Raw genomic sequence first — 144,179 nt, 5'->3', positions numbered from 1 at the left:
ATGATTATTGTTGCATACCCATCATCACATGATCAAAATTCAGACAGTTGGCAACTGGCTCATATTTATGACGGTCACAGTGCCCTGAGGTCATGTGATCACCTTTTGCATCATCTGACGAACAAAGTCAATGGGGAAGCCAGATTCACTTAACAACCATGTTACTAACTTAACCCCTGCAATGCTTCACTTAACAACTGTTGTAAAAAAGATTGTAAAATGGGCAAAACTTTCTTAATAACTGTCTTGCTTAGCAGAGAAAATGTTGGGTCAATTGTGGTCGTAAGTCAAGGACCACCTACATATATTTTCTTTTGTTCTCTACAATATTCCTTCTTTATCTTCCCTCCACCCCCTCGTGATACAACTACCTTCAACTGCTCACAAGACTCTTTCTTCTCTCAATGTTTCTACAAAATCCTCTTTATGATTGTTGCCTTCTTTGTACAGCTAGTCTTCGACTTACAACAGTTTATTTAGTGACCATTCAAAGTTACAATGGCAGTGAAAAAAGTGACTTATGACTGTTTTTCACACTTATGACCATTGCAGCATTCCCGTGGTGACGTGATCAAAATTCAAATGCTTAGCTACTGACTCATATTTATGACGGTTGCAGTGTCCAGGTGATCAGCTTCTGCGATCTTCTGACAAGCAAAGTCAATGGGAAACCAACTTAACAACCATATTACCAAGGGTGAAATCCAGCAGGTTCTGAAAGGTTCTGGAGAACTGGTAGCGGAAATTTTGAGCAGTTCAGAGAACCAGCAGCGGAAATTTTGAGTAGTTCAGAGAACTGGCAAATACCTCCTCTGGCTGGCCCCAGAGTGGAGTGGGAATGGAGATTTTGCAATATCCTTCCCCTGGAGTGGGGTGGGAATGGAGATTTTGTAGTATCCTTCCCCTGGAGTGGGGTGGGAATGGAGATTTTGTAGTATCCTTCCCCTGGAGTGAGGTGGGAATGGAGATTTTGCAGTATCCTTCCCCTGCCACACCCACCAAGCCACACCCACAGAACCGATAGTAAAAAAAATTTGATTTCACCACTGCTAACTTAACCACTTACTAACTTAACAACTGCAGTGATTCACTTAACAACTGTGCCAGGAAAGGTCTTAAAACGCGGCAAAACTCGCTTAACAAATGTTTCACTTAGCAACAGAAATTTTGGGCTCCATTGTAATCGTAAGACGAGGTCTACCTGCATTAATCCACTATGAGGTAAATCTACGGTACCCAATCATAGTGATAGCTGTGCTTGTTTCCTGTTTTGTTGCCATCAAGAAATGATGGGAGATGAGCTATAATGCCCATACAAGGCAAGATGACTTCCTTCCAGGAACTTTTAACTTCTACACTCCACCACAGATAATGCTTCCAAACCAGCCACCAGCAGAAACTGATACATTTGACCCAGCATTAAGGCCTGTCAATACAGGATAGGAAATTGAGGAAAATCTTCTTCACTTAATGGCATCACGATCATCTGTGATGGATGGATGAGAATGTTAATCCATCGACTCCTTAGTGCTCCAAATGCTGCTGTTTCTAACAAAGCACGTATGTTGTCAGCCGGCCATGCCTTCTTTTTTCTGGTATGGAAAAATAGCTTCATAAAAGAACATTTTTCAAGCCCAGCCATATCCCTCTACCTTGAAAAATTTGCACAAGCAAAAGGGAAACATGTTACCAATGTAATGACCTAATTTAACCAAGGCAGAAAATGTAGAATTTCCCCCCTGAAAATTCTAATCAATTTTCAATCAGTTTTCTGATCTAGCCTATAAATAAACTTCTCTGGACAGATGTGAAAATAATGCACAAAAGTAAAAGAGAAAAAAACACATATTTGTCTAATGTAATTTAACAGTATGCTAGCCATGTTAAGATATTTTCCTTGTTCTTTCCATTTTTAGCTCTTAGGGCTTTATCTCATCGCTAGAATAACTTGAGAATCCTGATTTTTTACTTCTTGACTTTGTGATACTGTTCTTGCCCCGTTATTTCCCAATTCTGTTACAGGTAATTCTCAACTTACGACAGTTCACTTAGTGACCGTTCAAAGTTACAACAGCACTGAAACAAGTGACTTATGACCATTTTTGTTCTGCCCCAGCTACGGACCCCAAAGAACGCAGCACACACAAAGTCCATACAAACCTTAGTTTACTAATTTAAATCAGTCTTTTCTGAACAAAGGCTGTTAATTTAACTTCATTAACAGCTGACAAGAATCCAAAGAATAATAACTCAATTCTGAGGCACAATATTTCAGATAACTGTAATCTTACTGTGGTTGGCAGAATGCCCAGAAGCAATTTGCAGGAAAACTGATAAGAGAGAAACAAGAGCCGAATCAAACGTTTTCTGGAATCAAGACGTGAAGGAATGTGAACGAAGTTGTTTCCTGCAAATGTTGGGCGCAATTGTGGTCATAAGTTGAGGACTACCTTGCAGTGGTGGGCTGCTGCTGGTTTGGACCAGTTCGGGCGAACCGGTAGTTCCGACGATCAGCTGGCCCTGCCCACCCGCCCTATCCTGTCCTATATTTCCTTCTTTCTGGCTCAGCTGATTCGCGTGGCACAGCTGATTTCCATGCCTCCGCTATTCTACTTATCGGGGCTGCCTTAGAAGGTAAGCAACTGAGCTTCAAATTGCTGTATTTTGAACGCTGCACACAAGTGCGTTAGGTGCGCGCCAGGGGTGGGTTCTACTTACCTTTACTACAGGTTTGCAATGGGAGCGTGCGTGCACAATTGCTTTGCTCGCGCGCGCGCCTTGCTTCTGCACATGCGCAGGTTGCCGATGACGACATCTGGGATGGTGGGCGGGGCTTCCTGCTGGTTTTACGACCAGTTCTTACAAACTGGTCCGAACCGGGGGCAACCCACCACTGGCGCATGCGCACCCGCACATGAGTGCAAAATGCATGCTCACAGAACTGGTTGTTAAACCAGTTGCAGCCCACCACTGACTACCTGTACTTACACAACCATATTTCTTGTGGTACTGGCTACACCACCAGCCATTATCAGAGATATTAAAAGAATTAGGGCAATTCACCACAATTGCGTTGTGACTACAAAGATTTTGTTGTACGAAAGAAAAACTCTAGGTTTGTGCAAAGCAATTTCAAATGCTTCCCTGACACATACAGGTAATCCTCAACTTATAGCTATTCATTTAGTGATTGTTCGAAGTTACAATGGCACTGAAAAAAGAGACTTATGACCGTTTTTCATACTTACAACCATGGCAGTATCCCCATGGTCATGGAACTGAAATTCCGATGCTTGGCAACTGACTTATATTTATGACAGTTGCAGTGTCCCAGAGTCTCATGATCACCTTTTGAGACCTTCTGATAAGCAAAGTCAATGGGGAAGCCAGATTCACTTAACAACCATGTTACTAACTTAACAACTGTGTCAAGAAAGGTTGTAAAATGGAGCAAAACTCAATAAATGATTTGCTTAGCAACAGAAATGTTGGCCTCAATTGTGGTTGTAAATCAAGGATTAATTGTATATCGCCATTGTTTACCTGAGTTTTAGAATTCCTTGACTGTATAATTTACAGTAGAATTCAGATATGGAATCCAACCTAACTGGCCTGTTCTCTGAGGAGATGGAATAGCTAGTTACAGGGCTAGCTATGTTGAGGATCTGATTCAAGTTTATTTCTGACATTGTTGCTCAGTTGATGATTTATTCCAGATTCCAGATTAACAGAGTTGGAAGGGACCTTGTAGGCCATCCAACTCCCCACCCAAGCAGGAGACCCTACACCATTTCTGACAAATGGCAGTCCAATCTCTTTTTGAAAGTCTCAAGTGTTGAAATTCCCACAACTTCCGAAGGCAACTTCTGTTCCATTGGTTGATTGTTCTCACTGTCAGAAAGTTCCTCCTATATTTCTAGATTGAATTTCTCCTTGATCAGTTTATATTCATTGTTCCTTGTCTGGCCTTCAGGTGTCTTGGAAAATAGCTTGACCCCTTCCTCTCTGTGGCAGCCCCTCAAATACTGGAACACTGCTATCATTTCTCCCCTGGTCCTTCTCTTCACTAGACTAGACATGCCCAGTTCCTGTAACCGTTCTTCATATGTTTTAGTCTCCAGTCCCCTAATCATCCTGGTTGCTCTTCTCTACACTTTTTCTAGAGTCTCAACATCTTTGTTATAGTGTGGTGTCATAGGTGTGGTCTTACTAAGGCTTTATAGAGTGGTATTAATACCTCACTTGATCTTGATTGTATCCCACTGTTAATGCAATTTAGGATTTAGGCCCAGTCAGCCCAATCTACCTCATATGTATGTTGTGGAAAAAGATGAGAGGAAGGTATGAGATTTTTTGTGCTTCTGGAGACAGGAGTGTCTGCAGGATGTGGTTAAGAAAAGTCAAGATGGCCACCACAGTGGTGTGATTTTTTTTTTATCTACGTCACACAACACAAAGGCTACTCTGTCTCTTGTTGTTTCTGGGAAGAAATCTATCGTGAGCTGATGTGAGAGAGAGAGAGAAAAAAAAGGAAAGGGCTTCTTAAATGTTCCTGTGGGATAAACATGCATCCCTACACATATGATGTGGGAAGAAGACAATGATCCACACTTAGGTCATAAAATGGAGATTTCTCCACAGGCAATGTAGCATTATGCCCCTTTCAGAACTCCCTAGGTCATTTATTCCTCCTCCCCCTGCTACTTCCCCACACGCTGTCATTTTTAAGGATGATCCACAATGTGTGAACCCTCACCCACAATTGAGGCCTAATTACGCTTCTTAAGTGAGCTGTGTTGCATTTCGGAGGAAGTCTTAAAGCGAGCACTTATGCAGTAATGCTCCTGAGTGCTCAGTGCTGTGGATTTTAAAGCTTGTGGTGCATCCTGGAACCCACGCTGAGCTGAGAGCAGCCTACTCCCACAAGTACTTTTAGCACAGAGTTATTAGACCATTAGGTCCTACGATGGTCTTTTACTGCCTTTGATTTTGGTTTTTGTCCGATGTTAGGAAAGCAAGATGTAATCGGATCCAAAAGGCTGTTTGTTTGTTTTAATCTACTGTTTTAATACGGTATGGCTTCCTGCCACTACCTTTCTCCAAGAGATGGACCCTGGAGTAATTTGGAAGGGTTTTATTTAGGATGAAAGCCCCTCCCCTCTCCTCTCCCGCAGAAAGCCATGTGCCACAAGAAGAAATGTTGCTCTTGCTTCTGTTCAGGTCTGGAGAGGGAGCTACATAATGGAATAAAAAGACCCACTGTGTGGTTTGCACACTACAGCTGTTGCTTTACAGTTAGGATCTTGACATTGTAAGTCAGAGGTGGTATTCAGCCGGTTCGCACCGGTTCGCGCGAACTGTTTGCAGAAATTTGGCTAAAGTTGCTGAACCGGTAGCCATGGTTGGCTGGCCACGACCCCAAACCAGTCCCCCAGTCACCGCTCGCTCGCCCCACCCACCATGTTCATCACCGCCATGTTCTTCATGCACGCGCAACCCATTGCCTTGCAACTCCAATGGGATGCGCATGCATGAAGAACATGGTAGTGATGGCAGCAGCCTTTTCCGTGACCTCCAGTACTTTTTGGTGGCCTGTGGCCTAAGGCTTTTTTGCCAGCCGCTTTCCAGCAGTGGCGGCTGGCTGGGGGACGCCGAAAACTCCGGTCAGCTTGCCTTCCGGACTCTGAACCAGGTGCTGTGGAAGGTAAGAAGCCCAAAAAAAGAGGCGGTGGTGGGGGAGGAAGCGAGACTAGGGCCGGGGCTGCTAAAGGAGGGGAAACAGAAGTGAATGGTGAAGGGAGGGCAGGGGTAGATAGGTGGAAATTCCAAAAATATTCCTACCTTTTCCTGTGGGCATGGCTAGGTGGAGGGGGTGTCATGTGACTGAGTGGGCATGGGCATGAGTGATGTCATGTTGGTCATGCCCACTCAGTCACATGGCCATCCTCACCTAGCCACGCCCACCGAACTGGTAGCGAAAATTTTTGAAACCCACCACTGTTGTAAGCCAGCTATTCTCTGAGGAGGTTCTGCTTTGTGGAGCTAATTCTCCTAAGATGGATCTGTATATAGTATAGGTAGTCCTCGACTTACAATCCCAACTGAGTCCAAAATGTCTGTTTGTTAAGCGAGACATTTGTTAAGTGAGTTTTGCCCCATTTTACGACCCTTCTTGGCACAGTTGTTAAGTGAATCACTGCAGTTGTTAAGTTAGTTACACGGTTGTTAAGCGAATCTGGTTTCCCCATTGACTTTGCTTGTCAGAAGGTTGCAGAAGCTCATCACATCATCCCTAGGACACTGCAACCGTCATAAGTATGAACCAATTGTCAAGCATATGAATTTTGATCACGTGACCATGGAGGATGTTGCAATGGTCATAAGCTTGAAAAACGGTCATAAGTTACTTTTTTTCAGTGGCATTGTAACTTTGAACAGTCACTAAAGGAGCTGTTGTAAATCGAGGACTATCTGTACAGATAATCCTCAACTTACAATCATTTGTTTAGTGATTGTTCGAAGTTATAATGGCACTGAAAAAAGTGATTTGCAACCAGTCCTCAAACTTATAACCGTCACAGAATCCCCATGGTCACCTAGTCAGGATTTGGGTGCTTGGCAATCAGCACATATGTACAATGCAGGGGTGAAATGCTCCCGGTTTGGACCAGATCACCAGATCCGGTAGTGATGGAGGTGGGTGGTTCAGAGAACCAGTAGCAAAAATCCCTGCCACCTGCCCCCACATGCCCAGCTGAGCCACACAATCATCAGAGGCTTTTTTTTTACTTTTAAAAGCATTTTTTCTACAACCTCTTCGGCCAAAAAAATATTTTTAAAAGTAAAAAAAAAAAGCCTCTGATGATCGCACAGCTCAGCTGGGATCATCAAAGGCTTTTAAAAGAAAAAAACCCTTTTTTTCTTTTAAATGCCTCTGACGATCCAAGCTGAGTTGCCTGATCGGCAGAGACTTTTTTCCTTTTAAATGCCTCTAATGATCAGGCAACTCAGCTTGGATCGTCAGAGGCATTTAAAAGAAAAAAAGTCTCTGCCGATCAGGCAACTCAGCTTGGATCATCAGAGCCTTTTGAAAGCATTTTTTACAACCTCTTCGCCAAAGAGGTTGTAGAAAAAAATTGTTTTAAAAGTTAAAAAAAAAAATGGCCACGCCCACCCAGTCACATTACCCCCTCCCACCAAGCCACGCCCACAGAACCAGTAGTAACAAATTTTAGATTTCACCACTGGTACAATGGTTGTAGCATCCCAGGGTCCTGTGATTACTACTTGTGGGGGAAGATGGACTGGCTGAATGACTGCATGATTCACTTAACAAACATGGCCAAAAGGTCATTAAATCAGGTGTGACCCATTGAATAACCATTTTGCTTAGCCACAGAAATTCTGGCCTCAATTGGGATCGGAAGTTGTGGACTACCTGTACGTTTGAATTGTGCTGCTTCCCTGTGTTTGGTTGTATATGACAGTGGTCATATACAAGAGAGATCCCCAAGGTCAAGACGGTGGTCACAACAATGTAATCAAAGCCTCCACCTCTTTTGAACGTATGTTGATGTCCTACACACATCCAAAGGATGGGGCTTTGATCGCATGATCTCAAATACCATTTTGACTTTTTCCTGTGGATGCCATGGATTAGCACATGGCAGGCAAACAGCTCCCCCCCTCCCCCCGCCTTTCGTTTACAATTTTCAAAATCAACCATGGGAAGGATGGAAGGAAAGCAAATGCTAAACAAAATATCTTGTGGAGTCCTTGGTGCTCTCTGAGACCGGTCGTTCTCTTACAGACATTTCGTTGCCCTAACTGGGTCTCCCAGCACTGAAGATATTGAGTAGTTTTGGCAATGAAACATCTGTGAGAAAACAGCCAAACTCATTTCAACCCTGAGTTACAACTAATACAAAACCTTTGCTAGACCAATTCTCGAATACAGCTCATCTGTCTGGAACCCGCACTGCATATCGGACATTAATACAATTGAGTGCGTCCAGAAATATTTCACAAGAAGAGTCCTCCACTCCTCTGCTCGTAACAAAATACCTTATGCCACCAGACTTGAAATTCTGGGTTTAGAAAATTTAGAACTACGCCGCCTTCAGTATGACCTAAGCATAGCTCATAAAATCATCTGCTACAATGTCCTACCTGTCAATGACTACTTCAGCTTCAACCACAACAATACACGAGCACACAATATATACAAACTTAAAGTGAACCACTCCAAACTCGATTGCAGAAAATATGACTTCAGTAACAGAGTTATTAATGTCTGGAATGCACTACCCGACTCTGTGGTCTCATCCCCAAACCCCCCAAACTTTAACCTAAAACTTTCTACTGTTGACCTCACCCCATTCCTAAGAGGTCTGTAAGGGATGTGCATAAGAGCACCAGCGTGCCTACCGTCCCTGTCCTAATGTTCCCTTTAATTGTATTCATTTTATGTATTCAATTCATGCTTATACAGTACTTATATATAATCTAATATGTACTCGACAAAATAAATAAAATAAAATAAAATAAAATAATAAAACTATTCTCCTTTATTGGGTCAAAATAACTTCTTTAAGCCAGATTCAAGAAGGCCCTTGCTGTAGTAGCTTGCCCTCAGAATTCCAACAGGAGAATTTCTACTTCCATATTTAAGAAATCTGAAATTAAGATGGCATATTTAGCTGCCATAACTAACACCTCTTCCCTCCACCATTCAACTACTTTTCCAAATTTTATAATTGCTTCTACGTTCCTATATTTAAAGGGGAAGAGAGGGAGAAGCATCTGATTGCCAGGCCTGTTGTTGTTTTCAAAAGACATACTCTGAGGATATGTAGATAAGTGCTGGAGGAGAATTTAAAAGGAACAAAATGCTCTCCTGAGGCCCATATTATGATTGCTTTCCCTCTACTGCCCTGTCTTGATTGATCCCCCTATTGAAACATACTTTTAAAAGGTACTTCTTAATCTTGGCCATACATACAAATTAGAAGGTTGCCTCAACCGCCTAATAGCTCAGTTGGCTTAATATTGGCTATGCTTGTACACCTTGCTAAACTGGGTCAGTGAACCGTTTTCTGCATCGCTTCATAGATTAACCAAATAGGCTGGGTTCCCACAAAATGTTAAACTACAATAAACAACAACAAATTTAACCTTCCTCTCCCCGTTCTCCCACCCCAAGGTATTATAGAAATTTAGGATGATGGGCCCATGTCCCTAACTAGGACATCGACTGACTTAAGTCTGTTGTGAACATTCACACAATTAGTAGAAATGTACCAGAATTTCTATAGGCAGCAAATCTGAATATCCCTCTTAGTAACACTAACACTAGCAGCAACTGAAGCTTGCTAGCACGAATCTTTCTTTGTCCATCCAGAAACATGCATATAGAAAGAAGGTACATCATACAACTAGTTATTGTTGTTACTTTAAAAGCGTTTACATCAGCTAAACTTAAATATCAATCTATTTTTAAAAAATGACAATAAAGTTATTTTATTTTATCTTCCATCTTATCTTATTGGAGAAAAAGGTCCTTGGGTAATTTATATCAAGATATATATCAAACCCCCATATGTTAGCAAATGTTACAAGTATAAGAAGTATACTCCTCAAGAAGCCTTCCCTGGACCAGGCAGTATTAGCCAACTACCGTCCCGTCTCCAACCTTCACTTTGTGGTGAAGGTTGTTGAGAGTGTGGTCGCATGATAGTTTCCACAATACCTGGAGGAAACGTCTTATCTGGATCCCTTCCAGTCGGGTTTCAGGCCCGGGTACAGCACGGAAACGGCATTGGTCGCTTTGGTAGATGATCTCTGGAGGGCTCGGGACAGTGGTTGCTCCTCTGTTCTGGTCCTGTTAGACCTCTCAGCGGCTTTTGATACCATCGACCATGGTATCATACTGCGCCGGTTGGAAGAGTTGGGGATGGGGGGCACCGTGTTACGGGGGTTCTCCTCCTTTCTCTCGGACTGGTCACAGTTTGTGTTGGCAGGGGTAGATTGGGAATGAAACTGATCAGGGTTGAGTCTTCTTTTTAAGAGGGTACCAGACAATGTGCAAATGACAAGCAGCTCTGGTTTGCTGGTCCTCAGAATCATTGGGGAAATAACCTAGGATACGATGTAATTTAACATAACTGCAAGCCACAAAGTCCATCTGATCAGTAAGGAGATTCATTTCACCAGAAAAATGGAACCGTATCTTCATCTGGGAAAAAAAATCCAAAGATTTCACATACGGTGGCCAAATGTTGAAATTCTCGATGTTTTTGTTGGCAAAACAAATGCATTGCACTACCGTAAAAAACTGGCAGTTCCCTCATGGAATCTGGCAACATGTGAAGATTATTCGCTTCCTTTTTCCATTATGTGGTAGAATAAGGACCATCTGATGGGAAACCATCATTGGCTCAGGTCTGCTCGGCGCTTTTAGAAATGTCTGCTGAATTGCAAAGAGTGGAAGTCCCCTTTTAAAAATGAAAACAAGAACTGGTGTTATCCATTTCTGACCCTCGAAATATTGTCCCACTTCCTCTGTTTTGACTGCATTTGCAGCCAAACACCCAATTCTATCTTTGAAGAACGATCGGGCGAAATAAATCAATAAAAACAATACCTTAGCATTTTGAAAGAACTCATCGGGCCTTTCTATCGTATTTCAGTGTATGGTGTTTATTATTTGGTACGGTCCTTTTCTTTCCCCTTCAAAGTCACTTTTTTTGGGGGGGGGGTTGGCTTATTTCCTTTCTACATCTATTAAAAGTAAGAAAGCAGCTAAACTTGAAATAATCATGCAAGATCTTGTCGGGTCAAGAAACAAAGGGACCAGAGCAAGGTCACAGGAATAGAGTGATTGCACAAAATGAAGTTAATCTGGCTGGCACCGAGTGTAAAATGTTAATGGGGAATGGAGTATAAATGTCATGACCTTACACTGATAGAAACAACAGTAGGACAGAAATGTAATTTTTGTCCTAGAAGGCTCTTTTTAAAAAATATTATTGATGTTTGCTAGCCAAGAAGGCGTTTCCTGGGTGATGAATGGATGCTCCTTTCTATATTATTATTTTAGATGGCATTGCTGAAAATTATTCTTACAGACCTTGTATCCAGGTTTTGAAAAGTATGGGGAGAAGGATTTGAAAAGGAGGATAATCTGAACGTGAGATTTCTTTCCTAAATGGGAAATGGCAAAAAGAATGAGTTTATTAAAATCTGAATGCTATGCAATAGAGTTTGTGGAAAAAAAATTATATTCCCCCATAGACTAGTAAACACCCAGTTGATTGGGAGAAGGAAGGAAGGAGGGAAGGAAGGAGAAGGGGAAGGAGTGGGAGGGAAGGAAGGAAGGAGGAGGGAGAGGGAGGGAGGGGGAGGGAGGGAAGAAAGGAAGGAAGGAGGAGGGAGGGGAGGGAAGGAAGGAAGGAAGAAAAGGAAGAGGAAGGAAGGAAGGAAGGAAGGAAGGGGAAGGGTAGGGAAGGAAGGAGAGGGAGGGAGGGGGAGGGAAGGAAGGAAGGAAGGAAGGGGGGAGGGAGGGAAGGAAGGAGGAGGGAGGGAAGGAAGGAAGGAGGAGGGAAGGGAGGGAGGAAAGAAAGGAAGGAAGAAAAGGAAGGAAGGAAGGGGAAGGGGCGGGGGGAAGGAAGGACAAGGGAGGGGAGGGTGGGAAGGAAGGAAGGAAGGAAAGGAAGGGGAAGGGGAGGGAGGGGGAAGGAGGGAATTATTAAATCAAGGCATTATTAAATCAAGGATATACAGTATATAATGAAAATGAGTGATATAAACTCAAACTACATGGAGAGTTATGGATTTGGGAACATTTATCTGAGTGTTAATGTTATTCCTACACTTCGTCCAATTCAAATATTCATTACCTTTTTCCAACAATGACTTGGCATCTAAATGACCGTAACACATCTAGAAATGATTACTGTTCTGAAATTTTAGCTATGCCCATCACTGTTCCCAGGAATACAGAAACTCCATTTCTGATTGAGGTTGATTGGAGAGGGTACAAATCGAGGAATCTGTGGGTACCTGGATTTTGCTTCAGGTTCAAAAGCAACTCAAGATACCTTAGCTCACATGAAGTCACCTGTGTTGGAAAGCTGAGAGCCAATTTATTTTCAGTTAAATTAAGCCCTGTGGAGCTGGCCTTTCTTCCTGTTTGTTGAGGTGATGCTGTGACTCTGTTTTCCTATCAGAAAGGGCACTTCCATCATCTCTCCTTCTAACTTCTGGATTTCTGATTTTGTTAGTTTGATGGGGGTGGGTGGGGGGGTTTCAGATTCCACAAATAAAATAGTCAAGCATTTTATCAACTTTCCTTATCTATGCAAGAGGAACTGATTTGTCCTCAAAGCTGAGGATTGGTTTCTTCCTCTTGTGTATTTAGTGTTGAAGAAGCAGGAATGTCCACAAGTATGTCTGTGTATATGTGTCAGTAGGCATCAAACAAGTCAAGATGGCAGTCCCAATTGTGCAAATGCAGCCATCTTTGTGACCCATTTCACCTTTACCTGTGGACGTCCTGTCAGATGAGCTGATTTTTAATCCTGCAGGTTTTTGATTGCAGCACCTGAAGTTGGCATAAACAACAAAAATTACAGATTGCCCACAAAATGTTTTGATGGTGTTGGGGAGTGACAATAGCAGTGATGTAGAAGAGTCCTAGAATGGTTCACATGAAACCGAATCCTTTTTAACTTTTTTGACAGATGGATTTTATTTTTATTCATTCATTGATCAAACTTGTATGCTGCCTGATTCATTGAAGTGACTGTTTTGTGTTTTAAAGAATGGGAGATGCCCACATTATATCTGACGGGGTGCAATTTGCATGCATGAAGTCTGTATACGATACATTTGTAGATAAGTGGAAAGTGGTTAGTAGACTAGGAAAAAGATTGCACCTCCACTCTGTAGCACTCTGATTTTTTAAATTTATTTTATCTCTGAGTATTTGAATATTTAATGTTTTAATGTTTTGTATCTTTGTTTTTATGAAGTTTCTAAGCCACCCAGTGTCAACAGTCTGACTAGTGAACCCAAAATAAGGAAACACTCTCAGGAGCTTTGAATTCCCAAAAGCAAAACTTTATTGGATACACCATTTTGGTACTGAAGAATCAAAACCAGCTCTGGTTTTCCTGAACAATAGCTTGCTTAGATAAACAATAGCTTCCCCTTCTCTCCACTCCTGGATGATCACATTGTCCAATTATGAGACGTCCTTTTGTTATGGGAACAGTCTATCTCAGGGGTGTCAAACTCAATTTCTTTGAGGGCAGCATCAACTTTGTGTTTGACCTCTGGGGGCTGGGGTGGGCATAGCCGGGGTGGGCATGGCCAGCTAGATGTCACTCGTGTCGGGGGTGCCTGTGGTGGCCCGAGTGCTCTGCCAGCGAAAACCGGCTCTTGATCTCTGCGGGCTGGTCCTTCACTGTTTCCAGGGTGGCCAGATCCGGCCCCCAGGCCTTGAGTTTGACACCCCTGGTCTATCTCTTTCTCAAGCACCTTCAGTGGTGACCTTGATGGTTGCCAGGCTCTCACAGTTCCACACACACATTCTCAGCATTCTGTTTCCCCCTTCCTTCCCCCCAGTTCATTGGCATGTTGAAAAGCATTAAGGTTTGAAAGAAGCAAAGCAGTTCAGTCTTGACTGAACAGAGTCACTTGACAATGAGATGAGAGATATATAAACCTAAAAAATATAAAACAAATACATAACATAAAAACTATAACTAGAGCTTGAAGATCAGCATCTCTTTACCCCCTTTTTCTGATTTTTTAACTCTCTGGTTTGATGGAAAGTACTATGAACCTTTGCATCTATTATAAAACAAAGAAAAATCAGAAGACCTAATAAAGGCATAGACTCTGTGGATGTTGGATTTTTTTTTTTTTTTGGCTTAACACAGCTACCGTAGCTTTTTCTGACAAGGGATGAGAGCATCAGCTTCTCTGGTCATATTAGTTGGGTCGTGTAGAATCAGAGTTCCAAACTTTTGCAAGCAAAGTATTATCTATCTCTGCTTTAGGATTTCTGATTTCACTAGAAAGATACTTGGTTCTGCCAATGCTGTTTTTTTCCAACTTCCCACTTAAATTACCAGCCTGAAACAATCTATAAGCACTTCCACATTAACTATTTATAGTCTATCACTGCTATCCTGCAATGATATAGCACCAATGTGGAAAGGTGGATGATGCTATAAATTGCTCATGTGGAAATCTTAGATGTCTTCTGCAGAGCAGTAGCTAGGCACACTCCTCATAGAGCAATTCTGTGCAAAGAGAGAGATTAGTTTTTTAAAAAGTTTGTTGTAGCAGTTAAAGGTACTGGATTAGAAAGCAGGAGATATGGAATGTTGGTCCTGCCATAGGGGTGACTTTGGGATAGACAGTCTCTCTCAGGCCTAAAAATATTAGAATCAAGGAACCATCAAGACACTCCTACCAACACTGAAAGGCAAACCATTTATATATAAACAGAGAGCAAGCCTCACTATCCCATAACTCTGATGATGTTACCTAGATGGGTCATGAGATGTTTACAAGAAAGCAAGCAAGCCCAGAGAGCACCAAGGATCCCCAAAAATGCTGGATCTCCAATATGGCTTTATTTTTTTTAGATTTGAAGAAGTTGTACAGGTCAAAATATATTTATGAAAATATCTCCATTCACCTATCCAATTTTTCTGATTGAAGCTGCTACTTCTCCTTGGGAATGCTGGAACATTCCAGGAAACCTTTGGGCAGATGGAAGTTTCAAGGGACAGGCAAATTTGAAAATCTCTGCCTAGACTGGTGTTTCTTATCCTTGGCAACCTTAAGATGTGAGGACTTCAAACTTAGAATAGAATAGAATAATAGAGTTGGAAGGGATCTTGGAGGTCTTCTAGTCCTACTCCTGCCCAGGCAGGAAACCCTACACCACTTCAGACAAATGGTTATCCAACATCTTCTTAAAAACTTCCAGTGTTGGAACATTCACAACTTCTGGAGGCAAGTGGTTCCACTGATTCATTGTTCTAACTGTCTGGAAATTTCTCCTTAGTTCTAAGTTGCTTCTCTCTTTGATTAGTTTCCACCCATTGCTTCTTGTTCTACCCTCAGGTGCTTTGGAGAATAGCTTGATTCCCTCTTCTTTGTGGCAGCCCCTGAGATATTGGAACACTGCTATCATGTCACCCCTAGTCCTTCTTTTCATTAAACTGGACATACCCAGTTCCTGCAACAGTTCCGGAACTCTGGCTGGGGAACTCTGGAAGTTGAAGTCCACACAACTTAAAGTTGTTGAGTTTGAGAAGCACTGACCTAGTCTGTTACAGTTAGTGTTCAATCCTTCCCACTTGGAATTGTGTTTCCTCTTTAAAAGAAAATGCTTCAAGTTTCCATGAGAATTATGGGTATCTCATGGGGATCTTTTTGTACCTAGACATGGTCTTCTAAATTTAAGATATTCAGGGAACTAATGCAGTTTTTCTCAGCTGTAAAGTGACTTGGTTCTTTGTATTGTCTCTTTATTTGCAATAGAAAAAATAGATCCCCCCCCCCAGTCTTTGGGTTATTCAGATAGGGTGCAGAACGTGAAAGTAATTGGATGGAAAACATTTCATATCAGCTGGCTTTTAAATACATACATTGAGAGGAGACTAATTAGGCTCTGAAGTCTAATGCTAAGTGGTTTATAATGACAGCTTATATAAAGAAGACCTATAAACATTCCAGAAAGATTTTCTGTCCAATCTCTTGTCTCTCTGCTGGGAAAGAAGATATATTTCGCCGAAGGTGGCTACATTTTTTCCCTCTTTCCTGACAAAAGATCTGGAAAATTAAGGCAAAGCTTTGTAAAACATGAGGTCTCTGTCCATTAGACAGTTGTTAAAGGCAGAGACTTTTGATAAGGAAGACTAGTTGGTACCATTAGTTCCAGAGGTGGGTTTCAGCAGGTTCTGATCAGTTCTGGAGAACCAGTAGTGGAAATTTTGAGTAGTTTGGAGAACCAGTAGTAAAAATTCTGACTGGCCCCACCCCCATCTATTCTCTGCCTCCCAAGTCCCAGCTAATCGGGAGGAAATGGGGATTTTGCAGTAACCTTCCCTTGGATTGGGGAGGGAATCGAGATTTTACAGTAACCTTCTCCTGGAGTGGGGTGGGAATGAAGATTTTACAGTATCCTTCCCCTGCCACGCCCACCAAGCCATGCCACGCCCACCAAGCCTCACCCACAGGACCGGTAGTAAAAAATTTTGAAACCCACCACTGATTACTACATGAACAAATAAATACTTTGCACCCCTAAAATCACAGAATTGGTGACAATCTGGAGAGGCCAGAAGGTATATGTGAACTCCTTGGTGTTTTCTGAGCTTGGTTGTTTTACTTGCACATATTTCATTATTCTGCATTACCTAGTACTGATGATATTACCTAGTTAGGGAATGAAATGTCTGCAAGAAAACAACCCAGATCAGAAAGCACCAAGGACTCTACAGTTCAACCCTGAGCTATTGTACATATATTCTCTTCTATTGGAACAGAAGGGATCTACTCGGGGTCAAGCTAAGAAAGAAGAATGTATCCCAGTTATCTCTGGGAACCAACAACCTGCTTTGCATAGTGGTGAAATCCAAATTTTTTTACTATCGGTTCTGTGGGCATGGCTTGGTGGCCGTGGTGTGGCTTGGTGGGCATGGCAGGGGAAGGATACTGCAAAATCTCCATTCCCACACCACTCTGGGGCCAGCCAGAGGTGATATTTGCTGGTTCTCCGAACTACTCAAAATTTCCGCTGCTGGTTCTCTGAACTGCTCAAAGTTTCCGCTTCAAAACTTCAGCCGAAGAGGTTGTAGAATAAAATGGTTTTAAAAGTTAAAAAAAAAAAGTTGGCTATGCCCACCCAGTCACATTACACCCCCTCCCCCCACCAAGCCATGCCCACAGAACCGGTAGTAATAAATTTTACATTTCACCACTAGTTTAAAGAAATCAGCAGAGCAAAGATTTTTTTTTTTTAAAGGCCTGCAACTATTATTTAATGTTAGGCTTTGATGACATTTTCAAGGAAAGAAAGCACAGGGACGATACCTGAAGCATGGAGTGAGATGCTTTATGTTACACCTGGCAGGGTTTTTTTTCCCCAAGCCAAATTGTCTCTACATTCATGTCTTATGTAGACTTGACCTAATCCTGCTCCCAACAGGATGAGGAAGTGTTGAGAAAAAGGACCTGCCAATCTTGGTTCACAAAGCCAGGCAGGGTAATTAATGTAGTGAATTGATCTTGTCAGTAATTGCCACTTCAGATCCTCTCCAAGGCCATTTGTTTACTTCCAGACATCCACTCCAGAAAATCATGGAGTGGTTTTCTTCGTGTAGTAAAGTAGTTCTCAAGTTACAATGGGGTGATCGTTCTCCACGACTGTTGTTTCCGCTTAGGAGGCAATCAAGCTGATTTCTGATGATCATGAAAATGCCCTTTAGCAGCGAGGCACATGTACATGACAAATAATTTAATGGCTGCCTTTATGAAGGTTAATTTTTCTTGCTTCAGACAGGGTGGTTTTTGAATGTTACCTACATTCCCAGTAGTAACCATTCTGTAATGATGATTACTAGCTGTGGTGACGCAGAGGTTAGAATGCAGTATTGCAGGCTAATTCTGCCGACTGCCAGGAGTTCAATTCTCACCGGCTCAAGGTTGATTCAGCCTTCCATGTTTCCGAGGTCAGTAAAATGAGGACCCAGATAGTTGGGGGCACTCTGCTCAACTACCACTTAGAGAGGGGTATAAACCAGGGGTGAAATCCAGCAGGTTCTGACAGGTTCTGGAGAACCAGTAGCAGAAATTTTGAGTAGTTCAGAGAACCAGCAAATACCACCTCTGGCTGGCTCCAGAGTGGGGTGGGAATGGAGATTTTGCAATATCCTTCCCCCAGGAGTGGGGAGGGGATGGGGATTTTGCATTATCCTTCCCCTGGAGTGGGGTGGGAATGGAGATTTTGCAGTATCCTTCCCCTGCCACGCCCACCAAGCCACGTCCACCAAGCCACACCATGCCCACCAAGCCACACCCACAGAACTGGTAGTAAAAAAAATTTGGATTTCACCACTGGTATAAACCCTCTCTAACCCAGGATTCCCTGGGCTCAATCCCTAGTCCCTAGTCACCTCACGACTGGACTACTGTAGTGTGTTCTAGATAGGGCTACTTTTGAAGAGTATTCGGAAGCTACACTGGTGCAGAGTGCAGCAGCACAGGTAATTTTGGGGACCGCAAGAATGGTCCCTGTAACACCACTACTCCACGAGCCATGGTGGTGCAGTGGTTAGAATGCAGTACTGCAGGCTAACTTGCTGTTTACTCCAAGAGTTTGATTCTGAGTGGCTCAAGGTTGATTCAGCCTTCCATTCTTCCGAGGTTGGTAAAATGAGGACCCAGATTGTTGGGGGCAATAGGCTGACTCTGTAAACCTCTTAGAGAGGGCTGTAAAGCTCTATGAAGTCGTATATAAGTGTTCTGACTTAGGCTTCCCCAGCAGTACGAAGCCGAGTCCTCATCCCGATAAACCCCTTTGATTTAATTTACAGTGAATTCCTCTCCAGCAAAGTCTTTCCTCTTCCACAGTCTTTCAGGATAGTTCACAATTACTGACCTTTATCAGGCTTGGAAAGTAGCCAGGCTGATATCTTTCAGATGCCGCAATACTTGGCAAGAATGCAGGAATGAACTAATTGTCTCCTGCAAACTCCACTCCCCTTTCGCTCCTCTTTTATTCCCTCTGGGAGGGGTCATTCATCATCCACCTGTGGCCTTACTCCCAAGTTGACCCTTGTTCTTTAGCTGTTCCCTTCGTCTGGCAACTCTGCACATGCACACACTGGGAACAGGCTCCAGCTGTTCATCTACCTCACTGATGTCTGATGCCAAAGGCAGCTGATAACTAGCATGCGGCTCTGGCCCCCTCTCTGCCTCCAACGCAGAGCCCCCATCAGAGGCTTCCCCAGACTCCAGGACTGGCCCATGTTCCTCCCCAACCTCCTCACTGTCCAAATCTGCTGCCAGATCAGCTGGCCACTGGCAGGCCACAACAGGAAGTCCAAGTGCTATTGCTATTGGTTACCAATCTGCAATTCAAGGTGTGGGTGATCACCTTTAAAACCCTACATGGCATGGATCCAAGTTACTTGAGAAACCATCTCATCCCACTGGGTTTGGCCCGTACCACTCATGCTGGCAGAGGAGGCATATTGCAGGTCCCATCAGCCTGATTATTCCAGCTGGTGGGGTCCAGGAGAAGGGCCTTCTCTGCTGTGGCTCCTGCCCTCTGGAACATCTTGTCCCCCCAGTGTGAAGTTGGCACCAACCCTCTTATCTTTTCATAAGGGCCTAAAGATGTGGCTTTGCCAGTCAGTTTGGGGCCGCAGTGAGGGATCAGCGCAATGGAGGTGATTGATTGAGTAATAACAGATCCCACCTCTCCCCCATTCCACCTCCACCCTCCCCATGTGTCTTTGGTTTTCATGTTCGTTTTTAAACTTTTTATGTTTTAGCTTATATGTAACAGTAAGCCACTCAGAGTTACCCTATGATACAATGGGAGGCCAATAAATTTAATAAATAAATAAATAAATATATATTTTTTATTGAATTTATATACCGCCCTTCTCCCTGAAGGGACTCAGGACAGTGAACAGCCGAAAATTAAAATAACATACAATATAAAAGTTAAGATAACTAAATGAATGAATGAATGAATGAATGAATGAATGAATAAATAAATAAATAAATAAATAAATAAATAAATAAATAAATAAATAAATAAATAAATAAATAAATAAATAAATAAATAAATAAATAAATAAGCAAGCTGGATGGATGGATGGATGGATGCAGGGGTGGGCTTCAGATCCTTTAGCAATAGGTTCGCTGCCCTGTTGCTGGGTGGATGTGGCCATAGTGGAAATGGCCTAGTCGGCCGCCTGCACCATGGTGTGGGGGGGGCATTTTTCACCCTCCCCATGCTCCAGAGGGTTTCTTTGAGCTTCCGGGAGGGCAAAACCTGCTGCCACCGGGGTCCGGAGGCTCTCCGGAGGTTGGAAACAGCCCTGTTTCCGGACTTCCGGAACCTCTGGTAGGCCTATTTTTTGCCATCCCAGACCCTCTGTGTGGCCCCTGCACTTACTTGGAATGATGAACGGGCTGTGTGGAGACTCCTGGGAGGGGTAGGGTGGGGTGGGCATGGCCAGCCAGGGGTGGCATTTGGTGGTTTGCCGAACCTCCGGCGATCCTTGGCTAGAGGATTGCCCAAACCCTGCTGAACCCCCAGGAGCCCACCCTTGATGGATGGATGGATGGAAGAAAAGAAAGAAAGAAGGAAGGAAGGAAGGAAGGAAAGAAAGAAAGAAAGAAAGAAAGAAAGAAAGAAAGAAAGAAAGATTAATAAAAGAAAGCACTATGAAGGGGTATATAAGTTTAAGTGCTATTGCTATTACTAACTTGCTAGACTGAGAAATTTGATTTTCCTTAACCACCTCACTGTTTTGATGGTAGACCTGAATAAGAATGTCCGCTCTGTTGACAATGAAGGAGAGCTAGAATGATTCTGTAATCACAGTAATTGTTCTCCACTCCCCATGCTGTATCAGTTATGATTCCAGATATGCTGTCCACTGGAGAAAAGGGGCCTTTGACAGATGGATCTTTCTAGGGACAAAGATAGTCCAGTGGTCACTACAGCTGGACCAAAAATTGGTTGATGTCCTTATATGCTCTGTTCTTCAAAAGATAAAAATCAAAGGCTATTACAGAAGATGGAGACATAATGGCTTACACTAAATCATAATCTCTATCCTGTCAAGAAAGGACTATGCAATTATAACACCTAGACTGATAAAATAAAAGTAGAGGATGCCAACAGGAACTTCCTAGGAAAACATGTCATTAAAAAAAAGAGAGAGATTAATGGATTTTCTTCAAGAGCTGCTGCAACTATGCAAACAATGTAAGACACCTTTGAAGCAAAATAAATTTGATTATGACAGATATAAGTGGAATGAGTCAGATGCAGCAGTCAATGAGAAACACGGCCATAAATCTGGGGACTTAATTGGATTCAATTCTGAAATAAACAGTTTTAGAATGCAGAGCCTGGGTGAATTAGAGAGGTATCATTTTTTTCCTGACATTTTTGACAATCCTCTGATAAAATCAACATGGTTACCCATTTTCCTCTATAATTGCCAGTGACTGCTTCAAAATTGGCAAAGATTTATTTTGGTTTGTTAAACCATGGAGGGCTCTATACTGTATGTAATATAGAATGTAATATTTTCTATATATGTATATGTATACGTACTGAATAGGGACACGGTGACTCAGTGGCTAAGACACTGAGTTTGTCGATTGAAAGGTCAGCAGTTCAGCGGTTCGAATCCCTAGTGCCATGTAACGGCGTGAGCTTCCCTTACTTGTCCCAGCTTCTGCCAACCTAGCAGTTCGAAAGCATGTAAAAAATGTAAGTAGAAAAATAGGGACCACCTTTGGTGGGAAGGTAACAGCATTCCATGCACCTTTAGTGTTTAGTCATGCCCGCCACATGACCACAAAGACGTCTTCGGACAGCACTGGCTCTTTGGCTTTGAAACAGAGATGAACACCGCCCCCTAGAGTTGGGAACGACTAGCACATATGTTCGAGGGGAACCTTTACCTTTACCTTTACCTATACATACTATATGTATATGAATATGAATATGTATATCTATGCCTATGCCTATGCCTACGTGTATATGTATATGTATATGTATATATATATGTATATGTATATGTATATGTATATGTATATGTATATGTATATGTATATGTATATGTATATGTATATGTATATGTACTGTATATATGGAGTATACACACACACAGCATAATCCACAGTGGTACTTATTTTAGTTGCCAATTTCTTTATACACATAAATAATATCATAGCATTTTTATAGGGTGGTTAAATTATTTTATTCAATTTAAATTAATTTGTTCAAATTTTTATAAAGAAAGATTAGAGCCAAATCAGCTGATTAGATGTAGTCTCCAACATGTACAATAAGTATCTTCTCTATGTTGGAACAGCGGAAAGAAGAAAATACTGATTTTTTTATGAGAATCTGTCAGCTTTTATAAAGGGACATCCACATCCGATCACTCTTTTATTTTAAGCATTTAATCTAATACACAAAAGGCCCTTCAAAGAATCTCTTTGGTGGTTTTTGTGTATCTGTTTCTGCCTTTGATTCAGTGGATAATCATGGTTGAGACATCTCAGTTTAACCCTATATTTTTAACAATATACTAGGAATACAAATACAACCCCACAGAGCACTAACAAACACTAATAGAATAGAATAACAGAGTTGGAAGGGACCTTGGAGGTCTTCTAGTCCAACCCCCTGCTTAGGGGGGGTTGGACTATACCATTTCAGATAAATGGTTGTCCAATCTCTTCTTAAAAACCTCCAGTGTTGGAGCACTCACAACTTCTGGAGACAAGTCATTCCACTTATTAATTGTTCTAACTGTCAGGAAATTTCTCCTTAGTTCCAAGTTGCTTCTCTCCTTGATTAGTTTCAACCCATTGCTTCTTCTTCTGCCCTCAGGTGCTTTGGAGAATAGCTTGGCTCCCTCTTCTTTGTAACGATCTCCCCTAGTCCTTCTTTTCATTAAACTAAACATACCCAATTCCAGCAGCTGTTCTTCATATGGATGGGGAGGAACAGGCTCAAGCTCAACCCTTCCAAGACTGAGTGGCTGTGGCTCCCGGCATCCCGATATAGTCAGTTGACTCCATCACTGACTATTGGGGGCGAGTCATTGGCCCCCACAGAGAGGGCTCGCAATCTGGGAGTCCTCCTGGATATGCAGCTGTCCTTGGAGGAACATCTGATGGCTGTAACCAGGGGGACCTTTTGTCAGGTTCGCCTGATTCGCCAGTTGCGGCCCTTTCTTGATCGGGATTCCCTGTGCACAGTCACTCACGCCCTCGTCACCTCTCGCCTTGACTATTGCAACGCTCTCTACATGGGGCTCCCCTTGAGGAGCACCCGGAGGCTCCAGCTGGTCCAGAACGCAGCAGCGCGGGTAGTGATGGGAGCAGCATGGCGCTCCCATGTAACACCGCTCCTGCGCGAGCTGCACTGGCTCCCAGTTGTCTTCCGGGTGCGCTTCAAGGTGTTGGTTATCATCTTTAAAGCGCTCCATGGCATAGGGCCTAGCTATCTTCGAGACCGCCTGCTGCTACCAACGACCTCCCATCGACCCGTGCGCTCCCACAGAGAGGGCCTCCTCGGGGTGCCATCAGCCAGACAATGTAGGCTGGTGACCCCCAGGGGGAGAGCCTTCTCTGTGGGGGCTCCCACCCTCTGGAATCAGCTCCCCCCAGAGATAAGGAGAATCCAAGACCTCAGTGCCTTCCGTCGCGCCCTTAAAACCCATTTATTTAAACAAGCCGGGCTGGCTTAAGATGAAATTTTTAACTGTTTTTAAATGTTTTAAACGTTTTTAATTGGTAAATGAGTTTTAATTGGGCCAAATTTATATATCTTTTAATTGTTTTTAATATTTGTTCTGCATGTTTTTTAATCTGGCTGTACACCGCCCTGAGTCCTCAGGGAGAAGGGCGGTATAGAAATCCAATATAAAATAAAATAAAATAAAAAAAATATGTTTTAGCTTCCAGTCCCCTAATCATCTTTGTTGCTCTTCTCTGTACTCTTTCTAAAGTCTCAACGTCTTTTTTACCTTGTGGTGACCGAAACTGGATGCAGTATTCCAAGTGTGGCCTTACCAAGGCATTATAAAGTGGTATTAACACTTCACGCGATCTTGATTCTAACCCTCCAACAAAAGCATAAAGCAAGGCTTTTTATTGATCCCTATTTTTAATATATCGGTACAATGGAATGAAAATTTTTGTCTTCTTGCCAGCGCACTAGACTTTTGATTTTGTGAGTTCCAGTTCAGTAGCTTTCAGTGTAAAAGACAAAATTTATATTTTGGTTAATAACAAATTTTACCTCAGGAACAGAGAAAGCGTGTGCTTAAATGTTACGTGCATTACATTATTATTGGTTAGATTTGTTATCACCACCCACTGCAAAAGACAAATTTAGATGCATTCTCCATACATTACATGTTAATGTGTGTGTTTATATATTTTGTGTCACTTTACATATATTATGACCAGCGTATGCCTATTTACTATTTCGTGGCCATTTCATTTATTACCCTTTCTCTCCATTAGACCTTTAAATCAAGGTTTTATGGTAATCTGATGGATGCTGAAAACAAATGGATTCTTCACATTGAATGTGCCCATACAACCTGAGAGGCTTCCTTGGAGAAGAAAGAAACTTTCAAGAATAGTTTTTGGTATAGAGGAAAGGGTGGGAAAGCAGAAGTCTATCAAATATCATGTTGGATTTTCAATAGCATACAAAAAAAGCAGTAATGGAATTCAATTCTTTTTTACTACCAGTTCTGTGAGCGTGGCTTGGTGGATGTGGCAGGGGAAGGATATTGCAAAATCACCATTCCCTCCCCACTCTGGGGCCAGCCAGAGGTGGTATTTGCCAGTTCTCCAAACTACTCAAAATTTCCACTACTGGTTCTCCAGAACCTGTCAGAACCTGCTGGATTTCACCCCTGAAAAAAAGGTAGTTTTTTCTCTAAGATATCTCCTCCTAAATTTGGGGACAAACTACTATTCTGACAGAAATGCATGAGAATTGTAAATTATTTTGACAGCTACTATGCAAAATAGTATTTTAGAAATTATTACCTGGTCTTCAACCATTTAGAAAGAGGGTTGCTTTGAAATTGATTTCTATATTTCACCATTAACCAGCTAGTATAGCCCAACTGGGAGTAACAGATAGGCCCATCCAGGGAGATAAAAATAGCTGAAAAGCTTTTTTTCTTAGATTTAAAATCCTACGTTAAATTAGAAACTTTAACTTATCCGAGATGTTTCTGCTGAAGTTCCTGGTGTATTACCTCAGGAATTTTGTAGTTACTTAGTTGTAATTAGTCTTGCTTTAATTATTGGTTTATATCTTATGTAAAATATTTAACTTTACATTTTGCTTTACATTGTTCCTTAAATATAAACATGAATGCTGATTTAGTAAGGTGACCAGATTTTAACATTGGTAAAGAGGGACACCATTGTGGGCGTGGCTTATTTTGTGGGCGTGGCTTGGAGGTCATGTGACTGGGTGGGTGTGGCTAGCTGGTCATGTGACCGGGTGGCCATGGCTATATGTATAGGGACTATTCAGAGGGCTGAAAAAAGTCATTTCTGACAGATCCTCGCACTTTTGACTGGTCCTCACACTTATGTCCATCTTCACATTTATGCCTGTGCAGCATTCTTAACAACCATGTCACTCATTTCACAACTGCTTCTCTTCACCATGGTGACAAGATAGGGCAAAAAAGTAAAATGTGAGGACAGTCGTAAGTTCGAGGACTGGTCAAAAGTGCAAGGGCCAGTCAAAAATAACTTTTTCAGCCCTCCGAGTAGTCCATATGCACAAAAGGACTAACCAGAGGGCTGAAAAGAGTCATTTCTGACAGGTCCTCGCATTTTTGACTGGTCCTCACACTTATGACCATCCTCACATTTATGCCCGTGCAGCATTCTTAACAACCATGTCACTCACTTCACAACTGCTTCTCTTCACCATGGTGATAAGATAGGTCAAAAATGTAAAATGTGAGGACAGTCGTAAGTTCGAGGACTGGTCAAAAGTGTGAGGACCAGTCAAAAATAACATTTTCAGCCCTCTGAGTAGTCCATATGCATAAAAGGATACAGCAATAGAGAGGGATGAAGGAAGGGAAGGGAAATTAGAGTAGGAGTGAGGGGAAGAGAGGGAGGAAGAGAGGAGGAGAAGGAGAAAGGAAGAGGAAATAGGGAGGAGAAGAAGAGGGTGGGGGGAAGAGAAAGTAAGAAGGAAAGAAAAGAGAGAGGTGGTAGGTTTGAGGAGAAAGATTGCTGTACAATAAAAAAGATGAAAAGAAAGAAAGCCAATCCCAAACAAATATAAAGATATTAAGATAAAGAATGAATTGTTAAACTTTAAAGAACAAAAGAGAACAAATATGAATAAATAGCAATAATTAGAAACACACATACAAACATGCAATGTATTTTCTTTGAACAGAATATTTGGCTGGTTCACAAATTTAAACAGTGTTTAGTTATTTCAATTAAATTTACAATTTCTATATTTCCTTTTTGCCATATTTATTCCTCATCTATTTTTAAAAAAAACCAATATTACCCTTCATCCTCATCTCTAATCTTAATCAAATTCAATTTTTCCCTTCTATTCTATATTATACCCCTTCCCATTGTCATCTATTTTTATATCCATCCTCACATTGGTTAATTATGTAATTATGTAATACAGTTGTTTAATACAAATTCAGCATTTTAATATAAATCAATTAGTTATATAACTATCTTTTTTGTATATTAATCAATATGAACATGAATATTCCAATTATTTCCATGCAATCCAATTTCTTACAAATCAATTAATTATATTTACCAATAATAATAAACCAAATAATTTCCCCCATATATTCCTCCAAACCACAACTTAACCATTTCTGCTTTCAACACAGTATACAATAGTATCTCAATTATTACAATTCCCTAGTTAAAAAGAGCTTTTTTTTCTTTTGTGTTTTAAAATCTTGAACTCTCCTCTTTTGCCCTAAATTTCCCATTGTCTGTACCTACCTTTTTTGGTGAGGAAAAAGAAAAGAATTCTGCTGCCTAATTTTCCAACGTTGCACCAAACAAGCCAACAGCCTGTTTCACTTTCAGTTTCCTTTTGAGCTTGGTTTGCACAAGGAGAAAAAAAAAATCTGCTGGAGCAATTTAGCAAGCAGCAAGAGCCCTCCGCAAAACAGCTGAGAGGGGGAAGCCCAGCTAATCAAGGTAGGGCGGCCCTTTGAAGCCCCCCGGCAAGAGTTTAAACAGTTTTTTTCCCTCTAGCCATCAGCTGGGACTCAGGAGGCAGAATGAAAAATCGGGACTTTTTTAAAACGCCGCGGGACGCGGGACAAATTGCTCAAAAGTGGGACTGTCCCGCCAAAAGCGGGACGTCTGGTCACCTTAGATTTAGGTCAGTGGTTTCTGCAAGAAAGGGAAATTTGTAAACTATCCCTGTGATCAGAATTGTTGTCCTCAGGGAAAAAGAGGCAGGCAGCAGGCATAACCAGCCTCCTCTTGTCCATGGAAAAATCTCTCTCCATGGAACCGATCCCTGGTAGCCAAAAGGCTGGGGGCCACTGCTTTAAAATGTTTTCCAGATTGGAGAGATACAATGGGGTAGTGGTTACAGTGCTGGAACAGTTGCAGGAAAGGCCAAACTTAAATCAGGTTTATAACCATGGGAGCATATTGATGGCTCTGAGCCAGCTCAGCTCAGCTTAGCTCAGCCTATTTCACAAAGATATTGCAAAAAAAGAAAAAAAAATTGAGGAGGAAGTCCTAGACCAGTGATCCGAGTGCCCAAAGTGTGCACGAATGCATGCGTGTGTGTCGAACCCCCAAAATGCAATGCGAGCACCCCTCATGCATGCGCACACATCCCTCATGCATGTGTCCCAGCCCTCCCCGTGCATGCACCCCGCCCCACCCATGCCCCGTTTTGGCTTCCAGGCTAGTGCAGAAGGCTTTCCAGGCCCAAAACGGGGCACGGGGGGGGCTTACACTGCACCCCGGTGCCCCGTTTTGGCTTTCAGGTTGGTGCAGGAGGCTTTCCAGGCCCAAAACAGGGCGCAGGGGGGCACACACACATGAACTCCGAAATGCAATGAGAGTGTCCCACGTGCATGCGCGCGTCACCCGCATGTGCCCCACCCCCTGCGCATGCACGGCAGAGACCAGCTGGCTGGTGGGAATCATGCGCACATGCATGGTAGAGCTGGACTGGGGAGACGGCTGGCGTGCCCGCAGAGAGGGTTCAGCATGCCACCTGTGGCACGTGTGCCATAGGTTCGCCATCACGGTCCTAGACTATACCCTCTTGAGGTCTTGGAAGAAAGATAGAAGAGTTACTATTAATACATTAATAAAGGCTCCATCATTAATGATCAATTAACAATTAACTGACATCGTGATTAATTCATTCTAGGAGCAACAAGCTATGAATAAGTAATGAATGTCTGAGTGTATTTTTTAATAAATCACTTGCATGGAATTCTCACAAGGAGGCAGTGAAGAATGAAGTCTGTGCTACAATAGAAGAGATACTCCATTTCCCCCCATCCCTCCGAGAATGGATGATTGGTGGAACTAGCCCTTTAAATCCTTGCCTGGAAAGCTGAGAGATTTAGGAAGCAAGCCACAAGAAGACTCTTGAGATTCTGAAAAAAAAAGAAGAAGTTCATCAGGCAAAGGTCCCAGCAGTGCTGCTACAAAGAGAAACTGCCTCACGACCTACAACAATGAGATTTAATAAATCAATATTATAATATCGAGAGAGGTGGCTTTAAATGCCAGGGTACTGTTTACCAATTTATGTTATCAAGAACAGTTGAGATCAGAAAACTGGGCTCAAATTTGTCAATCAATACCAGATCTGTATTCTATTAGCCCTGCCCGAATGAAGAACACGGAGCTCACCAGATTTATGATTATGACTCTATGACTGACTTGGAAATCATCAGCAGGCCTCATTCTTTGGGTGGTATAATAAATTCAAATCCAATCAGGTTAATCCACCTTGTCTGTAAAACCTAAACTTCCTTTAGCTGACGACGGCTTTTGCTGACCTGAGGTTTCAGCCCATCTGTATGGCAGTCCTAGATGGGAAGTTCTCTTTTCTTGTATTTAAAATAAACGTATCTTAATTGTAAATGTAGCTTTTCCAGTGAAGTAAATAAAAACAGTTTGCTTTATTTACTCTCCTATCAATCGTTGAGATCCAAAAAGGATTCGGTTGCATGCTGCTCCCTGTCACTCATGGCTACAAAATGAGTGATTGAATACAAGGCTGGCGTGAGCTTATGAAATATGGATTTTCATGAAATGCGTGTGGCTGTAGCTATAACCAATATATTGCTGTTTTCTACAGCATTAGTATTGCTTTCAGTCCTTCGCAGCCTGGAAAAGCTTGGGTGTCACAAAAAGGATCCTAGAGAAGCAGATATGACTGCATGTTTTCCAGTCCTGAGCTTTATGCAAGAGGTCTTCAAAATTCAACAACAGAGACCTCTAATACTGGAGGAAATAACAGGAGAAAGAGAAGACAATTACATATTTTTAAAAATGTGGAGTACTCAGATTTTCAAAAGCATCCCCCAAATCTAGTAAATGAATGAAACTTGTTTCCCTCCCCCCTGCGTTAACAATGGAGTCTAACAATAAAAGCCAACCCAGAATTTTAATCCAATATTATGTATGTATGTATATATGTATGTATTTATGTATGTATGTATGTATGTATGTAGGATAGGATAGGATAGGATAGGATAGGATAGGATAGGATAGGATAGAATAGAATAGAATAGAATAGAATAGAATAGAATAGAATAGAATAGAATAGAATAGAATAGAATTCTTTATTGGCCAAGTGTGATTGGACACACAAGGAATTTCTGTGTGGTGCATAAGCTCTCAATGTGCACACACACACACACACACACCACCAACAACAAAGTGATAGGCCATAGAACATAAATCATAGTTACAGTCTAAATAAATAGATGATAGATAGATAGATAGATAGATAGATAGATAGATAGATAGATAGACAGATAGATAGATAGCCACCCATTTTATCCCAGTTCCTTAATTTAATTAAATTAATCATATTTCTATGTCGCTCAACTCCCAAGGGACCCTTAGCTTAATTCCAAGCTAATTTGGTTCTTGATGGTTTACTCTTTCTCAGGTGGAGTTGGGATGTGATCTTTTTGCCCAGTTGAGACTCGTGAACAAGATATGACCACATTTGAGTAAGGAGTTATGTCCTCACCACCTTGCCGTTGGATTAATATACTGCACATTTTGTGGGGCTGATTTTGACGATGACTCAAAAACTTTGGCTGATCTAAAATGCAGCCAAATTGGTTTTAATAGAATAGCACTTATATTATAGAGGAGTAAACAAGAGCGGTGTGGTGGCCTAACTGTGAAGATACTCGCCTCCCACTTGGAAGGTTGAGAGTTCAATCCTAGGTAGTGGCAGATGTGACTAGCACAAAGAAAAAAAATATCTGCTGCAAACTCCACATAGGCATCAGGAAGGGCATCCAGCCAGTAAATGCTCAGCTCCATCCAGTCTCCCTGACTCTACCGTGAATTAAGGGATTACAGGGTCCTAAAAAGGGAGTTTTATTACAGAGGAGTAAAGAGATGGTCTTAACAATGCTTATATATGTATATGTATATGTATATGTACACCAGCTTAGCCATGAAAGGGAGGAGAAACGGAGGAAAAATCTCAAGCTTTCCTATTGTGATTCTCTTGTAGAAGAGGGAATTGAGAGAATCTCTGTCAAGTTTTCAAGATTCTGTTATGACACTCTACAACAATAGGAATCCTTGTGAAGCCTCTTTCCTGACCTGGATTACTCGAAAGAACAGATATATATTGCGGGAACTACATGAGTTACCTGTAGATACAACTCAAAGGACTGCTTATGATCTTTACAGGTCATCCTCATTTAATGACTGCCTCCTTTAGCAACATCACCATTATGGTTATGATGGTAATGAAAAGTTAACTTTATGACCAGTCCTACTCACATTTATGACCTTCAAAGATATGTAAAGCAAAGGAAAGTGAAATAAGAACATAAGCACAGTTACGATTTCACTTAGTGACCACTTTGCTCAACAACCAAATTGCTGGCCCCAATGATGGTTGCTTGTATAGACCTGCCTTTATGGCTTGAGCCCTCAATATTGGTAGGTTTGTCTTCTCCAACCACTCTGCCTGTCCTGTGTCCTTGTAATTGTACAGTATGTGAGAATAACCTTGGGAGACCAGGTGAAGAGATGCTGCCTCGGTGGAGCAGTGGTTAGAGTGCAGTACTGCAGGCTACTTCTGCTGATCACCGGCTGCCTGCAATTTGGCAGTTCGAATCTCACCAGGCTCAAGGTTGATTCAGCTTTCCATCCTTCCAAGGTGGGTAAAATGAGGACCCAGATTGTTGGGGGCAATAGGCTAACTCAGTAAACCGCTTAGAGAGGGTTGTAAAGCACTATGAAGCGGTATATAAGTCTAAGTGCTATTGCTATTGCCTAGGGAGCAGTCAGATAAGATGGAGCACAGCCCAGCAACAAAATGGGTGGAGCAAGAGGCTTGGAAAGACCATTGCTAAGTTCTTGAGCTGGGAAAATGTTTTATTAATCAGAAGAAGAGTATTTGGGTTTATTACAGGGATCGATAGGAAATTTCAAGATCAAATCCAAGACAAATATAGCAACTATCACCGTGTTCTTTTTTCTTTCTTTGGAATGCAGGCTTCTATTGCCTATGGCCAGGGCGGATGTTAGACTTTAGATCTTGAAGTACTGACCTGTGATCTCGATAGCCCCCGCTACCATGGATATTCCCATCTCTATGTTTGAGGATGACTTTAAAAACTTATACAATCGTGGACCTGGTCGCCTTGAGAAATTCCCCTCATCCTTGGGTGTGGCCAGTGGGCCTTGCAAAGACTTATCTTAATGACGGGTCTTGGGACCCTGAGAGGTGGCACAAGGATTTTAAGGATTTTAAGGGTTTTAAGAGACATAGATTGAGAGGTTTTTTAACAAAATTTTTAACGAAAATTTTAAGGGGACCCGGGAGTGGGGAGGGGGTTGTAGAGGTGGAGGGCCCATATAGCCACTGAAGGGGGTGGTGGGTTGGATGGGCGCAGCGGAGGGGATGGGGATGGGGTGCCGGGGGGTGAGATGAAGGGCAGCTCAATTGAAATGGTGAGTGGGAGGGGCAGATATGGCGGACGCAGGGGGCCATATCATGTTCGGGGGGTACGCACGCACTGTTTGCGAGCGATTGCATACTCCGGCCCCCAATGCGTATCTCGTTTCCCGGGTTGCACAGAATCTCAGGCCCTGGGTCCTCGGCTGATGTTGTAATGCCAGGTCAGTGGTTAATAAAACCCCCCTTATTTGTGACCTTTTATTGGAGGGGGGTGCGGACCTGGCAGGGATTAAGGAGACCTGGTTGGGCCACGAGGGGGGGATCCCCCTCGTAGAAATTTGTCCACCGTGTTTCCGTGCATTTCATCAGCCGAGGGCCCAGGGGAGGGGTGGGGGGGGTGGCGGCAATTATTAGGGAAAGTTTTTGCCCGAGGGAGGCCACTGTTCCTCAGATAGGCAGATGTGAGTCCCTCTTGGTGAAGTGGGGTCTTGGGGTGCAGATGGGCTTGCTGACTACGTACCTGGCTCCCTGCCACGTGACGGCAGCCCTATCTGAGCTGCTCTACATTATTGCCGGGGTGGCGGTGGATACCCCCAGACTTGTTGTCATGGGGGATTTCAACCTGCCATCTGTCGGTGAGACATCGGAGGCAGCTAGGGAGTTCATGGCTTCCATGACAGCCATGGACCTGACCCAGTTAGTTCAAGGCCCCACTCACACAGGAGGACACACTCTGGACTTGATTTTTGTCTCTGGTCAGTGGTTGAATAATCTAGGAATAGGGGATTTAGATATTAAGCCCTTGTCATGGACAGATCATTCCCTCCTTTATTTAGACTTTCGAGCCACTTCCCCTTGCCGCAGGGAGACGGAACCGACCAGGTGGTTCTGTCCAGGTGCCTGATGGACCCTGATAGGTTCCTGATGGAGCTTGGGCTATATCCTGAGACTCTGGCACATGACTCGACTGAAGACCTGGTGGCCACCTGGGATAGGGCGGCCGCCGGGGCTTTAGACCGCATCATGCCTTTGCGGCCTCTGACCCGATGTCGATCTCAATTGGCTCCTTGGTTCTCCGAGGAGCTGAGAGAGATGAAACGTCGGAAAAGACGCCTAGAGAGTGTCTGGAAGACTAGTCAATCTGAATCCGACCGAACACTGGTGAGGTTTATATCAAGACCTACCTAGTGGCAATAAAAGCGGCAAAATTTAATTATTTTTCCACTCTTATCGCATCTGCAGAGAACCGCCCAGCTGCTCTGTTTAGGGTGACCCATTCCCTTCTTCGGGGGGGGGGGGCGGAAAGCATGGGAAGACCCCTTGCAGGGTAAAGCTGAGGAGTTTGTGCAGTTCCTGCATGATAAAGTCACTCGGATTCGGGAACGCTTGAACTCCGACTGGGTGAGTCCAGGGGGGGAGATGGGGGTAGGTCTTGAGAACATTATCTGGGAAGAGTTTGACCCTGTGGCTCCCGAGGACGTGGACAGGATTCTGGGTAGGCTTATTGCTGCCACATGTTTATTGGACCCGTGTCCCTCCTGGTTGGTACTGGCCTCCCAAGAGGTTACATGAGGCTGGCTCCAGGGGATTATAAATGCTTCTCTGAGTGAGGGGACCTTTCCTGCTGCCTTGAAGGAGGCGGCGGTGAGGCCCCTCCTCAAGAAGCCTTCCCTGGACCCGGCTGTATTAGTAAATTATCGTCCAGTCTCCAACCTTCGCTTTGTGGCGAAGGTTGTTGAGAGTGTGATGGCACGACAGCTTCCCCAGTACCTGGATGAAGCTGTCTATCTGGACCCTTACCAGTCGGGCTTCAGACAGGGGTACAGCACGGAAACGGCATTGGTCGCATTGGTGGATGATCTCTGGAGGGCTCTGGACAGAGGTTGTTCCTCTGTTTTGTTCCTATTAGATCTCTCAGCGGCTTTTGATACCATCAACCATGGTATCATGCTGCAGCAGTTGAGGGGGTTAGGAATAGGAGGCACCGTGTTGCGGTGGTTCTCCTCCTTCCTCTCCGATTGCTCGCAGTTTGTGTTGGCAGGGGGGCAGAGGTCGACCTCGAGGCACCTCGCTTGAGGAGTGCCGCAAGGGTCGGTCCTCTCACCCCTTCTGTTCAACATTTATGTGAAGCCGCTGGGCGAGATCATCCATGGTTTTGGGGTGAGGGTACATCAGTACACTGATGACACTCAGCTGTACATCTCCACCTCAGGCCACCCCAATGATGCCCTTGACGTGATGTCCCGCTGCCTGGAGGCCATACGGGTCTGGATGGGGAGAAATAGGCTCATACTCAACCCTTCCAAGACCGAGTGGCTGTGGCTACCCACGTCCCGGTATAGTCAGCAGACGCCATCGGTGTCTATAGGGGGTGAATCTCTACCCCGCACAGAAAGGGCTCGCAATCTGGGCGTCCTCCTGGATGTATGGCTGTCTTTAGAAGACATATGACGGCCGTGGCCAGGGGGGCTTTCTATCAGGTTTGCTTGATTCGCCAGCTGCGTCCCTTTCTGGTCTGGGACATCTTGCGCACAGTCACTCACGCCCTTGTTACCTCCCGGCTGGACTACTGTAATGCTCTCTACATGGGGCTCCCCTTGAAGAGCACTCGGAGGCTCCAACTGGTCCAGAATGCGGCCGCACGGGTAATTATGGGTGCAACTCATTGTGCCCATGTAACACCTCTCCTGCGCGAGCTGCACTGGCTCCCAGTGGTCTTCCGGGTGCAATTCAAGGTGTTGGTTACCACCTTTAAAGCGCTCCATGGCTCAGGACCTGGGTACCTACGAGACCACCTTCTGCCACCGATAGCCTCCCACCGACCAGTCCGCTCCCACAGAGAGGGACTCCTCAGGGTGCCGTCGGCCAAATTATGTTGGCTGGCGACACCCAGGGGGAGAGCCTTCTCTGTGGGAGCTCCTACCCTTTGGAACGAACTGCCCCTGGACATACGCAAGATCTCTGACCTCCGAGTTTTCCGCTGTGCTCTTAAGAACCTGCTCTTCCAACAGGCAGGGCTAGCTTCATAATTGAGTTTTAAATTTGGAGTTCTTAAATTTTTTGGGTTTTTTAGTTAATTGGCCTTAAATGTAATACTTTTAATAATTTTTAAATTTAAATTGTGATTTGTATTGTGTTTTTACCTGGCTGTACACCACCCCGAGTCCTTCGGGAGAGGCAACCTCTCAAATACTAGAATACTGCTATCAAGCCATTCCTAGTCCTTCTTTTCTCTAGATTAGCCAAACCCAAATCCTCCAATTGTTCTTCATATGTTTTTGTCTCAGGACTTTAATCATCCTAGTTGTTCTTTTCTGTACTTTTTCCAAAATCTCAACATCCTTTTTGTAATGTGGTGACCAAAACTGGATGCAGCATTCCAGGTGTGGCCTTATTAAGGCTTTATAAAAAGCAGTACTAATAGAATTTTCATTCTATGCCTCTGTTTATACAACCAAGGATTGTATTAGCTTTTTTAGCTGTTTCTGCACACTGCTGGCTCATATTTAAGTGATCGTCCATTAGGACTCCAAGGTAAATAAATAAAAATAAAAATAAACAACTGCACCAATTTGCTTAACCACCATAGCGAATAAAGGTTGTAAAATCGGGTGCCACGCTCAACCAAGTTGCTTAGCAACAGAAATTCTGGTCCCAAATTGTGATTGTAAGTTGAGGATGACCTGTATATTCTCTTTATGTATAATACAATATATACATCTATATTTTGTGAGTGATGTTTTGCAGAAAACTTACCTTGGTTTTTTTGAAAAAGATATAGTTATTAAACTAAGCTGAAACTGAAGGGCCTGGTGGCTCAGCAGACTGATAGCATTGTGATTAACACCAGCTGTCTGCAATTACTGTAAGTTCGAATCTCACCAGGCTCAAGGTTGACTCAGCCTTCCATCCTTTCTAAGGTAGGTTAAATGAGGACCCAGTTTGTGGGGGCAATAAGATGACTTTGTATAAATATACAAAAGTATGAAGGCTATTGCTTAACGCATTGTAAGCCGCCCTGAGTCTCCAGAGAAGGGCGGCATATAAATCAAATTAAAAAAAAAATATAAGAATGTATTTCTTAAAAAAAAAAGATATTGTCAAACTTTGAAATGTGCTTTTGCTGTTGCAACCATTTTCACTTCTCAGCTTGCCAACGAACTGGGGGGAGGGAGGAGGAGAATGGAATATAGGTTCCAGACAATATGACAACAGCCGTGAGAACCAAGGACACTTCAACAGGTGTTTGCCAGAGCCAAAAGACTTTCTCACAACAATATCATAAGATTCAATTGGACAATGTGACTTGGTCTAATGGGTGGGGGGTGGGGGGAGTCTTTAATTATATGGGTTTGGGTGGGAAATAGCTAGATCTGGTTTTGCCTTCATCTGTGCCGAAATGATGTACTCAATAAAGCTTTGCATAAAGAGATTGGATCGTCTCCATTGTTTGTCAGTCGGATCCTTGACAGATATATTTACTGCAAAATATCACTCGCAAAACAGTCCAAATTTGAGTGGTTTCATCTCACTTTCCCAGTACTGAAAAGTTCCATTGTTTGCAGTACTGGCTATAGATAGCTTCCTTGAAAAAGTGATGTATTTGTATAATACAAAGATTGGATTGCTCTCTATAAAAGAGACTTTTGCAGTGGTTTAGAGCAGGGTGTCTCCAATCTTGGCAACTTTAAGCCTGGAGGACTTCAACTCCCAGAATTCCCCAGCCAGCTTTGCTTTGCTAGCTGGGGAATTCTGGGAGTTGAAGTCTTCCAGGCTTAAAGTTGCCAAAGTTGGAGACCCCTGGTTTAGAGCTCCTTGGATAGTCCTTTGGAGTCTCCCTTACTATTGTAATGTGGCCAATGAACAAACCTGCCTTTTTTTTCCTCCTTATTGTATTTTATGAAGCTTTCCTGAATTTTTTTTGTTTCTTGATTGGAGTAGAAGGATGTCTGCAGGATGTGATTAAAAAGACAATATGGAGGTCATATTACAGGTAGTCCTCAACTTACAACAGTGACCGTTCGAAGTTACAACGGCACTGAAAAAAAAATGACTTCTGACCATTTTTCACACTTATGACCATTGCAGCAGCCCAGGTTGTAAATTTTTTTACTACTGGTTCTGTGGGCATGGCTTATTTTGTGGGCATGGCTTGATGGTCATGTGACAATTCTTTAGGATTTAGCAGAGGTACTGGTCTACCAGGCTTTTAACTGCTTGCAGAGCTGTACCAGTCTACCCATTTATTTTTGCAGGCACCGGTCTACTCATGTATTTTTGCAGGCACCAGCCTACCACCAAACTGCCTTTTACCACTGATCAGCTGTAGGGCAGCCCTTTGAAGCCCTGCGGCAAGATTTTAATCAGTTTTTTTCCTTATAGCTCATCAGCTGGGACACAGCAGGCAGCAATAGATTGGGGGTGGGGCCAAATAAAAGGTAAGAATAACATGGGGGGTGGGGGGCGGGGGGGCAGAACCGGTTCGGTGACATCATATGGTCATCGCTATCGGCTCGGCAGAACCAGCCCGAACCGGGAGGAACCCACCACTGCAGCAGCCCCCATGGCCACGTGATCAAAATTCAGACACTTGGCAACTGACTCATATTTATGATGTTTGCAGTGGCTTTTGCAATCTTCTGTCAAGCAAAGTCAATGGGGAAACCAGATTCACTGAGCAACCGTGTTATTAACTCAACAATTGCTGAGATTCGCTCAATCAAGAAAGGTGGTAAAATGGGGCAAAAATTCACTGAACAAATTTTCACGTAGCAACAGAAATATTGGTTCCATTGTGGTCGTAAGTAGAGGACTACCTGTAGGGTAGCTGAAGCTCTGCCATGCAATTAAAAGATAAACAGACCTTCAATCGCACCATTGTGGCTGCCATCTACCCTTGTGGAAGTTAGTTAAAGAGAGATCCAACCAAGAAGCAAGGTGATATTTTCCAACAGTGACAATAATTAATCAATGGAATAGCTTGCCTTCTGGGATTGTGGGTGCTCCATCGCTGGAGGTTTTCAAAAGTAGACTGGATGACCATTTGACTGGGATGGCACAAGGCTTGTGCCTTGAGTAGAGGATACACCTAGAACAGGGCCGTCAAACTCCCGGTCTGCAGGTTGGAAATGTTGTGGCCCGCCAGCAGCCAGCAGAGCTGGCAGCAGAATTGAACAGTAAGGAGGTTGGGGAGGAACGTGGGCCAGTCCTGGAATCTGGGGAAGGCTCAGACGAGGGCTCTGAGTTGGAGGCAGAGAGGGAGCCAAGGCCAGTGGTGGGTTCCTCCTGGTTCGGTCCGGTTTGGCCGAGCCGGTAGCAGTGACGATATGACATCACCAAACTGGGTCTCGCCTCCCGCCCTCCCACCTCCCCACCCCCCACATTATTCTTACCTTTTATTTGGTCCCACCCCCAATCTATTGCTGCCTCCTGAGTCCCAGCTGATGACTAGAGGGAAAAAAACTGTTTAAACCCTTGCCGTGGGGTTTCAAAGGGCCGTCCTACAGCTGATCAGTGTTAAAAGCAAACAAATGAGTCGGGTCATAAGTGCGAGGACTGGTAGTAAGTGCGAGGACCTTCCAGAAATGACTCTGACCAGCTATCCACGCCCACCTAGTCACATGACCTCCAAGCCACACCCACAAAATAAGCCACGCCCACAGAACCGGTAGTAAAGAAATTTAGAACCCACCCCTGGCTAAGGCCATCTGGTAGTTCTTTGCTGCCCCCGGAGTCTCTGGAGTCTGACATCAGTGAGGCAGAAGAACAGCATCAGCCTGTTCCCAGTGTGCACATGCGCAGAGCTGCCAGAAGGGAGGAACAATTAAGAAAACAGGGTCGACTTGGGAGTAAGGCTTGGAGATGATTGGCCCCTCCCATAAGACATAAAAGAGAAGCAAACCGGACGTGAGTTTTTGCAGGAACCAATTAGTTCATTTGGTCGGTAAAAGCTCTGGGAAAGTTCTGTTTGACTCTGTGCTAAGTTTGGCTTTGCCTTGCCTGTGGCAATTAGTTCCCTGGCAGCATTCCAAGGGAGATAAGGTGGGTGTTTGTAAATACTCCCCTGAAAGACTGTTTGAGAAGCGTTTCGGAATGGGAATGACAATAATTCACAGCCGTATGAATTAAAGAGGTTTGCCGGGACTAAGATGGTGCTGTATACTTTCTAAGGAAGCCTAGGTCAGAACAGGATGTGTGACGTGCTGGCCACGCCCATACCCAGTTAAGCGAAGGGGGAAAAAAGTCCCAATATGTCAAGTGATGCCGCCATTATGCTGTGCGTTTGACACTCCTGGACTAGAAGATCTCTGAGGTTCCTTCCAACGCTATGATTCTATGCTTTGTGTTCTGAGCACATTCCTGTTTGAGTAAGTTCCGCATGAAAAAATGGTGTCATGTCCGGAGCTTGAGTAGATGAAGACAGAATATTTAAATTTCCCCTTTAACGAATGTGAATGCAAGGAACCTATTTGCCTTCCTCAGGAGATACTCACTGAAACATTTTTATTTGAAAAAAGTTATCAAACCAAGAGAGAGGCTGGTAAAAAAGAGACCACATTTTAAATGATTGGTATACTATTTGTCTAAAATGGAGCAAACCAACAGAGCTCCAGGGGCTTCCATTGGTGTATTTGAGCCCTAATGGAAATTGAATTTGCTCAAAGGAGATGGTTAATTCTTAATCCCCATATAGAGGGATGTGTGGTGGCTCAGTGGCTAAGACATTGAGCTTGTCGATCGAAAGGTCGGCAGTTCAGCAGTTCAAATCCCTAGTGCTGCGTAACAGGGTGAGCTCCCGCTACTTGTCCCAGCTTCTGCCAACCTAGCTGTTCGAAAGCACATAAAAAATGCAAGTAGAAAAATAGGGACCACCTTTGGTGGGAAGGTAACAGCGTTCTGTGCGCCTTTGGCGTTTAGTCATGCCGGCCACATGACCACAGAGACATCTTCGGACAGCGCTGGCTCTTCGGCTTTGAAACGGAGATGAGCACTGCCCCCTAGAGTCAGGAACGACTAGCACATATGTGGGAGGGGAACCTTTACCTTTACCTTTTAATCCCATATTAGGCTCTCAGTGGCATATATATCCTTTCTTCTAACTTCAAAACCCACATCTGAGAGAATCCTTTTTTCAGTGTGCAAGGATGCAAAAAAAAAATAAATATGCAGACTTTTCTTCATTTATTCAACTTTGACAAACCATACGTGTTTTTCTCTTTATTTTTCACATCAAGAACTATAAATTAAGACTTTGACACATATACAGTAATTTGTTATTAAGGTAAAGGATGTCTGTTGGCACAAATAATTGAGTAAAAACCATTTAATAATAAAATAACATTCATTCTGTAGCTACTTTATTTGTTTGGAACACGCGATTTAACATATCACCTTCACAAAATTAAAAAATAAAAAACAGAAATAACAAAACAAAAACAGAAACCCCAAGACATATAATGGCATTATAAAATATACCTTAAATTACAAGTATTCTTGGCAAAAACATAGTAAGCTGGGCCACCTACTCTTTGCTTCCAAGCTGCAGGTTAGGCTGTTTTCTCATACCCCTTATTTCCTCTGGATTGAAAGAATAAAAATGCATTTGAAGAGTACGCAAACATTGCAACAACTGCATTTTTGGTTAAGAATTATGGTTCTTGAATCTGTTTTTAGCATAACTGGAACTTACTTGAAAGAAATATTTGGTTTACTTATTGCGGAAGAACATATAAAGCTTTTGGGAAGTTTTTAACACTATTACAATCATTAACTGTCTTACAAAAAACCTATTTAAAATCCTTGTATCCATTACCATCTTTGGCAGATAAATAGGAAAACAAAAATAAACAGACCATAGTACAAAGTTTTGTTTATCACAATCTACTATTATAAGGCCAAATAAAAAATATGCTCCTTTGCACTAATGTAAGCACACGTCCAGTATATTCTTAATGACAAAAAGACATATAAACACGCTACGGATGTTCAGGCTGGACACTGTTTTGTATAGCAGATTGCTGTTTTCCACACAGCCCTAATTCCTAAGTTGCACCCTCCTAGACAAAGTAAAGTGTACTTAGCAGTTTTTTTGGCTTTATGGTGAGGTTTCAATAGGTAGGTTTTAGGAAGAAAGTTTGCAATTTGGATCAGTGAGAGCCTAAATTTACAATCTGAATTGGTGAGAGCCCAGCTATAAAGGAGTATCCATATGCTTTTCAAATTTCTCTTAAAAATAAGCTTCCAATCATTCGGGCTGCTTCAAATGTGCATTAGTATGGTAGGCAGTGTGATGCAGTATACACTCTTTAAGTCACAAACATTTTAACATGCACTCTTAGTTTTCAGAAGAGTATCCAAAATAATCTTCCTAACAAGGGTTGTCCCTGGGAGCAGCCTCTACATGTCTTAGGCCCGTGATGGGGAACCTATGGCTGTGACACGTGGAGCCATATCAGTGGGCATGTGAGCTCAGCTCCGGCGCACATGTGCGTGCTGGCCAACAAATTTTCTAGGCCCACCGGAAGTCGGGAAACAGGCTGTTTCCGGCCTCTGGAGGGCCTCTGGGGAGGTTGGGGAAGGCTGTTTTCATCCTCCCCAGGCTCCAAAAAGGCTCTGGAGCCTGGGGAGGGTGAAAAACAGGCCTACTGGGCCCACCGTGCCATTGCGTGCCAAAAGCGGGGGAGAGCGCGGGGGGTTGGGCGTAAATGCGCGGGGTGGGGTGCATAGAATTATGGGTGTGGGCACTCGTGCGTGTGATCCCCCACACTCCTTCTGCTTTTGGCACACGATGGTAAAAAGGTTAGCCATCACTGTCTTAGGCCAACCTGGGGCTTCACTCACCGACAGTGAACTGGTTCACCAAAAGCTCTGCTTTTGCATCAAGCAAACTCAAATCAGCAAAGTCTCACCAGATAAATATAATATTCTTTATTTTTCTCCACTGCTGCTCCCCAATATATAGCTAAATCTTAATTTATAGACCTGGATACTGTACATTGTTGGCAAAGGTCTTAAAACGACTCCTTTTAGAGGAGGTGGAAAGTAAAATAGAACATTTAACAAACACTCTTCAAACATGCTAGAGAACCAAGATCCAATTGCATAGGCAAGGTAGATGAACAACCATTAAAACTGTGCTGGGTTTTGTGTGCGCGCGATGTGTTTAGGCTGAATTATCCAAACAGTCTGTTGTCAGTCACAGCAGACAACACAACTGTAGCAGACCCTGCTAATTCCGGTGGGGTTTGGTTTGTGCCAAATGTTGACTTTCTTATTACAGTCCCTGCCCAAAAGGAGCATCGTTCTAACATTTGAACATAGTCGGTCATTCCCTGCAAATGCTGGAAAACACTGCTTATACCATCACTGTGTAAATTTGCAACCATAGGAACTTATATTGCTAGTTATTGTTACGATCTACCATAAAGCCAAAGGAACTCCTTTTGTGTTAGAAAAAATGCACAGCTCACTCATTTCCAGTAAAAGGTGACTTTTCAAAGCCGCCACACAATAAACAGTGTTTGTCTTAGAAACAGGGGAGCTATTGGCTAGTTTTATTCGTTCGTCTTAATTTCCACTATTATGTCATAACCTATGTTTATTTCTGAAATGTGCCCTGATCCAAATGCTTATTCAAAATGGAAATGCCTCGTGTTTGCAAATCGCTATTTCAATGTTAAGAGACAGAACTGTGCATGTTTTCACAGCCTAAATGCATGTATACACAAAACTGCTCCACAACCGCTAACGGATAACAGGCTTCATGCATAAATGAAATTTCATTAAATGAAAAGGAAACATTTATTTCCAAATGAAAAAAAAAATAGTTGCTATTAAGAACCACAATGCATTTACACTGCTAAGTTTTTTTTTCTTCTCTTTTGCTTCATGCATCAAAATGATAGCACTGAAATCATAGGAGTTGCTAATTATAATACTACACTGTTAAACACAGAACAATTAATTGTTCAGACCAAGTAGCACAAATGTAGAAAATAATCATACTTTTTTTTTTTCCAACAGAGCAAATTAACACAGATTGTTTCTTCAGCAAAATATGAAAACTGTAAACTTTGGGCTCATTCTGCAACTTTTCCCAATCCGGAATAAATAAAACACCCAAAAGGAAGAAGACTTACATACAACTTTAAGCGCACCGTTTTTCTTTTTCCTGTCTATTACAAAAGCACAACCTAAAAAGCTTTTTTAAAATTTCTTTTAAATCACAGTTACCAAAATGAAACAAGTGAATAATTTATTACATACGCTATAATAACATTACTCTAAACACTATTATCTATGAGGTATATCTGAGAAAATTCGGTAAGGAATTGAGCGGTCTGCCTTGCCAACATGCCCAAGTTTATATTTTAAAGCTTTGGAACCATGAGGAGAGAAAGAAGGAGAGAGGAAAAGAGAAAAAGGACCTTTGGTATTATTATTAGAAACCATGTTCTTTGCAGGGTTGCATCGCAAAGCACCACAGTACAATAAGACCACCCCTTTCAAGATGGTGGCCCAGTTGACGCTGAGGTATTCACAGGAAGAATTAAAAAAACAAAAGCACAGAGAGGTCTAGACTGGCAAAATCGTTGCTTTGGTTAAAGCAAGGCACTCGTCCTGTGGTAAACTCACACTTTGCACATGAAGCATGGGTCTGGTAGAAAAAAAGCAATTGCCCGTCAAAAAGTCCTGCTAATTTTGATGCTTTTCTTGTATTTGGGTGTCTGGACATTCCCTTGAAGGGCAGGAAGTGTGTGGGAGAGGCAGGAGAGGAGACCGGGAGAGTTAATACAAAGATCTAACATTGCCTTCCATCCCTGGAAGGCATCCTGAGAATCGTTATAGCTCTAGATTGAAGGCGTATTGCCATAAAGTATGCACAGTAGGATCCAAGAGAGGAGGAAGATGCTACCTTAGAGGGAAGGATGCGTCAAGGTAAAAACGAACGGTTGAAGGATGGGCTGTTTTGTGTTGATGAAGAGCACACTTTGTGTGGGAATCAAAAGGTCGTACTCTAACTGCAAATACCTTGTTGGGGAAAAAATAATCCTGCGGGGAGGGAATTATCACCTTTCAGTTTGTCCATAGATATTTTACACTTTGCTATCTTGAATCTCACCCTAGTATCACTTTTGTTATTAAAATTATAGGATCCTTGAGGAAACCATTCAAAAACTAGAGACTGGGTAAAGTTATTTAATCTTTCGGGGTTGATTCCCTCACCCCCCCCATTGGATGAAACAAGGCAGGGTAGATCTAGAAAAAGCTGAACGTGTTTCATGGGCTTTATAAAAGTCAAAGCGGCCATAATGTTAAATGTGTTGTTTCCTAATGTGGTTCAAAAAAAGGAGTGGTGACATCTTGTGGCACTTCAGCTACAAGTTATTAGGGCCTCTCTAATGATTATGCTGCTCAGATTCAGTTGCAAACTACTGAATGACAGCATTGTGGACTTTGGTTTAAAAGAAAAGTTATCAAATAACTATGTTTCTTTTCAATAAAGCTAGCATATCTCTTCTATAAAATTATTCTATAAAAACTCACTAGAATAGGCTGCTACTTCTGCCTCTGACTTCTCCAATGACATTGCTCCACTTCTTATCCTGAAGCTGGCTAAAACAATGTCCTAATTAATATCTCCTCTTTGTTACCAAACCCTGGTAGGGAAGCTGCCATTAAAGTTCCCATTTTAAATGTTTTTGTTGGAAGTTTAAATAGGTGGTCAATAGACATTTCATCCTTTATGATACACTGGATCCAGTGATCCAGTGTGAGATACGTGGATGTGATTTGCACAGAAATTACTTTTGGCCTTTTGGTTAATCAGCTGGCCACAGATTGACCAAAGAGACTGTTGATTTTTTTTTTACATGTTCAGTCTATGACAGTGTTTCAATAGTTTTACTCCTATTTGTTTCACTGCTGCATTTATTGCTATTATTATTATTATAATCTAAAACACAAGATTCTAATTTTAGAAACTTTTTTTGTTGCTGTTCATTTTTAACTTCATCGGTGATTCAGCGTAATTCACATGGTAGTATTAAATTTCATTTTATCCCATGTTGGAATAAATCTAGAAGACTTGTATTAGCCGTGAGACTGCCGTTTTACAGTGCCTTGCTTCTTACTACATTAATAGCACTTTTAGCGATAGCACTTAGACTTATATACCGCTTTACAGTGCTTTACAGCCCTTTCTAAGAGGTTTACAGAGTCAGCCTATTTTCCCCAACAATCTGGGTCCTCATTTTACTGACCTCGGAAGGATGGAAGGCTGAGTCAACCTTGAGCCTGGTGAGATTTGAACTGCCAAATTGCAAGCAGTCGGCAGTCAGCAGAAGTAGCCTGAGATGCTCTCAAAATCCTATATAAAGGAGATGAATGGAGTAGCAATCTCATTTTGGTATACTGTCCCAGGAGATTAATACGCTTCTCATCTAAAGTGGCAGCAGCCATTTTATATTTTTAAGTGTATGTGCATGCATGTATATGTGTCTGAATATATGTGTGTGCATGCAGGCATGTGTATGTATGTCTACATGTGTGTGCATCTATGTGGGTTCATGAACCTTTTGAAATCTCCCAGAAACTTCCAATGGGATTTGGTTAGCAATGTAACAACGGGCAGGAGAAAAAAAAAAAAAGAATTGCACCAAAAATTGCAGAATGCATTCTGGGAGCAAATATATGGCCAGCTGGATCTTCCCTATTCATTCTAGTGTTGTGAATCACTCCATGCATTTCCCTTTGCAAGAAGAAATGGGCTTGTGCTAGAATTTTATGTCTTAAACTTCACTTTCAGATGGGCTGAGTGCAGTGCAACATAAAAGCACTTCGAACAAACTGAAACAAGATATAGTCCAATTATCCAGTCATGGATATTCTGAATCATGACTGACTGAAGTTAATTCTATTTACTTCTAAGTGTGGGTGCAGTCTTAAATATACGTAGCCTCCATTCTTGATTATAGTGTTTGGGCTTATTGGAGTGGAAGCTGAACCTATTGGAAGGACACCTATTGGTTACATTTGCTTTGTGGGCAATATTAAACCTATCTGACCTAATGCTAAATATATCTTCCTTAAAACTGCACTGATTTCAACAAATCTTAGACTTAGATGTAGAAACTTTGGGCCATAGTGTTAGGGACTAACACTTTCTTTATCTTTCTGGATGGCTTCTCTCAAGCCTTTGTCAGATCCATTAAAATAGGTTTGCTTAATTCCACATAATGCAGAAGAAAGTCCCTGTCTGGTGGATGGGATGGATGGCTGAGATCCAAAAATCTACTTATAGCTCACCAAATCGGATTTTGCACTCTTCCCTCTGTGAAAAGCAGATCTTTCCTGTAGGACCCACCACAAACTGCTTTTGCAGCTGAGCTTCAAAAGTGGCTTGAGCTGTAGGACCTGGGTAGGTCCACTTCAAAGGTTTTAAGAAGTTCCTTGATCCATCTAGCAGGCAGCTCACTAGACCCTGTGGTTCTTAACTTCTTCTTCACTCTTTAAATACCTTTTGTGGCCATGGATCCTGGCCACAGATCCCCAAGACATAACTCACCGAGCTCACCGAGCTCAGGACAGCCCCCGACCTTCTTTCCTTCCGTCGCGAGCTGAAGACGTGGCTCTTTCATCAACTCAACTGATCCGTTTGGAGGTACACTGTCATAATTTTAAACTGTTTTTAATAGGGTTGCTGATTTTAATTTTATTTCATTGTGATTTGTATTGGAATTTGTCATTTTGTAAGCCACCTTGAGTCCCCAGGGAGAAAGGTGGCATATAAATTGCAATAATAAATAAATAAATAAATAACTCAAGATTTAAATCATAACATTTCTTCAAGCCTTCACAGACTTGTGATGGCACAGCAGCTCCCCCTCCCCCCCGCAAAGTCCGCAAACCACAGGTTGCGAACCTGTAAGCTGCCTGCTAGATGGATCAAGGAGTTGACTGTATGAATTTCACGCAACTTTTTAAACCAGCTCCCTTTGAAGTGTTTCTACCAAGGTCCTACATCTCAAGTTGATTACTCTGAGTCTGATTACAGCTCTCTAGGGTGAGATTTGAGGACCTTCCTCCCGAACATCTTTTGAGTGGAAACCCCCAAATTGTGAATCCACCAAGCATGTTTTTCCATTCTAAGCAGCTCCAAAATTTTCTCTATAGTTTTTGGAATCAGTCAAGGCCCCAACCAGATTTAGCCAAAAATACAGGAGCTAACTCAAATATCAACTAGGGATTGCACAAAGGATTCCCATTTTCATCTGTACTATTTGGATTGTTTCTGGATGACATGCCCATCCCCGTCTACCAATTCCAAGTGGGTACCAATAGCAATTAGGCTTACATACTGCCCCATAATGCTTTACAGCACTGTCACTGGGTGATTTTACAATGTAAGCATTATTTGCATAGTGCCCCCCCAACAATCTGGGCCATCATTTTACTAATTTCGGAAGGGTAGAAAGCTGAGTCAACCTTGAGCAGGTTGGAATCGAACTCCTGGCAGTGAACAGTGAGTTAGCCTGCAATACTGCACTTTAACCACCGCGCCACCAGGGCGCAATACTGCACTTTAACAACTGCACCACTAGGGCTCCAGGTGAATAGGTGAGCATCACAGAGGATTTCTCTTCTTGGAGACTGTGCTTAAGATCAAGCTGATAGGTTGCAGTAGAAGGGGAGGGACACAGGGTGGGAAGGGCAGTGACCAAGATAAATACAAAAATAATAAATAAATCAGCTCCTTCAGAATTAGCAGGATCCCTCTAACGTTCTTTTTTTGGGGGGGTGGGGTGGGTGGGTAACTGAGTTGCAGCTGTACATACTGGATGTAAAAGAGAAAACGTTAAAAACTATAAAGAGCACAAGCAAGATGCAGACCGCACAGAGAAAGAATTCTTTGGTATCTTTGGTATCATCAACACGATTAAAATTACAAATGGAAAAGTCAAGTGAGGTAGCCTCTTTGGTTCTCACTAGAAATAGAAAGTTTTTTTTTCCTTTTTCCTGTTTTTTTTAAACCTTTTTTGTTTGTTTGTTTGTTTTACATACACACACACACAAAGTTCATTCTTGGAAGCAGCTACTTTAAGGGTTTCTCTCTTTTTAAAATTACCTACTTTTTTTTTTGCTTGTTGTTATTTTATATCTTTTCCCCCCAGCTTAGGTTTTTAAAAAGCCACAAAGTTCAGGCAAAGTGTTGTAGTGTTTTGGGGGTTTTTTTTTTTTTATAAAAAAAAATCCCCTGTTGTTCCTGAATGTAGAGTTTTAGACAAAATATTCCTTGCTTGTCCAAAAAAAAGGAAAGAAGAAGAAATAATAATAATTCTATTGTTCTGACAGCAAATAAATTGTAGTGCTTTAAATTGATTTATTAAAAAAAAATAAAATATAAACTATACAAGGGCACCTTTAGTAGATGCTGAATAAGTTAAATAAATAAGTTATATTATGAAGGCATTTATGTGCCATAATAATAATTAAAAGGTATACCTCACTATTTTTTTCTTTTATCTTTTAAGTGAGATGAAAAGGAGGAATTAATTTAAATAACTTAAGGGTTGATCACTTTATAAAGTATTGAGACTGATTAAAATATATAAAACATACCTCAGTTTGGGGAAAGGGATGTGAGAGATTTTTTTTTCCTTAGTAACTTTACTATTATTGTTGCTATTATTATTTTGGTAACCTGAAACTGTAACAGAATCTAGAAACTTTACTGATATTCCCTTTTGCCCCCAAATAAAATGTCTGAGCTAACTTTCAATTTGCATCTAGGATGCACTACAATTCTAGGTTCATTAAATAAGCAAAAAAATAATTCTAGCAAATAAAAGGCGGAATCCTGAAAGATGCCGATGAACAGGCCCCATTGAAATTTGGTATTTACGTACACCATCCGTTCATTTCAATGGCACATGCTCAGGAGCAAATCCAGGTGAATTGCAACTACAATAAACAAGAATGTCATCAAAATAATCATCAAAACCAATCAATTATTAGACCCCATCCCTGTAGTTTTAGTTCCAGCTAAACTGCTATTTATAGTAGACGATGGTACATAGACTGAGTTTGCCTCTCATGATCATCTATGGAATGAACGCTTAACTAGAGCTAAAACTTCAGATTTGAATCCCCACCAAATTAGAATAAATCTCAGAACTGATCAACAATACAATGGGTTATATAGCCCAAACATATCAGGACAGAAGTAAAGGCTTTGTAGTCAACCAGCAAAACATTTAAAGGATAACAAAGAAAAAAAATATTCCCATAATAAATATAGACTAGGCCAAGTGTCATCTAGAAAGATCACAAAATATTTAAAATATGCTGACAAGCAAGAAAGAAGCTGCAGAATTTTGGTCCCTCGCCCCCCCCCCGCCCCCCCATTGCTATGTCATTTCTACATCTTGTCTTTTTTGCTTGTTTCTTGGTTTGGTTTTGGGTTTAAAAAGAAAAAAGAAAAAAGAAAAGGAGGTTGTATTCCCATTGGTCGGTCTGAGCTTTACATTTTGCTGGTTTTGTCCTTCATAGGTCTTTGGGTTTAGCTTTAGTTAAGAGAGATCGAGAATAAAGCTATTCAACCGAAGTAATCAAGCACATTCTTTGTTCCTCCACAGATGATTAAACAATATCCAAGGTTTCTTGAAAGTTGAATTCATCTTGGATGTGCCCATGAAAAATAACTCCAAGTATAAAGATAAAAAGAGATGTTGGGATACTATTACACCGTCATTCCTTTGAGAAAGAGAGCATATAAAATAGGCAGTACTCAAGGCAAGCAGACAGATGCTTAAATCAATACAGACACATAGCATGCTTAAAATACCATCGCCATCTCCTAAAATCCCATTTGTACTTGGCTATTGTTTGAGTTCCTGCCTGGGAAAAAAACCAGAGTTAGATAAAACTGAGAAAGAAAGCAGCCGCACCAGACAATAACTGACCAGGACAAGGCAACACAAAATAATTCCAGAGTAGGGACCAGATGATGTAATGGATAGAAATTGTGATGTAATGGATAGAGAGAGGATGAATAACTGGGAAGACTCCATGTGGCTTAAAAAGAGCTGTCTAAATTGGGATTACAACAAGATTTCAAATTTTAATACTTTTCATATAAAATTAAAACCAGAATATGCCTCCAGACTGAATAAACAGATCCCAGCTCTCAGGTTCTAACTAGGACCTGCAATGGTTCATTATATATTTCCTGCAATATTAGTATTGATGGCTCAGATATAACATCACCATTTCTCTAGAGCAGTGTCTCTCAGCTTTAAGCAATAGCACTTAGACTTATATACTGCTTGATAGCACTTTACAGCACTCTCTGAGCAGTTTACAAAGTCAGCATATTACCCACCCACCCCCAAACAATCTGGGTCCTCATTTTACCGACCTTGGAAGGATGGAAGGCTGAATTGAGTTAACCTTGATTCCTGTCAGGATCAAATTCCAGACTGTGGGCAGAGTTAGCCTGCAATACTGCTTTCTACCCACTGTGCCACCAGGGCTCCACCAGCAAGCTGGTTGAGGAATTATGGTAATTGAAATCCATATATTTTAAACCTGCTGAGGTTGAGAAACATTGCTCTGTAGTAAGGATTACTGGTAGATCTACAGTTTGTATGTGTGAATATCTATCTATCATCTATCTATCTATCTATCTATCTATCTATCTATCTATCTATCTATCTATCTATCTATCTATCATCTAGCTATCTGTCTTCATGCACAATAAATATAAATGCATTTACATAAAAATGTACTTCCCTACATACATACCATCTTCCATACCATTAATCCTAGCTTTAACATAATGCTGAAGTAATGAAGGAAACCAAAGCTGTAGTAGTCTTAAAATCCTATTTGTTTTCACAAATAGGTTCTGAATTTGGATAAATTATGAATGCCCTGTGCCTGCCACAAACACTTTAAGAAATCTCAGTCAGACTGGCTTACTCTCTACTGTTTTGAATAACATTAAAACAACACTGAAAAAATATAAAACTTATTATGTACAACAAGGACTCTATTCTATATCGTCCTTTGAAAAAGGTGCTTAAAAACATGGATGAACTCAAAGGATTAATTGATCTGGTCAATTTTGGAATGGGGTTTGTCCCAACTGCTCCTCTAAAGATTGGATAAGGAGTGAATTAATGAGAACAAAATCAGTGGTTAGCTGAGCAAAAGCTTCATTTCCTGCTTAATCGTAAGATTTTTTTATTAGATCTTTTCAATGCTAACACATGTGAGCACTTAGATGAAACCAAATATACCCATCCTTGCTCTCTGTAATATGTTGGCTTCTCAAATAATATTTTTTTTGCAGCAGGAATTCTGTTTATTATAGCTACCTAAAAATCAGTAGATAAGTGAAGAATGTGGATAGCTTTTCTACCTTTTTCCATGAAAAGATTAGATTTGAAATGACTTTCTCTTCCCCTCACAGGTCCAAGCAGATTTATTCAAAACAAATCAACAGCACTGCACACATGAATGATGGCTCACAGGTCTCACTCTGTAGTCAGTACCCAGATTTAATTAATTTGAGGCTGTAATTCTAATGATGATTGTATTCATTTATATATATATATATTTGTTGTACTTATATGCAGATAAATATCAGCAAAATGGCTAGATTTCCACTGAAAAAAACTCTTTCTTAGGGGCAGGTTGTTGAAGTTCTGATTTTTCTTAATTTATTGCTCCAAAACATCACGTATGTGATGCAAAGTCTACCTTTTTGTTCTTAAGCCACTTGTGTCCAGTTTGTTCTATGGGTATGAAGGCTCTAAATTTGTAGAGAGTAAGCAAGAAAGACTTTGACTGAAATAGGCAGGAACTGTTAGGCAAAAGCAGACAAAATATATATTTTTTTAAAAGTCCAGAACAATGAGATAACATTCAGAAATCGCTCAGGCAGAAGCCTCCTTGATTCACTGGTGAATTAAAAGAAAAAGAAGGCGGTGTAGCACCATCAAACTTGCAAGATTTGTGTCAACCCCATTAGGTAGATCAGTTCAGTAGTGGGTTTCAATTTCGGCCGCTACTGGTTCGTTTGTGGGCACACGCATGATGCTTCTGCACATGTGCAGAGACGTCCGGGTGCTTGGGCAGAGCCTCCCGCCGCCACCGCTACCAGTTCGCCTGATCCGGGGCGAACCGATAGCAACCCACCACTGGATCAGATCTGAAAATCAACTCCATAGGAAAGGTTAAAACTGTTTTTATGGAGATGGGCTATAATAACAGAAACTTGCAAGTGTGTGCGTGTGTTCTGGATGATGGGGGGAAAAAAATCAGATCCATAATATGAGTTAGAAATAGCAGCCGGGATTCTGGATTTTCAGAACAAGGTTTACAGGCTCATTAGTAACAGCAAAGGTGAACATCCTTGACACTTATAGGTTGAGTTCTGGAGGTCAGTGAGATGGGAACTAAATGGAACAGTGCTGAGCTCTTATGATACAGGTATGCTAGGCAAGACGAGAATATGGTAGAATGGGGAAATAGGGTATAAATTGAAGTAAGCTTAAGAAGGGAAGCATGATTTTCTAGGTGGGAAGCACTTATCTAGCAGAAAGGCCTTAGATTGTCCTCATGTCTCAATAGTACATGGATCACATTGAATTACTAAGTCAAACTGTCTGAACAACTACAGGTAGCCTTCAATCAACAACCATTCATTTAGCGATCGTTTAAAATTATAGCAGCACTGAAAAAAAAGTGACTTATGATCGTCACCTTACAACTTTTGCAGCATCCCCATTGTCATGTGATCAGAATCTGGGCACTTGGCCACTGGCATGTACTTATGACAGTTGCGCCGTCCCAGGGTCATGTGATCACCATGGGTGACGTTCCCCAGTTGGCTTCCGACAAGCAAAATCAATGGGGAAAGTTGGCATCTCTTATCGAACACGTGATTAACTTAACAAGTGCAGTGATTCATTTAACAATGGTGGCAAAAAAAAAAGACCATAAAATGGGGCACAACGTGCTTAATGACTGTCTTGGTTAGCCATGGAAATTTTGAACTCAATTGTGGCCGTAAGTCGAGGGCTACCTATAATTGTTCACTGGCCAGATTGTATGAGGTGAGGCTCCTTTCCAAACATATTCCTGTATCGACAAATACAAATATAATTTCTTTGACATTGATAATACTTTTTCCTCCAATCCCCCAACCTTTAGACAAACATTTTCAAAAGCATAAAAATCACATAGCCCTCTTGATTCAAAATTAGCATTTGGCTGATGAGGTTTTCCCTCCCTACACCAGGTTTAGTTTAGTATCCCAACATCTTAATACTTGGAGCTCATGGAATCCTGAGAAGATTCCATGTGGGAGCAGAAACTAGGAAAAAAATAAAATAAGAAAAGAACTTTAAAAGTCATCCCTTTTGTGTGTGTTGGTTTGTTGTTGCTCAAAAGAAACAGAAACCATTTACCTTCACACAGATCAATGGTGCTAAAAGCATTATTCGCTGTGCAAGGGGAGAGAGAATGAACTGAACTAAAAGTTGTGAGAAATCCTCATTCTTTGGTATTGTAGCTGTTGAGGTTTCGGTTGCTCTGTTCCTTGTTCTTTTGAAAAAACTGCATAGGCACAAATTAAAGACAATCTTCAACTTTAAGATTACTGAGTTGTCAAATGAAGCAGCAATCCTGTTGGCTTTTCCATTCGTTTCCTTTCTTGTCAACCCTTTCTTTGAACTCTGCTTCCTAAAAATGTCCCAAGATGTCTGTCAAAACACAGTGTGTTATCATTGGTTTATTTATTTTTTTTTCCTGACGTGTTTCCTTGTTTGGTTTGGTTTTTTTTTTTTTAAACTATTATTCATTTCTTTCTTTTCTTTTATTTTTTTTTCCCCCTTAAATGGAACAGTTTGTTGCAGAAGAAATAGGTGCAGAAAAAGTTTCTTTGGTTTCGATTAAGTAGTACATAAAAGAGTCTCAAGTGTCTTTAAAGGATCATTACAGCATTTGGCTTGCTAGTGAACACTCAAGTGGTGTTCGAAGGAAAGGGGCTATTCACTGGTAAATGTGCACATTGCGTGACCAGAGGAATTCTGATGAAGACAATAGTGTTTATGCATCAGTAGGTGAGCACAGTACCCTAGTGCGATTAAAAGTTAGCATTGCTACTTCACTTGAGGAACTAACTCTCTTTCAGCTCCCTGGGAAGGTGAGCTGAAAGAGCCGTAGGTTGACCAACATTGTTGGCTAAATGTATGCAAGATCTGACAAAAAATCGACAATGACAACAAAATGGCAATGAGATAAACATTATGATGGTCTTTGGTTTGCAGTATCCTGCATCTTTGGTAGTGTTGCATTTTTTTTTTTCTGACATGAAGTGATAAATGAAGATGGTTTTTCGTCCATGGGAACAGGCTTGGACCACACTTTTTAAAGGAAGTGCGCCAATGGTGAGAGACAGTTGAAGGCGTTTGTTTCTTTTTCTGCTGAAACACCAACTAATCAAAATATAAAAATTATGTGGTCAAAAAAAAAAAAAAAGAGGTATCCTTAATCTACTTGGATAATAACGGTGTGGTGAAATTAATGGTTTGGTGGTCTTTGTTGCATTTGCTCTTTGTGTGGTAGCATCTAAACGGGCTTCCTGAGTGTGAGTCTGCACTATGTACACATAGAAATTGTGAAAAACCTGCAAAAGTGTGCTTGAAACCAACATGTTCACTAACAACCCCCTCCCGACTCCGAGCACGTCCTAAAAGAACAGGCAAAGAACACACAGCTGTTTACATCTATTGCTTTTGTGCTTGATAAGTTGGCTCCTGGGAACCAAAACTTAGATCCTTGTCCTTAGACACAATTTGTTTTTTTTGTTTTTTTAGAAAAAAAGCCCAAACAGGCTTAATTGGATGATACTGAAAAATATTCAGCATAACATTGCCTGAGTCTCTAAAGTACAACCCAGTGTTTTTAGGTCTAGTTAACATTTGTGCTCAGTATTTGCTTATTTCCGTGTTTGTTTGCTTTGGTATACGAGTGTGGAGAATCTAAGCCTTTAGAAAATGGATGGGGTCAGCTGGGTTTGAACCTTCGGTAGTGAGCAATCTGTTCAATTAGGTGCCATTTTGTTGGCTGCTCCCTGTGGCCCCAAAGATAATGAACTTTGCTTGGCTCTATCACACCGTCTGTGAGTTAATCTAAGGCAGGGGTGTTCTAACTTGGCAACTTTAAGACTTGCGGGCCTCAACTCCAAGAATTCCCCAGCCAGCCATGTTGGCTGGGGAATTCTGGGAGTTGAAGTCTACAGCTCTTAAAGTTGCCAAGGTTGGACGCCCCTGATCTAAGGCATGAGAGAGCACCTCCTGTTTCTGACATGCTTAGTCTGCCTTGAATATATTTTTGACCTGCACGAGAAAGAAAGAAAGACAGACAGACAGACAGACAGAGAGAACCCCCAAAGCCTAATTCTCATCTGAATTAAATTAAACTGAATGCCCCGTGTTGCAAAGTAGTATTACGGTTTAGGAGAATTGTGCTTTCAAATCACCAGTGAAGGGCCCCGTTAAGAATCCATTCCTTTTAAATAGATATTAGTTGAGTTGTGCCCAATTCAGATTCGGTTCTTTGATCATGCTTTGGTACAAGTGCTGGAGGTTGCCGAGGATCCCCCGGTGCTCAGATCATCCTGCCATTTCTCAAGACTCCGCCTCCTAGCATTCATGAAGAAGTTACTGACCGTAGTAAGTTCCAAGCCCAGCTGTTGTGAGATGGTGATCTGCATTTCTTTCGATGGACGTTTGTTCTCTTTGAAAATGGCAAAAAGTGTTCTGCGTTGGAGATCAGTGAAAACCAGACGAGATTTCTTCTGGGAGTTGTTCCTATCTTTGTTTGGTTCTTGCTCTTTGCGTTTGCATGCTTGGGGAAGGAAAGAGGGAGACAAAAGAAGAAGACAAGGATCAGTGCGTGTATAGGAACCAAGACACAGAGCAGATGATACATGGGAAAATAACAAGGAGACTAGAGACTAGGTTAGAAACCCTGTTATGGTAACTAGGCTTTGCAAATTGCAGAATCGTTAGAATGTCTTCTGATTGAAATGATTAATAATACAGACTGTGGACATTGTTTGCAATATATAAATATATTCCAGTATATACCAAATATGTGATTACAGATAGCAATAGCATTTAGACTTATATACCGCTTCACAGTGCTTTAAAGCCCTCTCTAAGCAGTTTGCAGAGTCAGCCTCTTGCCCCCAACAATCTGGGTCCTCATTTTACCAACCTCGGAAGGATGGAAGGCTGAGTCAACCTTGAGCCTGGTGAGACTCGAACTGCCAAATTGCAGGCAGACGGCAGTCAGCAGGCATAGCCTGCAGTACTGCACTCTAACCACTGTGCCACCACATCTCTTAAACCAACCAGATAGTCCTGTAGGATAGTGGTTCTCAACCTTTTCTTTACCACGGACTCCCTTTACATACCTTTTGTGGCCACGAACTCCCAAGACATAACTCAAGATTTGAATCATAACATTCTTCAAGCATTTGCAGACCCTCTGTGATATCGTGCCCCCACCCAGGGTCCACAACCACAGACTGAGAACCACTGCTATAGGAGATGAGGAAGCTGAGGCAGAGGGTGGGGTTAAATCTATATATATATAAAAGCCAAATCCACTCACTCATCACGAAATCTCCAGAACGGTAAAGCCTACAAACTTGAAATTTGGCACGTACGTTCCTCTTGGCTTCTAGGTGCTCGCTAAGAAAGGATTTTTCAAAATGACCATCAGATCATTAGTATTTCATATACAGTATATTCATATATAGTATATTAACAGGTTCTGATGCTAAGGAGTTAGACGTTCTACTCCGCCTCCCCACCTGAAAAGTTCCAACTGCCACTTGCCTCACATTCCGTTACCTCAGGTCAAACTGGCAGACATTCCACTCCTTCACTCAGGAGCGGTCTGGGGCTCCTTACACTACTAAACATCAGTACCTCACCAAAATGTTTACGCCTTCCACCTATGGAACTGCTTTCGGACTCAAGGCGGCAGGAGAGATATTCCCTTATGTGTTTCAATCACTGACCACCACTGAGCCAGCGGATTTTGGACTGAATTTCTCCTGCATAGTGTCCCAGCCCCAACTCACTTCTTACACTGACCTCCTCGGTTCAGACAAATCTGTTCCTTCTACTGTAACACCAGTTAAGGAGAAAAGACTGTCTTTCTGCTGCCCGGAAGTACAACAGATGCTTCAAAATGATGTCTTTTGGAGCCAGAAAGAGGTGAAGGAAGGAAATTGTATGCCAACATTCAAAGGGGCAGGTCTACCACAGGATAGGGAGTATCATGTGTGTGTGTGTGGGGGGGGGGGGGGTTCAGCAGCAGCCTTCATTTTTCCAGATAGACTTGTTTGGTGATGATGATATACTTTGATGGGGATGCTATAATGGTCATAACTGTGAAAAATGGTCATAAGTAGCAAAGCACGGGTATCCAGCTAGTGCATAATAAGTTTAGAGTTGTTGCATTCCCACAAGAGACCCAGGTCTACCCCACCTCCCCGTGAATTCTGTTGACCTTATCTAACTTCAATTTGGTTTGACTGCTAATAGATCAGATTCTTGTATGGACGTAGTAAGGATTAAATTTTTAGTCCTTTGAATCTGACTCCTACTCCTGATTACTTGTGCAAGTCCTCAACTTACAATAAATTATTTAGCAATTATTTGAAATTACAATGACTCTGAAAAATGTGACTTGCAAGCTGGTCCTTGCCCTTACAAACATTGCGGCATCTCCACAGTCACGTGATCAAAATTTGGGCTTGGCAACTGACATGTATTTATGACGGTTGCAGAGTCCTAAGTTCATGAGATCATCATTTGCCACTTTCCCAGCCAGCTTCTGACAAGCATAATCAATGGGGGAAGCCAGATTTAATTAACAACCACAGGATGCACTAAACAATTGCAGTTATCAACTTAACAACCATAGCGAAAACATAAAATTGGATGTGACTCGCTTGCCTTGCTTAGCAATAAAAATTCTGATCCCAATTGTGGTTGTACGGTAAATTGAGAACTGCCTGTAACATGTGAGAAGTACCATCCAGGTAAACTAGATAGTAACATGGAATCCAGGGGTTGGCTCAATTTAGCTTTACTACCGGTTTGCAACGGGATCAATCATGCACAGATCATCTATGACGACATCCGGGTTGGTGGGCGGAGCTTCCCCCTGGTTTTACTTACCGGTTCGCAAGAACCGGACCAAATCGGGGACAACTCATCACTGATGGGATCATACAATCTGTACATGTAGGTTCAGGATAAACAGCTGTGTCTCTTTCTCATAGCCACCCCACACTCACTAATATTAGGAATGCCATATTTTTGCGCCCTGGAAGTCTTTTTCAGCTTTTGCTGTTCTAAAGGAGGTGCAGGTACTTTAAATTCCTTATAGGCACTTACTGAGTCAGGGGCCTCCAACCACCAGGCTGCAGCCCATTACTGGGCCATGGCCCATTTGGAACTGGGCTGCACAAGCGGCAGGTGAGTGTGCATGCATGCACAACTCAATTTCCATGAACAGCAGATGCTTGCACTTCAGTGGTGGATTGCCCCCGGTTCGCACCAGTTCTATAGAACCGGTAGTAAAACCGGCAGGAGGCTCTGCCCACTGACCCCGATGTCATCAGAATGCTTCTGCGCATGTGCAGAAGCTTCTGCGCATGTGCAGAAGAGCACATGTGCACACGAGCGAAGCAAGCCCGCACACAGTCCCATTGCAAACTAGTAGTAAAGATAAGTAGAACCCACCCCTGCTGCACTCATATGCGAAGCTCCATTTCCTGCCACTCACATGGAACTATCCCTCTCCTCCCCCATCAGTCTACCGAACTGGAAAGTTTAGGGATCGGTGTCCTGGGTGTAATGGTGGTATTCAGCCGGTTCGGACCGGTTTGGGTGAACTGGTAGTGGAGATCGCGGGTGGGGTCACCCACCCGCCACGGTGCTATTCCATTCTATTTAGCCACGTTTTCAAAGTCGGGTGCATGTGCGGAAAGTGTGCAGGTGTACGAAGCGAGCATGCATGTGCGTGGTGAATCGGTGGTAAAAATATGTGGAACCCACCTCTGCAGTGGTGGGCTGCTCCCAGTTCTGTCCGGTTCTATAGAACCGGTAGTAAAACCGGCGGAAGGCTCCACCCACCCGACACAACATCATCATGGGTGATCTGCGCATGTGCAGAAGCTTCTGCACATGCGCAAAAGCGTGTGCGCACTCCTGCTGCGAACCGGTAGTAAAGGTAAGTAAAACCCATCCCTGCACCTCTGCCTGGGTGATATACGAAATACCAGCCTAGCTGCTCACTTTTTAGAGGGTTGGTAGTGCCATACAGTACATAAATAACAGGGAGTTCATGTACCTCTAATCTTGTTTGATACTACAAGAAGAAACAGGGAGGGTTGGGGAAAAGAATAACTGAGACAGAATTGGAGAGGATTCATTTTCCTCTTTTTGCCAGTCATGCACACTTTGGCCTATTGCCCTAAATTAATTTATAATGCAATCCTGTGCACATTGAAAAAACAATTTGCATTGAGCTTAGTTTAGTAGGGATTTGCTTCTAAGAGAGCATGCAAAGGTTAAGTTCGTTCCCTTACAAGTGTTGCAGCATGATGAAATAGACCTGATTCAACTGTTAAATGATGCAAAAGGTAAAGCTGAATGAGTCCCTACGGATTTTACTCGGCTAGTCATAGCTGATTTTAGGGGGTGGTGCTCATCTCTGTTTCTTTAAACCATTGAGCTAGTGTTGTCTGAAGACATTTCTATGGTCATGTGGCCAACATGACATCACACCACAATGCAAAGCCCACAGTGAAACATGGAACGCTGTTACCTTCCCAATGAAGTGGGACCTATTTATCTACTTGCATTTACATGCTTTTGAACTGCTAGGTTGGTAGGTGCTGGGGCAAGTGACGTGAGGGTGGGGAAGGGTTTTTTTTTTTTAAATCAATTTATCCTTTATTTGCAACTGCCAACACTATCTTTCCCACTGAATCCACCAACCCTGTCGTGACATTGATATAGGTTGATTTGAATTGTCCAGCAATGAGCTGAGATGTCTGAATATCTGTTGATGAACAGAATTGAGTTGGATACTTTATTTGGCTAAGTGTGATTAGACACACAAGGATGTGAGTTAGACTTACTTTTAGCTTCTCTTTCTATTTGGGAAATGCTATGCATGACATAAATGAAACCTTCTTCCAAAAAGAACAATCATTTGGTATCTCATAACATCAACTAAACATGTTCTGTATCATAAGCTAGTTATGATGCTCCTCTCTACTAGTAAGAGAGATGCACAGGTCAAGCACCAACAAGAAAAATGTATCAGTCAATAATATGAAATTTGTAAGGATGGATCATATGAAAAGACGGACCATGTTCCTCATCAAACCCATATTTGGTGCTGACCTCACCACGAATCTAGAGAAACCCTTTTGCCAAAGTGGAGGTTCAACAAATTATATAGAATGCCTTCTCAAAAATTCAAAGGGCTCTGAAATGCACTGAAAACAGTTATTTAAATATAGCAGCTCAAACTTTCCACTAACATTTTATATCTACTTCTGTGAAGTCAAACATGCTTTGTCTCCTGTTCTTTCCGCTGTAGGATGCTGAATAAAGGCTTCATTCACATACTCAATTAATGTAAACAAAGTTGGAAACAAAATTGAACTATAGTAATATAATTCTCCCTCCTTTCCCCTTTGTTCTGAGCATCCAAATGCATATTTACAAACCTGAGATATCCTGGATTGTAATAAAAAAGGCTAGTGTGGAACATCAGTCTTTTACAACCTGGTAGCCTGCACCCAATTAAAAAACAACAACAAATTTTAGCCCTGAAAATTCAGGAAATGGTTTGACCACATGTTTGGACTGAACCAAATTGCTTATCAGAATGTGGTTCTACCAACAGGCTCAGAATTCCTAGAACCTAGCTGTATGATGTGTCTTGAAAAATCTTTGCTTGATGACCTCAATTGAAACTAAAATTCAATTCACAGATTGGATACAATCCTTAAGGAGCATCTGAACATTGCTTCTCTAGTGCAATTCAAGGAAAGTTCCAAAAAATCTGTGAAGCATAAGATTCATATAATTGTCCACAGTCTAAAAAGCTACAAGGCTTATGAACTTCCATGGTTGGCTATAAAATTATAAGAATTATATAATAAGAATTACTATATTGTTTGGAAATTCATATATTTTATCTTATTATAAGTCACTTAGGGTCTTTTTAAACTGTGAGATGGGTGGCAAATCATCATCATCATCATCATCATCATCATCATCATCATCATCATCATCATCATCCCTAGGATGCTGGCAGCAACCCGTATCAACCATCAACGCCAGTCAATGATATTTGTGATACATTTTTAAATGTTCAGTTGATTGAGTTTCATGTTTAATGAATAAAAGAGATAACAACAACAACAACAACAATAACAACAATCTGTGGGACTTTCGAATACAGACGGATCATCATTTGGAACACAACACGCCAGATATCACAGTTGTCGAAACCCAAGCGTACAATTTATTGATATCGCTGTACCAGGAGACGCCAGTGTCGAAGAAAAAGTACTGAAAAAAAATCATGAAATATTGCGACCTGGCCATCGAAACTACGCTATTATGGTTGAAACATGTAACAGTGATACCCATTGTCATCGGGGCATTTGGTACCATATCCAAGAATCCATATCCACAAAACACATCAAGAAACTGCAGCTTCCTGCAATAACACCAGCAGAACTGCAAAAAACTGCGCTACTCGGAACATCATATATTTTAAGAAGATGCTTGGTTGATACCTAGGATGCTGACAGCAACCTGTATCAACCATTAGCATCAGTCAATGGTATTTGTGACACATTTTTAAATGTTCAGTTGACTGAATTTCATGTTTAATGAATAAAAGAGCTAATAATAATAATAGACACCTGGATGCAATCCCAAAACAACTGGAGCACCAATTTTTTTTTTTAATTTGATTTATATGCCGCCCTTCTCCGGAGACTCAGGGCGGCTTACAATGCATTAAGCAATAGCCTTCATTCTTTTGTATATTTTATACAAAGTCAGCTTATTGCCCCCACAAACTGGGTCCTCATTTCACCTACCTTAGAAAGGATGGAAGGCTGAGTCAACCTTGAGCCTTGGAGAGATTCGAACCAGCAGAAATTGCAGGCAGCTGTGTTAATAACAGGGTGCACTAAACCACTGTACTATCAAGGCTCAATTCAACACCATTGACATTGACAATCAATTGCAAAACACAGTTTTACTCAGAACAGTTTACACCCTGCAACGATACTTTTAACATCATCAAACATCCACATCTGCCTATCCCAGGTCTTTGGGAAGGATAGGTAGACAAGCATACCAAATCCAGTCTAAACATATGGCTGATTATGCAATGAACCATAATAATGAAGTCATTCCAATTCATTGCTTCTGCAACTCTCCTTATACCAGTGTTTCTTAGTAGCCTTGGCAGCTTTAAGATGTGTGGACTTCAACTTCCAGACATTTTCCAATTGCTATCCCCAGTTGAATTTTAAAATTGAGAAACACTGCCTTATACTGACAACTAACCATATGGGCATTCTTAGTCATATCAGCTCCCATTGTGACCTATTGGTATCCAGTTGCTAGAACATTGCATGAATAAATTTAGTAGAGCGAAAATTAACCAGAAGGCTGGAGGACCAAGGCCAATGCTACCATTCTACTAAGGCTAGCAGGGAATCACATGACAAGAAATTAAGTATCAATTTTTTTGAAATTCACATTATTCCAAAGTTTGTGGGGCATTCAAACAGAGGCAATAGTTTACAAAAATATCCTATTCTTGCAAAATGTTATCTACTGCTTGAAAAATGTTATCTACTGCATGATAATGTAATTATGAGGAGAAATGCATTTAAGAATGGAAACAAATTTTCATAAAGACTTTTTTTTAAAAAAAAAGCATTGCAGCAGTTCAGCAGTTCAAAAATCACCGGCTCAAGGTTGACTCAGCCTTCCATCCTCCCGAGGTGGATAAAATGGGGACCCAGATTGTTGGGGTGGTGGTGCAGGGATGGGTTCTAATTTTTTTTACTGCTGGTTCTGTGGGCGTGGCTTATTTTGTGGACGTGGCTTGATGGTCATGTGACAATTATTTAGGATTTAGCAGAGGTACTGGTCTACCAGGCTTTTAACTCCGGACCTCCGGGTATTTTGCTGTGCACTCAAGACCCTGTTGTTCCGCCAGGCCAGGCTATCAACATAATAATTTTAAACTGGGTGTTTTAAATTTCTGGGGTTTTAAATTGAGCCGAATTATTTAATAATTTTAAATTATTTTAATTGATGTTTCTTTTGTGCTTTTAATAGGCTGTACACCGCCCTGAGTCCTTCGGGAGTAGGGTGGTATAGAAATAAAATAATAATAATAATAATAATAATAATAATAATAATAATAATAATAATAATAATAATAATAATAATAAACTGCTTGCAGAGCTGTACTGATCTACCCATTTATTTTTTGCAGGCACTGGTCTACCCATTTATTTTTGCAGGCACTGGTCTACCCATTTATTTTTGCAGGCACCGGTCTACTCATATGTTTTCTTTTAACACTGATCAGCTGTAGGGCAGCCCTTTGAAGCCCCAGGGCAAGAGTTTAAACAGTTTTTTTCCCTCTAGCCATCAGCTGGGACTCAGGAGGCAGCAATAGATTGGGGGCGGGGCCAAATAAAAGGTAAGAATAACGCGGGGGGTGGGGTGGGGTGGGGCGGGGGGGCAGAATCGGTTCAGTGACATCATATCGTCACCGCTACCGGCTCTGGAGGACCGGGCCGAACCGGGAGGAACCCACCACTGGGGTGGTGGTAATATGCTGACTCTGTAAACCGCTTAGAGTGGGCTGTAAAGCACTGTGAAGCGGTATATAAGTCTAAGTGCTGTTGCTATTCCAAAGATTGTCCAGTAGAAATGAACAAGATACAGGCAGTCTTCAACAACACTTCATTTAGTGACTGTTCGAAGTTACAACGGCACTAAAAAACCTGACTGATTTTCACACTTACAATCATTGTAGCATCCCCAGGGTCACGTGATCTGATTTCAGACGCTTGGCAACTGACTCATATTTATGACGGTTGCAGTGTCCCGGGGTCACATGATCACCCTTTGCGAATTCTGCAAAGTCAATGGGGAAGCCAGATGTATTTATCAACTGTGTTATTAACAACTGCAGTGATTCACCGAACAACCGTGGCAAGAAAAGGTCGTAAAATAGGGGAAATTCACTTAACAACTGCCTCGCTTACCAACAGAAATTTTGGGCTCAATTGTGGTCGTAAATCAAGGACTACCTGTACATAACAGAATAATTGAATTGGCTGTGGGCTAATGATGGAGCTCAAGCTTTGCAAATAAAAAGTCCCAGATTCAATTAATAATATCTCCAGGTAGGGATAGAAGAGGCTGTTGATACAAAATCCTGAAGTCCATCTGAAAGGAAGTGATAGAATACAAGAGCATTCTCTTCTCTTCTCTTCTCTTCTCTTCTCTTCTCTTCTCTTCTCTTCTCTTCTCTTCTCTTCTATTCTATTCTATTCTATTCTATTCTATTCTATTCTACGCTATTCTACGCTATTCTACTCTAGTCTACTCTAGTCTACGCTATTCTACTCTAGTCTAGTCTATGCTATTCTACTCTACTCTACTCTACTCTACTCTACTCTACTCTATTCTACTCTACTCTACTCTACTCTATTCTTTCTGTTAAAAATTTACAGTCTTCCAGGGCCGCATTACTAACTGTCCAGGGCAGCAGGTTGGACATGCCTGAATCAGATTTTTTAAAACTAACAACCAATTGTCCTACAGCACAAAAATCAAGAGAACAGAATTTTTGGATTATATCCATGAAAGAGAGAGGCGTAATATTTTCAGGCTGAGAACTGCAACTGCCTTTAGATGGATGTAAACAGAGTCAAGATAAAAAAAAAGTGGATGGAGTCAACGTGAAAATTAATTTCTTTTGAATTAATTTAAATGAAATCAAATAAATAAAATATTGTTGATATGATTACAACCTAGGTATTTAATAACAGTGCTCTTTTTTTTTTTATCATTTTGGATTTATAACATGCTTGCAGCTGTTTAGGTGGCTTGGGGAGGCCACAGGCTATGCTGCCTTAGTAAAGAAGTGCAAAAGCAAAAAGGCTATAGAAGGGATAGAAAAGGGGAGGAGAATATTTTTCCCCTTGAAAAACTGAACCGAATGAAGATGGGGGAAGATAGAATGAAGGACAATCAGTGGCAAAGAATAAAGGCTTGCAATTTCTAAACTTCCTGGATTTTCCTATTATATCTGATTTTAAAAATCAAACAGAATAACTGAGTTGGAAGGGACCTTGGAGCAGTGGTGAAATCTAAAATTTGTTACTACTGGTTCTGTGGGCATGGCTTGGTGTGTGTGGGGGGGTAATGTGACTGGGTGGGCATGGCCAATTTTTTTTTAACTTTTAAAACATTTTTTACATGTAAAACCATGTAAAAAAATGCTTTCAAAAGGCTCTGACGATCCCAGCTGAGTTGCCTGATCATCAGAGGGTTTTTAAAAAACCCTCTGCCGATCAGGCAACTCAGCTGGGATCGTCAGAGCTTGAATCGTCAGAGCCATTTAAAAGAAAAAACTGTTTTTCTTTTAAATGGCTCTGACGATTCCAGCTGAGTTGCCCGACCGGCAGGCAACTCCACTGGGATCGTCAGAGCTTGGCTCGTCAGAGGCATTTAAAAGAAAAAAAGCCTCTGATGATCGCGCGGCTCAGCTGGGCATTGGGGGGGGGGTGGCAGGGATTTTTGCTACCGGTTCTCCGAACTGCCCGCCACCATCGCTACCTACTCGCCCGAGCCAGTCCGAACCGGGAGCATTTCACCCCTGCCTTGGAAGTCTTCTAGCCCAACCCCCTACTCAAGCAGAAGACCTTTATACCATTTCAGACGAATGGTTGTCTGATATCTTCTTAAAAACCTCCAGTGATGGAGTGCCCACAATTTCTGAAGGCAAGCTGTTAATTGTTTTAACTGTCAGGAAATATCTCCTTATTTTTAGGTTGCTTCTCTCTTTGATTAATTCATTGCTTCTTTTTCTGCCTTCTGGTGTTTTGGAGAATAGGTTGAAACACTGTGTAGTATAATTATTGCACACTAAGAAACTCAAAGAGGCCATCTATGTCAAAACTGAACAGCCCTCTCTCAACTGGGGGGGGGACGCGAGGGGGGGGATACAACACCATCTATCTCCAGTCTACAACACAATCCTTTCAACAGTTCCAAGAAGGCTCCACACCCATTTGTACCACTCAGATGACCCTGATGACACAGACAAACCTCCAAGTGGCCTTAATGACTGTCTAAAAGAATGCAAATGACCAGCTGTCTGCAAGGAGTATAAATCCTTCCATTCCCCACCATCCAGTCAGAGCTGAAGAAGCTTCTTGGGTGAGAAGTGAAACATCTTTAAAAGAAAAAAACAAGGAAGTCCAGTTGTTTCTTGAAAAAGCACTTTTGGTACAACCACGACCTGGATGACTAAGAATCTCCATAGACTTCTGTCTTTTGTTCTGAGTCGGTAACCCATTCACTTAGACCAGGGGTGTCAAACTCAAGGCCTGTGGGCCAGATTAAAGGGGTGTTTAAATCCAGCCTGCAGGGCCGGCCTGGAAATATCAAAGGACTGGCCCATGGTGCCAGCTGTCGGCTAAAACGGGACATGTGCGGGGGCCCCCTGCAGCCTGTTTTTGGCCTCCATGGCCTCCTGCAGCACTCTGCTGGTCTTGGGAGGGCTCCGTGCGGCCTGTTTTTGGCCAGCAGAGTGCTGCAGGAGGCCATGGCCCCAACGAAGCGTTGGGGGGGGCGCAGCTGTTCAGGCCAAAAATGGGGCAGAGGGGGCTGTGAGCACCTCACCGCACCCCATTTTGGCCGGCAGAGTGCTGCAGGAGGCATCCGTCCCATCTCCCTCCCCTGCAGCTTCCCGCCACTGCTTTATATTTCTTCATTCCATTCCAGCCAGTAGTGTACGAATGCCTGCTGAATGTGGTGTTTATCTGCCATCAGTGAGTGGTGTCAGAAGGGGAAGGAATCTTCTGGCCTTATTCATTTATTATTTAACATTTATTTATTATTTAACAAATCCCCTGCTTTTCCCCTTCTGAAAGCAGAGTTGCTCAAAACTGCTTACAAAATATAAAAAGCACAAAAATCTAACCCCACAGTTTAAGACCCAATCAATAAAATCAAGCAAAAGCCCTAATCTCCTCAAAGGCAAATGCCTTCAATTGTTGATGGAATACAAATTAAGGTGACCTTCAGGTGTGCCCTTTGCAGGTGGAATAGCATCAAAAGATGGCCTCTCTGAAGGCATTTGGCCTGCAAAGAGGAATGTCACTTTGAGTTTAGTGGAGATGGAGGTTCTCTGAAGGAACAGTTTCTTCAAGCCCAATGAACTCAATGAAGATGTTACAGGTGGTCCTTGACCTACAATCATTCGTTTAGTGACTGTTTGAAGTTACAACGGTACTGAAGTAAAATAATTTATGACTGTTTTATATACTTAAAACTGTTGCAGCATCCCAATATTCACGTGATCTGGTTCATATTTATAACGGTTGCAGTGTCCCGGGGTCATGTGATCACCTTTTGCGACCTTCTGACAAGCAAAATCAATGGGAAAGCTAGATTCACTTAATAACCCATGTTACTAATTTAAGAACTGCAGTGATTCAATGAATGACTGTGGTAAGAAAGGTCATAAAATGGGGCAAGATTCGCTTAGCAACGTACACTTTGGGCTCACTTGTGGTCATAAGTCAAGGAACACCTATAGATGATCCTTCAGCTTGTTCTGGTCAAAATTCTTGCAGCTGCACGTTGCACTAAGAACAGTTTTAGAGGCAGTTCAGCCTTTTGTCCCACTACTCATTGTTTGTTTAGTACTCAAACCACAAACTAGAACTTGTCGGTGCCTTGTGACTCACTACATTATTCCTTATGGAAAAGATTTATTTGGTACTCCTTGTTTTTGGTACTCATCACATCTTCCAGAACCAATTACCGATGATTACCAAGGTACCATTATAACCCCAAGATTAAAGATCTTAAGTCGAATTTGAAGAAAATTATTGTATAATATTGTACAAGTAGTACTGTGGAATGAACCTGAACCATAGTGTATTTAGCTTGAATCATTGTGTACGGGTAGTTCTCAATTTATGATCGCAATTGGGGTCAGAATTTCTGTTGCTAAGTAAGTTGTTGTTGAGTTGTTGGTTGTTGAGTTGGAAGCTGGCTGGGAAGGTTGCAAATAGTGATTTTGTAACCTTGGTAGGTTGCAACTGCCAAAAATACATGCCAGTTTTCAAGCACGTAAATTTTTAACCTTGTGACCATGTTGCAACTTAGAACAGTCGCTAAGCAAATGGTTGTAAATGGAGGATTACCAGTATTTAACCTGAATTTTGTACAATAGGTACATTCTTAATTATGAGTTGTCTTTAAATCGGGGCGTTCTTAACTCAGGAAACTTGCTGTAATGTTTCCAAGACCAAGGCCAAGCCTAACTGCCTTAGCACTTTCTACTCAAACATCCAACTGTCCTCAACATTAGTTGTTGTCTGGTCTGCAAAGTATCTAAAAGAATTTAAATATGTTTTGGTGGGACTAATGCTTCAAATTAAAATTGAATTTTTCTATACACAAACAAGTTTTTCCACAGGACACAAAACTAATGAGCCATTTTCCTTCAATCATTGAGACATTGGTTACTGGTCCCTTCTAAATGTGATGAACGTTAATTCCTAGGAAGCTGGAAATCCAACACATCTGCAGGGCTTGTTAGGAGACCCACCAAGGTGGATCTGAAACAGGGATCTCCAAATGTGGCAACTTTAAGCCTTGTGGACTTCCCAGAATTTCTGAGCCAGGATGGCTGCTGAGGAATTCTGGGAGTTGAAGTTCACAAGTTGTCAAGTTTGACCCCTGAGCTAAACATGGGTGTCCAATCACAGGTGGGCGTCACATACTGTAACAACCAGTTTGCTCAGAACCGAAAATGTGGGTGCGCAAGCAAAAAAACGGCAATTATATAGGACGGGATAGCGCCACGGTGGGTGGGTGGGCCCAGCCGCTGGTTGGAATTACCGGTTTACCCAAACCGGCAGCAGCCCACAAGCAGCTGTCCAACCTTTTGGCTTGCCTGGGCCGCACTGAGTAAAGAGGAAATTGTCTTGCGCCACGTATAAAATATATAATATCCTTTTACAATATAAAATCACATAACAAGGTTAAATATTTATGATCTTGTGGGGCTGCATTACTAGCTATCCGCAGGCTTCAGGTTGGGCCTGCCTGGTCTAAAGCGAGGATTTGGGTGTCAAAAAAGTCAAGATGGAAGTCACAGCCATCCAGCTGACAGCCTGTTCTGTTTGTGTATGTTGCTCATATGATGCATGTAAAAAAAAAGGGGAGCAGGAAGCTGTTTGTGTGACCTTGAGTAATGCTTTCAGTTCAGTGGTGGTATTCAGCCGGTTCTATATTGTTCAGGCAAACTGGTAGTGGCGGCGGCAGGAGGCTCCGCCCACCCACCCAGAGGTAATCACGTTCCCGCTCTGTGTCTGCATCAGGGGTGGGTTCTAATTTTTTTTACTACCGGTTCTGTGGGCGTGGCTTATTTTGTGGGTGTGGCTAGCTGGTCAGAGTCATTTCTGGAAGGTCCTCGCACTTACGACCAGTCCTCACACTTACGACTCGACTCATTTGTTTGCTTTTAACACTGATCAGCTGTAGGACGACCCTTTGAAGCCCCGCGGCAAGAGTTTAAACAGTTTTTTTCCCTCTAGTCATCAGCTGGGACTCAGGAGGCAGCAGTAGATTGGGGGTGGGACCAAATAAAAGGTAAGAATAATGTGGGTGGGTGGGTGGGAGGGCAGGGGGGGAGAACCGGTTCGGTGACGTCATATCGTCACCGCTACCGGCTCTGCCGAACCGGACCGAACCGGGAGGAACCCACCACTGGTATGCATGAAAGGTCCTGTGCGTGCGCACGTGCTCACATTTACGAACCGGTAGCGAAGCTAAGTGAATACCACCCGTTTGAGTTTCTAACAACACCTCTGCCCCCATGAAAGCATCAGCCTGGTTATGTGACATCACACGGTGGGGGCAGTGTGGAATTTTGTTTCCTCGATAAAGGATTGTTGAAATTCTGAGAAATGACCGCTTGCTTTTATTTATTCTCACTTTTCCGCTTCAGAGTTGAAGAGTTAGCATTTAGATAGGCCAGGTGCTGGGAAAGGCTCCCCTGTTCGTTCCAGGAAATGCTTCAGCCTCTTATCCAGGGGGTCTGAGGGATTATTACAGGTTTAATCAGGTCATATGAAATTCCCCATTTCCCCCCCTTCACCCCCCCACCCCCACCCTCGGCCTCATTCATCTTGCTTTCAGTTAGGTTATTTATTTATGATATTTATCTCCAATACGGTTCCTTCAGAAGCCAAGAGAAGTTATGGAATATGATCAGGAGCTCTTACCTATTCACAGTAGTTCCTAAAAGGGTTTTGGGGAGCTTATTTTATCACATAACTAATTCATGGCCTGAGGCATCCTGCATTTTATACTTATCAGTTGCTAATAATAAATAATGCAACAGCCACATGCTTTTCAGTGCAATTCGGTAAATACTTTCCTTTAGCTGTTAAGTTTACCCTGGAAAAGAGATCACTGAGCTCTGATTCCGTTGCCCTCCCTCCCTCCCTCCCTCCCCTCCCTCCCCTTGGGTGCCACAGATATGTGAGACTCTAAAAGGGAAAAAGAGAAAGCATTTGTCTATGGTGAGATGTTTTATGATGGAGGAAGTGCAGAAGAATTTGTGCTGAGGGCACAGCATATAATATTCTGAGTCACTTTCTGTCACTAGCCGGCTCTTAGCCGTGAATTAAGACTCAGCAGACATTCCCGTTATTTGGGGGGGTGGGATTAAAGGAATATCGTCATCATTATTACCATCATTATCTCTGAGGATCTGGGGGTGCAGGGAAGTGCACAATTTTTTTTCAAAAAAAAAAAAAAGAAGAAGAAGAGAGAAATAGACATTCTTATTTCTAAAATACAGGTAGTCCTCGACTTACGACCACAATTGAGCCCCCAAATGATGTTTCAAGCCACAGTTGTTAAGGGATTCACGGCAGTTGTTAAATTAGTATCCTAGTGGTTAAGTGAAACTGACTTCTCCGTTTATTTTGCTTGTCAGAGGATCACAAAAGGAGATCATGTGATCCTGGGACATAGCAAAGGTCATAAATATGAACCAGTTGCCAGACATCTGACTTTTTGTCACTTGACCATAGGGATGCTGCAAAGATTGTAACTGTGAACATTGGTTATAAGCAGTGGTGGGATTCAGCGGTTTGGGCCGGTTTGGGAGAACCGGTAGTTAAATAGCTGGCTGGCCCTGCCCCTCCCCTCCCCACCCCTTTCAGGAGTCCCCATGCGCCCCATTTTGACTCCTAAGTCACTTTTTTCACTGCTGTTGACAGTTTGAATGGTCACTAAAGAACTGTTGTAAGTCGAGGATTACTGTACATATAGGCAGTCCTCAACTTATGACTACAATTGGGCCCAAAACTTCCGTTGCTAAGCAAGGCAGTTGTTAAATACTACCAGTTTGGAAGTGCATGCACCGTGCATGTGCTCGGTCCACTCACGGTCGCGAACCCTTCCGTGCATGCGCAGAGGGTAAAAAACAGGTTACTTCCTGGTTAAAACCAGGAAGTAACGACAACCAAGCGGGTGGGCGGAGCCTCGCGCTGCCATTGCTACCGGTTCTCTGAACCACCCGCCTCCATCGCTACCGGTTTCACCCCTGCTTTACAGCCTTTTTGTCCACAGCTGTTAAGTCGATCATTGGAGTTAATAAGTGAATCATGTGATCGTTTAGCAAATCTGGCTTTTCCATTGATTTTGCTCATGAGAAGGTCACAATCCCACGACCCCAGGACATTGCAACCATCATAAATAGGAACCAATTGCCAAGCACCTAAATTCTGATCATGTGACCATGGTGATGCTGCAACAGTCATAAGTGTGAAACTGATGATAAATCACTTTTTTTTCAGTGCTGTGGTAACTGACACTAAACAAATGATTATAAGTCGAGGGCTGCCTGCTATAAATCTGCAATTTGCCTAAATCCTGGTAGTGCAATTGTGAAGGAAGGATTTGGAAGACTGTCAAAAAGGACTTGAGAGCATCTCTGATTTTAGAAGTATCAAATTTGGGATGAGATCTCATGACTACAGGCAAGCAAAAGGAATCATGAACACCTGAATGTAAGTTTCACACATAGGTTACAGATTCCATTCTTAATCTCCCCCCCATTATTTAACCACTGGTAAAATAAGTTCCATGTCTGATAATATTTTGTGTCTTCTTCCTGTTTCATTTTCAATGTAAGTCTATCCATTTCTGCACAATTTAGTATCTTCCTAATTATCTCTTTGTCTCGCGGTGTTTCTTCAATTTTCCAAAATTATGTGAATATAATCCTCGCTGCTGTTAGGGCATGTAATATTACATATACAGTATACTTTGCTTATCAAGTTTTTCTGGTATTATGCCCAATAAAAACAGTTCAGGTTTAATAGTTGCCTATTCCTTGTTAGTTGGATGACAATTTCCCAAAGTTGATAATGAACTTGTCAGGGTTCCAAGTAACACCCCCAATGAAAGAAAATTCTAAGGCTTGAGTTTCCTCAAAGTTACATTTTATTAGAGATGTCATACTGGCACATTTGGGAAAACCCGAATCTGAAAGCTTCCCACCCAAAGGAAAGTTCAAGTCCCTGCCCAACACCCACATGTCCATCACCTGGTCCAATCAAAGCACCTCCCAACCGGAGAGGCCTCCCGGCCGTCCAGATGCAGGGCAAGATGTCCTTGACTCTCTGAGAAAGGAATGTTATTATGACTATATATCACCCGTGATCCATACAATCCCCCCTCCCAATTTCCCACAGTAGTAAACATGGCAAGTCTGAAGATCCAACGAAAAATATGGCTTCCAGGCCTGACAGAACATTTTCACAGCTTCGCTCCTTGATATCTTTGCCATAAAATTCCAGTCTACCCCACTGCCTGGTGAACATCCTCAGAAAACTGTTAAATGATGGAATATAATACTTGTAACACAAAACTGTGCCTATCATTCTCTTCAGAACTAAAGGAGGATGGGAACAAGAGGCTCTGAATAACGTTGCCTGGATGTGGATGCGGCCTGGCAAACTCAGCGCTGAATCTCTTTGGTTCAGAACAGACCCCATATTTATTTATTTACTACAATATTCATAGCCTACCCAATCTTAATGGATGTTGGACAGGATACAAAAAAAAGTCCTAAAATTTCATTAAATATTTATAATAATAGAAATCAACAATAAAGAAACCTTGTACATCAAAGATGCCATAAGGGCTAAATAGTCTAATATGGAATAATATTTAGCGAATAAGGGAACAACTCATCCTCTGAGCCAAATATCCTCATATTTCTGAATTTGGGGCATGTGGTAGATGTGCCGATTTTTAAACTTTAACATCGAAGAGCCAAAACACTTTGAAAGTAGGATACATCAGTTCCAGGTTTGTCACACTATTTATCTTGGGGAAAATCATGTCTACATCCATCAAAACTGTCATCTATAGGGCTGGGAAGACTTTCTTGAACAATTTGGGAGCTACAAGGAAATTGGATAGACATCCCTTTACCCAGAAGTAACCCGCCACCCCCTTCCTCTGGGCTACAACCCTTTCCAGATAGCCAATCATCACACAGATCTCTCATTTCTCATATACTTTACCTTACTGTCAATGTTTCAAGACAGTCACAGATAATCATTAATGACAACAACAATTCAAAAGCAAGCACATAAAATAGTTGAATTTTCAACTGATGTGCAAGTTAAGAGCCTGGTGGCGCAGCAGACTAATAGCCTGTTATTAACATTCAGCTACCTGCAATTATTGCAAGTTCGAATCTCCCCAGGCTCAAGGTTGACTCAGCCTTCCATCCTTTCTAAGGTAGGTAAATTGAGGACCCAGTTTGTGGGGGCAATAAGCTGACTTTGTATAAATATACAAAAGGATGAAGGCTATTGCTTAACGCACTGTAAGCCGCCCTGAGTCTCCAGAGAAGGGCGGCATATAAATCAAATAATAAAAAAAAAAGTTCTCAGAGTAAAATCACCAGCATAGTGGATCTCTATTCCACCACTTATTTCAGTTGAAAAGTGGATTTAAAATTTTTGCTCTCCAGATCTGAATTTCACAAATCCAAATGTACTTTGTTTGTTTATATCCCGCCTTTATTATTCTTATAAACAACTCAAGGTGGAGAACATATCTAATATTCCTTCTTCCTCTTTTCCCACAAAACAACAACCCTGTGAGGTGGTTTGGGCTGAAAGGGAGTGACTGGCCCAAGGTTACCCAGTGACTGGCTGAGCCTTGACTTGAAATTCCCGTTTCCTGGTTTCTAGCCTGGTTTTTTTTTTTTTTTTACATTTAGCAATAGCAATAGCATTAGCACTTAGCCACATTATTAAATTTCTATACCACCATCTCCTTGATACAGCAGCAAATCCTAAGATACTTCCCTACAACCTATCATATACAGCAGCGATGGCTAACCTTTTCGGCGTTGAGTGCCGAAAGCACGTGCGCGCACACACCCATAATGCAATGCGCACGTGACCCCCTGCGTGTGCCCTGCCCCCCACACATACATGCCCCCACGCATGCACGTCAGCAGGGGGGTTCAAATCCTGTTGCTACCGGTTTGCTTGTGGCGCACAATGCTTCTGCGCATGCACAGAGACATCTGGGTGGGTGGGCAGAGCCTCCCGCCACCGCTACCAGTTCGCCCCATCCAGGGCGAACTGGTAGCAACCCACCACTGATGCGTGTGTGTCTCCTGCATGCGCCCCACCCCCACGCATGAGTGGCAGAGATCCGAAAACCAGCTGGCCAGTGGGAGGTGTGTGTGGCGGAGCGGAGCTGGGGCAACGGCTCACGTGCCTGCAGAGAGGGCTCTGAGTGCTACTTGTGGCATGCGTGCCATAGGTTCGCCATCACGGATATACAGTATTTCCATTCTGATCTTCTGGGGGTCTGGTTTGCCCTTACTGCAAACCATTTTAATGTTTTTGTACCCCAACGCTACTCCTTGCTAGCCAGGAAGCCCAAAGATGCTTTTCCTCAGATTACTGGATAATTTTGACCTGGAATGACCAGTGTGAAAGGTATTTCTGTTAAGCTGGACTGAGCATCCTCCTTTTTTCCTGGTGGCCTATTCAAGCATGCTAATTACTATTCTGCTGAGTTACATGCATGTGTACATGTGTGCAGGGACACATGATAAAATAGGTGCCTTGACTGAGGGCCATAATAGCTAGTTTTCTGGATAATAGGAAGTAGGAATAGGAAGGATGCGTCTTTGCAAATTCTCCTTCAACTGTGATTAACTAATTGCACAATCCATTCCTGAGCTGACATGTAATAACATGAGTGATTAATGAATAACTTTTTAAGTATGAACTGGAAGCTGGGTTCAATTACCACAAAGTTTTTAATGAAAGAGGCTCACTGTAGCAGAATGCTAGAAAAATTAACATTTAATGTGCTAAAACTGTTAGCACATTAGTTGATCTTGTGAGATTAATGGACAGCAGGGAAGCCCAGACTTCATAAACCGATCTTTCTGAGCCTCTGTGAAGCTTCTGTGCTGGCATATTATTTTATTCCACCCCAGTAAAAAAAAAAAAAAGTCTCTACATGAAATGTGAGCAATACTGAAGGATAACAAAGGCATGGAAGGAAAGTAGAAACCATAGTGATATCGTTCGTGTCATGACATCTTCACATAATACTTCTATACAGGTAGTCCTTGTTTAGCAACTGCCTCATTTAGTGATTGTGCACAGTTAAAACAGTGATGAAAAAAGTAAGAGCAAATCTGTAAAACAAATGAAAGCTAGTACTCTAGTGGTTAAGACCTCAGGTGAGAAACCAGGAGACTATGAGTTCTAGTCCCATTTCAGGGATGAAAGCTGACTGGGTGATTTGGGAACAGTCATTCTCTCTTAGTCCAGCCCACTTACAGGTTCTTGTTTTATTTTTTATTTTATTTTATTTTCAATTTATATACCGCCCTTCTCCCTGAGGACTCAGGGCGGTATACAGCCAAAATTAAGAACATGAAATACAAATATTAAAAAAAACAATTAAAATATATAAAAATTTGGCCCAAAAATTAAAAATCACAAACCAATTTAGAACTTTTAAAAATTTCTTCTTAAGCCAGCCCGGCTTGCTGGAAAAAGTGGGTTTTAAGGGCACGGCGGAAGGCACTGAGGTCTTGGATTCTCCTTATCTCTGGGGGCAACTGATTCCAGAGGGTAGGTGCCCCCACAGAGAAGGCCCTCCCCCTGGGGGTCACCAGCCTACATTGTTTGGCTGATGGCACCCTGAGGAGGCCCTCTCTGTGGGAGCGCACTGGTCGATGGGAGGTCGTCGGTAGCAGCAGGCGGTCTCGAAGATAGCTAGGCCCTATGCCATGGAGCGCTTTAATGGTGATGACCAACACCTTGTTATTGGGTCACTAAATGAGGACCACCTATATAGCATGTAATCACATCCATTTCATGATAATATGAATGACATCACTTAGTCCCCTTGACCCCACCTGCAAACATCCAGGACATGGAGTTGCTGTCTTCCTTTTCCTTTGTTTCTTTTGTTATTAGTAGTTGCAAAGTTGTGTCCAACCCATCGCGACCCCATGGCCTCCAGGCCTTTCTGTCCTCTACCATCCTCTGGAGTCCATTTAAGCTCAAGCCTATTCTTCAGATACTATAATTCTTATCATGGTTGTAAATAATTAAATGCAGTTACACATAAGCCAAAGGTACACATTTCCTTCCTTCCTTCCTTCCTTCCTCCCTCCCTCCCTCCCTCCCTCCCTCCCCACAAATTCTCTAGTTGAAATATGTAATATGTGAAAAATAGTCCACTGGGTATAGTAGAATAGTAGATGATAGAAAAAAAAATGAAATTTATATTGTAAACTTAGAGTAAGAGGTCAATTAAACTTATATGTTGAGAAAAAAACTGGAAGTCATTTCTTTATATTTTTTTCTTTCTGCATTTTCAGTTTAGACTTATATACCACTTCACAGTGCTTTACAGCCCTCTCTAAGTGGTTTACAGAGCCAGCATATTGCCCCCCAACAATCTGGGTTCTCCTTTCACTGACCTCGGAAGGATGGAAGGCTGAATCAACGTTGAAACCATCAGGATCAAACTGCTGGCAGTTGGCAGAATTAGGCTGCAATACTGCATTCTAACCACTAGCTCTGCCTATTCTAATGTGTGGTGTCTGGATTTGTGGATTGTCTGGATTGTGATGCCAACTGATTTTTTCCCACATACTCCACAAACACCCCCAGAACAACTTTTTATCTGTCCTACTTCTTCAGTTATTTCACATTGCTTGATGTTCATTGAATTTCTGCATCTTATACACACTTAAACACACTTAAACTTATCACTGCCCCACCTCATTTCCTTGTCTTTTTTATACACTCAGATGTAGCTACCTTTCCTTGAAATATTTGACATTACCCACAAGGGAAGAGCGGATGTTGAATTTAGTGCAGTTTGCTGAGATGGCAAAACTGACAGTTTGATTAGAAAAAAAGATACTGATTAATTTTAATACTGGTTGGAAACCTTGCTGGACTTTTTGCATGAAACAGAACAAAATGAAATTGTGATACATGGTTTTGATAATTAGAAAGAGTAGTAGATGATAGAAAAAATGAAATTTATATTGTAACCTTAGAGCCGTGATGGTGAACCTATGGCACATGTGCCAGAGGTGGCACGAAGAGCCCTCTCTGATGGCATGTGAGCCGTCGCCCCAGTTCAGCTCCACCACGCATATGTGTGCACCTCCCACCGGCCGGCTGTTCTTGCTGGCCAGCAGGGCGCATGCAGGGGGGCGCACATGCATGTGGGGGGATGGGGTGCATGTGCGGGGGTGGTACGCGCATTGCATTTTGGGGGTTCAGGCACGCATGTGCGCATCCACGTGCACACGCACACACTTTGGGCACTTGGTCCAGAAAACATTAGCCATCACTGCCTTAAGAGTAAGAGGTCAATTTAACATCTGTTGAAAAAAAATGGAAATCATATTTTTTTCTTCCTTTTTTCCTGCACTTTCAGCTTTATTCTCTAGTTGCTCTTTACTCTTCCTCTTTTTCTCATTTTCATTTCTTGTTAGTTTCTATAGTCCTTGTTTAAATATTTATTTATTTTTTTAATTTAAGAAAAAAGATTATAATCATCCAGGCTCTGATCAGTTTTCTTCATCTTTAATAAGACCTCCTGTATCCATTATTTTTTTAAGCCAAAATGCTATCCTGAAATTTATCCTGAAATTTCTCAAATGTTCTTTTTTTTAACTGCAAAAGCTATCTATTTTATTCTCTTCTTCTTCTCTTCTTCCCTATCTTATTCTCAGAGGGCTTGAGAACTATTTTTTTTCCAATTTTCCTTGATTGTGCTTTGAGCTTTACCATACTTTATTTCTAGAGACAGGGCAACATTATCCCCGTGATTGTTTTCTGTTATGTGTCTCTCCACCAATCTGAAGCCATTCACGTGTTCCTTTTTTGGGAATGAAAAGTCCAATGGATGATGTTGCTCATGATAACTTTTGGAATTTAATGGGAATTTAATTGGAGAGTGAGAAAACACAAAATATAATAGAAAGATGACTATACCAGAAAACTCACATGTACTTCTTAGCCAACTTGTCACTAAATGAAACCAAGGATATCACATTCCTTCCTTGTGACCTTTCTGAAAGACTTCCATGTATACCTGTCACAGCCTTTTCTCTAGTGGCACTTAGTACCAAGAACTGTTTTCTGTAAGAGGACAATCTTAGCTGCTCACTTCAGGCACTATGTTAATCTAAGTTAACATAGTTAAATCTAAGTACTGTTCAGGCTTCAGTTATTTCTAGATTTTTATCACTGATCTTTCTGTTTCCATGGTCATATTTATGTATCTTGGTTATTTTTAGCGGCAGATGTTTCTGTCCTACGGCACAAAGAATAATATCTGCTGTCAACTCTGTGTGGCATCAGGAAGGGCATCCGGCCAGTAAATGCTCAGCTCTATCCAGTCACCTAGACTCAACCCTGAATTAAGGGTTACAGGGTGGTAAAAAGGGAGTTTTATTTGAAGTTAGTTGATCTGGATTTCTCCATCTTCAGTTAGAAAATGGTTAAGATTTATTATAATACCTCATGGATACCTGTAATAGTGATAGATGCACCACTGTGAAACACATCAATAATCCACTTTGAGATCTGGTTCCACAGCCATTGTATTCTGCAAGAGCTGTTAACCCACAGCACTTTCCTTGCTCCCATAACCAATGGATCTGCTAGCCTCTGCTGCTGAAATTATCTCATGAGATGGTTTAGTATAAAGGTTTATATCTGGATTAGAACTAGGGAAACTGACCTCAAGTCCAGGTAAGAAGGTCTCTGGATGACTTTGGCAACCCTCTGTCTCTTAGCCTACCCAAACACAAGAATTGGAGAAAGAAGTATTGGGTAGACCATTCTCCTAGAGCAGGGGTGGGCAAATGTGGCTCTTTTACAACCTGTGGACTTCAACTCCCAGAATTCCTGAGACAGCCAAGCTGGCTCAGGAATTCTGGGAGTTGAAGTCCACAGGTCATAAAGGGGCCATATTTGCCCACCCCTGGCCTAGAGGAAAGATGGAATATTGATTAGGAAAAGGAGAAGCTGAAGAAACAAGAGTCAATGAGAAGTAACTAGGGAAAACTAGGGAAAAAATATACAGAGCTTAAAATAAAGATCAAGAGATTGTGAATTATACTGTTGCTAATAGTGGTTGTTGTGGTTGATACTATACAAAAAGGATTAGGTAAAACAAGAATAGAATAGAATAGAATAGAATAGAATAGAATAGAATAGAATAGAATAGAATAGAATAGAATAGAATAGAATAACAGAGTTGGAAGGGACCTTGGAGGTCTTCTAGTCCAACCCCCTGCTTAGGCAGGAAACCCTACACCACTTCAGACAAATGATTATCCAACATCTTCTTAAAAACTTCCAGTGTTGGAGCATTCACAACTTCTGGAGGCAAGTTGTTCCACTGATTAATTGTTCTAACTGTCAGGAAATTTCTCCTTAGTTCTAGGTTGGTTCTCTCCTTGATTAGTTTCCACCCATTGCTTCTTGTTCTACCCACAGGTGCTTTGGAGAATAGTTTGACTCCCCTCTTCTTTGTGGCAGCCCCTGAGATATTGGAACACTGCTATCATGTTTCCCCCAGCCCTTCTTTTCATTAAACTAGACATACCCAGTTCCTGCAACCGTTCTTCATATGTTGACTCATATGAAGAATGTACATATGTTGACTCACTGGTTACCAAAGTTGCATTACTTGGAAAAGCACATAAATTAAAATGATATCCATCTAGCCATCCTAGTTCCTAGAACTATTCTAGTTATGACAGTCAAAAGTACTGAATCCAGTCAGAATTACCTGATTGTGTGATGATGATGATGATGATGATGATGATGATGATACAACTAACAACAGCCCAACTAGCCCCTTACAACAGCCCAACTATTACTTATGACAGCCCATCTGCAAACAACAGAACTGTTGGACACCTCACACTTCAAGATTAAATGGAAAACAGATAGAAAAACCCAACAGGGAAAAAAGTTATTCCATACAAGATGACGCTTGCATAACAATTATGAACAGAAATGGAAGGAGATCAGAAATCATCTCATCTCTACTTAGGTGGACCATTCACTTCCTTTTAAATCATTCGGATTAGCATCAAGGATTAAGAGAGGCCATATCACTATCAATGTGGCACAGTCCTATACGTAGCAATTCACTGAATCCAAGAGAACATTAGAGATACTAAATTCAGTAGACATGTATGGGACTGCATAGTTACTCCCTTGGAAGTGTGCTTAAGAAGTGCGGCTTATTCCAGGGTTTAAACATCTCATTGAACTGCAGCAAATCAATCATTTCAATAGGCCATTCATCCCTAACTCCCGCACTCTACATTTTTGCACAAGAAAAGCTTGCATATTGATTTATCGTGTGTTGTTTTATATGTGTGCTGAATGAATATAGCTCAAATGAGTTATCTGCCTGATGGAACTCAAAGAGAAAACAAACCCCATTTCTCAATTTGATTTCAAACAGACCTCCTCCATGTGAAGGGAAATTCAATTACGTCAGTAATGCTGAGTGCAATGAAACGACTGTCAAAAAAAGGCTTCTAAAGGTTTAAAATGTTTTCCTTTTCCTTGTAATTTAGTTACAGCAAGCTCTTGTATATCTGTGTTAGTACAATCTCTTAAAATGTGGGCCCCAGAAATCAATTTGATTACCTCTCTGAATTAAGTATGCACAAATGAGAGCAATTGAGATCGATATAAATTAGGTTAAGTACTCCGCTGTGTACAAAACCATTATGTAACAAGAAACAATGGGAAGGGAGACACAAATAAACATAGCATGAGGGGGAGGATAGGATGGTAAACATATCTGCTTATTGCCATCAGCTAGGTGCACATTAAGCACGCGTGTTATTTTTAACTTAATAAATACTCTCCAAAGGCACTTTACATATAGCTGTAAAATGTGCCTTCTACAAGCCCCCTTGGCTGAGATGGAGAGAGGGATGGAGGGAGGGAGGGAGGAATGGATAGATGGGTAGCAGTGGTGGGTTCCTCCCGGTTCAGCCCGGTTCTCCCAAGCCGGTAGCGGTGACGATATGATGGCACCGGTTCTGCCCCCCCCGCCCCCCACCCCACGTGCCCCCCACCTCCCGTGTTATTCTTACCTTTTATTTGGCCCCACCCCCAATCTATTGTTGCCTCCTGAATCCCAGCTGATGGCTAGAGGGAACTCTTGCCGCGGGGCTTCAAAGGGCCGCCCTACAGCTGATCAGAGTTAAAAGAAAACAAATGAGTAGACCGGTGCCTGCAAAGATACATGAGTAGATCAGTGCCTGCAAAAAATAAATGGGTAGATGGGTACAGCTCTGCAAGCAGTTAAAAGCCTGGTAGACCAGTACCTCTGTTAAATCCTAAATAATTGTCACATGACCATCAAGCCATGCCCACAAAATAAGTCACGCCCACAGAACTGCTAGTAAAAATTTTTAGAACCCACCCCTGATGGGTAGATGGAAGAGATGGATGGATGGATGGACAGACAGATATATAAGAAGCCATGCATATCTCATTGTACACATGTTGTACTCTGACAATAAAGGCTTGAATTAAATTGCATCATACAGATGGATGTATATTGGATGGATGGATGGATGGATGGATGGATGGATGGATGGATGGATGGATGGATGGGGCCTTATCTCTATGGATGCGTGGACGGATGGATGGACAGTCACAGATATCCTGGCATAATCACTGGATTCTTAAAAAGGTAAAGGTTCCCCTCGCACCTATGTGCTAGTCATTCCCGACTCTAGGGGGCGGTGCTCATCTCTGTTTCAAAGCCGAAGAGCCAGCGCTGTCCGAAGATGTCTCCGTGGTCATGTGGCCAGCATGACTAAATGCCAAAGGCGCATGGAACGCTGTTATCTTCCCACCAAAGGTGGTCCCTATTTTTCTACTTGCATTTTTTATGTGCTTTCAAACTGCTAGGTTGGCAGAAGCTGGGACAAGTAACGGGAGCTCACCCTGTTAAGCGGCACTAGGGATTCGAACCGCTGAACTGCCAACCTTTCGATTGACAAGCTCAGTGCCTTAGCCACTGAGCCACTGCGTCACTGGATTCTTAGAGGCACATAAAATTAAAATGTACAATAAAGGATAAAACATAATGCCCTGACACACACATAGGGCATGTGGTGTCTTTCACTTTTTCAGAAAGGTGGACAGTGTTGGAGGTAGATGACTCTCCAATGGGAGGTCATTCCAGAGAGCCAGCCCACCATGGAAAAATAACGCTTCTGGGCTTGGCAGTTTGCACCTCCACAAGCTCCTGAAAAGGAAGATTGTAGTCCAACATCACACACAGACTCCTGGTTGCAGAGGAGGGTGGAAGATTGGTCCCGGAAAAAGCAATCTAGCATGGTTTTTGTTTCAGGATCAGCTCACTAATTATATCGATAACAAAAGCTTCATTTTGGATTACTACTTGCACATTAGTACTTCTTAAAACTGGATTCATACCTCGTGTGGAAGTTGCTTATGAAAACTCTAATCATCCATATTAAAATGTATTCTTCTATGCAGTGGTGAAATCCAAATTGTTTTGCTACTAGTTCTGTGGGGGTAGCTTGGTGAGCGTGGTGTGGCTTGGTGGGCTTGGCTTGGTGGGCATGGCAGGGAAAGGATACTGCAAAATCTCCATTCCCTCCCCACTCCAGGGGAAGGATACTGCAAAATCCCCATTCCCTCCCCACTCCTGGGGGAAGGATCTTGCAAAATCTCCATTTCCACCCCACTTTGGGGCCAGCCAGATGTGGTATTTGCTGGTTCTCCAAACTACTCAAAATTTCCGCTACCGGTTCTCCGAACTGCTCAAAATTTCCACTACCGGTTCTCCGAACTGCTCAAAATTTCCGCTACCAGTTCTCCAGAACCTGTCAGAATCTGCTGGATTTCATCCCTGCTTCTATTCCAAGTCAAAGACACTCATTAGAAGTCTAACTAACATTATGTCTAATATGCAATTCTGGTTCTGAATGTTAATAAAGTTGAAAACGCTTCAATAACTTTTTCAGCAGAAAAGTAGGAGCATATGCATCAAAACACTTTAAACAAAATAAATATGTGAAGCAGAATGCTGTGCTTTATATAATAATACACATTATCATTAGTGTTAACTTCAGTGAAGTGATAAAAATGCACGATCCTTGCAAAAATTCATTAAGACCGGTCAATATTCATTACTCTTCGTGTTGGAATCAGCTCCAGGCATTTCCTGATTCACAGCTCAGACTAACAGCCACCACATTGTGCAAATTCTACCCACAGCACAGCTTTTAAAAGACATATTCACTATACACAGGTTGCATCCATGTTTTTCTCTCACTAATTTAGCTATGGTAAATCCCGAAAAACGATGATAGATGCAATCCAGGTAAGAAGCATTTCTGACACTAGTTGTGGTTGAAACCATTATTTCTTTTAGGAAAAAAATTAAGTAAGATTTGCAGTTTGGGGATATTCCTAATTTTGGAAGAGATGAGCTGGCCATCGTGAAAAATACCTTAATGATATTCAGATTGGATGACCATAATTCACTCCACAAAGTTATATCTTTTAGGTAATTATGCAAAGTTTAATTCAGCCCCAAGGGCATTTTTCATTCGTGGGTTTGTATCCCTCTGTGGGCACCTTTGAATAGCTGTGTTCATCCACAAACACAATTCATTACAGGTAGTTCTCAATTTATGGTTGCTTAAAGTTAAGACAGACTTTTAAAAAATATATACTTATGACTCATCCTCAAAGTTATGGTTGCTATTTCTGCCCCACAGCCACTTGATCACATGTTGTGTACTTGGCAATCAGTTCGCATTTGACTACCATTTGCAATTTTTTTGCTCGCTTTCAGGCAAAAAAAAAAGTCCATTTTTTTAAAAAAAAATTGATTTATATGCCGCCCTTCTCCGGAGACTCAGGGCGGCTTACAATGTGCTAAGCAATAGCCTTCATCCTTTTGTATATTTATACAAAGTCAGCTTATTGCCCCCACACCTGGGTCCTCAATTTACCTACCTTAGAAAGGATGGAAGGCTGAGTCAACCTTGAGCCTGGCGAGATTTGAACCTGCAGTAATTGCAGGCAGCTGGTCTTAATAACAGGGTGCTTTAGACCACTGTACTACCAAGGCTCATTCTTTTGAAGAATGGATTCACTTAACTATTCAGGTGGTCCTTGACTTAGGACCACAATTGAGCCCAAAATTTCTATTGTTAAATGAGACATTGGTTAATAAGTGAGTTTTGCCCCATTTTACAACCTTTCTTGCCACAGTAGTTAAATGAATCACTGTAATTGTTAAGTTATTAACACAGTTGTTAAGTCAATCTGGCTTCCCCGTTGACTTTGCTTGTCAGAAGTTTGCAAAAGGGGATCACATGACCCCAGGACACTGCGACTGTCATAAATACGAACCAATTGCCAAGCACCTGAATTTTGATCACACGATCGTGGAGATGATGCAGAAGTGGTCACTCTGAAAAACAGTCACAGGTCACTTTTTTCAGTGCTGTTGTAACTTTGAATGGTCACTAAATGAACGGTTATAAGTCGAGGACTACCTATATATGTTGCCAATGCCTTCTCTTTCTTCCCCCCTTCTTTTCCACACTTTTCCCTTCCCGATTTTTCCTACTATTTGCTTTGGTATTTTTTTGTATAACATAAACTAATTTTAAAAAATGTTAATACAAAAAAAAAAAAGGAAGAATGGATTCACTTAGCAACAATGTGATTCACTTACTGACAGAATAGTTCACTTTATGGTGACTTGCTCTGTGGCCAATATAAAATGATGGCAAAATCAAGCCTGCGCATGTGGTGCCTTAATGTACAACCACAATGATTTATTACTGAAATTCTGGGCTCCATTTTGACTGTTAATCAAGGGCTATCTGTACAAACAGAGCAGATGAATTTACTCATGTTAAATTTAACTAGCGTGGGATTCTTCTTTTGGGGTCCACAGGTCAGTCTTGACTTCTGGTGACTGCCTGGAAGAGCCTCTGCAGTTTTGTTGGCAAGATTTCAGAAGCGGTTTGCCATTGTCTCTTCCCTGGAGCTGAGAGAGAATGACTGGCTCAAGGTCACCCAACCAGCTATTGTGCCCAAGGTGAGACTAGCATCACAATCTCCTGGATTCTAGCCTGATGCCTTAATCATGACACCAAACGGAGTCTCAGTGTGAATTTCATGTAGCTTTTTAATGGTTTAGTGCACGGGTGTCAAACTCAAGGCCCGACGACCGGAGTCTTAGGGTGCTTAGATCTGGCCCGTGGGGCTGCCCTGGAAACAGCGAAGGACCGGCCTGCGGATCCTCTGCCAGCGAAAACAGAGCTCGGGAGGGCCTCAGGCAGGAGGCTGTTGCAGCCAAAAACGGAGCTCGGGAGCCCGTTTTCACTGGCAGAATGCTCGGGCCACCACAGGCGCCTCCAACATGAGTGATGTTGAGCTGTCCATGCCCCCCCAGCCCCTCCCCCCGAGGTCAAACACAACCCTGATGCGGCCCTCAATGAAATTGAGTTTGACACACCTGGTTTAGTGTGTATTCTGTGAATCCATCCCATTCATCCATGGCTCCATAGAAGCCACGTTCAGCTAGAAAATGGATTCACTTATTACCAGGGGTGAAATGCTCCTGGATCGGACCGGATCGCCCGAACCGGTAGCGATTTTTCCCTGTGGTTTAGCGATCTGGTAGCAATCGCCGCCCGGGTGTCCCGGTTTTAACCAGGAAGTAATGTTTTTTTATCTTCTGCACATGTGCAGAAGGTTTTGCACAAGCGCAGAAGGTGTGCGCACACACATGATGCATGCACGCGCACAGAGCATGCGCTTCCGAACCAGTAAGGAAGGTAAGTAGATTTCACCCCTGCTTAGTACCTACGTCAAGCATGGTGTGTGAATACAGCCAACGTTTAATTCAGTAGGATTCCTACTCTTTGCTCCCTCTCTACAAAATGTGTACATCACAATCAGCCAGATGGGTTGGCTATCCCGTATTTTCACAGCTTAGCAGCTTCAGTCCGTATCTCCTACTCCTTCCCAAATAACCAGCAATCATTCTTTACAGTTGAAATCAATGGACAGCTGGTTGGCTTTTCAATATTTTGCCTTATTACTAGAGCTATTTGAGATAAGAGTGCTGTCCCAGACACACCACTTCACATGCAAATCTCAGCCAGAAATCAATAAGAGAAAAAAGAAACAGAGGCAGAAAGGAAAGGAAAGAGCCGTTTCTATAGTGTATAGGCCTGTTCCACCCTTATGACTTGCCGAGTTCTCTCTGTTACATCACTCAGTTGCTTCCTAGCAAAGGTGAAATCTGGCCTGAATCTGCAGACTCCTAAGGCATTTATAATAACACTGAGCTCAGCAGGATTTCCTTAACAGGCCGATCTACATATCAGCCTTCCACAATCTGGTGCTCTCCAGATATGTGGACTATAATCCCTAGATGTGTAGGAAGCAGGGCGGTGTTTGGGAATTCTGGGAGTTAGTTGAAGCTCTCTGGAAAAATAACAGGTCGGGGAAGGCTGGTGTAGGTACAGATGCAGATGCTAGACTGGATTAATGCTATAACAAAACAACAGAAGCATCTTGAGGTCTTCTAATCCAATCCCATGCTCAAGCAGGAGACCATATACCATTTCAAATACTACTTCTATGAAGCAGTTCTCTTCCCCAAAGAAACCTGAGAACCTGAGAATTCAACTGGTTCAAAATGTAGACAACTGCTATTACTACTAACATTCCCACCAAGTTGAGTTGGGTTATATTTTCTCAGATTTCCACTCATTGGAGCTAACTTTGGAATTTGAACATTCTCCAGTAAGGTTGTCTCCCACTCTTAAGCATTTCCCAGTCTTTTCTATGAGTTCTCCCAAGTTGAAATCACATATTAGAAGCTTGGGAAATGTGACCTTTGACCAGCTGGGCTGAGATTTATGAACTGCCTAGGAATTTAGAGCATAAGAAGAAGGTTCCATAAAGCTATCGCAACTATTCCTAGTAAGACTTCAAATTAGTATTTTTAAATGGCACCTATACCATCACAATCTGCTTATGACAATCCAAACTAAGTTAGGATTTAACAGATGTATGCAAAGCCTAGGGATGCAGTGGCTCAGTGGCTAAGACACTGAGCTTGTCGCTCGAAAGGTCGGCAGTTCAGCGGTTCGAATCCCTAGTGCCGCATAACAGGGTGAGCTCCCGTTATTTGTCCCAGCTTCTGCCAACCTAGCAGTTCGAAAGCACATAAAAAATGCAAGTAGAAAAATAGGGACCACCTTTGGTGGGAAGGTAACAGTGTTCCACGTGCCTTTGGCGTTTAGTCATGCCGGCCACATGACCACAGAGACGTCTTCGGATAGCGCTGGCTCTTCGGCTTTGAAATGGAGATGAGCATCGCCCCCTAGAGTCGGGAACGACTAGCACATATGTGCAAGGGGAACCTTTATCTTTATGCAAAGCCCAAAATTTCAGCAATTCATTGAACTGACACAGTTTGAAATGGAATAATTATGAGCTGAAACACAAGAATAAAAGAATTCAGCCAGAGTCCACTGAGAGCGAATACAATCCAGTTTCACCAGACTTTGCACCAGCACTAGCTGAAGTCAAGCTTTCCTCAATCGAAAGTTCTCAGCTTCCAGAAACCTTTATTAAAAGTTGCACATAACATTTGTAATAAGACTGTAGCGATTCTCAGTCATCCAGGTCATGGTTGTCCCAAAGGTGCTTTTTCAGGAGGCAACTGGACTTTCCTGTTTTTTCTTTTGAAGACGTTTCACTTCTCATCCAAGATTTATATACCTTGCAGACAGCTGGAAATTTGCTTCCTTTTAGAGAGTCATTGAAGCACTTGAAACTTTATCTGTGTCCTTAGGGTGATCTGAGTGGTGCTTCTACAGGAACACTACTCAGGTGACCTTCAGGACACAGATAAACCTCCAAGTGCTTCAACAACCCTCTAAAAGGATGCAAATTTCCTGTCAGAGCTGAAGCAGCTTCTTGGATGAGAAGTTAAATGTCTTCAAAAGAACAAACAAGAAAGTCCAGTTGCCTCCTAAAAAGAAACCTTTGGATTTGTAATAAGACTTTATATTAGTTGGAATTGACATATATATAAAGCTCATATCAAGGAAACATTGGTGTTAAAAGAAGGCTAAAAGAGAAATAATATGTTTGAGGTTCAAGATGGGGGGGGGGAGAATTGAACATCCAAGAAACACTTCATGCGAATCCATTATTTTCTAGCCATTTCACAGAAGGCATTATAAAGTCTTAATTTTCTGAACCTCAAATGTCAAATCTTAAATATCCTGCAATGACACTGAACAAAATATCTCACTGAAAATACCTGGCTGTGTTAATAAAAACACACCAAAGCAAGAAAATTAGCCAAAACAATCATTAAAATACAAGAAACTAACATGCAAATATATCATATGACATGACAAGATTCTGACCGGCTCAAGGTTGACTCAGCCTTCCATCCTTTTGAGGTTGGTAAAATGAGGACCCAGATCATTGGGGGCAATATGCTGATGTTGCAAACCACTCAGAGAGTGCTATAAAGCACTATGGAGTAGTATATAAGTCTAAATGCTATTGCTATTGCTATGAAAAGCAAAAATAGATAAACATATGTATCCTCCTTATCTTCCACCAAGCAATATTTTGTTTCATATGAACAGTTTTTGCAAAGAGTTTTATCCTTAAAGCAATTGTTTGAATTTTTGCATGGCATTTTCATGAATCAATGCAATTTCACATAGACTTTATTTTAATAAACTTCTTTTCTTTAATGGTGAATTGAAATATTTGAAAAGATGCTAATTTTAAATGAAAATTATATGCTGGCTTATGTGTTGGATCAAAAATGCATAACTAGACATGTTCACATTCATATGCAATTTATATCTTTCACACCTTTTGAGCCAATAACATTGTAGTGGTTGTTGGGACATGCACAAATGCATACAGAAGCCCAAGTATATTCTCAAAACAACCCATTTTCCTCCAGTTTAACCTTGAATACCTCCAGGTTCTGGTTTTATGTAAATTCCAACTTAATTTACAAAGAAAGAAAGAAAGAAAGAAAGAAAGAAAGAAAGAAAGAAAGAAAGAAAGAGAGGGAGGGAGGGAGGGAGGGAGGGAGGGAGGGAGGGGAGGGGAGGAGAGGAGAGGAGAGGAGAGGAGAGGAGAGGAGAGGAAGGACAGAGGGAGGAAGAAAGGAAGGAAAGAAGGAAGGAAGGAGAGGAGGGACAGAGGGGGAAGGAAAGGGGTAGGGAGGGAGGGAAAGAGAGAAAGAAAGAAAGAAAGAGGAAAGAAAGAAAGAAAGAAAGAAAGAAAGAAAGAAAGAAAGAAAGAAAGAAAAAGCCCTTTGCTCATAATTTATTCTTAAGATGTAGAATGGTGTCAATAGTTCATACATTTAATCAGCATGATGCATGAATACTTCAAGGCTGATAGGCACCTCTGCAGATTTTCTTCAGAATCAAAAAAACACGATTCTGCCATCAAATGATGTAAATAAGTTATGCAAGCATTTTGCTCATTAACCAGAGCAGAATAAATTCAGAAGATGATGTTTGTAGACTGCAGAACAGGAACTTGCTGTCTTTGGTTGTCCTAATGAACTATCAGTTGTTTGTCTAGATGATCACTCGGTGTTTCATTGTTAACCGAGTGACCTACACTAGCTGGAACCACTAACTGTACAAACAAAACACTTGGCCTATTTCAGAAACACTTTTATTTATCTCAATTTCTTCTCTCCATTCCAATAACTGCTTCGACCTTTCAAAAAAAAAAAAAAGTAATCCTTGAATACCTTGATACTCAAAGTCAAGCATAACATGAAAAAGTAAGCAAGATGAGGCGGGCTTGCTAGTTTCACAATGCAATTCATTGTAAATAGAATTCCATGTGATATTGCCCAATAAGGAAATATTTGTTCAATCCTGATTTGGTACAACTCCTTTGGCTTGAATATTTCTTTATGCTTTGGTGGCAACAACATACTGACCTTAGGAAATGGCTTTCTGTGTAATTAACCTGAACCACAAATGAACCCTGGCCTCTGAACTCTTTGCACAAATACCATCAGCACTTTGACCAATGAACAGAGCCACTGTATCTTGCTCATTTTTAGAAGAGCAGAGAAAAGGAAACCAAAATGGAGCAAACAAACCCACATCAAAGAAAGGTGGAGGCAGTTTCCCCAGAGAAATGGAAGATGCCTAAGAATATTTCACTGCATTTGGAAAGTAGCATGGATTTGACTTGTCATTTTGGTCTACCATCCTTTGCAAGTTCTTTTTTCAGAAATCTCTTCCCCTTCCACAATAAAATAAAATAAAAACAAAACAAAACCCCAAAACATCCCATTGTTGTCTCAAAGAGGATGGAAAAATAAAAGAAAATAATTAATCTTCAATCTTATAAAAATGCACACCGCTTTAAAAATAGTTGAAATCTCAAGAACTTTTGAGGTTCTGGGTGAAATTCTCCACAATTACAGTATCATGCTCTTGGTTAAAAACTCTCAACAAGTTTTTTTTTAATTTCTTTTTTTCTAACCAATCATAACAATTCGGGATGTTAATTTAACCGGGTTAAAACAAGGAAGTCTAAATTGCTGAACAGTGTCAACCTACTAATGTAAAGTACGTAGATGAAAGATTGAATAAGAATAGAGAATACATATCCATGTCGATACAGTAAACTGTAAAATAATATATGATGTAATGTTATGTTTTTTACGTGTTTTTAATGTATTTTTGTTGTATTTTTCTTTGTTTAAAACAAAGTAAAACTCAAAAAACTCTCAACAAATTTACTCTCTCTTGCATGGATATGTCATGATTTCAGTCAAAAACTCATAGGATTGCTGGTGACAATACTCAAAAGAGTAGGTAGTCTTGCAAAATTTTTGACCGTTAAAATTAATTTAATTTTGTGGGCTCTGTGGAACCATCAGGGAATGTGAACAACTCCTACATCTTGGGAAATGAGTCACTCAAATTTTCCCATCTCTTGCAAACTATTGCCAGGGCGGCCATCCTGAAATTGACTTTTCTACATAAGAGACGCCCTTGGAAAGCATTACTTGGTGGCCTTAAAGGTAAAATGTATCTATAGCAAAATACAAAAATCAACCATAAAGAAGGAATGCAAGGACCATTAAGAAGTGAACGTGATTATGTAACCTTGGGAAAGAAGAAATGAAAAAGAAACAAAAGATAACCCCACTTTGATTCTCTTGGAGTAAGAGGAGACAAAGGAAAATTCTGGCAGAGTTTTAAGGTCTGTTATTATGCCCTTGAAATTGGTTTTTCTTTCAGGACCCTTCCCAATTTTAATTAAATTATGAAGGACCCCAAACGAGTTTTATGTTCATCATAGGGTTATTACAGAAAGGATGAAAGGAGTTCTACCCAGCAAATTCAGAGACAAATTGGGTGCTAGAGGTGAAATTATACAGTTAGATATTGTGAGTTACTATATTTAATGTATCCCATTCTCTCTTTCATTAACTTTGGTTAAAGAAGCACATTTCAGATCAAGGTGGTTTGAATGGACATAGCTGTCAAGAATTTGCTAGCTATCCAAGTATAAAGCATGGCTATTAGGCCCAAAATCCACAATACCTGTATCAATAATACAGAAAAAAAAATCCCTTGTGAAGTATAGATGTCCTATTCTTTTGCTGTTTTTTTAAAATAAAAAGAAATATTTATTCCTTTTGCCTGTTGAATATGTGCTGTTTTTTTAAAGCATGCATAAGTTACAATTGGGCTGCACCCCTCAGTTGACTTACGAGAACTAAACATCTACCCAACACAGTGGTGAAATCCTCCATGGATTGCCACCACTTCAGTGCCTGTGCATGCACGGTGTGCGCCAAATGTGCCCTGAGTGCATACATGCACAGTGCGCGGCAAAAGCACACTGCACGCACATGCACAGTGAATGTCAAATGCATGCTGTGCACACGCACCAGCGAAAATGGGATCCTGAGCTCTGTTTTCAGCTCTGGCGGCCTCCTGCAACCCTCTGCCAATGAAAATGGAGCTCGGGAGGGCCCCACACAGCCCTCCTGAGCTCCGTTTTCACGGGCAGAGGCACTGCGGGCCGGCCCTTCACTGTTTCCAGGGCAACCCCATGGGCCAGATCTAAGTACCCCACAGGTCGGATCCAGCCTTGAGTTTGACACCAGAAGTGGTATTCAGCCGGTTCAGACCGGTTCAGGCGAACCGGTAGCAGAAATCACCGGTAGGCCCGCCCACCAGTCCTGGCTCTATACTGTCCTATTTAGGGACTTTTTTGAGGTTCCGTGCATGTGTGGAAGGTGCGCGAGCGAGTGAGTGAGCAAAGCACATGCACGCTCACATTTTCAGTGCTGGGTGAACTGGTAGGTAAATTATATGAATCCCACCTCTGTTTGACACCCCTGTTCTAGTCCAATCCCCTGTTCAAGCAGGAAACCCTATACCATTCCAGAGAAATGGCTGTCCAATCTCTTCTTAAAATATCCTCCTTCTTTTTCAGGGTAGCTATGTTGAAATATTATCTAGATATTTCCTTTTCAGCATGGGTCGCTTGTTTTAAATACCATTCATTGTTACTAGGATGAATCCACTTAAAAGACTATTGCAGGCATAAAGGCTAAAGCTATTGAACGTAAGGGAGGGGGTGCCTTTTTAACTAGGCTGTTTCCTTAAAGGGAAAGATTGGATCAATAGGATCAATAGAAAAGGTTTCCCTGGGTCTGCATGGAGAGGAAAAAAAGGAGACCTTCTCGCTCATTTTAACTTCTCTCTCTCTCTCTCTCTCTCTCTCTCTCTCCCCGACAAATGCAAATCAATGAATGTGTGTTTACAACAGATCCTTCTAAGAGACTCAAACGGGGAGAATGCCATCACTTAAGCCAATGGCTGGAAGAAGAAACGAAAGGAGAAGGGGAGGAGGGAGGGGAGCCAGGAAAAACAATCGTGCTGGACAATTGCCAAAAGCCCTTGGGTCACAGCCAATTTGCATAAAATGGAAAGTGTGGAACGCAGAGGCTCCGGGGAGAAAAAGGGAAAAGCCCCTCTGACCCAACTCCAAAGCATTCAGTAGGCGATGGGTCAATCTGTATTTTCTGAAACAGATACACTCATAAATTTGCATTTTGCATTCAATTTGCATTCATGCCAGTAAGAAACACACACACACCCATTTATTCAGAATAAATCTGAAAAGAAATTGAAAGGAAGTATATACTATTAGAATACAGGAGTTGCTCGGATACCAAACAAGGAGAATATTCCACAGCAAAGAAGATAGAAAGGAGAGAGGAGGAGAGGGTAGGAAGAGGAGAGGGAGGGAGAGGAATGGGAGAAAGGGAAAAGGAGAGGAAGGAAGAAAGGGTAGGGGACAGGAGTAGGAGAGAAGGTGAGAAGGGGGAAAAGAAGAGAGGAGTGGGGGAAAGGAAGGGGAAGTAGGATGAGGTAGGAGAGGAGGAAGGAGAAAGTAGGAGAGGAGAGGAGGGAGGGAGAGAAAGGGAAAGAGGAGGAGGAGAAGAAGAAGGGTTGTTGCAAAATGAGGGAAGAAAGAGTAGAAGAGCAACTCCGAATGTAAATTAAAATGCCTTATTTTAATGCTTTCTTTAAGGAGCCTGGATAGCTCAGCAGACTAATGCATTGTAATTTAACACCAGCTGTCTGTAATTAGTAAATTCGAATCTCTCCAGGCTCAAGGTTGACTCAGCCTTCCATCCTTTCTAAGGTAGGTAAATTGAGGACCCAGTTTGTGGGGGCAATAAGCTGACTTTGTAAAAATATACAAAAGTATGAAGGCTATTGCTTAACGCATTGTAAGCCGCCCTGAGTCTCCGGAGAAGGGCGGCATATAAATCAAATAAAAATAAAATAAATAAATAAATAAAAATAAAATAAAGGGAAACATGTATATGTATGATTAATTATGTATAAGAAAATGTACATTTTATGTTATGTGTATACGAAATAAAATTGAAAAACTTTTCAAACAGAAAAAGAAAAGAAACCGCTCCCCCCCAACAGATCTTTACATGCAAAACACACCTTAGTGCAGAGCTGACCGACCACATGGATTGGAATTCAAAATTGTATGGATATTATATACTGTTAGCTCTTCATCACAGAAAACAATTCACAGCGTATTCCTAGAAGCAAATCAGCATGGCTTTGAGAGCGTAAATTGTTGTGTGGTCACAGAATAGCACATAGGTTGGATTATGTTGTAAAACCCTGAAAAATAGGAACTGCTGCAGAATTATTTCAAACCTTCAAGACGTTAAAGCATATTTAGAGAATATGCTTGAAAGTCTTGGTTGTAGAGAAGAAGAAAATCAAGGGGGCTTCTGATTTTAAAACTGTGTTGATATAGAAGAGGAAACCTGGACATAAATATATGCTTCTAGGATGAAATCAACTATGACAAAAGTGATGGAATAAGCTCTACCTGCTGAAATAATTATTATGTTATTTATTTATTTTATTTGTCAAATATGTATAAGATAACAGATATAAGTATAAACATAATTATGAATACATGAAATGGATATGAATAAATGGGGACATTAGGACAGGGACGGTAGCAGTGGTGGGTTGCTCCCGGTTCTGTCCGGTTCTTGTGAACCGGTAGTAAAAGTGGTGGGAGGCTCTGCCCACCTGCCCAGACGTCATAATGGACGATCTGTGCATGCGCAGAAGCGTGCATGCTCCCGTTGCGAACCAGTAGTAAAGGTAAGTAGAACCCACCCCTGGATGGTAGGCACATTAGTGTACTTATGCACGGCCCTTACAGACCTCTTAGGAATGGGGTGAGGTCAACAGTAGACAGTCTAAGGTTAAAGTTTTGGGGGTTTAGGGAAGAAACCACAGAGTCAGGTAGTGCATTCCAGGCATTGACCACTCTGTTGCTGAAGTCATATTTTCTGCAATCGAGTTTGGAGTGGTTTACCTTAAATTTGTATCTATTGTGTGCTCGTGCATTATTGCGGTTGAAGCTGAAGTAGTCATTGACAGGTAGGACGTTGTAGCAGATAATTTTCTGTACTACGCTTAGGTCAGACCGAAGGCAGTGTAGTTCTAAGTTGTCTAAGCCCAAAATTTCAAATATTAAATAATTAAATAATATTATCTCAAGCTTCTTGGTATCTTGGTATCTCAAGCTTCAGTTCAAATCCGACTTCAATTCTCAACCAGCTAGCCAAAAGCCATAAAGCTTCTAATATGGAGCATCTCTAGAGTGGCAAACCAATCAAGTATTTTATTTTTCTGAACTGACTTAGGTTGTTTAGTAGCAGCTGGCTGAAAATAGCATCCCTCCCAGTTCTCTACTTTATCTGCAGACGGGAAAATGTTGTGGATTTTACTGGATGGTCAAAGTTGCAGAATTCTTCAACTTTGTTGGAGTCACTAAGAACACTAAGAAATTCTTTTCTGGGAAATTTTATTTCAATGGGTAACCATCCTGATGAACCAAACATGCAATGGGTCAAGACAGCAAGAAATGATTTAGTAGTTAGTGGGGTTGGACAAGAGAGCCCCAAGTTCAAAACTCCGTTCAGCCAAAAGGTCAACCATTGACTTTGGGTAACTCACTTGATGTCAGACCAATAGCAATAACAATAGCACTTAGACTTATATACCGCTTTACAATGCTTTACAATTGGGTGGTATTCACTTACTTTCCCTACCGGTTTGCAAATGTGAGCGAGCGCATCCACACATGCACCCGGCCTTCCGCGCATATGCTTTGCTGGCGCACGTGCCTTCCGCGCATGTGCCTGACCTAAAAAATGTGCCTAAATAGGATGGCATAGAGCTGGGGCGGGTGGGCGGGGCCACCTGTGATTTCTGCTACCGGTTCGGGCAAACCGGTCTGAACCGGTCAAATACCACATCTGTTTACAGTCCTCTCTAAGTGATTTACAGAGTCAGCCTATTGCCCCCAACAATTTGGGTCCTCATTTTACTCACCTCAGAAGGATGGAAGGCTAAGTCAACCCTGAACCTACCTCAACCTACCCCAGGGAACGTTGAACCAAAGTTAACCTTGAATCTACCCCAACCTACCTCAAGGAATGTTGTTATAAGGATAAAATGATAATTGACCCTAAGGAGTAATTCTTGAGCTTAAAGAAAGAAGGGATACAAATAAAATGATTACTTGTGAGAGAGAACTGGACAGAACAAGAACCAAACTGTTACCAGTACTTCCTTCAACAGCATTAAAAAAATATTAAATCATGTTAAGAATGGATCCCCAACATGGATGATCATCCTTCTTTGTAGATACTGACACTGAGTGAATTGGTTTGTCTCAAGGGTGAAATCCAGCAGATTCTGACAGGTTCTGGAGAACCGGTAGCAGAAATTTTGAGTAGTTGACAGAACCGGCAAATACCATCTCTGGCTGGCCCCAGAGTGGGGTGGGAATGGAGAGTTTGCCATGCCCGCCAAGCCAGGCCAAGCCACGCCCACAGAACCAGTAGTAAAAAAATTTGGATTTCACCACTGGTTTATCTTAATATTTTTGAAGGAGGAGCTTATTTTAGGACAAATTTGGTATGTTATTTGTATTACGTTTATGTAACTCCCTTCCCTCATGGAGATCAGTGAGCTTTTCCCCATTATTTTTTCTCTTTACGACAACCCTGGGAGATATCTTAAGAGCAGACATGATCAGTGACCCTGAATAAACAGAGATTTGAGCCAAATTTTCTTAACCCTGAAGTTTGGGGAGTTCCTCTCATTCTCTGTTCTCTGGTTCAGGAATGATCTTCTGCTAACTCTAAAATGTTGGGTTCCCCTCCCACCCTCCATGTCTCCAAAATAGAGGCCAAATGTTTACATTTGTACTAAAAATGGAAAGTATTTTATGCATGGGGAATACCCATATTGATTAGAACGAGCTGGTAGTGAAATTATAACGGTTTAATTTGGCTCATGGTTTTTGGAAAGCAGCTCCCAACATCTAAACTTGAAGTTCAATCTGAACCTTGATTCAAATGAAAGAATCCTCTTGATTTTGTTTCTAATTTTCCACCAGGTACACCAGCCAGATTATCCTTTAAACATATTGCCTTAGATCTATCCCTTGAATGTAGCCTCATTCTGGATCTCAGTAATCTTTCTACAAAAATGGCTAACTAACTAAACCAGGGGTCTCAAACTCAAGGCCTGCGGCCTGCGGGGTTCTTAGATCAAGCCCACAGGACCACCCTGGAAACAGTGAAGGACTGGCCCATGGTGCCTCTGATAGTGAAAACAGAGCTCAGGAGGGCCACGTGCACACACACACAGCTCCATTTTCACTAGCAGAGGGCTGCAGGAGGTTGTCCCGACCTAAAACGGGGCCTGGGGGCATGCCCCCAGCCTCCATTTTCACTGGCAGAGGGCTAGCAAAATAAACTAAAAGCAAAACAAAACAAAATGAAAGGAGAAATGTTTCCCCTTTTGCATTTGAGCATCCAAGAAGGGACAGGAAAGAAGAAAGGGAAAGAGGAAAGACAAAGAAGGAAAGAGGGGAAGAGAGCAAGGAAGGAAAAAGAAGGAAAGAGGGGAAGGAAGAAGAAAGGAGAATGAAGAGGGAAGGAAAAAGAAGGAACCACAACAGAAGGAAGGGAGGGAGGGAGGGAGGGAGGGAGGGAGGGAAGGAAGGAAGGAAGGAAGGAAGGAAGGAAGGAAGGAAGAAGAGGGTAGGGGTCTGAGGGAAGTCCTGCTTTAGTACTTAGCCACCACATGTGCCCCCAACACGAGTGATGTCCAGCTGGCCACACCCCGGGCCATGCCGTCCTCCCCAGGTCAAACACAACCTTGATGTGGCCCTCAATGAAATTGAGTTTGACACCTCTGAACTAAACCTACATGGTAAAAACTTTCAAACTCTATGGTACATTACATTAAAGATTGAGATCACATGTATTAAAAGCACTATTTTCAGTTGAACCCTTATAGCAAATATGTCATGTTCCCTAAGAGTAAAAGCTATTTTTTCCAGTTTTAATCTGATTATTCTACTTTTAAGTGCAGGATTTGGTTTAGAGAACCTACTTTAACAGAAGCTAATACCACAGAGTAGTGGCAAACTGTGGCCAGCAGTATGACATGACAACAGTATGACAGTATGACAGCAGCATGACAACATGCCAATCAGTTCTTAATTATTAAACTGATCTATCCAACCCTGTTTGGTCCGACAACATTCCCAGTGACTCAACTAGAGAAAGAAATGAACACTTGTACTTGGTTTGAAAATATGTGTGTTGATTCAAGGTGGGCTGAAAATAAAGATAGACCATTCTGGAAGTTTACTAAGTAATTCATTAATACAGAAATATCTGCTTCAGCAAGACAAGTCTAAGAGTTTAGGCTGTATATTGATTTTCTTCTTAGAAGAGCAGGATACCAGCTTCTCAGCAAACAAAGCAATCCTATTCTCACAACATCTAAGCAGTTAAAACAGTACCGTTTCCCCGAAAATAAGACTGGGTCTTATATTAATTTTTTGTTCCGAAAAACATCTTTTCTGATTAGGTCTTATTTCAGGGAAAATATGGTACTAAATGCATCCATCTGGCTGACAATCTTAACTGGGGCTTATTTTGGGGGTAGGGCTTATATTACGAGCATCCTGAAAAATCATGCTAGGACTTACTTTCCAGTTGGGTCTTATTTTTGGGAAAATAGGGTAGATGTGAATCTATATTCTCACAGATTTGGGTTCCTCCAGATAACTTCAGGTTCGGGTATCACCGGCTCAAAGTTGACTCGGCCTTCCATCCTTCCAAGGTGGGTAAAATGAGGACCCAGATTGTTGGGGGCAATAGGCTGACTCTGTAAACCGCTTAGAGAGGCCTGTAAAAGCACTATGAAGTGGTATATACAGTAAGTGCTATTGCTAACTGGAGGTGTACTGGCATTTGGTAATTTACAGATGTATAGGCTGAATGTAAGATGTGTTCCACAGCCTCAATCCCTGTGTAAAACATTATGTTTCTCCAACAGTGTTTCGATGAAGGAAAGCAGCTCCGGAGCCTTTTTATAGAGGGCAATTCAGTTCACCTCTGTCTCTTCCAGCCTCCCTCCCAGATTGCTGGCATGTCCTTCAATTTATTGTTTTCCTCACTTCCCACTTCTACCTGGCCTAGTGGGAAAAATAGGGATGAATCATATCCACCAATTATCTTTACTGTCTTGGGCCCACATAGCTCCTACTGAGAGACATCAGGAGACTAATACAGGCTATCAATAGTCCTCTGTCTTTTCATAAGTCAGGGGTGGGCAGCCTTTTGAATGGCCGGGGACTCCATTTTACATGTTAGGGGATGATTGAAGATATAGTGGGCAATGATGCAAGCCATGTTGCACCTATGTGGGTAATGCTAGGAGTCACCGTTTTATTTATTGGAAAGATTTATACACTGCTCCTACCTTTTACATTTTGACAACCTTGCAACAAGGTTGATCAATAAACAACTATTAATTGTTAAAAATGAGAATAAACCAATTAAAACAGCAAGAGTAATATTAAACATTTGGGTAAATAGAAATGATTTCAGCTCTCTTCTAAACAATGTTCAGCTCTAATAGTAGCAGGGGTGGGCTGCTGGGGGTTCGCAGGGGTTCGGGAGAACCTCTAGCTAAGATTCTGTACAGTTCAGAGAACCCCTAAATCCCACTCCTGGCTGGCACTTCCCACCCAACCCCGCCCCTCCCAGGAGTCCCCATGTGGCCCGTTTTGGATGCAGGTAAGTGCAGGGCACGTGCAGAGGCTCAGGGAGGGCGAAAAACGGGCCTACCAGAAGTTCAGGAAACAGACCCATTTCTGGCTTCCAGAGGGCCTCCAGGGCCTGGGGAGGCCATTTTCGTCCTCCCGGAGGCTCAAGAAAAGCCTCCGGAGCCCGGGGAGGGCAAAAACACCACCCCATCATGGTGCAGGAGGCTGACTAGGCCACGCCCATCATGGCCACGCCCACCCAGCAACCGGGCAGAGAACCCCTTGCTAAAATTTTTGAAGCTTCCCCCTGAATAGTAGCCATGTGGAAACATCCTAATTGGATGTCAAGTACAAATGGATAGGAAGTTGTAATTTTCAAAACAAGTTAAGACAATATTTTCCCCCTTTACATAGAAAAAGCCTGAGAAGACTTGGCTATCCTAGTTTGCCTTTATGTAGTTCCTCATTTGAAAGTAGAGAACTTGCTAGAATTCTTATGCTGCTCCTTAATCTTCCTTGTAGTAAATGTGATTGATCAGAGCTTTGAAAAGTTTAGATTAACAATTTCCAGTCTTGGTTTATATATTAACAGATTAACAGTGTTGGACGGGACCTTGTAGGTCATCTAGTCCAGCCCCTCCCCCCCGAAGTAGGAGACTCTACACCATTTCTGACAAATGGTAGTCTAATTTCTTCTTGAATATGAGAAATCTGATAGGTGTAAGGCATTGAAAAGGCACTCTGGCCATTTCATAGAGTGGCTTCTATGGAAAAGATGGCTTTGTAACTTGTTTGGACATAAGCAATATGTGACTTTACATTCAATCATGAATATAGTGAATTGGCTCAACGGGCAACCAGCAGTGAAGCCATTTCAAACTTAGGGTTACTTACAATCTTAAAAAACAGAGAGAAGACAGAGAGAAGACAGAAAACAGAGAAGAGAAGAGAAGAGAAGAGAAGAGAAGAGAAGAGAAGAGAAGAGAAGAGAAGAGAAGAGAATTCTTTATTGGTTAAGTATGGTTGGACACACAAGGAATTTGTCTCCAGTGCATAAGCTCTCAGTGTACATACAAACAACAAAGTGATAAGTCATAGATCATAAATCCTAAGATACAACAACAGTTGATAAATCATAATATACCAATAGGAGAAGGTAGTAGGAAAGATGAGAGGTGAGAAAGATGAGAAGATGAGAAGATGACAAGGATAGCAACAATACAGCCTACTACATGGGTAAATATCTTTGGGCAAAAGGCAACTCCAATTGTTTGAGTTTAATGTCATATTATGTCCCACAACCAATTTCTTGAGACATCAGAAAAGAAGTATACCTAAGTAATCAGCATGGTAGTTGTTAGGATATGGTCAGAGCCTAGCAAGTTGTCCAGGCAATATATGTGTTCTGTGACTTTAATATGAATATGTATTGTGTGACTTTAAAGTTTTACTGCTGATTCATCGTAATGCTGAGTCATGCTGTAATTAGATAATCACTGGTTGTAAATGTATTTAAGAAAGGTACTGTAAAGTATTCAGTTGATGATAAGCTGCCATAGTGTGAGGAGTTGCTATCATTGTGCTATCATCGTTGGATGGATCTGCTACCATCATGGTTTGTGAACCAGAGTGAGTTTGTTATTCTAACCAACTACTGTTTGTGTGGTAAGAGTTTTTGTATCACTGGACTGATTTAACTGGCAAAGACTTGGATTGATTTAAAGACTATGAGATTGTTTTTTCACTATAAAGTAAACTTTTGATAAACCAGTTTGCACATCTCTTATTCATTGCTCTCAGCAACATTTCTCTGTGCTCTACACTCTGCTGGTTGGTAACACAACAACAATATCCTTAACAGTAGTGATATTTAATGAGAGCAAGTTTGGTGTAGTAGTCAAAGCACCAGATAGAAACTGGGAGACCATGACTTCTGCTTTAGACATGAAGCCAGCTTGGTAACTTCAGCCAGTCCCTCTTTTGGCCCTAGGAAGATGGCAATGACAAGTCACTTCAGAAATCTGTCCAGGGACTAATCCAAGCAGGCAACAGGAATCAGCAGAGACTCAAAGGCATCAACACACACACCAAAACTCCAAACCTGGGAAGGATTTTTCCCAGTGGCTTCATTAGGTGCTAAATAACATGGAAGAAAAGACAAGTTTTCTTTTCCAATATCTCAAGGGCTGCCACAAAGAAGAGGGAGACAACCTATTCTCTAAAGCATCTGAAGGACAGACAAGAAGCAATGGGTGGAAACTAATCAAGGAAAAAGCAACGTAGAACTAAGAAGAAATTTCCTGACATTTAGAACAATTAATCAGTGGAACAACTTGCCTCTAGAAGTTGTGAATGCTCCAACACTGGAAGTTTTTAAGAAGATGTTGGATAACTATTTGTCTGAAGTGGTGTAGGGTTTCCTGCCTAAGCAGGGGGTTGGACTAGAAGACCTCCAAACAGTGGTAGGATTCAGCCAGTTCACACCACTTTGGGAGAACCAGTTGTTAACTTTCTGAGTAGTTTGGCAAACTGGTTGTTGGAAGAAATCATTAGGGCAGAGAACCGGTTGTTAAATTACTTGAATCCCACCACTGCCTCCAAGGTCTCTTCCAACTCTGTTATTCTAAACAATTAAAAACTTTCCAGGTGTTTCACATTAAATCATTCCAGGTGAAAAGGAGACATTTGCAGAGCAACATTGGGCATGTTCTACTTAATTCCCAAGAATGATTGGGATAAACATCTTCCAAATCCCATTTTGCCCCAACACCTTCAGCATAGTCTGCAGTATCAGGAGCTGCCAGATGATATGAGGGCTGTACTCTGTTTTTCTCTTAGTATAGATCAGGGATGCCCAACCTTGGCAACTTTAAGACCCATAGACTTCAACCATGGCTGGTTGTACCATGGCTGGCCAGGGAATTCTGGGAGTTGAAGTCCATCGGTCTTAAAGTTGCCAAGGTTGGATACCTCTGGTATAAATCATCCATCAGGACAACTGAGGTGAAGGTGAGGTCTTAACCTACACTGAAGAGATCAATACAATTGATTTCATCTAAAAATTCCTGGAGTAGCAACAGCACTACTTTCTCCAACCATTTTGCCAAATACGGAATATTGGCCATAGGCTGAAAGTTGTTAAAACTGATTTTAACATGATTTCTTAAGCAAGGACTCCACTAACCATCTCCTTTAAAGATTCCACACTGAAAAAAGGAGAAATAATTATTTGGGCAATCATTGGGCAGACAATCCTTAGAGATCTTTTAAAGTTAACCTTTAATATACCAGTGGTACGCATAGATCCAAGAACCTTATCTAGTTTATCAGAAAGTAAAGGACAGAGCTGACTGAAGCAGATGTTACTCAAGGGACATTTTAAGCACGATGTTGCTCAAAATGTCATCGAGTTCAACTCAAATCTGAATGTGGAGAACTGCCCAAATTGTAGATCTCGCAAGGAATAGTAAATCCCAATTTGGGACAACTACGACAGGATCACACCTGAATTTGGATTTCTGTATTTGTTTATTTGAGGATGTACACAGTGCAGCCTTTTTGGGGCAATTGAAATTGTATTGTACCTGGAGCTGCAAAAAAAGAGGACATGAGTTCTCTGGTTGTCTATCCCTGTCTTAGAAGCAATGCATCTGGTGCTATCCTGTTTTCCCGAAAATAAGGCATTCCCTGATAATAAGCCCAATCAGGATTTTGAGCACATGCGCTAAAATAAGCCTCCCCCACAAAAATAAGCCCTCCCTGAAAATATTTAAACGCAGAGTTGGAAATCAGGTAAGACGGCAAGAGGAGTCCCATCTTGCTCCACACACCCCAAAACAATAAGACCTCCCCGAAAATAAGGCCAAGCGCTTATTTCAGGGTTCAAAAAATATAAGATAGGGTCTTATTTTTGGGGAAACACGGTAGCTGAACGTGAAAAAATCTTATGGTCAAATATTGAGCCCAGCTTCTTCCATGCTCCAGGATATATTTTAACTTTATTAAAGGAATGTCTATGGAGATTCTCAGTCATCCAGGTCATGGTTGTCCCAAAGATGCTTTTTTTGAAGAAGCAACTGGACTTTCTGGTTTTTCTTTGAAGATGTTTCGCTTGTCATCCAAGCAGCTTCTTCAGCTCTGACTGGATGGTGGGACTGGATGGTCCCTTCCTTTCTCCCACTATCCAGTCAGAGCTGAAGAAGCTTCTTGGATGAGAAGCAAAACGTCTTCAAAAAAACCTCCAGAAAGTCCAATTGCGTCTTGAAAAAGCACCTTTGGGATTCAAGGAGTTTTATGCTGCGAGTTGGAAGTTGGAAATGGATTGAACAAAGAGATACAGGTAGTCCTCCACTTACAACAGTTCATTTAGTGATCTTTTGAAGTTACAACGGCACTGAAAAAAGTGACATGACCATTTTTTACACTTATGATTGTTGTGGCATCCCATGGGCATGTGATTTACATTTGGATGCTTGACAACTGGTTCGGATCTATGATGGTTGCAGGGTCCCAGAGTCATGTGATCCCTTTTGCGACCTTCTGATGAGCAAAAGTCAATGGGGGAGCCAGATTCACTTAACCTAATAACTTCAGTAATTCACTTAACAAGCGTGGCAAGAAAAGGCGTGAAACAGGGCAAAACTCACGTAACAAATTTCTCAGTTAGCAACATGAATTTTGGGCTACCTGTATAACTTTCTTAAAAAGGCAGCTTAGCTTCAGGTGTGATTAAAACAACAACAACAACTTTAGAAGCCTTGAAAGTGGGGAATGCCAAAGCTTGCTTGGAGAACACACTTCAAGAAATAATCGCTTCTGTCTTATTAGTAGGGGGAAAATGTACCTCATTTGTCCCCTGCAAAGCATCTTCAGTTATTCCCCTCCTCTTAATAGAATTTTGCTCCTTTCTGATTTCGTATGATTAATACTTGCAACATGCTCCAAAGTCAATACTGGCTGTATATATTTAAATTATTCTCTTCCTGAAGCTGAATGTGTATATATATTCAATTATTGGAACCAAAGTCCAAATATGATTAAATTATGGTAGAGGTATGCTTATAACCTCAACAAAGTCTGCCTGTTTACATGAGAATAATTCATCTTAAACATGATACAGTGCATCATGACATGAATACTAATATCTCCCTTTAATATCTCCCTTTAATATCTCCTTCTCCTTCCTCTTCCTCTCCTTCTTCCTCTTCCTCTTCCTCTCTTTCTCCTTCTCCTTCCTCTCCTTCTTCCTCTTCCTCTCCTTCTCCTTCTCCTTCCTCTTCCTCTTCCTCTTCCTCTTCCTCTCCTTCCTCTCCTCCTCCTTCTCCTCCTCCTCCTCTTCCTCCTCCTCTAATATTTTGGCCTATTCCTCAAGTACTCAGGAAAATATTACTATTGCACTTTATATTTTATAAAATCCTTAAAAATGGTTGGATTTCCATTTGCCCTATTATTTAGTAATGATTTCTATACAGTGTTTTGTGAAACCCTAAAACATTCATCCTAGAACAGATGAGAGGAAACAAGTTTCAAGAAACCTACGAGTGGATTAGGAAGGCAACAGCTATTTCATGCCTGTTCTTAGCGTCTTAGAGATGTGTTCCAAGAAAACAGATATTTACTTAGCAATCAGATCATGATTGGGTATCATCCTATGGGGTTTTTCTCCTTGGTGAAAACATTCTGAGTTAAGGTTCTCTTGGTGGGATGAAAGGAGAGTGACTTTGGCCAACCCCTGTCTTTCTTTCCTGCCCTCAGGTGCTTTGGAGAATAGATCGACCTCCTCTTCTTTGTAACAGCCTGTCAAGTACTGGAAACTTCCTACCTGAAGCTTCCCATATGGAGACCCCTGTAGAGGTTTTAGGAGGGCTACCAAGAAGAATCTTTTGCATCTAAGTCCCACCCGATTCTGCTAATGAACAGATCTCCATCAGACAATTCCCTCCCTGTTCTTTGGGATCAGAACTTTTCACCAGTGAAGCAAAACAAATTACCGTGGACCCTAAAATCATGAGTGCGATAATCAAAACAACTTTTAAGTAATCTTCTTTTACCCAAGGGCTTAAAAATTTGATCTAAAATCTTGTTAATGTTATTTTTTCTTTTTACAACTCTTAATTCCTTTCATTGGGGTGCAGTCAGGGTGACTGAATGGAGCTGTGCCAGGGGTGAAATTCACTTACCTTCACTACCAGTTCACAAATGGGAGCGCGTGTGCCTCCTCCACCCATGCGCAGAGCCTTTTGCGCATGCACAGAGGGTCAAAAATGGGATGTGATGATGTCCGGGTGGGTGGGTGGAGCCTCCCTCCGCTAGCGCTACCGGATCGTGCCATCCAGATAGATCTGGCTGAATTTCACCACTGAGCTGTGCTTTTACTAGCCGGATGCCCTTCCTGACGCCTATATGGAGTTCACAGCAGGTATTTTCCCTTTGAGCCCTGACAGAGAAACATCTGTTGCCACATAAGATTGAACTCTCAGCCTCTCGAGTGTGAGGCAAGCATCTCCACCTCTAGGTCGCTCTAAAATCTTCTTACTTAATTTGTCAAAAAGAAATTTTGCTAGTAACAGGTCCTTTTAATCTAGCCCAGTTTTTTTAAAACATGCCACTGCCTTTCTATCACCATAGATACTGATGTAGGAAGGATTGTTTTTCCACTCCAGGGAAGGGATCATAGACCCAAGGTCTGTGACCTTCATTCAATGTATACATGATCTCATTCACCTGTCTCTCATTGAATCTATTTAGTAACTCATGCAATTGGATTAACTGAAAGGACAATAGTGGGAATATTTCAACAATCCAACAAAATGTATTCATGGGTAACAAAGAGAAAAAGGAGCATTTTAAATGGTAATGTAGAGAAGATGCCAAAAGGTAATAATTATTCTGAGGTCTCTTCTCTGACACTACTGTACTGAATAGCTATTGAACTGTGTTTAAGAACTAGTCAAGAATACATTTATTCTTACCATGTTTTCCCGAAAATAAGACTAGGTCTTATATTAAATTTTGCTCCAAAAGACACATTAGAGTTTATTTTCTGGCTAGGTCTTATTTTGGGGGAAATATAGTACTAAATGCATTTTTTTTCTACAACCTCTTCAGCCTCAGCCGAAGAGGTTGTCGAAAAAATGCTTTTAAAAGCCTCTGATGATCCCAGCTGAGTCACGCAATCATCAGAGGCTTTTTTTAAAAAAAGAGCCGAAGAGGTTGTAGAAAAAATGCTTTTAAAATTTAAAAAAACAGCCTCTGATGATCGCGCGAGTCAGCTGGGCATGGTGGGGGGGGGCACAGGGATTTTTGCTACCGGTTCTCTGAACCACCCGCCACCATCACTACTGGATCCAGCGATCCGGTCCAAACCGGGAGCATTTCACCCTTGGATGATATGGAAGGAGACATTCTTCCATGGGTTTTTTTGCTGGCCTTGCAAACCTATTAACTACATTCACACATTCAATCAAGACACTTTTCTTGATTACCGAATCCATTTTTCTAGATTTGCCCTATACTACACCATGAAGTAACCAAATAAGATGAATTCCTGCATCTATCAAGGAAAAAAACAGAACAAAAGAATAAGAGTTAGAAGGGACCTCGGAGGTCATCTAGTCCAACCCCTGCTCAAGCAGGAGACCCTATACTGTTTCACACACATGGCTGTCCAATCTCTTCTTATAAACCTCCAGTGTTAAACCTGTTCAGCATTTAACCCCACCTACCTCTTCTCCAAGGGGAGTCCAAACAGGAAATCACCCTCTGCTCTTCCCTACATCTCTTAAAGGCAACCACCATTGCCTGCTTGCATTCATTGTCTCCTTCCAAACCCAAGAAAATGTCCAATTTTCAACATTTTCCTCTGCCAGCCTTAGAATCAGAATAGAACTGGAAGGGACCTTGGAGGTCTTCTAGTCCAGCCCTCTGTCAAGCAGGAAACCCTATACCATTTCAGACAAGTGGCTGTCCAGTCTCTTCTTAAAAACCTCCAGTGATGAAGCACCCACGATTTCTGAAGGCAAAGCTGTTCCACTGGTTAATTGTCCTCACTGTTAGGAAGTTTCTCCTTAATTCCAGATTGTTTCTCTCCTTGATTAGTTTCCATCCATTGTTTCTTGTCTTGCCTTCTGGTGCTTTGCAAAATAAGTTGACCCATTCCACTTTGTGGCAGTCCCTCAAATACTGGAATACTGCTATCGTGTCACCCCTAGTCCTTCTTTTCTCTAGATTGACCATACCCAATTCTTCATGTGTTTTTGTCTCCAGGCCTTTAATCATCTTAGTTGCTCTTCTTTGCACTTTTTCCCAAAGTCTCAACATCTTTTTTGTAATGTGGTGACCAAAACTGGATGCAGTATTCCAGGTGTGGTCTCACTAAGGATTAATAAAGCGGTACTAATACTTCATATGATTTTGATTCTATGCCTCTGTTTATACCACCAAGGACTATATTAGCCTTTTTGAGCTACTGCCACAAACAAGCCAAGGACAAATTCATCTTAATTGAGATTAAAACCAATAAGATTATGTAGCTAATAGTCTTTTAACTGATTTGGCTAAGCATGTTGTAGCTATCTTCTACAATCTTTTGGCCAACCGACAGCGCTGGGTTCCATAAATTAATTCTATACTGTGAATCGGACCGCTATATTTTGTGAACAAAGTATCATATTTTGCAAATCCCAAATATACTGTTGTATTCAGTTTTCTGTTGGAGGCAACCACTTTTTGATATTATGGGAGAGGAACAAAATATTTTCTCTACATCATTTCTTCCATTCAGAATCTTGCAATTCACTACCTTGTCTTACCTCGATTCCCCTTTTCTCTCTCCCCAACCAAATTTCCTTTCTCAAAGAGGAAGAATAAACCTGACAACTGTGCAGTGGAGTAGCAATACCATCTTTCTAATCTTGTTACAAAAATAATTTAAAAATAATAGAATAGAATAGAATAGAATAGAATAGAATGGAATGGAATGGAATGGAATGGAATGGAGGGGAGGGGGATGGGGATGGGGATGGGGATGGGGATGGGAATGGGGATGGGATGGGATGGGATGGAATGGGATCAAGGCATTATAACACCTTGACTTCAAAAGAGGTAAACAGGTGGTAGATGAGGAGAGAGTTTTCATGAAGAACATCATCTCCAAAAGTGAAAACAAACAAACAAACAAACAAACAAACAAAATGCAATGGGACTTTGCTTTCAGGAAGGATGAAAATCCAAAGAACTAAAACATGGGATGAGATAGGAAACCAATAGGAATGAAACTACTCAGTTTCATTGAACATTTTATTTATGTAATTTACTTAAAGAATAAAGTTCACAGCCTCAGTGAAAGGTTAACTAGTTGGGAGGCTTATAGCAATTTTTTTTTTTTTTTGCAATCTAGTAACCCAAACCATGGGTTACTAGATTAGCCACTTTTCTGGATATGCATAACACACGAACTAGCCATGCAGGCTGTGTTCCCAATGGCTTCCCCAAGATCGATCGGTAAGCAATCTATTTAAATGGATTAGGCTATTCAAATAAACAGTTTAAAAGAAAGAGTCTTGAGTCTTACTTTCTAAGTAAGAGGAGACTTAGGAGTCTATCTTTGCATTTATTTAGTGGAATAAATCTAGTGCAAAAGTGGAAGCTTCTAACATGCCCATTAAAAGTGAAAAATGTTGAGTTCAATTCAAAATACATGATACGTATGTACATGTACATGTACACCCACACAATGCTTCTGAGATAGAAATGATAAATGGACTTCGCTATATGGGAAAAGAAGAGCTAATGCATTTTTTTTTTTTTTGGAAAGTAAGATTTATCATCTTCATCCAATCACAGGTTCAAAAAAATTGACATAGCCCAATATTAAATGAGTTTATTTCTAAAGAAATCTTTATGGGTTGGGATTTGCTCTTTAGTAAATGAGCTTATTGGTTGTTGCTTTTAAACAAAGGATTCAAGTGCATAAGACATTTCTGATCACAATTTTTAAAGAGGTGTACAAAGAGTTAGTACTGCATAGTGTGCTTTATTCGGGATTGGCTTATTGTATCGTGAGAACTCAGCCAGAGTGATTAGGTACTAATACCACTCTATAAAGCCTTAGTAAGACCACACCTAGAGTACTGCATCCAGTTTTGGTCACCACACTATAAAGAAGATGTTGAGGCTCTAGAAAGAGTGCACAGAAGATCAACCAAGATGATTAGGGGACTGGAGACTAAAACATATGAAAAACAGTTGCAGGAACCGGCTAGTCTAGTGAAGAGAAGGACCAGGGGAGACGGGATAGCTGTTAAGGATATTGTTGTGTTAACAACCAGCAGAGCGTAGAGCACATGGAAACGGTGCTGAGAGCAACAATGAATAAAATACATATAAACTGGTTTATCAAAGTTTTTACTTTGTAGTGAAAAACAATCTCATAGTCTTTAATCAATCCAAGTCTTAGCCAGTCATAATCAGTCCAGAGATACACAATTCTTCTTTTGTAGTTTGTAGTAAAAGGATCAAACAGGAACAATATAAATAGTTCTTAAAAACAGAATAAATAAACCATGATCACATTAGACCATGTAAAAGATCAAATAGAAAATACAAAACAGCAGTAGGTAATAAATAGTAGCAAGTTCACGCTGATAACAGGTCACAATGGTGGCATGTCCACAATGACTACATTCGAGCTCTCCTTAAATACAGTTACTACAGAGCTTATCCAATCAGGATACAATGACTCAGCATTACAATGACTCAGCAGTACTTCTTAAAGTCATAGAATACATATTCATCATGTCCGCTTATATATTGCCTGGCCAACCTGTTAGGCATGCACCATATCCTAACAACAGCAGTTCCAATATTTGAGGGGCTGCCACAGAGAGGAAGGGGTCAAGCTATTTTCTAAAGCACCTGAAGGCCAGACAAGGAATAATGGATGGAAACTGAACAAGGAGAGATTCAACCTAGAAATAAGGAGAAATTTTCTGACAGTGAGAACAATCAACCAATGGAACAGAAGTTGCCTTCAGAAATTGTGGGTGCTTCATCACTGGAGGCTTTCAAGAAGAGATTGGACTGCCATTGGACTATCAGAAATGGTGTAGGGTCTCCTGCTTGGGTGGGGGGTTGGACTAGATGACCTACAAGGTCCCTTCCAACTCTGTTAATCTGTATCTGTTATTAATGATAATAACTTAGTACAGTGTAGGAATGGAATTGGTTATGGTTTGTTCAATAAGCAATGCTTTAGCAAACTGAATTTTAACATGATTGTAAACTTGATCAGAGGTTTTTTTTTTCCCCCAGATGTTTGTTTATCTGGGGATATTTTTCCTACAGTGTTAATGTAGGGATGACTGAACCCCCAAAATTTCTCCTCCTTTCAGATGTGTTCATCTTCCAGGCCTGCACCATATTGGCTGGGGATTAAGGGAGTGATAGTCCCATCACATCTGCAAGTCTCCACAATGGAATCTCTTCTAAAGGACTCAACCAAAAAAAGAGGAACCAAAAGCCATCAAAGAAAGTTCAAATAAATTGTCTAAGAAGTTTTTTCAGATTCAATAATCCTCATCTTACAGCCATTCATTTAGCAATCTGTTCATAGTGATCACTTATGACCAGTCCTTGTACTTACAACGGTCACATCCTCACAGCCACACATTTACAACTACAGTGGCAATGACACTGTATTAAGAACATGTTAAGCAAGTACAACAATGAAACAACAGTTGCAATGTCCCAAGGACACGTGATGGCCATTTGCAACCTTTCCAGTTGGCTTCTGATAAACAAAGCCAGTGAGGAAAGCTTTGATTCGCCAAAAAAGGTCATCAAATTGGGTGTGACTCACTTAACAACTGCCCCGCTTAGGAACAGAAATTCTGGTTCCCAATTTTGTAGTCATAAGTCAAGGACATGAAGTCCAGTCATGGCTGCCAGAATTCAATGTCCTTCCAAAAACTTACACTTATTCTGATCCAGGTGCTTGCTGTCACATCCCTAGGAAAGCTTATAAAAAAAAATCCCTTACAAAGCTCAAAGATCACAGTTGGTGATTGAGCAACATACCAAGAGATGCACTCATAAAAACAAGCTAGATCAAGATCAAGTAATATGCTAAATATATATTTTGTCTCCTATAGAGGAAAATGACATTTCTGAATGCTTTTCTATGTACAATATAGCCCAATAAAGTCCACAATGCTAAAGTCTAGACTAGAATTCTAAAGAAACATTCAAAAAGATTTATGCCCAAGTCACATTGGTGCTACCCATGTCATTTGCAAACGAAAAGCAAGTTGAATCCCCCCCCCAAAAAACTATCGTAATGACGTAGTTACGTATTCCCTATTTTAATTCAATTTCACATTAAAAATTGGGATCAACTTTTGGAGAATTCCAGGGAGATTTTACCTATGGTCTGGGACAGGGGTCTCCAACCTTGGCAACTTTAAGCCTGGCGGACTTCAACTCCCAGAATTCCCCTGCCAGCAAAGCAAGGTGGGGGGCAATCTTAACTCTGCAGGGATAATGTTCCACAGGCAGGAAGCCACCACAGCGAAGGCCCTTCTTATTGGTTCCACTAGATGGATCTCCTTAAGAGAGGGGACCTGTAACCTACCCTGCTTTAGGATGACTTTTGGAGAAAAAAATGTCTTTTCAGTTGAGCATATTTAGAGTTGCTACCCCTGTTTCCCTGAAAATAAGACCCAACCGGAAAATAAGTCCTAGCATGATTTTTCAGGATGCTCGTAATATAAGCCCTACCCCCAAAATAAGCCCCAATTAAGATTGTCAACCAGATTGGTGCATTTGGTACCGTATTTCCTCCAAAATAAGACCTAACCAGAAAATAAACCCAAATGCATCTTTTGGAGCAAAAATTAATATAAGACACAGTCTTATTTTCGGGAAAACATGGTACTTAAATTTAGATGAAACCAAATTCAGCTACATACCAGCTTTTGAGTTCTAAAATCAAAGATCACCAGCTTCTGAGTTCTCACCCAACTATATCACACTTCTATAAAATCTACTGTACACATCTCTACTTAGAAGAAACTCCCAAAAGGACTTCAAAAAGACTTGCTCTCTGGGTTCTTGCTTGCAAACAGCTAGCTAGTCCAAAAAACAATTTCTCCTTTATATGCTATTATACTTCCTATTTTCAGGAAGTCTTACATAATACAATAGGTTAAAAATGTAATTTCTTCTGTGCAGCCTGAAGTTATCCCGCTTACATTTGTTTCCTGGATCTGACTTCTACTGACTCTTTTAGGTACCAATTGGAAATCAGAGGAACCCTGGCATCTCTTTTCTACATGTTACTCAAAATGTGTGTGTGGGTACGTGTGAGTATGTGTGTGTGATTGTTACATAGGAGTTACTGCCAGGTATTATTTCAGTTTCAAACCCCTCAATTTAACTTGTTTGGAGGGAGAAACTACAGCTGCATGCAATGGGCACAACTGGACTAGGATGCCCCACGTGACACAGAATAATCAATTCTGAAGGGCAGGCAGAAATTTACCAAAGTGCTCTCGCTTTTTCTGCTGCTCTTTTCTAACCTATTTGACCTTCCAGAGGATTGTTACCGTCCTCCTCAAAAGAGCAGCGCACTTACATTCTCAATAGCTGGGAGAGAAAGTGGAAATGTAGCAATAGAGGTAATAATGGTGATAATGATGATGCTCGAGTTATACAGAGACGCGTGGTATTTTTTTGATTGGGAAACGTGTATCGTATGCTTTCTTTAACTGTTATTTCTCATTCCCCGCCCCATCATGTTTCGTATTTGTTTAACAAATATTGATTTCATTGCTCGAGTTGTCCAAAGCAGAAGCTTTAGTTGATGAAAGCTTGATTTGAGAAGCTACATCATCTAATATAGTATTTAAGGTGGGAACGCAATACTGTATTAAATATTTGAATAAAAATGACCCAAAATAATTTCCTTTTCAGCCCACTTCTGCAGACAGGTGTAAGGTTTTGGTTCCAGGTAAGCATGCAGCGAACCATGGAAGATGCCAGCCACCACTGACGGATAGAAATTACAGAGCTGAATCTTGTCTGTGCCCTCCTTTTGAACAGGTGAGAAAGAATAGCATCTAAAAGGGACAGGACCAAGGTGTTCAAAAACCTTGACTTTTTCCTTAAATCCAACTGCTTGGTGTCACTCTATCAGAAAGAACAACCCTTCATGAGGTGTAAGATGTTGAAACTCCAGAAAGAGTGCAGAGAAGAGCAATAAAGATAATTAGAGGACTGGAGGCTAAAACATATGAAGAACGGTTGCAAGAATTGGGTATGTCTAATTTGATGAAAAGAAGGACTAGGGTGAAGGACATGATATCAGTGTTTAAATATCTCAGGGGCTGCCACAAAGAAGAAGAGTCAAGCTATTCTCCGAAGCACCTGAGGGTAGGACAAGAAGCAATGGATGGAAATTAATCAAGGAGAGAAGCAATCTAGAACTAAGGAAAAAATTTCCTGATAGTTAGAACAATTAATCAGTGGAACCACTTGCCTCCAGAAGTTGTGGATGCTCCAACACTGGAATTTTTAAAGAAGAGATTGGATAACCATTTTGTCTGAAATGGTATAGGGTTTCCTGTTTGAGCAAGGAGTTGGACTAGAAGACCTCCAAGGTCCCTTCCAACTCTATTTTTCTGTTAACTTCCCCATCCTGCTCCTTTTGGGGGTACTTCAAGTAACTCAGCTTGCTCCCTACAATCCATACATCTTCAGAAGCTGGGTGCTACCTTCTGGAGCTCTCAGGACCATGTATCCTCCAGATAGCAGCAAGGCGATGCAGTAAACATGGCTCCTTGGGTACCATCTGGCATAGGGCTCTCCAACCTTGGCAACTTTAAGACTTGTGGACTTCAACTTCCAGACTTCAACTTCCAGAACTCTGGGAGTTGAAGTCCACAAGTCTTAAAGTTGCCAAGGTTGGAGACCCCTGATCTAGCAGTCCTTTGGATTTCAGATCTGGCAGCACCAACTGAAATTCTTCCAAAGCAGGAATTCTGGAACCCTAGGCTTCCAATGCATCAGGATGAGGAACGCTGAACTACATGTGCTCTGAGAAGTATATATTATGCTTGATTGAATGTGTGCCATCAAGTCATTTTTTTATTCCTAGCAATCATATACAGGTTAGTTTTCACCTTTTGACCACAACCGAGCCCAAAATTTCCATTGCTAAGCAAGACAGTTTTTAAAGTGAATTTTGCCCCATTTTGTGACTTTTCCAGCCAGAGTTGTTCAGTGAATCACTGCAGTTGTTAAGTTAGTAACATCAGTGGTGGGTTGCTCCCGGTTCGGTCCGGTTCTTGCGAACAGAGTAGTAATGGTGGCGGGAGGCTCCGCCCACCCACCCGGACGTCATCATGAATGATCTGCATACGCGCGCACCCCCGTTGCGAACCGGTTGCGGAGGTAAGTAGAACCCACCCCTGAGTAACATGCTTGTGAAGTGAATCTGTCTTCCCTCTTGACTTTGCTCGTCAGGTCACAAAACTTGATTATATGACCCTGGGACATAGCAACTGTCATAATTATGAGCCAGTTGCCAAGGGTCTGAATTTTGATCACACATGACCATGGGAATGTTGCAACAGTCGTGTGAAAAACAGTCATAATTCACTTTTTTCAGTGCTGCTGTAAACTTTGGTCTCTAAATGAACTGCTGCAAGTTGAGGACTACCTGTATATTATATTTGATTGAACACATGCCATCAAGTCCTTTTTTTTACTCCTAGCAACCGCATAGAAGGATTTTCTTTATGACAATCTATCCTTCATATTCACCAAAATATATATAAAGATATACACTGAAGACAAATTCCTTGTGTGTCCAATCACACTTGGTCAATAAAAAATTCTATTCTATTCTATTCTATTCTATTCTATTCTATTCTATTCTATTCTATTCTATTCTATTCTATTCTATTCTATTCTAGAATATTCTAGAATATTCTAGAATATTCTAAAATATTCTTTTAGGTCCCAGAACAGAACACTCATCACTACTGTAACCCAATCCTTTCATCTTGCTGCTAGTCATCACCTTCTTCTTCTTTCCTTTCTTTTTCACTTTTCCCAGCATCAGCGCCTTCTCCAGAGATCTGGATCTTCACATCATGTGACTGAAGAAGGATCATCCGAGCTTGGTCCTTTGTGCCTCAACTGAGATCTGTAGGTTGATTTTGTTGGGTGATCCATTGGTTTGTTTTCTTGGCTCCCCTTGATATTCTCAGGAGTTTTTTTCAACATCGAAGTTGGAAAGGGTAGATATACTTCCTTATCGTGTTCTTTGGAAGTCCCACGTTTGCTTCCATAGTGTGTCATAGGGAACATGGCATGATTCTGATCTTCGTAGGGTTAGATCCATCTTGGCATTTGAATATCTTTTCCAAGGTTTTCATGACTGGTCTACCAAACGCTATTCTATACCATATTTCTGACTGCTTATTCCTTTACCTTGGAAGGTTTTGTAAAGCACACACAGAGACACAGACACATGTACACACACAGACACACACGCACACACACAGAATGTCTTTACCCTTGTGAATTTCACCATTGATTACGGCCCCTTCCTTCCCACCTTATGAACAGGCTTAATTTAGCAATGAATTTCCCGCATGTTTCCATATACACCTGGCTTCACATGCCATAGGTAAAAATAAAGGTTCCCCTCACACATATGTGCTAGTCATTCCTGACTCTAAGGGGCGGTGCTCATCTCCGTTTCAAAGCCGAAGAGCCAGCACTGTCCGAAGACATCTCCCTGGTCATATGGCCGGCATGACTAAATGCCAAAGATGCACAGAATGCTGTTACCTTCCCACCAAAGGTGGTCCCTATTTTTCTACTTGCATTTTTGAACTGCTAGGTTGGCAGAAGCTGGGACAAGTAACGGGAGCTCACCCCGTTACGCAGCACTAGGGATTCGAACCGCTGAACTGCCAACCTTTCGATCGACAAGCTCAGCGTCTTAGCCACTGAGCCACCACATCACATGCCATAGATGCCTTAAATAACTCTTAAATGCTCCCTTTCCTTGGGTTCACCTGCTGGTCTACAATGATTTCTTCAGAGCCTGGAACTTGCTTTAGAAGAGACCAAACAAGGATCAGCTTGGTTTGGAGGCCAGCTCTGCCGCTGAGCTCCAAGTTCCAGGAAAGTATTCAACCAGGTCAGCTGGTGGAATTGGGCTTAGAAGAGTTTGGGTTACCGTGACCTGTTGGGCAGACCTCGCTGTCATTGCTTGGAACAGAAGCTCATATTTTGCTGACTCGATCAAATTCTAGTATTAATAAGGCTACCAGGTCGGAGGTTGCAGACCTCGAGAGGACCGTTAGGTGGCAGCAAACGTCTTTTCTCTGCTGCCGTCTGGTGCCCGTCGGCTGTTTTGCAACTCACCCTAAGTACCATATTAGAGGACGAGCCGCGCATGTCTGCCCGCATCAGAGGCCGGAAGACCATTCCCATGTGCACAGCAAGAATGACCACCCGAATTCTGCGATCTGTCTAAACATGCAATTGAGATTAGCCACGTGGTTTCGAAGAAAGGAGGCGCCGTCTTTTCTTCTGGCCTTCAGGTCTGCAAGGACTTCAAATTCCAGAATCCCTAGTCGGCTTGATCTTGATCGACCACTGACTAGAACTTCCAAAACCCGTAGTCTGGACTTTTGGAAGACTCCAATTGGGGAAAGAAAGCTCCTTAAGAGTTGAACCGCTCATGTTGCAATGTGCTGCAGATATATATATATAAAATCAGTAGTAGGGATCAACTTTGGCCATAAATCTGATTCGCGCATTACAATATACTTTCGAATCAGTACAACTAACGAAGGTAAAACGACTTTAAAAGGACTAGCGGCTTAATGGTTAAGAAGGTAGATTTAGGATTATGCGATTTGGCTATCAGTTAAGTGGAAAGAGAGATGATTTTACGATATCTAACTCTTCCCGCAAAAGCCGGGATTCGCCCACCACGCTAAGCTCTAAATCAGGGGTCTCCAACCTTGCCAACTTTAAGCTTGGGGGACTTCAACTCCCAGAATTCTGGGAGTTGCTTTGCTGGCTGGGGAATTCTGGGAGTTGAAGTCCTCCAGGCTTAAAGTTGCCAAGGTTGGAGACCCCTACTCTAAATAAACCAAAGCGGCAGAGCCTGTCCCGCGCTGCGTGGGGAGGAACTCCAGGTAAGGGAAGGCTCCGCCAAGGGACAGGGCGTTGGCCCAACCAACATTAAATTTAAACTATATTTAAATAACCCAGGGCTTTAAAAAGATGACAGGTGAATTCAGTGACTTATGGAGAAGAATCGCTTCTCTCCCGCGTTAAAATCAAAACAAAACATTTTTGAACCATTGGGGTGGGGACCATGGTGGCGTTGAGAGGCCCCGGGATAGACTGCTCATTTTGAGCCTCCTCCTGCGTGTCTTTCTGTAACAGTAACAGAGTTGGAAGGGACCTTGGAGGTTATCTAGTCCAACCCCGAGACCTGTACTAGGGCTTCGAACCACTCCCGACCTTTCTGATCTTGTGACAAGCTCAGTGTCCTAGCCACTGAGCCACCTAGTCAGGCTTTCTCGTGGCATCCGAATCACTTTTCCTCCCACGGAGGTCCGGGGCCAGGAAAGGAGAGGGAAGGTGGTCCCTGCTTTCGAGGCGACCCCTTATATATATATATGTCTGGGCAGCGGGGTTGTTCTGAAGCTGGGAAACGTGAACAGGTTAACAGAGTTGGAAGGGACCTTATAGGTCATCTAGTCCACCCCCACCCTCCCACCCCCGCTCAAGCAGGAGATCCTATACCATTTCCGACCAATAGCAGTCCAATCTTTTCTTGAAAGTCTCAAGTGATGAAGCTCCCACAACTAAAAAGACCCTCCCCAAACCTCCTCGAAAGACTGCCGGGAGGTCCCCCCCCCCCGGGCATTTTTGGAGCGTGCGAAGAAGCCCCCTCCCCCGCAACCGCGCGCGAGTTTCAGGGAAAGGGTCGGCAGGGCCGGTCGCGCGTGGGAGAGGAGCAGCAGGCCAGCCACGCCGCCGATCCAGACGGGCGATGCTGCAGACCTTTTGATAAGGTTTTTTTTTTTTTTTTTGCTTGCTGGGAAAGGCGCGCGCGCTCCCGACACCCCCCCTTTCGCCCCCCTCCCCCGCGCGCTCCCGCTGGCTCTTCCTGGAAAGGCGCCGAGGCTCTCGGGTTCCGTTTTGCCGATCAATGGGAGCGGAGACCCGCGCGCTCCTCTGTTGTTGCCAGCATTAATGCGCTTTTAATCTTCGCAACATTATCAGAATCGATCCGCCTCCTCCATAGAACGCAGATCGGCTGGAGAAAGTGACACAGGCGCAGGGGGCGCGGAGGCGAACGGGAATAAATAGAAACAACCGGGGGGGGGGGAGAGGGGGAGGGGAAGGAAATAAAGGAATTCCCTCCTCCCCCCCCCCTTCCCGGCCTTTCTTTTCTTGGTTTCCCCCCCTCCCCTGCTCCATTTGTTTCTATTTATTCCCCTCCGCCCGGGTCACTTTCTCCAGCCAAAAGCTTTGCTTTCTTTTTTCCCCGCTTTCCGACGCAATAAAAGGCAGCCCGATCGGCGGTTTCTCTGCTTAGCCCAGCGCTGCCCCTCCAAGCAGAGATTTTTTCGCTTCATCCTTTCTGCCTTGGTGGTCCTTATCTTTCTTTCAAATGCCCCCCCCCAAAAAAATAAAGGTTAGGTTCGTACTTAGAACTTGCTGCGGAGAAAGCGGCACCGGTGTCTGGAGCAGGGGTGAAATCCAACAGGTTCCGGCGAACCGGTAGCGGCAGTTCGGAGAACCGGCAAATGCCACCTCTGGCTGGCCCCAGAGTGGGGTGGGAAAGGAGATTTTGCTAGATCTTCCCCCAGGAGTGGGGTGGGAATGGAGATTTTGCAGTATCCTTCCCCTGGAATGGGGACGGAATAGAGATTTTGCAGTATCCTTCCCCTGCCAAGCCACCAAGCCACACTCACAGAACCGGTAGTAAAAAAAATTGGATTTCACCACTGGTCTGGAGCAACCCACTAAAGGGTAGTAGCCTTACACCCCACCCCCACCCCCAACAGTTCAAGGGTGGCAGCAGACAGGGCGCTTAAACCCTGGTTCGTTTGCACTTGGCTAATTGTGCTTCAGTTGGAAGCAGCTTGGGAGAATCGGGAAGAAAGGAAGGAGGTTGCCAGTTCAGTCTTATTTCTCGGAGAGTTTTAAGTCACCAGAGTGGGAGGGGGGGGAGGAATATCTCCGAGAAAAATCAATCGGGCCTTGCAGGCATGTTTGGTTTTGTTTTATTATTTCATTAATTACATTATTGTTTTTCCCTGGAAGCAGGGGCATCTGCAGGATACGGCCAAAAATAGCAGCTTAAGGATGAAATACAAGGGCTAGTAGAAGCACCCTTGTGTCTGTCATCTCTACTGGGCTGTGTGTGTGTGAGACAGAGGGGGGGGAGGGAGGGAGAGAGAGCGAAGGAGGGAGAAAGAGGGAGGTGAGAGGGAGAGAGAAAAGGGGGAGAGAGAGGGAGGGAAAGAGAAGGGGAGGGGGAGAGAGAGAGAGGGAGGGAGGGAGGGAGGGAGGGGGAGGAGGAGAGGGAGAGAGAGTGTGTGTGTCAAGGGATCTATTTGCAATACCTAAACCGGCCTCAGGAGCTTTCTAGTCAGTTTACCTATTAATGCATTTATTTATTTATTTTTAATTAGATTTATATGCCGCCCTTCTCCGGAGACTCAGGGCGGCTTACAATGCGTTAAGCAATAGCCTTCATACTTTTGTATATTTTATACAAAGTCAGCTTATTGCCCCCACAAACTGGGTCCTCAATTTACCTGCCTTAGAAAGGATGGAAGGTTGAGTCAACCTTGAGCCTGGTGAGATTCGAACTTGCAATAATTGCAGACAGCTGAATGTTAATAACAGGCTTTTTTAGTTTGTTGAGCTATCCAGGCTCCTAACCTCAGCAACTAAGATGTGTGGACTCCAACTCCCAGAATTTCCCAACCAACGAATTCCCCAAGCTCATTGAAGAAACACTGATTTAGGGCCTGAGAAGATCCCAGGCATGGAATGAGGAGGAGGAGGAGGAAGAGAAACCGCACAGGACAGAAGCTAGTCAAGGTTCACAAGCAGAGCCTCTTATCTCTACGACATGGGAGTTACGCAGATGCCACTGGCATAGATTAAAGCCACCTATTGCAACTCAGACATGGACATGTTTGTTCATATTTAATCATTAGCCAATCTCTCTCCCCGCCCTCTCCCCTGACCCAAAAAAAAAAAAAAATCCAAAAAAACCCAGACCTGTACAAGGTTACAGTTTCAAAAGTTCCTCACTTTGGCCTTTAGACAGCCACTTCCCTTTCCAAACTCTTCTCAGAAAGAAATCCGAGTTAGTTGAGACAATTGCTAGGACTGGGTAAAGAGAGCGTAACAGCAGCAGACCTGAGGCGGAGAAACAGACCCTAATTCAAAATAAGACTTAAGAATTTAATCTCCCAGACACCGCCCCCCCACAAATCAGCCTGTGCACCAAATGCACAAACAATATCCCAGCAGTCCGTAAACCTCAATGAAAACTGCCTAGTATTATTTCTATGAATGAGGTTTCCTATTGAGGTAATGGATTTTCACGCACAATGTGTGGAATCCTTAAGAATCATCACCGCCACTCAAATACATCCCAGTGAAGCCGATTTTGACCACTAGACATTCTTGCCCAACACCTAATTCAGTACCTAATTTTGAAGGAAGCAGTGGCCACACTGCGCTGTTTATAGGCCTCCTTTTATACCCGGAGTGTGCACTGGGGAGCATCTGCATATACACGGATGCTCAGCTGTTGACCTCTGGCCCTCATTCAAGCAGCAGCTTTTCTTGGAAGCCTGTATTAAATCATTTTCCAGTTTCCATCTTCCGTATGCCCCTCCCCACCATAATTAGAAGAATTGCTCAGAATCAGAAACAAGCCCCAAGGAGGAAATTGACTTGGAGGAACAGGAATTAAGCCCTGGCTTCCAATTATTTTAGCAAGTGGAACAGAATCATATACTATTGAAAAGTCGTCTTCCTGCAAGAAGAGGTTTATCGGTGATTACTGTACCGTATTGTAGATGTACATCTTTGAGTGTCAGTTGCTGGGAATTAAAAGCAAGACTGGATAATTATTATTGTTGTTATTGTTATTTTGGGTGGGTTGCTCCATCAGCCAACGTTTAGACTGGATTTAACCTTTTTTTGTCCCTCTATCAATTTCTTTCCAAGGACCTGAGATAAGCAGGTGTTGTTTGATGATTTTAGAAGTATTGTAAGTACACTGAGAGCATATGCACCAAAGACAAATTCCTTGTGTGTCCAATCACACTTGGCCAATAAAGAATTCTATTCTATTCTATTCTATTCTATTCTATTCTATTCTATTCTATTCTATTCTATTCTATTCTATTCTATTCTATTCTATTATTGCCACAGGATATAAACTATTCCAAGTACAGCTGCCTTTTGCGGTTGACTGCTGGGATTTGTCAATGCCAATGCCATTCAAGTGATGCTCAGATGTTTTGGGATTGCACCCAGGATGTCTATTACTGTTGGCACTACCTTTGCTTTCTTTTGCCACAGTCCTTCTATTCTTATTTGCAGGTCTTTGTATTTTGTGATTTTCTCAAGTTCTTTCTTTTTTATTCTGCTGTCTTTAGGTACTTATTATATCTTATTTCTGATTGGCTACGATGGAGGCTACCTATTGGATAACCATTTGCAATCATTTTTACAAATACAAATTATGAAGGTTAAAGGCTCTCCTGGTGCTATTATTTTATTTTTTTATTAAATCATATTGCTTTTAATCAGTAACAAGCAAAAAAAATACTAATCAAAGGGCATTATTATTACCTAATTATTCTTCATGAATAATGTGGATTTCAAAATACACCCTAAGAAGAAAATACACTATGACTAAGAAAGAAGGCACATTTAACATACCGGTAACTTCACACTGGCATCAGTAAAACAAAATCTGCTATGAAAAAATGGCATCAGATTCATCATTAAATTTATTAACAAAAACTAACAAACAAATCCATCCACCCCCTTAAGAGCCCCAGATATTTAATTGTTAATGGACAATTTTTATATGTGTGTGACTGGAAATTAAAGATACATCTGTTTATTTCTCCATGCCAGGCTGTTTCTGATACCAGTGAGTTATTGGATCAGGCAATGATAAGGAAAGATTAGACCCTACCATGAACCAAAATGAGCCAATACTTTTGGGAAACAGATCCTGGGCCATGGAGCATATAGCAGGTAAAATGTTTTAGAAGTTAGGATGTTTTTATCCTTGTGTCATTTTACATCTAGATGAGGGATGGAAGTTAACACCATCTTGGTCTTCAGCCTAAGCATTAGGATTTCTGGAGCTATAATGTCCCTTTTTATAATAAGTGGTAGCTTTTGTTTCTTACTTCACAGTCTCCCAAGAAATCAAAAATATCGTAATGAGTTTTGGGTAACATACACATTGATTTAATGTATTCAGTCAATCTGTCCAAAGGCAGCTGATGATCTATTAAAACATTTTCTCCCCATTGGACCATGAACAAAAGGTAGTTACAACAAGTATCAATATTAGACTACGCATAGCAATGAATCTTCTGTCATCCATTAGCTTAGATGGTGTGATGGCAAATAATGTTCACAAATATGGCAAACAGTCAGAGAACAAGATGATCTATTTGCTAAGAACCCTTTTTCCAATTCTGGCAGAATCACCAACAATTTCTTGGTTGTTTGTGTCACTACAATTCTATAATATACACGAATACAACACGGTTTCTGTGATGAAAAGAAATGAAGCTTCCATACCTTGACAAAAGGCAAAATATATATTATTGAACAGTATGCTTATCACGACTTTTTGTTGGGGGAGTTAAGAGACTTTTTCTGTGCAGTATTCTAAACATATTAAAGGTAGCATTGTTGTAAAGACATATACTGGTGTTAATATAAGCAGGTAGTTTTCTCTCTCTTTGTACTTGGATTACATTTAAAAATTAAAGAGTCTGAAGAACGATTCGAGACCAATCACCTATGCAGATTGTGCAGTGATTTCTATGAAGTGACCACAGGGAAATGAGTTTGAGAATATAGACACATGTGCACTCTGGAGATCTTCCACATACATAAGCACAGTCAGCTGTTCCTTCACTATGCAGATACAGAATTCTTTACCTTGGACAGTTTAGGGGTGGAGAATTTTTGGTGGGTGAGGGTGTGTCTGGGGATTGCCATGTGTGTTGGGCTTGGTCTCTGGGTGTTATGTGAATTTCGTTGTATGGGTATACTGTGTATACATGTACAATGACAATAATATATATATATATATATATATATATATATATATATATATATATATATATATATATATATATATATATATATATATATATATATATATATATATATATATATATATATATATAATATTATTACATTATATTATATTATATTATATTATATTATATTATATTATATTATATTATATTATATTATATTATATTATATTATATTATATTATATTATATTATATTATATTATATTATATATAAAGGTCCCCTTTCCACTCAAGCAACGATTCAGACAAAATCAACTTAGTGTTGCAGTCCCAACAGAGACCGAGTTAGAGGACTTGGTTAGAACTTTGTTTCTAAAGACACTGTCGAATTTACCTAGGTCAGTTTAACATTTTATTGGATTGTGGCCATTTCCGAAACGGCTCAAAGAAATCGGTAGCAAAGAAACATGCTTTAGCTTTAAACCTTAACAAACACGTTCTGTGACTTTTATTATTATTATTATTATTAAAGCGTCATTGAACTGCAACTGCGAGATAAACACTAAATCTAGATTCTGGTGGTAGCTTTCAGATTAGCTTTAGCAAAAGGAAGCCTGTTTTGCAGTCATTCTTAAAATGGCATTTTTTTGATAACTGCTTCTGCCAAAACTCCAGGGAAATGAATATGTAAGGGTCCCAGACTGCTTTGCAAAAATGGACGGTCAACAAGGGTTCCCACAAGATATCATTTCGCTAATTGATCCCTGTATACAAACAGATCTGTAGGTGTCTTAGGGAGTGTTCACACATGCTATCGCCAGCTGCCCTTTGCCTTCAGTGGCAGACAGCAAAAACAAAACAAAACAAAAATGTCTGAAGGACCCTGGATGAGCTGATGGCGTTAGATTGCAATATGATGCAGATATTATAACACAATTCCACCAAAGAAGCCAATTAGAGGGGATACTACCATCAGGCTGCAAGGAGAAGAAACGCTATAAACAAAGCCAGACACACAGTCCAGTTATTATTTACTCTCAGGCCCTATTGATTTCAATGGGGAAGACTGAAGTCTGCCTTTCAATCCTGCCGTCACAATCAATGGGACTTAAACGTGCTTAATCGAGACCGTAACTGGGCCATGCATTATTAACTGATCGCATCCGTCTCTGCATACAGATATTTAAGCGTTTGCAACACCGTACCCTCCTCTACTCGGTAACCGGAGACTGCAGTTTAAAAAGCCCATATAGGCAAAACAACAACAACAACAACAACAAACAAAAAAACCCGAGAGCGAAAGAAAATAATAAGAGTGTATAAACATCAGGGAAGGTGAGAAGCGTGCGCGAATTTGCAAGCTGGGGAGACGCGAGGAGGTTAGCGGCTCGGTTGCGTTTGCAGGCGTCAAATAGGGGCGGGGGGGGGTTTGGTCTATGTGGTTTAAGCGCCCACCCGACGCCCACGAAATTGCGCCGCGGAAGAAGAGAACCTGTCTCCCCGCTTCGCAGCCTCCCTCGAGGGAGAAGGGCGGGAGGTTAATAAGGGGGCGATAACTGAGCCCCCACCCCCAGGGTGCTGATCGAAGCCAGGGCTGCTCAAAGGCGCCAATATTGTCCGTCGTTCTTGCAAAGGAGGGTGCCACTCTTTGATCACCAGCGTGGGTCCGGCAGTGTGTGTGTGTGTGTGTGGAGGGGAAGACTCGCGTGTCTATGTATTCGAAGTGATGGGCTCCTTCTGAAAGGCTCTTCCCGTATTCCTAACTATCCCCCGAAGTTGGGGAGATAAGGGAGAGAGAGGCGTTGCCCTTACCTTTCGACCTGATAGGCCCACCTATACACATAACGTGTAGATACTGTACCTTGCTGGGATTATCCGGCCCTCTTTTACTCTCCCGGCCTTCTCTCTCCCCTTGTGATGTTTCTCCTAATTGAAAATCGTTAAATTTAGGGGGTGGGTAAGGCAGGACCGGGAGGGGAAGGAAACCGGCGAGCTAGTTTTGCATAAGTGTAATTTATCGCAAAGGTGAAAACAATTAACTGGCCTTTTCTCAGAGCGACTGGGAGACTCAAGGGACCTTTCATCACCGCGACCAACCACCACCCTTCCTACGAGGCTGCAGTGCATTTTTGTTTTTGTTGTTTTCTTGTTGAAATGACACTTGCCAGACCAGCTCCCATTTTTTTTCCCTTTAAAAAAAAGAGCCGATTTCTTTCAGGGCTCAGAGCTTAAATCGACATTAAATATGAAAAGAAACCAAGACCGTCTAAGCGACTCTTCTCGCCCTATGGGGCTCGAATATGCATTTTTAATGGCTTCAGGAAAAGCCCGGGGGGGGGGGCAGGCGGGAAGAGCGGAGGAGGAAGAGAAAGCAAAGGCTTCCTTCTTCTTCTTCAACGAGGGGCTCCAACCCGTCAGTGCCGCCACCTTGCCCCACCCCGGCCACCGGGCGAAGCGACGTGGGAAATTGACTAACCCAAAAGTTGTGGGGTTGCCCCCAAAGGTTGGAGATCAACCACTTACCCTTCTTTCGGCTGCCACGGTCCAGCAGCCAAATTTGGTGAGCAGCCCAAATTTATTTCCTTTCCCCCGCCCCGCCCCCCAATTATTCTCTCTTCGGCCCAGCTCGCCAGAATCCCCGCGAACTATTTTAATAATTGATAGAAAGTGGGGGGGGGGCTTTTGTTCCTCCTTCCCCTCACAGCTTCTCCTGCCCTGTTTTGCTGGTCTTCGCAGAGACTGTATTCGGACGGCGTTATTTAATTTACTCCTTGTATTAGTTCTGCAAATTTCGGCTACGTGGGGTGGGGGAAATAAAACGGGGTGGAAAAATGGAGCAGATGTGCAGGAAAAGGAACCCACCATCTGGTCCCAAGAACTGAAACCATCAGATGGCAGAGCGCTTTGCACACGAGGTAGAAAATCTCCTCCGTTCAAAGTACTCTCTTAAAGGGTGATTTCAGCAGTCCGACGTTTCCGGGCCATGAGGGGTAAGGGATCTAAATCGTGTATTGACGTAGATAGTAAAGGGGGCGCCAAGGAAGATTTTGCCCTCAATCCTGAACTGGACAGAACGGGTCCCCCCCCACCCCACCCCCTTTGAACGGAACCAGGCTGCTTCGCAACAAGTGAGCCGTGGCTAGCGCGCCGAATCTACAAACCGGATCGAGTGTTGGACGTCTTGGCCCTCATCAATCGACTCATTAAGGGTTGCAATGTCAAACAGCACGAGTTGAATTTCAGGGTTAAAAAAGTAAACCGTCTCGGAGCCCGGGTATTTGGCCCTGCAGACAAAAGTGGTGATTAACAGAGAATATTTTTTGCTCAGGGTTTAAAACGATGTGGGTCTTTGGTGGCTTTCCGACTTCGGTGGTTTTCTTGCAGGCGTCTTTCATTACCCAAATTAGGTAACACCATCAGTGCTAGTGGGAATTCCATGTATTATTTCAGCCTTCCCACTTTCCGTCTAGGAAAGTTGGAGGCGGGAGGTGACAGCCGGCAGAGACGCCGAAAGTGGAGCCGTTCCGCGGCGCTTACTCCAGGGTACCACCACACCTCGCAGCCCCCCACCCCCCCAAAGTTGCCTTGAAGTATGATCCACTCCTCTCCTCCCCACACCCGCCTTTTCTTCGGCCTATTCTAGAATAAGGCCGTTTGAAGGTCAACTGGTTCCGGAAAAAAAAAAAAAAAGCAAAGCCAGAGGATTTCTTCTCAGGTATGGCTCCGGTAATCCCATCCGAAGACTCTGCTTCCAAACAGGAGCGCTTGAGGAATCCCCCCCCCAAAAAAGGAATAGAGGACTGTGTTTTTTCCCCACCACATTTGACTTACTTTTGTAGCATTTTGAGCAATCAGATAAAAATTTGGTCTCCCTCCTTGTAGCTAAGCATCACAAGGGGAAGACTCAAGAGAGGGAGAAACTGCCCATATAAACGAGGGGAAAGGATTTGCTTCCTGGTCCTGGCGCATTGGTTTATTAGGCTGGCTGATAACACCGCATAAAAGTCTGGTCGATATGCATTTCAGACGTTTCTCACGTTAATTATCATCGCTAAGAACGAATGAGAAAGCGGAAGGGGGGGGGGAGATAGAGAGAGAGAGACGGAGGCTCATCTGTGGACGCGCGGGTGTTTCCAAACTGCCTTGTTAGGAAATGGGTGACAGGCTTACACACACACACACACACACACACACACACACGAACAAAGGACGCCTATCTAGCCACGTCTCTTCTCCTAACGCACCAGCTCACAACACAGCCAAACTCGATGTTTGCATCTCCCCATCATCACCCGCGTGAGTTTCCCACAAGCGAGCGACTGGGCTCGTAATTAAACGAGCAGGAATGCTAATTAATAATAAATCACTGGCAGACGTGCCAGATAAAACTCCCCTCCCTCCCTCCCTCCCTCCGGGGCAGGCTTTGCAAGTGCCTGGAAAGACAAGCAAGGCAGCCGGGGGATGCAAGCGCCGCTAAATATATACAAGAGATAATTAGGGGGAGGGAGAGGGAGGATGAGGACGGAAGGCGAAAGAAAAAAAAAAAGATTTAGGAGCTCAGCTCCTTTCAGCGAAAGGCATCGCTGGAAGCCACTCGCTGGCTTTCTCTCCCCTCCCCACCCCCCACTAATCAATACCAGCCAACGATTAATTGCTACAGGCCAGAATCCATCAAACACAGGTGAATGAAGCAATTGTCAGAAATAGGCGGGATTTCCATCCCCCCCCCCTCCGCCCGTATTTTCTTAAATACATTTGTAAACATTCCTGGATGGCCTCGCTATGCAGGAAATCGAGCAGCTTATAAACAAAAGATCGCCTCGGATTAGAAGGCAACGCGGTGCGTTTGACAGCAAATAGCAAAGACAAGGCGCTGGAAGAATGATAAGTTATATCGGCGCGCATGCCCTCCTCCGTTGATTACATTTATTGTTTTTATTTTTAATTTTTTCCCCGCCACAACAAGCGATCGAACGCATCTTTTGCAAGGCTCCTTATTTGAGAAATCAAGCGTTTTGGTGAAACGTCTCAAAAGCTGTAGACCTTTAAACGCTACGCAGCCACAAGCGAGGAAAACTGCCGGTCGCCGAGTCCCCCCGTAAGCCTCGCCAAGTTAAGTCTTTCTCCAAACGGATCCTTTTTCTCTGTCCGGAACGTGTATTTTTCGCGACACGCGTAACAGTGTCAAATGATCGCAGCCTCTGGTCGAGTGTTAGAACAATAGAGGGGCGACTTCCCGCCGCGGCCGCTAGAGGGTGCTGGCAAACAACTCGGCACACATCAAAAGAACAATATCGGCGTCCCCACAACACAAGTGATTGTTCTCGCACTCTTCGCTTCGAATCTATCCAATCTGTTCTGCAGAAAATAGCGCTCGTTTCTTCTTCCTTCCTCCCCCTCCCTCCCTCCCTCTCTCCCCCCCCCAAAAGCCCTTCCTCTGAAGCATTTATTTGGTGGCTTAAACGCTCAACGCCTCATTTTTCACAACCCAATCGTGAATTTTAATTGATTTCACCAACCCTTTTCTCCTCGGCGACTTTGAAACGATACACACAAATAACTGAAACAAAGAGGAAAGGGAGTCCTCGGAGGAAATATAAATTCCCCTGCCTATCTGCCATAAGCACGGGCGCCCCCCCCCGTTAATCTCGCAAACGCGGGTCTTTAATAGCCCAGGGGGGAAGCCGCACTTCGGCGTTATACCGTGTCTAACGGTACACACATTGCTGAACGGAGCGCAAAGGCTAGGAAGGCACACCGCGGTGGAAAAACACGCTCCTTTTCAAAGCACAAGCAGACGTACCTTCGCCCTACAAGGAAAGGAATCAAACCCCTCCTTCTTCAAGAAGTTTACAGAGAGAGTATTGGGACAATGCACACATACACACACGCGTACGCCTTTTTGACCCAACGCAACCCTCGCTCCTCCAGAAGAGGTTATAGCCTTCTGACCACGGCTGCTCGAAGGCTGAACCCCCCCCCTCCCCAGGGATCTGGAGGAAGAGAAGGGGTCGCCCTCCAGAGCAGCAGAAGCACCAGGCTCTTAAACCCAGGTCGGAGGCAGCTTAAAAGGGAAAGGCGTGTGAAGCGGCGGAGCGACCAAGGCGTTGTCTTGTTAGCATCCCCAGCGGAAACCGCGAGACAAGGGTCATGGGATACACAGCTGGCATGGGCGCTCTTAGAAGAACTCAAGTCGCCCCTCCGCACGTATAGCCAGTTCGCAGGCACGTGAACACAAGTCTTCCCTCCCCTCCAGAGCCACCTCTGGACATTTGGGGGCTCTTCGGGGCCCCCCCAGGCGAGCCACTTACCCGCAAGTCTTAAGGCTGACATCCTCTGGAACTCGGGTTCCTGCAGCCATTTCCACATTCTTCGGAAGGTCTCCCTGCCCGATTTCAGTTTACTCCAAGGCTTAGGGTTCCTTAGAAGGTCTGAAAGGGTCCCCTGAGAACGGCACAGCACCCGCTGGGCGAAGATGGCCTGGGGGATGCTGTAGCGCTTCAGCTCGGCGGTGATTCTCTGCGCCACTTCTTTGGTGTTGATCTCCTCCAGCTGGCCCGAGTTGCTCACCTGGCCGCCCGAGGAGGAAGGCGGCCTCTCCCGGCTGGAGGCCAAGACGGGCCCGTGGGGCTGCGGGTGGCCGCCGGGGTGATGCATCCCGTTCAGGTGAGCCATCATCGGGGCCGGAGGGGTGGCAAGGCCCCGCGAGAGGTGTTGGTCGCTTCGGGTCAGCATGGCCGGGTGGGCCTCGAAGTTGGGGCTCAGCATCTTCTCGGGGACGGTCGGCCCGTAGTTGTGGAGGCCCTGCTGGGGGTTGTGGAGGGAGCCCAGGCCGTTGCCCAGCGGCGAGAGGCTCTGGCCCATCCCGGTCATCTCTTTGTAGGGCCCGTAGAGGTTGTTCATGGCCGGGAGCCCCCGCTCGTCGCGCATCAGGGTGAAGCTGCCGCTGACGTTGCCGGTGAGGCGCTGGTGCTGGTGGGGATGATGGGCGTGCGGGTGGTGGGCGTGCGGGTGATGGTGATGGTGGTGGGCGTGCGGGTGGTGGAACTTGTCCGAGACGGTGGAGATGGGCGGCAAGGGCTGGAGAGGCGTCAGCGTGGTGTAAGTGCTGGCCATGCCCAGGCCGGGCGGCGAGGAGTCGCAGGGCATGCTCATGGCGTGGTGCAGCGGGATGGAGAGCTCCGGCCGGTAGTCCCCTGCCCCGTCCAGCAAGGAAGCCATGCTGCTCACCATGGCCGAACGCGAGGAGGCGGAGGCCAGCTCCTGATGGGAAGGCGGCGGGCCTGGCGGAGCAGGCGGCGGGTGGACCCGGAGCGGGCCGGCGCTCCTGCCAGGCGGATGGTGGTGAGGGCTTGGGCTGCCCATCAACTCCTGCTCAGGGCCGGCCGGCCCGTGTAAGGGCCCCAGGCTCTCCATTGTCAGCTCTGGGTTCATGGCGCAGCTCTCCAGCTCTTTGGTGAGGCATCGATAGGGGGTGCAGACAGCCTTCATTCAGTCCATGGGGCGAGCCGGCGGTGGTGGTAGTGCGGCGGCGGCGGCGGCGGCCGGGGCTCCAGGGGTGTGCTGGGCGGGGGCGGGGAGAGAGAGAGAGAGAGAGAGAGAGAACGAGCGCTCCGGGCGCCCGGTGGCGGCGGCGGCTGCTGCTGCTTGCTGCGGCGGCGGCGGCGGCGGCTCCTTTCCAGCCCTCAGATCGAGGCTCTTGCCGCCTCTTGGCTGACGGCTGAGGCGCGGAGGGAAGGGGGGGGGTCGCTCTAAGGCCTCTCAGTTGTACCCGCGGGGGGGGAGGGGGAAAGGAAGCCCCCGGCCTTGCCGCGCCTCAGCCTGCCCAGCGCCGCGGCTGCCTCCTCGCCATGTCCGAGCCCTAGCCTGCCCTTCCGTCTTCTGCTGGGCTAGCGGGGAGCTGTCCAGAGTTGCGCTCGCGCCTCAGCCGCCCACCCACCCCATCTAGCCCGGCCCCTCACGCGCGCGAGGGAGGGAGAGAAGGCGGGCGCTCCTCTCCGATTGACCAGCTTCCTGCCCAATCTGCGAAAAGCCTCCGAGCAAACCGGCCGAGGAGTGAGAGGAGAGGGAGGGGGAGGCCCAGCTGCCAAAGCCCAGCCAATGGCGAGCCGCCGAGGGGGCGGAGCCTGGCCGCGGGAGGCTTCAAGCTTTGCCTGAAGATTCTCACTCAGGCGCCGGGGTCTCCAAACGCCGCGGAGAAGCAGCGCGAGAGGGTTGCAAGAGGCTGCGGCCTCCGCGCTCTGAACCGGTGGGCGAAAAAAGTCCCGAGGTCGCCCCGCGTGCCTCGCACAAAGGGTGCGAGTGCGAGGAGAGGACAAGGTGGCCTCGTGGAAGGGCGGCCGGGGACACGCCCCGGAGCTAAATAATCACAATAATAAAGAATAGTAACCGTAGTAGTAGTAATTATCGCTTCGCCGGCTCTCCACAGACTCGCCTCGCGTGAGGGGAAGCGGGCGGGAAGAGTCTGTCCTTCCTGCTGCATCTTGGCCGCTGAGGCAAACTGTTTGGTCTTTCCCGCCCTCCGAAGGGCGAGCCTTGTCAATCCTGAGGGCGACGTCCCGAGCGGCCTTTGCGCAGAAGCCCCCCCGCCTTTCCCCCCCGCTGCTCAAGCCCCGTCTGGAACGCCGCCTCGCCTTCCCACCGAGCGTCAACCACGGTCGCTTGGGCGGTCGGGCGCGCTCGCTCTCCTCTCAGGGCAGAGGTTGCCGTGGGGGGCGGAGGAGGGGAGGAGGAGTCGGGCAGCCCGGGATCCGCGGAGCCCTGCCAGGACATCTCCCTCGGTTTGCGGCGGCTGAGAAGGGACGGCGGCGCCGAACTTCGCCGAAGTTGGCAGCTCCGCCGGAGCGCCCTACCTGCCTTTCAGGGGCACTCGAGGTTGGCTGGTTGGCCGGCCCTCCAAACCAGCCCGGCGGCAAAAAAAAAAAAAAAAACCGCGCCGATAAAGCTGCGTGAATGCAGGTGCGCGATCTCTTTCCCGGAGAGGCGCAAACCAAGAGGCGATCCTTGAGTTGCTTTGGATCCCAGCGCATCGCCTCCCCGCCTTCCCCCTCTCCCCCCTCGCCGTTTCCAATGAAATCACCATAGAAACTCCCTTCCAGGAAATCTGCCCCACGGATATTACATTTAATCATGAAGTTCCCGAGTTATTTGAAAAGGGAGAGGGGTCTCCGCCCCGGGGACATTCCTAACCAACGCTTGCTTTGCTACCCGACGGGTAGCAAATCCAACGCATCCCGTCCTAAAACGAGTCGTGCCTCGTCGGAACGGCTGCTAAACTTTTGATCCGGCCCATCATTAGCCTCCGCTTGGACGTTTTATTGATTCTGCTTTGGGTGGTGGGCAATACGAGAGAGCTGGAAAGCGCCCCCTTCCCCCATTCTGACCCCCTCCCCCTCTTTCCTCTAAGGAACAGGAAATGAGTCTTAGCCCAGCATAGAAGCACCTTGACTCGGTAATAAACTTGGGCTGGGCTCAACCAGGTTAAGTTACACCCGCCGGATGGGAAAAGCTGGAATATCTCAAAAAGGCTTAGCTTGGTTCGCTTGGTTTCCTCTCCTTAAGGTCTTTCGATTTGGCAGAGAGAAGGTGGGGTCTCAAAGGTTGGCCCGGCATAGATAGATAGATAGATAGATAGATAGATAGATAGAGTCAGAAGGGCAAAAAAAATGCCAATAATAATAATAATAATAATAATAATAATAATAATAATAATAATAATAATAATAATAATAATAATAATAATAATAATAATAATAATAATAATAATAATAATAATAATAATAGTAAAGACCAATCTGTGTTGTTTGAAACGATCGTGGTGGTTGTTTTAAGTAAATCTTAAGGGCCGGAGAAACTGGATTCGGAAGATTTGTAGTGTAGGAAATGCAATAAGAGGACTGCATTCCCTTTTCGACTGGATCTCATTGGCTGGGAATTACAAATGGCTTCAAATCTTTCCAGTCCAGTCTGGGCCCAGGAAAGGCGCCTGGGCCTCGAGTCGTTCAGAGAGAGAGAGAGAGAGAGAGACCCATCCGGCACAATAAAGAAAAAGGTGGGGACGATGGTGGAAGAGGCAATGGCAAAATCCGGTAGAAACGGAGGGCTGTAGAATAACCACAGGGAAAGGAGTTCCCAACAGTGATATATTTCCCCTCTTCTAAAGTTGCTGTTTATGCAATATTAACAAATAATATTTGAGGAAGGGGGGGGGAAATCCAAGACTCTAAATACCCCCCCTCAGGGTTATCTGCCATTCCAGTAGCACCGTCCTAAGTCCCTTTACTTAAAAGTAACCTCATTGGCTTTAGTAAGGCTCAGCTTCATTGAGTTTTCAGAAGGAAAACTTCCTATTTTTAGTCTGCAATTCATCCTTCTCAATTTAGTAAACGTCCCTGCAGCTTCACTACCCAGTAGGCAGGCAACCTGGACTGATTTTACATGAAAGTAAAGCTCGCCATGGTTGGGCCGTTTTAGGACTCTTTAACAGCTAGCTTTGGCCCAGCTCTGTCTCTTTTCATTGCTTTGGTGAATTTCTTGAGTAAGAGGAAGGGATCGCCCTTCAAAATCTGCTGGACCCCGCTTGGCTAACCGGCCGGCAGTCCAAAAGTTTCGGCTTCTTCGCGAGGGCGGGGGAAGGCGTGGGGTGCAAGAACAGGTTGCCCCCCGAAGAAGGCTTGAGCCCGGCTGAGGTTGCGCAGATGTTGCCTTTGTTTAAAGAGACAGCAATTAAGGAGAGGGGGGCGCATAAGTTTGAAAAGCGTGACCTATTTTCTTTTGATCAGCTGTCAACGGAAGAGCGGGGGGTCTTCTCAAAACAGCCCCTTTCCAACTACTTCCAGCTGTTAGAGAAAACCTGGCTTAGAAAACAATTTGGGGCGGGCTGCGGAGAAAGGAGTCCTACTTTGGGATTATAAGGAGGAGGGGGGGGGCTGCAAAATCAGCGTTGAAAAATACCGGCCAGCCCGAAGCGTTTTGTGTGTAGGGGACGCCCCGAGCCCCCTTCTTCTGAAACACAAAACTTGGAAGCCAAGTTTATTCTGAAGTAACCAAAATTGTGTAGATTTAATTGGGATTTGCTTCCAAAGTGAGCAAATGGGGAGTGATTACTCGAAGGTAAAGCTAAAGATCTCAGATCATGGAACCGATTGGTCAAAAAGAACCAAAAAAAAAAAACACAACACCCCCAAATCTCTTTAGTTTAAAATAAAATCTATGCGGGGGATGGAATGTTCTTCCGATTAAATTGGCCTAAAAATGCAATAAAATGGAAATCTTAGGATGTACTTCTGAATGGGCTTATTCGGAAGTGATTTCTGAGGCCAAATACATAAAACCAGGTTATAAGGATGGCAACTGTAAATTCGTAGTAGGCTTTCCTTGTCCAGCTAAATTATGGTGGAGATTTCCAAGCCTTTCTGGCTTTATGGGGCTGTGAAATCTCTCTCCCCCATGCATATATTGTATAGGTCGGTGTACACACAAAAACACATTCATATGTACGTACATACACACATACACACAACATACATACTAGGGAAAAAAAGAAAGAATATAAAAATACTAATCCCTTAATTTTCATTTTTGTAGATTGTTTCAACAAAAACCGTCACATTTGTTTCCCCTAATCGTTTAGGCTCATACCAATGCTTCTTCATTCATTTCTATTGCATTATACTATTATACTATTCAGTGAAATAAAAACGATTCTTATAAGTTAGTTTTTTTTTTTTAAAATAAGCAATGCTATTAATAATCTACTTGTTGGAATCTTGCAGGGAGGGCCTGCTGCCGTCCTTCTTTTTAAAAGCTGGCTAGGATGGATCAAGATCAGTTTGGTATATTAGGACGACCTGAATTTGGGATTTGGGAAGAAAGAATTCAGATCCGAATCCAGGGAGATCGCCGTTTTGCCTGACAGCCTGTTAGAATTTCCCTTATTTCATATCGCTGATTGTAAGGATATTTGGGGGGGGGGTGGAGGGGAATCTAAGTTTTTGAGGACCTTTCTAAGCTTCTTTGGGGCAAAATTAAAATATCATCATCATCATCATCATCATCATCATCATCATCATCATCATCATCATCATCATCATCGTCTCTCTCCCTTGCCAGCTTTCACACTTTCGGCAGAATTGATTCAGGAAAAAAAAAATTGGCCTTCCATTTTTTTTTTCAGCCTTTGACGATCCAGTTGGAATCCGGTTTTCCACCAGAAGCCTGATCTATTGCCTATTAAAAATTAACCTCCCCCCCTACTTTCCAAGACTTTCTGGGAAATCCTCGGATTCACCTTTCGTGCCCTGGAAGTCGACCATCTCTAAGGGATGAAGTGACCGCTTCTCCCAGGAAAGGGAGCCTCTGCCTTGCGTCGAAACCATCATGCCAGTTGAAAACAGGCCCAGCCGGGCTCGATAGGACTTACTTCCAGAGAAGAGCGCGCGTTCACACACGGGACGCTAGTAGTTGGGCCGGTCGGCTCTGAGGTCAAGCAGGCCGTTCCGCTGGCTTTCCCGCGCCTCGCTTTCAAGTCCCCTTGAAAGCGTTTGCGAACCCCTCCGTTGGGCGACGGCTTGGAGGAAATGCGCGCGCAAGGAGGGGGTGCCTTCGGCTTCTGACACCCCATCCTATCCCCTTAGGGGCGGGGCGCCTTTCTCTTTCTCCGGGGAGGCGGAGAAGCGCGCGCGATCGAGCCGGGGTGGGAGTGGGGGGGTGGTGGTGGTGGAAAGTGGGGAAGGCTTGGAGAAAGAGCGCAGCCGGGAAAGGGAGCCCCGGGATCACTTGGGGAGAGGGAGTTGAAAGATGAGGGGCTGCGCGGCTCCCCCCCCCTCGATGGGACTTCGTTTCTCCCTCGATCTTGGCCGGGTTTGCCCTATGCATCCTTCTCCCCGATCTTCAAAACCCAGGCTCGGTTCGAGGGGATTCGTGCCACTTGTACAGTTAAATGACATGCGAGTAACCAAAGCAGGTGAAAATCCGCACTGGAGATGGATCATTTTTTGCTTTTCCTCTCTCTCTCTCTCTCTCTCTCTCACTCTCTCTCTCTCTCTCTCTCTCTCTCTCCCTCCCTCCCTCCCTCCCTCCCTCTCCCTCTCCCTCTCCCTCTCCCTCTCCTTTTCCTACGGTTACTTCCCCCCCCGGGTCATTTTGAAGAAAGTGGGCCCCATCCAGTTGGGAAGAACTGCCTCGTCTTCTGTTAATATTGGAGAAGAAAACCCGGACGGAGCCCTTCGGCAGTTGCGCGCCATTCATATGAATGAGAATGAAATAAACCCATTGGCCTTCTATTTTTACGCTCTCTCTCTCTCTCTCTTAGCTATGTTTTATTCAACGGTAGGACTAAGCGAGGGGGGAAAGTTCAACCGCCTTTACAAATGCGCAATATTGGAAGGGCAGGAACCGACAAGGCCCGGCCAAAGGCCGGATCCTCGAAAGGCTCCGCCCGGCTGAATCTCCGCGAGGCTGGTTGCAGCGGGCCGGTGCCTCCGAGAAATCTTAAACGGGGCTTGGCAAGAGTCCTCCGGGCCCGGACAAATGGCTCTCGGCCGCCATTCCCGACGTGAGGAACGGTGTGTGTGTGTGTGTTTGTTGGTCGTGTGCTTGAGGTACTCGCTTAAATAACAACCCCTTCCCCTTAACTTCTTAAGTTAATTCAAAATATTAACCTACCCTACTATGCTCAGAGAAACACATAGGAACACTCTCAATATATACCCCCCACTACATGTGTGTATATATACACACACATCATGCAGGTATATATTGCCTATGTTGCATATATGTTGTATGTATTGATATATAATAAATGGCTGTATACATGTATTGGATACATCATATTTGTGTGTATGTTGATAGATCAGTTAGTTAGAACATAAAATCTGCTGTTACACTGTAATTTATCAACACACACAAATATGGATACATATATGCATACACTCATTTGTTATATGCTCAAACACACAATACACTCCCAGACATATGCATATACTACACGCACATTGTATATATAATCTACATGTGCATATATGTACACATGCTGTCTACACACACACTATACACATATTTCACACTATAGCTGAGCTGAACATCTATTCAAAGATTCCTGCATTTATCTACACATGTGGATAGGCTTACTATATATGCCTATACACACATTATTCAAATATATATGCACGCTTATATGTGCAGGCAGTATGCATGTGTGCACACACACAAATGCCTCTATAGTGAAATATTACATATTTCAGCCTTTCCTCCTCTTGACTCTCTTCATCCATCCATCCATCCATCCATCCATCCACCTACCCACCTTCATCCCACCCACCCATCTCTGCCTCCTACAGGTCTTTGTAGAAATGTGGGGAGGGGAGGAGAGTAGATCCGAACTCTTGAGCTTGTAGTAGGGCCTCTTTCTCATTCTCTCTTTCACCTCCCCTCCACCTCCAGAAGCCATCTGGCATTGGGGGGGGGGGGAAGCGGTATCGATCCAGTCCTTGTAGCTAGTGACCTCTTGCTTGCCCGGCCGACAGCTTCGCTTCTTGCAGAGGCTGCCGCCTGCCCGGGCCTCGGCGCGCCTGCTCCTCTCTACCTCTCCGGGTAAGCTGCTCTCCTCCCCGTTTTGCTTAAGATCAGCCAAGGCTTTTTGCAGGGCTGCCAACCCGGCCTGGGAAAGGAGCGGCGGGGTTTGGGTACCGCCGAGGGAAGCTGCGGCAGGGCAGAGGCGGCCGCGGGGCCCACCCGGGGCCAGGGAGAGCCTTTCACAAGCTTCGGCGGCACCGGGAAAGGCTGACTATTGCCCCGCCGGCCACCTTCTCCGCCTTTGCAGCTGGAGTCGCTCCGTTTTCCTTGGCGAGGGAAGGGGACCGGCTGACGGCTAGAGAAGGTGGGTATCTCAAGCCCAGCCGGAGCCCGGGAGGTAGAGCCGCGTTGTGGAGGGAGACGGGGCAGATGGAGGAGAAAAGTTCCCGGGAAAGGGGGAACTTGTTGCTCTCGTGAAACCGCCTGGGAGGCAGCGCTTTCCGCTGGCTTTCCCTCATGGGCCCTCCGGCTGCCAGCTGACGGGCGGATCGGGGTGCTAACCGTCTCCCCCTCTTTTCCTTCTCAATCCTGGGGACGGAAGGAAGCAGGAAAAGGGTGTCCCTTAATCCGCTCGCTTTCCACCCCCTCTGCAGGGACCTAAATCCGAGAAGATCCAGGCGGTCCAAACTTTCTACGACACCCGAAAATTCCCAAAGGTGCTTTTTTTCAGGAGGCAACTGGACTTTCTCATTTGTTTGTTTGTTTTTTTCTTTTTGAAGACGTTTCGCTTCTCATCCCCTGAAGCTTCTTCAGCTCTGACTGGATGGTGGGGGAAATGGAAGGATTTATATATTCCTTGCACCCCACGAAAGGTTAGCCACATTTTAAGGCAGAGGAGGTTTTTTTTCTTTTAGTTTTTTTTTTTTGCAGACAACCAACTCCCCAATTTCATCCGAGGGATTCTAGTCCACATGAAATGCGAGCCGTTAGTTAGGGTATTTATGAAAGGCGGAATGACTGGCTGCGTGAGCCCATTTCGGATTTTCCACATTTCCACCTATCTTTTTTCTTTCTTTCTTTTTTTTTTTTTTAAAAAAGTCATTTTGAGGGTCTGTAGTGGATCTCCTCGCCTTTCCTTCTGGGACTTTTGAATCAGTGAAAGAGGCCCGATCGGTTTCCTTTCCTGCACCCTCGGCTCGCTCCGCCGGCCGAGCTTCTCCTTTTGCAACTCAATGGCCCCCTTTTGTTTCGCTTAAAGCTGCCCTCCCATTCTTTTCCATTCATGCGGGTCTTCCCACCCCTTCACCCCCACCCCCACCCCGCCTTTCCCCCTAGCTCGGGGTTTGTGGGTTGCCTCTGCGACAGTTGCTGAGAACCGAGAGATGAAAATGTCACCTTCCCTTAAGGTCAGGAAGGGGGGAAAAAAAGTTAATCCCGTTTCTGTTCTAAAACCACCAAGGAAGGGGCTTCGGGGACATGGGGGGGGGGTTTCCAATCCGGGGCGGGCGGGCGCAGAAAGAAATCAAGAGCGGGGTGTGGGGTGGGGGGTAGCAACGCAGCCCACCGTCGCTGCAGCGAGATAGCTTAATTAGAGGAGGTTGTGTACGGGAGCGCGAAAAAGACCCGCGCCCTTCTTGCAAAGGGAAAACGCATTGGGGGGTATCGGCCGGCCGAGGAACTAAAGCGGCCCAACCCGAAGCCAAAAGCAGGTGCAGTTTCTGCAATGGAAGAAGAAGCGGAATGAGTGGAGACATTTTGCCACTCACCCACCCCGTTAACAGAAGAAGGAAGGAAGGAAGGAAGGAAGGAAGGAAGGAAGGAAGGAAGGAAGGAAGGAAGGAAGGATGGATCCCCGCAGGTTTGGGCGCGCTGCCGTCTTGGCCTCCTGCTTGGCCTCGTGCTCAGAATTCTGGCCCACTTCTATTTTCCAGCGACTCGATGAAATTTCAGGTCGCCTAAAAGATTCAGGGATTGTGTCTTATTTAGGCCTGGTCTGTCCACTTGCTGATGGCTGTGTAGGCATTGAATGGGCTCATGAAGGGAAAGGACAGCATCTAAAATCCAGGTGCACAGACAACAGGATGACAGAATATAATATAATTAATATAATATAATATAATATAATATAATATAATATAATATAATATAATATAATATAATATAATATAATATAATATATAATAATACAATACAAATACAGTATAAATACGGTATAAATACAATATAAAGTACAGATGAATTTGTATAAATAGACACTCGTAACCTATAGTTTATAATTACCCTGTAATGCAGATCTTTAGAGAAATATTCTTAGCTTTACTATATTCATGCTTTCCCTCTAAGGCTGTGTATATGTGTGTGTGTGTGTATAAAATAATATATATATGCAGCACGGTTATTTTACTTATTTTTGTCTAATATGCGCACCGTTTCATAGCCTTCTGTTGTTTCAGATTTATTTGTAGCTTTTTTTAAAAAAATAGTTTCAGCATTCTGTTTTCTTTTTCTGTTTTTCCTTTCCTTTTCTCATCTGCCACCAGCCCATCTTGAGGCTGAAATTATTTTATTGCATTATTGCATTATTTTACAAATAAAATATTATCTGTATTATGTTACCTATAGAGAGCTTGTACATTTTCTCCCTTGCTGATATCTAGTCCTCCGATGTTTATCACCGCCTAAAAATAGTGTGCATATCATTTAGTTCTCTCCCTTCATTTTAGGGGTGTGTGTGTGTGTGTGTGAGTGAGAAGCAAACCGGGCGTGATGTCTCATTGTTCTGATCAAGTTGGACGTGAAATCTTTTTGTTGTCTTTTCTAAAGAAAGGCAAAAGTTGCTGCCGATTGTCAATGGGACCAATTTAACTCCCCGAAAGCGGAAGTGTCTCCAAGCGGGCAGCAGAGAGACCCTTCAGGGGTTGCAGTTGGTGGAGGAAATCACTTCCTTTTCCTTTTCCTTTTCCTTCCCTTCCCTTCCATTTCCCCTTTCCTTTCCTCTCCTTTTTCCTTTCCTTTCCTTTCCTTTCCTTTCCTTTCTTTTCCTTTCCTTTCCTTTCCTTTCCTTCCCTTCCCTTCCCTTCCCTTTTCCTCTCCTCTCCTTTCCCCTTTCCTTTCCCTTTCCCTTCCCTTCCCTTTTCCTCTCCTCTCCTTTCCCCTTTCCTTTCCCTTTCCCTTTCCTTTCCTTTCCTTTTCTTTCCTTTCCTTTCCTTTCCTTCCCTTCCCTTCCCTTCCCTTCCCTTTCCTTCCCTTCCCTTCCCTTCCCTTTCCTTTCCTTTTCCTCTTCTCTCCTTTCCCCTTTCCTTTCCCTTTCCCTTTCCTTTCCTTTCCCTTTCTTTTCCTCTCCTTTTTCCTCTCCTTTCCTTTCCTCTCCTCTTCTTTTTCCTTTCCTTTCCTTTCCTTTCCTTTCCTTTCCTCTCCTCTCCTCTCCTCTCCTCTCCTCTCCTCTCCTCTCCTCTCCTCTCCTCGCCTCTCCTCTCCTCTCCTCACCTCTCCTCTCCTCTCCTTTTTCCTTTCCACTTAAAAAAAAAAAACCAATATAATTTTGACAATGATGAAGGTGATAATGATGATGAAAAAGAAGGAGAAACCAATGCTGACTTTGTGAGAAAGAAATTGCCTTTGGAAAAATAAAATCCAGCAAATAAATCTTCCTCCCTCCCTCCCTCCCTCCCTCCCTCCCTCCCTCCCTCCCTCCCTTCCTTCCTTCCCTCCCACCCACCCACCCACCCACCCACCTACTTTCCAGAGGGCCATGTCTAATAATTTTTAGGAAGACATCTGTAAGACTTTGGAACAGCCTTTGATTGTCTCAATGGAAACCTTATGGACACAGCATTAAAATTTCTACATCCAAAATGTTTTGATGGTCTGACTTCATCTCCTTCCCTCCTACAGCCCAAGATCCAAAGATGGAGGTCTATCACTTGGGCTGAAATCCATCATGTTTGAATGAATTAAGAAAACCCAAGAAACTTCCCAGGAGATTGGGAAGAAAGTTTCTTCTTCCTCTGCTTCCCCCTCCCCACCCCACAACCCACCCACTTACTTCTCAAGGATCTTTCCAACTGGCTCCCATCCTTCTAAATCAAAGTTACTTCAACTGGAATGCTGCCAACTCCGTTTTATTGAGAAAAGAGAGAAAAATAAGGTGTGTGTGTGTGTGTGACTAAAATTGTGTGCGTATAAAAGGAAGCAATGTGGGTCCTTCTTCAAGGAGAATTTAATCCAGATTCCAGGATTTATACCCACAGCTCAGATTAGTAAATTGGACTCACCCGAGGAAACTGGGAATTGATGCCAGAGTAGGGCGGGACCTTCCAGTGGTGGACTTTGTAAATGAGTCAACGGGTCAATGGGCACTGAAAGAGGAAATGCCAGTCTGCTGTGGACAACGTCCAAAAAACCATTTATGTATCAATGGGCAACCCCCAAGGTCGACACAGCTACAAGTTCTTAATTGTTGCTTTTGGTTTAGCTATTTTTATGGTTAGTATTATTAGTGGAAAAGACCTAGGACTGATTACCCTTATTTTAGGATTTTA

General features: G+C 42.9%; 1 protein-coding gene across 1 annotated transcript; it reads right to left on the bottom strand.

The window, feature by feature from the left end:
• Nucleotides 1-49,578: 49,578 nt before the first annotated feature.
• Nucleotides 49,579-132,690, bottom strand: ONECUT2 (one cut homeobox 2). Its single transcript, XM_034442482.3, has 2 exons — nt 131,436-132,690; nt 49,579-55,891 (listed from the first exon to the last, which is right to left on the bottom strand). The coding sequence occupies exons 1-2, from the start codon at nt 132,613-132,615 to the stop codon at nt 55,605-55,607; spliced, it is 1,467 nt and encodes a 488-aa protein (XP_034298373.1). The 5' UTR covers nt 132,616-132,690; the 3' UTR covers nt 49,579-55,604.
• Nucleotides 132,691-144,179: the final 11,489 nt, after the last annotated feature.

The sequence above is a fragment of the Pantherophis guttatus genome, chromosome 2 (assembly GCF_059756535.1).
Source record: "Pantherophis guttatus breed Tessera chromosome 2, ASM5975653v1, whole genome shotgun sequence".
NCBI classification, from domain to species: Eukaryota; Metazoa; Chordata; class Lepidosauria; order Squamata; family Colubridae; genus Pantherophis; species Pantherophis guttatus.
The sequence above is the reverse complement of the archived record's forward strand: the minus strand, read 5'-3'. Positions and strand labels throughout refer to the sequence as shown.

What these genes read in the sequence shown, in the direction of transcription:
- ONECUT2 (XM_034442482.3), bottom strand. Translation starts at nt 132,615, where the DNA reads ATGAAGGCTGTCTGCACCCCCTATCGATGCCTCACCAAAGAGCTGGAG. An exon ending in GTCAGCCTTAAGACTTGCGG is followed by an intron (nt 55,892 to 131,435) that starts GTAAGTGGCTCG and finishes TCCTTCCCCAAG; the next exon opens with CATGCAAACGCAAAGAGCAA.